Source organism: Neolamprologus brichardi, chromosome 13 (assembly GCF_056152115.1).
Source record: "Neolamprologus brichardi isolate AB-2024 chromosome 13, ASM5615211v1, whole genome shotgun sequence".
In the NCBI taxonomy this organism is placed as follows: Eukaryota; Metazoa; Chordata; class Actinopteri; order Cichliformes; family Cichlidae; genus Neolamprologus; species Neolamprologus brichardi.
The window spans coordinates 22,407,353-22,551,531 of record NC_142116.1 but is presented as its reverse complement, the minus strand read 5'-3'; the positions used below and the strand labels follow the sequence as shown (position 1 = coordinate 22,551,531).

Here is a 144,179-nt window from a genome sequence, read left to right as displayed (position 1 = left end):
TTTTTACGCATACAACAGCTTCACTTATGCTGTACTGTCGCTCAATACTCTCACTGTCCTATATACCAAACCAGTGATGCATGCAGCATGCATATTGTAAAAACAATTAAGTATGTGCACTGTAAGATGTGCAGGATGTAGTTCTTCATCATGAATGAGGCCAGCTGGCGGTGACATCAGCCAGATGTGAGAGGACACAGAGGAAGAAGCAAAGGATGATCTTCTAGTTATATCTTATAACACCCGCAGCTCCAGTGGGAGTCTGGTGTAAACAGCCCAGCCACCCATGGCCCAGACTGATGAAAGGGTCCTTCTGAGAAGGATTACTACTCCCCCCTCCTTCCTTCAGTGCACCCTCCTCAAACCCTTCTATGTATACATTTATGACCACAGCAAAAGTATACAGAGCTTTCCACTCTCCAGTGGATGCTGGAAAATGGACTTTAAAGGGGGTGGGGAGGGGGCGGTTGGCAAGTGTAATCATTAGGGTCATGCTTGAAATGCCTTTGGAGAGTGAGCAGAGTGCTCACACTTTTTAACCCTGACCCACCACCCGGTTAACCCCCATTCCTCCCCTTCTTTCCAAACATACGCACCAAGTCGCTGCCTCGGTGATTAATGTTGCATGAAATGGCATCACAGGCCTTGTCCATCCCAGAGATCTTCACTGATGTTAGCAGTAAGTGGATGGAGACGGTGCAACGAAAAGCTACCAGTGTGTAGCAATTTGGGGAATACCCATTACTGGCCGAGGGGCGAGCTCAGATTTTTAGCTTTGTGAAAATGATCGGAAATGGTGGGAAACTATTTTAAGTGATGTTAGTGCTCCGCTTTCAAATGTGTGTGAACATGTTTGTGGGTCTGTTGTTGTCAGTAGTGCAGAAATAAACACTATATAAGTCTAAAGATCTGGCTCAGGGTAATTGTGTGCTTCAGCAGGGTCCTGGAGAGGCAACGTGAGAACACTTCTTCAGCCATGAAATTTTCAGTTTCATGGCTGAAAAATATTAAAATATTTTACATATTGTGATGTGAGGTTATAGGTCAAATTAATAGGTTCAATCCTGCTAATTAATCATTCGCATAACTTAAAACGTCATCTCCTGTCATTTTCTGTTCATTGATGAACTTTGACCCTTGGTTCCCTCTCGCCCCTCTCCTCGCAGGGGCTGCTCCGAGCTCTACCGCATACCTATGGTGGAGTACAAAGTGGACAGCGAGGGTACACCGTGCGAGTACAAGACGCCCTTCAGGAGAAATACCACCTGGCATCGGGTGCCCACGGCTGCCGGAGCGCTATCCCGAGGCTCGCCCACTCAGGGCCCCGACCGCTTGCAGTGTCAGCAGATCCTTCAGCAGCACCAAGCAGCTATCCCGCGAAGCACCTCCTTTGACAGGAAGTTGCCAGATGGTTCCAGGTGCTCACTTTTCTCCACTTCAGCTTTCTTCAGTTGTTTGCCTATGCCCAATTTGGCACTTGTTAAGGGTTGAAAGCAACGCTTGAATACGGGCGATCGAATAACTGTACGGTAGAGAGGCTGCATTACAAAAGCACAATGACAGAATACACTGTTCACTGCTTAATATTGAGTCACATACAAATAAAGGAGCTTAAATGTTATCCACGCTGAAAGAAAATAGCTTCTCCACTCGGTGGTGAATGTGGTTATCCACTGATGGCTGTATCATATATTTCATGTGTAAGCATTGCACACATGTCATCAAGTAAAAAATGTGGGCACAGTGGTGCAAAAAGGCAAAGGAAAAAAAACATTAACTAAACAAATTAAGAAAAGAAATGATCCTGTGAGACATTTTTTAATTTGTTTTTTTTGACACACAAACTTTCTGCTCAAGGTTTTTCAGAAACGGAGGCTCGTCATCAAACACGACAGTGTAAAGACGGCGTCCTTTCAGATGAAATCTTTGAACTCTCAGCCTTTCTTATTTAGAAAAGAGCTGCAGTTACACTTTGAGGAGCTGTTATTGTGCTCGGTTATTTGCATACATATAAATGGCGCATTTTAGTTAAATGAATTCACGGCTCCGCTTTCATCTCCCTTTGGATGATAAGGCTGCGCTCAGACTTTGTTCCCGTCCTCGGCTCTGTCTCTTTTGGACATCTCCATTGAGCCATGTAAAGCAGTGATTTGTTCACTCTAATGAAACCCCTACAGTCACGATAACCTTTCCAGTGTGTCACACCGACTCCCCGCCACCCACCCGCCCGTCCAGTATAGCCTGTTTTGACTATACTGGGATAATGGCCGCCATTCTCTGCCTCGAGTCCCAAGCAGTCGGAGCTCTCCGTTCTCACTCCCCTCCTCCTTTCTCTCACTCTCCAACTCCCCCACTCCCTCCCTTTTCCTGCACCCTGCTGAGGAGGAGGTGATGGGGACACTGACACAGCTCCGCTCATCTCATCCAATTACTGCAGAAACAAAGAGAGTGCTCTTCCCTAGACCGCGATATGAAGCGCCCCAGAGGGAGTGGGAGTAGAGAAGGAGGAGGGGAAGGGAGGAAGACGAGACTGTGTCATAAAGTCGCAGGATCTGTAGGAATAAATCAGCATGAGTTAGCCGGACATTTGTTTGTGCTGCTCAACTAATTTTATTTTTATTAAAAGCACCTTTTTTAAAAATCCACACACTCTGATTGAGGTCTAAACAAAAACCGAACCACTAACCTTCCCGTTAAATTTAAATGAACAAAAATGGAGCCCGACAGGTGGTCTCACTAAATTACTCATCTCACGAGGCTTTGAGGGGGCATGGACCCATTTGTCTCGCAAGGCCGCGCGAGAATCTTTATAGCTCAGATAAAGCGCCATTTCATCCACACGCATAGCTGGATTTAGACTTGCAACCATAAAATATGACGACTGCTTCATAGCCAAATGAGACCAACCCTCTGATCTCTCTCCCCTCAAAACTTTTTTTCCCTTAACATGAGGAGAAGAAAAAAAAGGAGAACGAAAAGCAGCCGCTTCTGTCTCAAATTAAAGTGCCTGGACTTGGCTGGACACTTGACTAACACAGCCGGAGAGAAAACATAGCGATCTGGCCAGAGTGTTTGATGATGTGTGGCACAACTGAGATACTGACAGTTTATTTCCCTGTGGAGGGGGAAAAAAGGGAAACCGAATGAGGAAGCAGAAAGTGTTGATGTTTAAATTGTGTCGCCTTGTGAATGTTTATACTTGCATTTTTGAATCCGAGCTCTACTGGATCATTTTCAGTCGCTTATCTGCAAATTTCCAATCTTTGAATGCCTGCTCCAGGTGACAGTCTCTCTTGGCTTTGCATTTAATAAAGATTTAGTCATTTCAGACCTGGTTCCAAACTAATGTATAAGGACGAAAGAAGCAGATATAAGGAGTATAGGATATCTGACAAGACTTGGCTTACGCTTTAATGTGAAAGCCATACTGCCTGTGTTATTGCAGTCTTATTTCCGTCCGCTCATCTTACCTCATTTGGCGTGCTGGTTAAAGGGAAGGCAGCAGACATAAGTCACATACAGTGTGTATTTTTCACTCCATCGTCCACAAGTTTTTCCTGGCTAGACGAAAGCAAGCAAAGCATCTTATCTCAAGGTATTAGCTCAGAGGCTGTGATGGTCAAACTGGGTGAAAGGGCTAAACTTTACTAATAAGCTAAGCATGAGGAATGGCACAGAGAATCACCATCTGGATTGCTGAATGAGGTTAATGCCATAACTAACCTCTTTCTCTGCCTTTGAAAATGAGACACCTTTGCCTCTTCTAACATTTTCTCACATTGACTTTTCTTTTTTTTTTTTTTTTGAAAGCCTTTAATGATGCCCTTAAGATTCACAGTCCTTCCAAATTGAAGTCACCTGGTCGGCTTCCAAATGATTTGATGATGATCATTTAACAATCATTTGATAATACCCTCCTTTATTTATGTCCCTATACATTGTGGACTTTTTATTTTTATTGTTTTAAAGTGCAATTTTAGGATATTATCCGCACTTTATAAATAAATAAGCTGTTGGTATTAGTCAGAACAACAACTGTATATATATTAATGGCTATCTGTAATCATTTTTAACCACTTCTGTCTGTTGTCCCTCTTTTTTCTGCAGAATTGTTCAGGATATGGAGAATCCCCAGGTCACCTCATGTAACAAGGGAGACCAGCACTACCGCAGTTCCCCCAGCAACCAGTCGTCCTCCAGTGATCCAGGGCCCTGTGGCAGCAGCACATGGTCCCAGCAGCCTGGATATGATGGGTACAGGACCACAGCAGTGTGAATTTTTTTTTAGTTTTTTGGAAATAACCTTTAAGTAGTCCCTCCAGGATTATGCGGTTTTACAGTAATGAATGCAGCTCCAATCAGTCCCAGCACTATTTCTGAGAACTTGCAATTTTGCAAAATGATAGCAATTTTTCCACATGAAATGACCAAATCATCAGTGCACTTTTGGCCAGTCGTCATGCTTTTTTTCTTCTTCTTCTAGGAAGTAATCTAACAAAACAATAAAATTACGCCTGTCATGGTCTAATACCACATCCAGAGCATAATAGAGAGAAGATGGAAGATGAGTTTTATTTAACATGCATTATTATAGTTTCCGTGAAGTCATCTCAAAGCTTTACTTTCAAGATGTCTTTCAAAGACGAACAGAAAAGCTACCTCGAATGTAAATGGGCACTTTTTAATTTGAAGCATGCGGTTAAAGGCTGTTGAAAATCCCACCTAAGTGAAGTGTTTTTCTTACTTTGGGCACGTACTTCTCATGCTATTCAGTAAATTAAAGAATAGGTGGCACTTAAATGTAATTGGAAATCATTTTTAAGGAAACTGACTGATGTGGCGATCTAACAAACTATGACAGAATTTTGCAGAACGATTTAATTTAAAAAAGGGTTTAATAAACAATCAAAAGAGAGAAATTGAGAGTCAGAGTATTTGGCTTTGTATCATCTGTCAACTTAATTATTGCTCTTATTATATGTTCTTTTCAACATGTTGCTCTTTATCATTTCGTCAATTATATAACGATGTCGCGGAGCAGCCCAGACTGTGGACTGCGCAGGCGTAACATCTGTCAGGCTGATTCTTGTACATGAGCAGAATCCATGAGAGACCGACGTCTGTCTGTAAGTGGTTACAGACCATGACAAGAGGCTTAGCTCCCCACTGCTGCCTTTTCTGTCAAAGGCCTCAGATCTGCATTGAACACCCGAGGACCACCGCGCCCTGTCAGAGCTGCCCCGATGCAGAACGGCAGACATGTCGACTGATCTGCCGGGCTTTGTCGGAGATCAGGAGACAATGAGGCCTCTGTTCATCTGCTGTAAACTTTATTAGCTCTAAAAGGTTTAACTAAGACGCGCATTGGAAAAAAATTGCTGCTCTTACCCTTTTGTCAAGAGGTAAAAAGCACCCGGCAAGCTGAGTCCAATGAAAAAAGGTCTTTTGTCAGCGTTGTCTGGCAGCTTCTTTATTCTATTATGAGCTCAAGTGTTTTGACCTTAAATGATGTTGAGCTAATTGCTGTACATCTGTGGTGAATCTATTGAAGCCTTTCTCTTAATTGAATAGAGAGCACACTCTATAGAAAAACGAATTTATGGCCCATTTTCCCCCTCCTGCCCTCTTTTTCTCCTTTTTCTTTTTTTTCTCCCCCCATCAGGTGTCCCTCCCCTATCCTGCATGAGCTGGTAGGGGACATCCAGGGAGGGGATGGAGAGATCCACAGAGAGCCCACCCTGGAGAGGACTAGGTCTGCAGGTTAGTCTGAAGTAGTCATTGTTAACATGCATGTCTGTATAGCAAGAGCTTAACACTCCTGAAACCAAAGCAAATCTCACAAACTGTTGTCCACATATCTTGCTGCCATCTTTTACATACAGTCTGTGAATCATACCATCTGCTTCTATAGTAACAGTAACTTCTGGCTCCACAGAGGCCAAATGGCACATCCCCTCCACCAAGATCCTGAACCCTCTGAAGCAAAGAGAAGGAGGAAAGGACTCGCCCAACAAGCTGTCCAGGGTAAATGTCTGATCCACTTTCACTTTATTGAAGCCGACCAGGTGACTTTAATAACGTTTGGAAGTCTATTTGCGACTTTTGGGAAGGTCTTCGTATTTGAAAACTTGGTCTGATTCGGCCTTGAAGTGTGCTGTGCTGGCATTACAGAGTCTGTGTCAGACCTGCTATATCCCCCAACTGTTTCAGGCTGAGCTCAGATTGCCCTTGTTTATGGGCTTTGCAATCAGTTCAATTGGGGCATTCAGTCAGATGTTCATGTTGTCCCCTCTAGACGCTCTTTGCAGTTATCGCTTTCCCTTCATCAGCATGCTAACGGAAATCTCATCTCATCACTGTTTCAGGTTCTTTCACGCGTTTCTAGGACACTTTTTCCTTGAAGGTTGAATATATTAAGTGTTTTAGCCCCTCGTTTCTCCTTTCTCTATATTCTCCCCACTCCCTCTGATTTATGGTTATTTTGCCCAGCACTGCCTTCCTTTTTTCTTTCTCCTCAGATGCTGGAGGCTGGCTAATGCACCTAAACAACATGTTTTGGTGTTTTCCACCACTGTTGGAAGTGGATAAAAAATTAAACCATTTTCTTGGCACTGTACATCTCTAATGTACTGAGCCTGCTTTTTCAACTTTTTTTTTTATGCTGTGACTAAAACCGCATCAATAATTTAGCAGTAAATCATAGTAAAGATGACATCGCAGAACAAACCTTTGTAATTCATGGCTTAAGTTCTAAAATAAGGCGTAGCTGTTGATCCCCATGATTTGAAACTGATGATGCACATTGGAATAAGTTGGTGTGACCTTAAATGTATTTGAGCTTGAGGGATTCCTCAAATAAGCATCACAATTTCAGAGTTTGCATGCAAAGTATGTGACATTCAGCATAGTCTGTTTTTATTCCTGCCTACATATTACTGTCAACTACTTGACAGTGTAATGGGCCTCAAGAAAACAAGCTGTTGCCTCAGTCAGGGACACATGACCGTGTGAGGAAGCCTGATGGGTAAACCCCCTCCTTGCCTGGTACGGCAAGAATGTTAAAGCATCCGTAAGAATTATTTGCAGCTGCTGTTTGACCTCGTTTGATTTACTGTGTTTCTTTCTCCTTCACCCCTCTCGCTCTCTCCCTCTCTCTCTCTGTGCCAGGCGGGTGATAAAAACTCAAGCCACTCAAGTAGCAACACTCTTTCAAGCAACGCCTCCAGCAACAGTGACGATAAGCACTTTGGCTCTGGAGACCTGATGGACCCCGAGATGCTCGGCCTCACGTACATCAAAGGCGCATCCACTGACAGCGGCATAGACACGAATCCCTGCGTGGCCCCCGGGGCCCGAGTGTTGCTGCAGGGAAGAGTCGGGGAGCAGGGACACCCGTGGGTGTCGGAGCACCACGAGGATGGGGCGTCGGAAGAGGATCATGGGAAAATGTACCTACCGCAGGGCTATGCTTCTGCCATTTTGTCTAGCCATGTGACAGAGGGCAGTATCGGGGACCTGAGCGAGATCTCATCCCATTCCAGGTACAGCATTTTTGTCCTCGTTTGTACAAAACAATTGACTTTGGCTGAGTATGTGACAAATTAAAGGATAACTTTAAATGGAAATTGTTGTTGAGTATGCAGCGCTGAACCTTGCCTTAACTGCTATTAGATCTCAAACAAATTTAACATTTAAGTGAGATTTTTGGATGCTTGTCTTAAAATGTGCTTTCTAAATCCATCATGAAAAACACAGAGCGTCTCAAAGACTTCAAGGATTCATGCTCCGCAGTGCTGAAGTTGTTCTGCAGCATGAACACCTTCCTAGGAGGCTTTAACGCTTTCCCCCATAAAGACGACATTTGATGACCTTTTCACACCGCCGTGTATACCAATAAAGATGTGGTTTTATGACCATTAGAGTAGTTTCTGGGTTTTCCCAATAGTAGCTACATAAGCAGAGACTACCCTCAGTAACTCCTGATGCAAACAGTCATTTTGTTCTATAAGCAGGCCTGAAATATGACCTAAAACCTCTCAGTCCAGAAGCTCCTAGTAGGCTTTCAAGGGGTAAAAAGTTTACAGTCAATTACAGCACTCTGTTTTTCTTTGCTGTGGTCAAATAGTTTTTCCTGGTGTGGCTCAATTCCATCTTTTGGGGTCATTGATTTGCCTCCTGTGAACTTTCAAACACCCCCTTTTTTTTAAATGGCTCTCGGCAAAATTCACTATATTCCACCACGTAGATGTTTTCAGGCCCACTATCTGTTGAACACATGCAGAGACAAACACGTGCACAAAAGGAAGGTTTCTGGCTGTTAACTGACCTTTTCACCCAGCCGTGCCCCCTCTCTGCTGACATACAGTCTGGATCATCCAGTTGTGCTGAAAGCTCCTGGTCAGTGTTGCTGTCAGGCCGAGGCAACATCAGGAGGCTCATCACACTATCCTTTAAGTCCTCCTTACTTCACCTGGGACCATCTGGGAAAGAGAAATGGTGTCACTGAAGGTCGGCCCTGAAGCCACTCAGTCTGTCTGTATGAAGCAGCACGGGTGACCATTTGTTGATGTCATATAGGATTATGGTCCCCCAGTCTGTTGAGATCATTGACCTGTTTGGGGGGTATAAAGAAGTAACCGTGCCAGGATATCACTTAGAAATGAGAAAAGAGCCCATGCCATCACCTTGACTGCTCTGATGCTTCCCACCTTTTATGTAATGGTCTTTGACACCCGAGTGTCATCTGAGCAAACAGTGAAGCAGCAGGAGCACGTTTGCAAGGTGTGGCACAGATGGGCATGAATATGGAAACACAGTGTGTTGTGCCTCCAGCCAAAGCCAGCTCTCATGTCTTTAGGGTGTTTTAGAAGAATGTTTGAGTAGCAAAACCCTAACATCTTTTATGGACCTAAATCTGAGATCCATCTCTGCAGCTAATAGATGAATCCTAATTAGGCAAAAACAAAAAAAACAGACACACACACAAACTATCCACTTTCATATTAATTATGGAAATAATGAAGGGCGCTGTAGCAGATGTGAGACTGTGTATGGAGAGGGGGAGTGCTTAAATGTGAAAGGCCAATGGAAGATAAAGGAGCAAAGAAAGCAAAGCAAGGCAGCGTTCATTACCTGATGCATGGCTCATTTTCACATCACTGCAGAGTGTGACATCGCCATCCTTTATCATCTTGCATATTATTTGGATAGAGGCGAAGCATTTACACATTTGAGGAATCGCAGAAAGTAAAGTGATATAAGAACACCATTCAGTCGAGATGAATGCTGTACAGCTGTGTGTATTTGACCCTTTGATCATAACTTCAAGGGTCACCTTCCCCAGTTAACAAAAATAATAGTATTTTCCTCGTGGCATGCAGTTATTTTATTTTGTGTTTTGCTCGTAAGCCTGTAAATCAGCCTAAGGCACAGCATTGTAAATAAGCAGAAAAATGCCTCCATGTGATTAGAGTGCACTGACCCCTTAATGTGTTTTGTCAGTTGATATTTGACTAAATACTGAAAGGACAAAGTTCAGGGGGAATATTCACATGACAAACTGCAACCGAATTCTCTTCCAGTGTAGGTTGAAGGGCGGTTTGATGTTTTTAGATTAAAGGGGGACTTATTGCTCTCATGAGCTGCTCCATATTTTTTAGAAAACTACGCAAGTAGCTTTGCGTGATTCATATGATTCAAAATATTTATAATCAGTACTTATCTTATATCGGGCCTTAGTGCCTTTTAAATTGATCCTCTGTCTGAGCTGTTTGAACTCCTCCCTCTGTAAAAGCCAGCTTTCTTCCTTTCTTTGTTGCCCCACAGAAACAGACAGTTTGAGCCTACATGTGTTCACCCTTGTAACAGGATACAAATGACAGAGAATAAGGAAAAGCGTAGCGACCCCGGCAGCATGGAGACCATTCGTAAACCATTTTCCGTTTAAAGAAGTCATCCTAATAGGTCGTTTCTTTACGTCTGACATGTTGCTAGCACCATTTCTATTGCTAATGCTTGTTTATGTTTTTGTTATGATTTTGCCTTTTTTTGTTTCTCTGTTTTTAAATTCATTCATTTTGTGGTCACTTTTGAGTTATGTTATGCCTTTTTTTTTTTTGTTTTCTGTTTCTTTTTTTCCTTTCTGCTGTTTGATCAGTGGCTCACACCACTCTGGCAGTCCCCTGGCCCGTGGTGCCAGATACTGTATGTCTGCTGACTCCTCCAAGGTGTACACCATCCCCCAGACCAACAGCTCAGGGCCAGAGCTGTTACAGGGGTCCGGGCTTGGGTCCGGCTCAGAGGCTTGTGGACAGGCACGCACACAGTCCAGTTGCAAATTCACAGTGGGCGGGAAGGCGACTGATGATGATGATGATGATGATGATGATGCCGCCCACAGCACTGAGGAACCTCCCAACATTTCAGAGTGTGGGTGAGTGTATGTGAGAGTGAAAGCAAGAAGAGCATGTGTGAGAACATCAGCAAATGTGCAAAAAAACTACAAAAACAAAGAGAGGTTTCAGCTCACGTGCTTCACAGCGATTTTATCACTAGCTAGTAGGGACATTTAAATAAAACACCCTTTAATCGCGCTCTTGTCAGCACATTTTTCTCTGTCCTACTGCTGCATCTCCACCTCAAACCCAACCCCGCGATCAGCCTACACAGAGTGGCCTTGATTGAAGCAGACAGCCACAAAATAAATAAGCTCAGTGAAGCTGCGGACATAATACACTTGGCACATGTCACTTACGGTTATTGATCGCTCCCGTGAAGCCGCGTCCCTGTGGATCGCCAGGCTCGACCATCTCTGCTGGGAGCCAAGCATCAAGACACACACAGGAACACGCACGCTGTCGCACATGTAGTCTGAGGACCCCCCTCTGCAGAATAGCCTGTATCGCACAGAAAGAGGAATGTATGCAATCCTCAGTCTGTATGAGCAGTGATGACTGACTGTATCTGTCGGGTGATTAAATGGTTTTGCTGTAGAGAACAGAGAGCCATTGATGGTGAGAGTTAAACAGCTTTTACGGTGTGAGTGTAGCTGTGTGTGTGTCTGTCTGTGTGCACTGATTTGGAGGATGTTTGCGAGCGGGGCGTGTTTTGGAAGAGAGAGTGTGAGATTTTGCCCTGGAAGGAGCCCCGTGCTCCAGCTCCCAAGTAATTTCATTTAGGCTGTGAAATTTGCTACTTACGGTTGTGTGATTGATCGCATGCACTGAAGTCATCTTCTGCCGACTTATGAAAAAGCTCCGTAATTCAGTTACCCACCCCATTGTTTGTTTATATATTCCTACCGTTTTATTTCATCTTACATAACAGCGCCTCGTGATAAATGGCCTAATATTACTCACAGATATTGTCCTAACATAATGAAGTTTCTCTTTCCCCCAATTCTAAAAAGTTTTCTCATTTGTTCTAACGCTGTGTGTAAGGCTGGATGTGTAACAGTGCTTCTAACCGTGGGCTCTTTCTTTCTTGCTTCTGCTTCTTGTTTCAGAGGAGCGGAAAGCTTGTTAACCTTCCTTCTCACAATGCTGTCTGAGCGTTCAAGGTACACAGTTAAGAGTGAACCCTGTGGTCCTGATCTGACACCGCCTGCTTACCCCGCACACTGCCCCGCCCTCTTTGTACCCCCACTCCTCTGGTGTCAAGTGCTGGTTCTGCCTTGTGGACCATGCTCAAAGTGGACAGCAACCAGCTGTGCATGAGTGACTGTGACATTTCCACTACAGATTCATACTGCTGTGTACTGTCCATCTAATATCTTCTCAGTCTCTCTGCTTAAATCTTTATTAGAAGTTTAATTTTAATAACCACAACCAAAGCTATCATCATAATTGCTTCCCTTTGGCTATGTTTCGTCTGGGACAGTGTATTCCCAGCTTTATACATGCATATTATAGCTATGACTCCACCTCACATTATCTGAAGGGCAATAGAAACACTTTTCTATCTGCGATTAAACTATGAACTGTGTGAACCATTTCTGCTACATTTTAGCTCGGCGTATTAGCCAGCTAACTTATGAGCGTGGAGAAATATTTGAGTCAGTCTAGATACTGGAAGGCATGGTGGTGTGGCGGTTAGCAGCGTCACCTCACATCAAGAATGAGGCCCTGCGTTCAAATCCAGAGCAAACTCTTAAATAGCTGTAGGTGTAAAAATTGTCATTCTCTCTCTGTTAGCAGAGCGACAGACTAGCGCCCTGCCCAGGTTGTGTACCCTGTGTACCCCATGACAACCTCACATTGGCATGACAGACAATGAATTGAATGGTTGGATGGCTGGATACATTATTATGTTTTTCTCCACTGTTAGAGTCTTTAGCCCAAAAGAAAAAAAAACAAAAAAGCGTGTGCACCACTGCATCGATGGCTTGTCCATGATAGGAGAAACGAAGGCATCACAATATTAAGCAACAAACAACTATCAACACTTATACTTCCTTCTCTTTTGGATCTCTCTGCTGTTTCTAACTGGACTAAGTCTAAAATAATTTTATCATCTTTTTCACAAGCTCTCAGACTTTGTATTAAAAACAGGTGGATGAAAACGTACCTTCTTTCTTTTTCACTGCCCCTTGAGAAGTTAATTATACACTGTAGGCATTTAACAGATGCCAGTGCACAGCAGAGTAATATTTAACTCCAAAGATGAGGGCTTTAATGTTGTTCCAGTTTTCTCATAATTATGGCTCAATTACTTTGGCGCAAATGGACAGGTCAAGGTAGAGTGGGAAAACAGAGGACTTTTTGCTGCAGTTTTTGGCATCAAACAACGAGTGTACAAAATTCAGTTAACTGCACTTATTATTCTGCCAAACAGAATAGAGCAAACACAGTACATATATTTAGGAACTGTTCTCCGTGTTGCCAAAAGCTTAATACGGTGCAGCTCTCAGCAACAGTGTCTGGAGGTAGCCGTCATAACTAGGCTGTCCCATCGTCTAACCATCTAGCGAAGCTCCCTGCGGCCACCTAACAGCCTGCCAACAGCACTCAGTGTGTCAAGCTCAGGCTGCTCACTTAAAGCAGAGGTCTCACAGCCACATGACTTCACCAGCCTGGTCGGGCACATCTTCCGTGCCCTGTAACCTCCCTCGTAATCTCTCCACACCCTCAGAACCATTTAAATGTTCCCAGACAAAACCCTGCCGACAACCACACTGCTAACAAAACATGTCACCTCTTGTGGGTCCTTCTCCAGCCCTGTCTAACAGCTCTCATGTCTCCCTCTGTTGTTGTTGTTGTGAACACTCCTTTAGTTGGTGCTTTCCACTTGTTTCTGGAAGTCATTTCTGTCCCAAACCCTTGTTTTCCCTTCTACCTCTCACAGCACTTGGCTGGATTTTATTTGCAGCCTGTGTAATCATGGTTTTGGCACAGTGATGTGGAACAGGGTAAGATTTGGAAATAAGTTCCCTCCCTTGGTCCTTTTCCATCCCCGTTATCCTGAATTCACCTGACTAGCATGGAGCAGGGAAGCGCCTGATGTTGGCATGATAAGACGGATCCTTGTCCCTGTTCTCTAAGTAGCTGGAATTACCTCTGAACCCAAGCTGTGATGGCTCCAAGGCTGCCCCCCTTGGGATGTATTTTGTGTGACCCTAGTGATGAGCCATGCTCTTCTTTGCCCTCTGTGTCATCTACAGGCAGTTGTACGCACAAGAGGCCGCATGCCGGCTCCAGGCCACTGAGCGGGATGGAAAATCTCTGCAGAGACTCTCGAAAGAGGAATACGTTAAAATGATACTGCCCGACAGCCCACCAGGAGAAGACAGGAGTCGCAAGGTGAGGGCATTAATGAAACCCTAACCTCTAATTTATCATTATTATGATGTTCTGTGTAATATGCAAATAAATGTCACTTCACAACTCTGTTATTATACTGACACGATGTTTCTACAAAAACCTCAGAAGACTTCCTCTTTTTGAATAAATCCAGCGCAGAACCAGACTGGAAAATCTCTTGCTGGGAATCCAGTGAAAGCAGGACAAACATATGCTGGCACTGCTGATAGGATTCCTCCCTCTCTCTCTCTCTCTGGACACAGGACCCTTTCAGTCACCACTGACTGGTACAGTGTTTGGTTAATTTAATTTCTAACAAGAGGCTGAGTTTACTCAGTCGGGATGTCATGGATTAAAGGCAGGAAGTTCCAGAGAGCACATCGATGTTTGATGTTTCTGGGTCCTGCAGTCTCTATTAATTGCATCTCGAGTTCCCTGCACCATCCCCCCCATCCATTATCTACCAGGAAGGGACTCTGGAGATGTACAAATGGGTTATTTTTGGATGCTGCTCAATTCTAATACAAATGCACTTCAGTTCCCTGGAGAAGACGGGCATGTCCTCTGGCACAGACAGGCCTCGTCCCTAACACGAAGCAGCAGTCCTCTGATTTGTTTGTCTTGCCTCCAACCATCGAGCTTATGGTTTACAAAATCTGGCGCTTGCAAGACAACTAGGCAGCGTCAGCACCTGTCTCAAATGAAAGCATGCGTGTTGAGCTTGTTTGGATACACATAATATTGATGTAATTTTGCTTCCCACGAATAAAGAAAGTAGCCAGTACAAAGGTGCACTGATTGTCAGATTCACCAAGCAACAGGACCTCTGTTGTCACGCTCTCCTGTCAGATTCGGTGTGATAATGTAAGAGTAACAATCTGGGAGGGCACCGGGCCAGGCACTCCAAAGCATATACACATATGTTCCCAATAAACACATACTGTTCTTTTCTGGGAGCAGCTTCACTGCATGTTTTCAGTCATCAGCTGGCACATAAAGACATCAAATCACAGTAATTATATGATGCTGGAAACACGGTTGGTTTATTTCTAATTCTTATATAAAACAGTCTGACCTGATGATTTGCCAGTTAATGAAACAGATTCTATAGTAAAGGTTAACGCATGTGTCATTTCCGGTACTCGCCCGTGGCCTTTCTTTGTGTGGCTGAGCAGGTGCAGACAGATTTTCCTTGCCAGCCACAGTGTCCGCTGGGACGACCTTCCTTGGACAGGCAGACCATTGTGTGGCTGACGTAAAGGAAAGGCCGTTCACAGCTTATTTGCCCACAGTGTTCCTCTTTTGAACCTCCTGTGGGAAAGAAAGAAAAACGATTTGAAAAGGTGGTTGTCCAACACATCCTCCCGAGTGGCACGTCATTGGGTCTTTGTTTGGTGCGGGCAGTGAAGGGAAAAAAATGTCGGGAAAATCAGGAATATCTAGGTGGATGTGCCACTGCTGCTTTGACTGATAAGAGTGTTGCTGCTCTACAAAAGAATTCAAAGCCCGTACAGCCCCAAAGCAGGCTGAGACTGTTGCCAGCTGAGGTGGATTTAGGCATACTATAATAGTCAATAATCTTGCAGGTTTTATTAGTACAGTATTTTCTCCAAATGTGCACAGCAGGTACAGTTAACCAGTGCCAGGATGTGTTCAGAGAGCTTGTTTTGATGTTCTAAATAGATGTCTTTATAAAGAAAAACATTAAGCCCAATTGGAATTGCTTTCATTTGCCGTGACTCCATTTATGGGTGCTCTAAATCTGCACTCTTATGCTTTATATAGGATCAGCAAATCCTGTTTTAAAGTTGTTTTGATGAGCGAGAGCCTCGGGAGTTTAATCTTGTAAAGTTGGGCGGGAAAACTTGCAATAAGAGACAACCTTGTCAAGCTAAAGCCTCTGAGGTGGTCTTTGGAGGCAGTAGATGTGCGTTGCTTTGAATTCCTGTATATATTTCTCACTTTAAAGACAGACAAGATGTTTGTTAAATTCTCACCGTGGGATTTGTCTTTGAAATGGAGATGGCTGGGTGTTGGCTTTGCGGGTTTGCTAGTCTAGTGTAGGTTACAGCTGGGAAGCAGGGTAAGACGTTTACCCATCTGGCCAAATGCTCCGCATATCATTTGTGGCTACTTTTGATGTCACTGCTGCTGCATTTATGTTAGCTAAACAGCAACATAACGGATGGGATCTGGCTTTGTGGTTTTCTGGGTTTAAAGAGGAGATGCTCTGTCAAAACTGTGGCCAGCTGTAACACAGTGGTGTCTTTGCAGTGATATCCCATGTAATTCTCTCTTCAAAAGACATCCCCTCAGGGTGATGCTACTTTTCAAGCCCTAACAGCTTTTATAATTGTTTATTCTGACCTCATGCTCTCTTTGATCACAGCATGCATCATTCTGATTTAGCCACTGCTTGTCTCTGCTATATGAGCTCTCTAATTGCACTATTATACCAAAATACTGGAAGGCAGGCAAACTTCAGATGTGCAAACGAACACAAGGCAGAATATTGTTTTATACTTGCTTTTTTGTTTAAGTTAAATTACCTACAATTATCCTTGTAACTGTCCAGATGTCAGTCTCACACATGTATGCAACACTGTGGTTAGTTTACCCAGTTGTCTGTATCCTCCTCACCATCTTAAAGACTTCTCGACTGCCTCCTCATATTTTTTTCCTTTCCGTCTCGCTTTTTGAAACCTGCACTCTGCTTTAGCATTAAACTCAGCGACTACTTGTTGCCACAGTACAGTGGCTTCTGTCACCACCTCCTCCAGCCCTGTTATTCCCCGTCTTCCAGACGCTTTCCAGCTGTGCTCAATCCAACTGCATTTTTCTGAACGCATAGACTGTAAATGATTCCTGCCACCTCTCCCCCGGATGTTCTCCGTTTAGCCCACCCAGTTGCCCAATCATGTATGCCTCCTGTGCCGAGGAAAGGCAGAGCATGGGGAATGTGCATCTAGGATTGTTTTCTTTGTTATGAGTAATGGTTGACAAATTGTTCTGATCTTCTCAGGTATCAGCAGTGGACAGCTTGTCCCCCAGACGCTCGCTGTACCGAACGCTGTCCGATGAGAGCGTGTCCAGTAACCGGAAAGGCTCGTCGTACGCCAGCTCGCACAGCTCCATGCTGGACCAAGCCATGCCTAACGACATCCTATTCAGCACCACCCCACCTTACCACAGCACGCTGCCGCCTCGCATGATCCACAACCAGGGCGCGTCCAACCTGCGGAGTAAGTACAGGCAACGAAACGCTCGACAGGCCGGCTCGGTGAAAAAACACACAAACAGAAGACAGGAAGGCTAATACACACTTTTCTCAATGACGCTGCTGGATTATCAATCCTCTTCTCTGGCACCGGATAAGAGCCAGGATATCGAGACTCGTTCAAAGAGCCACTTGAGTCCTTGCTGATATCATAAGCACAACTGGTACACACTCCAGCAGCACTCCTCAATATAGCTATCTAATTGGAAATGGGTGAGGCTGCTCGCTACTTGCAAGGGACCTGCCGCTCCGTCTGCATTAAGCAGACACCTGTCACTGCTGGCTAATATTCCCTGCTCCACTGTCTCCCAGCATCCACTGAATATGTATTAGCGATGAGAGGTGTGATGTGTCCTGCCTGCTGCTTTAGGATCTCTGACATGAACATGCCTATTTTTCCATGAGGAATGTCACAATGTCTGTCATACATAATGTTTCATTCACTCATCAGTCCCTGCCAGCCACCCCTCTCTGTCCCTCCTGTCTCATTTTCGTACCATCCCTTTCCCATCTCCCGCTGCTGTCCTTAGATAGAAAATGGCTTTTGGAAAGATGGTTTTTTTTTTTTCTCTTCGGCCTCTTCTGCCTGTCAGTCTGATGGATTCCTGATTGTTTTGAAGGGTAGTTGAGAGCACAGGCTCTCCCTTTCCCGTACTGAAGCAGCCCCAATTTGGTAAACAGTGAATTACTCAAGCTCCAAGACGCTGGGTAAATTGAAAGGAGAGTGTCAGCGTCACCTCAAGCTCTCTGTGTCTCTTCTCTGCTTCTCCACTCATGCTTTTCTAAATACCTCTCTGCAGAGTGGGAGCTTGTTTATTGCATTCTCTGTCTTTCAGGGCTGAGAGGGGGGGAGGGCAGGAGGGACAGAGGGGAGGGAAAGGAGTTATTGATTGAAACATGAAGACATTCACTTAGACAAGTCGTTTATCGCCCCTCAGACAGCGACTCGCGAGTGCCACACAGAGAAGGTGGTTTTAATGTGACTCTTGCCTATCATGCTGTTACACAAATCCAGAACTTGGCTTTTCAAAAGGTTCCCAACCTGCTGGAGGATTTCGCCAGATGAGCGAATATAGATTAGGCGTTTGGCAGGAGTTAGGCTAGACAAAAGCCATCCCGCTTCAAATTGTCTCTCTGGCTTCCCCCCCTCACGCCCCCCTCCCCATTCCTTTCCCCTAACCCCTTTTGTCTGATGCAAACTGATGGGTGACTCAACGATTAGCCCTAAACTCAGGCCAGGCCTAGACACTGATCGGCGTGCCTGCCTGTCTCTGCAGATGAGTTTTGGTTCTCTGACGGCTCCTTGGCGGACAGGTCCAAGTTCAGCGACCCGGGCCTCATGCCCCTCCCTGACACTGCCTCTGGGCTGGACTGGTCTCACCTGGTTGATGCAGCACGAGCCTTCGAAGGTAACCAGCCTGGATGAAGCTGCTGGCACCTTGTGTAATCCACTTCTACTCCCCACCCCCTCCTCCTGGCTGCTTAGCGTGTGTGACTGTGTGTTTTGTAATCTGCAAGTGCCCGCTTGCTTGAATGTGCAGATTTGTGTGAGCTATGTGTTTTCTTCTAGTTGCTCCTAAGTGCTTCCGGAGGTTACTTTTGGGAATCCTCCTGCTTTTTGCACCTCTACCCCGGGCCCCTTTGCAATTTCCTATTAAGAACAAAGCCATCATTTCTCAGCACTGACATGGAGCTAATCTTCCCACCATAAGGCCAGCCAGTCATCATTCGGGTTTTCAGAGTGTTGCTGCTTTTCTGTTATGGTTAAGGTTTCGTTTGTTAAGTTTGGGATCATTTATGCTCCCCTCTTGACCACCAGGTCCGAATGTGATCTTCTGAAAGAAACAGACTTTTCCATTTCGGGGGGTTTGTTGGTATTCAGCTCTGGGACAAGAGATTTAGATATGAAGCTTTCATGTAGACTTATAGGTTGCCTTCCTGTCAAAAACTTAAAGCTGATTATTTCCCCCCCCCCCCCTCAATCGTACATTTAAACCACTCATTTGCATCATAATCTCTTTTCTAATTTAAATGCCTTTTTTGGACCAGTCTCATGCCGGTGTATTTCCCATTTATCACAGACCTGCGCACATGCCATGAGTATTTTTTTTTTTTTTTTTTTTTTTTCCACTTTGACCCTGGACCAGTGAGCAGGCAACATAGCATGTAATCATTTGTTTGTCATAATTAATGAAGTCTTTTGTGGAGATTCTCCTTTGATGCATTTCTTGCCGCACGGCCCGCAGTCTTGTCATTTAACGAGAGACGAATCAGTTGAGTTGATGCAGAGTCTGAGTGGCAGCGGCAAGGCAGTTGTCACGGCAGCCGAGCTGGCCCAGAAAAAAACGCTGTGTAAACTAGGTGCCTTGTTGCCGAGCAGAAAGTGGCTCGGGGCTGCCATTGTGTCATGTATGTTTAACCAGCTTTGTTTAGAGCCAGTGGGGAAAGAGGCTGGCTTAGATGTAAAGCATTCACGGCATTCATAACCCTTAGTCATGTGGATCCTGAGAGACGGCTCATTTTTATGATGCAAAAAGACAGTTTGGATTGGCTTGCACTATATAAAAAAACAAACAAACTGAAAAAACAAAAACTACTGTGCTCTCTTTGACTTTTGCAAGAAGCAGCAGATGGAAGTGAAAATAGGCTTCTTTTTTTTTTTTTGGAGATTTGAACAACAAAGCATGTTGGTGCAGTCGCTGAATGCTCTCGCATGCATTGTGCATTCGCATAGATTCTCTTCTCTGTAATCTGTCTTTCTGTCCAGTAAGTATGAACCCCGGGTCACACAAAAACGGCAAGCTGCTTTTCTGCACTTGTCTCCGCTTTTCCTAGAAGTCTTTAATCTTTCTGATGCAGCCATCGAATATGAAGGAAGATGTTCATTCATATGCAAATGAAGACTTGCTCTCCCGTCCCCGACTCATCTGAAAAACCAACTTCGGGCTCGGCCAGCTTTTGTCTTCGAGTGGATTAGCTTTCATTTGGGGCTAAATTAATGGAAGGGTTTCCTTAATCTTTTTCTATGAATATGCAGAACACCCCCCCCCTCCCCTCCCCCCCCATCTTTAGCCTCAGATAAGGGCTTGAGAAAGACAGGTTTCTAAAGAAACAAGCATTAGGCCTTAAAACTGAGCAGCCCCTAAGGGTAACATGCCAAGTTTGGGTTTTCCATGGAGCTTTGACAAAGCTTAAGGGCCTGATATGGTAAAACAAGCATGACTGGTGTCTTACAGCTCCCTGGGATCCAGCCCATTATGAGCCAAACAGCTGTCAGAGGAAACTTGGAGGGGTGAGGGCACTGGAGCAACGCCCCAGGGACTGACTTTATCTGTAGTAGTCTCGAAATGCTCTGTTTACTACCTTGTTCCCTGCTGTCCGGTTATAGATCTCTCAGCAAGGCAGGACTGCTTTTGCAAGTGCACTAAACCAGAGCCATCCATTCATACAAGCCATGAATGAATCGTCCCAGGAATGCCTGTGCGAGTGTGTTTATCTGTTCTGTTTTAGTTTAACAGATTTCCTGTTTTTGATGTCAAAGGCAGATTATGACCCATTACTTCACCTGTTCTTTTCCCAGACCAGCGCGTGGCGTCCTTCTGCACCATGACTGACATGCAGCGGGTCGAGGCTCTGCAGATCTCGAGAGAGCTGACCAGACGGGTGGTGGAGGCGGAAGGAGCGGCGCTGGGAGCAGAGTAAGCTTCACTGACACACACACAAGAACTAAGTGAATATTGACTGTTAGCTAAACTGTCATTGTTTCATTTTGTGTAAATAAATGACTCTTGGCACTGTCCTCTTCTGTGTTACCCCGCAAACAGCTCCCCCTCCACACTCACTGGCAAAGTCAACCAGTTAGAGGTGATCCTGAGGCAGCTGCAGCACGACCTCAGAAAGGTGAGTCCGCGTCATCCTTTTGTCGATTATGTTTTTGTCACCTTGGTGCGCTCCTTTCGCACATTAGCAAACGACGCATGTCGGTGTCCCACAGCTCAGATGAACAGACACTGAGTAATGCGTGCCCCGAGGTCTGTGTAATACAAACTCATCCACTTAATTCAATATCCCGCTTCCTTTTCTTATTGTGTCCCAGCCCAACGTTTCCCCACCTACACTAATGTGCTTAAAATGGAGAGAGGAAATGCGCTTTTATCAGAACAGAGGAAGGGCTGCTTTGCCATGTTAATGCCTCCCATTTACACCACGCTGACGAAAGACGGATGTTCTTGTAATAGCGGGGCTTTTATCAGCCTCTTTTGTATCCATTTATTTTTTGCCTCATGTGTTTCGCGTTGATTGCGTGTGTTCACGTGTGTTCACGTGTGTGTGTGTGTGTGTGTGCCCTGTTTTCAGGAGAAAGAGGATAAGGCGATGCTACAGGAAGAGGTGCAGCACCTGAGACAGGACAACATGCGACTGCAGGAGGAGAGCCAGACCGCAGCGGCGCAGCTCAGGAAGTTCACAGAATGGTTTTTTCACACCATCGACAAGAAACCCTAAGACACAGAGAGCGAGAGAGGGAGAGAGAAAGCATGATGGCCTTTATTCCTCACGGGCACCCACTCTACTCCTACTTAAGACTCCCAGAGGATCCACAGGCAAACAAACTATAAAACAAACCATTACCAGCCCCCAAGAGTAATCAAGACGCTTTCAAACAACCCCATGTTTAGGAGACTATTGTGCAGTCCTGGGTGAGAAACCTGAAACCCCGATCTGGACTTTTACTTTTGGGATCGTCCTCTGTCTGAAGCGCAGGGTCGTGTCTGATTTAACTGGTGAACGAGGCTCTTGGGGAAACACCACCCCCACCTCCATCTCCAGCACTAAAGAGGAATCAAGAAAGACGACCCAGGGCCCCGCCTGTCCACGGGATCTTCTTACAGTAGAGGAATGTAAAGCTCATTTACTGTAGTGAACATATAATCTACCTACCTACGTATGTCGCATCGGTCTACTGTACTGTATACTCAGCCGTACTGTATCATACTGCACACACTGTCACACAGCTGTTTCTGTGCCGGCCGTCACGGACACAGGAAAGTATAGAGGGGCGAGGCGAGAGGGAGGAGGGGAGGAATGTACTGGACATAATGAAGTGGTACTTACTGTCCGCTTGCACCAAGAGGAATCCACATGTGGCGCTCTTGAAACATACAGCGGGGAGGGGGGGGAAATGAATGTAGCTCAACTGAGATCTTTCTTTTTTCTTTCTTCTCCTGCTTTCTGGTTTCCAAAGTCGCAAAAGTTTTGAGGTTTGCTGTTTTTCCAGACTTTTTGTTTCTTTGTTTTTGTTTTGTTTCTGATGAATTCCACATTTTCCTTTCCTCTGTGTTGTAATGTAGGGTCACATGGCAGTAATTTTGATGTTTTAAAGGTGCTTTTCCCTACGCACATTTGTCACTAGTTTCCCTTCACTGTCACAATGTCCTAGCAATAACAAAGTGGTAGTTACAAAACTGTGTTTTGTTTTTTTTATTTAAATTTTTCATTTTTTAAAAGAAGTTACCACAAGCGTAAAGAGTTCCTGTCGAGTCGCAGTTGTATTTGACGTGTATTTATGAAACAAGGAAGAGACTGTGCCTAAAACTCTTGGTTGTCGGTGGATTGTTTCCCTTTGCTTTTAGTCCTTTTTGTAAACACACGCCTTGTCTGTGGCTCACTGATAGAAAAAAAAAATGTGTGTGTGTGTCAGAGAGAGAGAGTTTGTGTGAGTGTGAGTGTGTGTGTAGTTTATCACAGGAAAATGTGTTCTTATGCAGTGGTTTCTAGAGCATTAGAGCAAGCGCCAGTGAACCACACTTACAATGCCAAATGTGTTTATTTTCTGTACATACCTGCCACAGAAGTGTCTTGTATTTAACACTATTATTTAAGCTTATTTAACCTAAAGTTGTTTATTTTATTAAGGGTATTTGTTTTGTTTTGTTTTTTGTTTTTTGTTTTTCTCCACTAAGGAGAGATGAAGCTCTGTGTATGTTGTAAAGTGTGTAGCTTGCCGGGGCAAAAAAAAAAGAAAAACAACAACAAAACTATATATTTAAATATATAAATGATGATTTTGGAGATTCCAACATTTGGATGCTGCTAGATTAACAGTTTGCTGGTTTGTATGCTTTTAAAAACTGTCTCTCTCCATGAACTGTCTCATCCCTGGTGAGACATTGGGCGCTTTTTTTGTTTGTTTTTTTTTTTAAATAAATGTAGTTGTAAAAATAAGTCTTTTGTGCTTCGTCAGTATTTCTTCTCCCAGCCTCGGTACCAAAACAGCGATTTGAGTTTTTTCAGTCTGGTTCACTGCTACTGCTGTTTGAAGTCTGTTTCAAAGAAATGGTTTCAGGAAATAAGAGAAACTTATTCAGCCTCTTGCCAGGGGTTAGATGAGAAGATGCATGCCACCTATTTACAGTCAAAGAAAGTTTTCACACGACTCTCCACAGTCCTGTGAAAAGCTAAACACACTGCATGACTCAGTAGTTTGCTGCTAAAGGTGCTTCTACACCAACGTAAAGTGCTCATTCTGTATGCTTGTCTGTATGACTGATGGAAGTTGCTTCAGTTCACTGAGGTTTACAGGCAGTCATGTATGCACAGCTCTCTTAAAGTCCCACCACAGCATTTCAGTCAGGCTCTGTTTGGACGTGCAACACCTTGATCTTTTTCTTTTTGTTTAGCCACTCTCATGAACCTTTAGTGGTGTGCTTGGGATCATTGTGTAGAATAATTTTGTATACAGAGGAGTTTGTGGTCGACTCAATGATTGTAATGTGCATCAGTCCTGTAGCTGCAAAGTGAGTCCAAATCATCATCTTTCTACCACCATGCTTGACAGTTCCTATGAGGTGTTTTTACTGATTTGCTGCGTTTGGTTTTTCCCAAACTTGGTGCTGTGCCGACATCTCTAGTTTGGTCTCGTCTGTCCAAAGGTCATTTTTCCAGAAAGCTTGTAACTTATTCAGATGCACTTTTGCAAACCTAAACTGTGTTGTCACGTCCTTTTTAGTTAGGAGACGCTTTCTTTTGGAAAAACCTTGTTCAGTCATTTAAAAAGAAAAAAAAAAAAAAAATGTCATGAACTTTAAGATTTAACATGCTAACTGAGGCCTGTAGCGTCTGAGATGTAGCTCTTGGGTTTTTAGTTTCTTTGAGCATAGCATGGTCCTTGGGATGAATTTGACTCCCAGACTGTCATAGTGTTAACACACGCTTAGTATAGTATTAAATTATGTACAAAGCTCTCTATGTGGATCCATGTTCAGATCATGAAAATCATTATTTACTTGTGTGCTGCATGTAAGTAATAATGATTGTGTTGCATCACCTTTTTCAGCAACACTAAGTAAGAGTTTAGGAACTGAAGAGACACATTTTGTATGTTGTAAAGTAAAATGTTTCTGTATTTCTTGCTTGGAAAAAGGGGTTCAGCAGCTGGATCATGTTTTGTATTTGTATTGTTCTTTACAACAGATCCAACTGTGAAATATTCCTGATTCAGTGCACAAAATTCTACTTAACAATTGGGTCTCTCTCTTTTTGCGAAGATCATGGCCATTCACTATTGGCTATTGTGCTCGGTGTCAGAAATTCTCAGGTTTCTCTTAATCGTTTCATGTTATCATTTCTTGTAGATGATGAAATTCTGTGATTACTATTATTATTATTTATCTATAAGCATACATATTTATGTTAAGAACATTTATTCTCAGATTGTTTAGATGTTTCCCATGCACTGATGAACCCCACAAGTAACTTGCATAATTTAACCAGTTGCTTAAAAAACGACAACAACAACGATTTTAAAAAGTGCAGCTAAATCCTTTTGTGTAGATGAGTCACTATGTTAAATCCAGTTTACCCATTGTAGCAGCTTGTGTGCTTTGTATCTTAATTCTCTCTTAATTCACTTGCTTGAGAGAACACATTTAATATAACGACTGATCATTACTGATTTTTGTAATTTGGCATTGTTGACCAAAAGGGGGGAAAGAGAGAGATTACAGTCACTTCTGTTTCCCCCTTACTTGATTCTTTTCTAAATGGCTGAAAGAAATTGGATAAAGTGTTTATAGCTGACGCACAAATAAGTCGGACCGTTTTCGGGGGTTTGGAGTGAGTCTGCCTCTGTGTGTGAGAGCCATCTTCATCCCTGCAGTAGCTGTTCTTCAGCAGTCGTCGTGCAGCTGCTGCAAAGGGATTAGAACAAATTACCTCCTGAATATTAGTTCATAACTGTGCCATTACCCATTCATAAGCTCTAGTTGGGTTGGGTTTTTATTTATGTTTATGTTTGTTTGTTGCACACAAATGCTCGTCGCTGAGAGACAAGAATCCGGCACCTGCACGGGGACCTAAAGAGGCAACCTAGAGGTCACCAGTGGCTACGATAACTTGTGTTTATTTTAGCTTCTTTTTCCTTTCTAGCTGCACATCCTAACATAGCCTTGCTTTGGGATACTCTTGTTTTAAAGACTGTTTAAAATAATTAAGCATTTAATATCAAACTTTTATTTGATCTATGATGACATCAGAGTGGCCACATAGTCCTCTGGATTAAAATGAAGGTATTTAAGGTAGGTATTTATTTTTTAAACCTGTTGCCATGGTGAATCATGGTATCAGGCCCCCATTGATGATGGCTTTCTTTCTCTACTCATGCACACGCTTAACTCAAGGTGAGTGTATTCAGCAGCTGATTGGACGAACTCCAATCGCCCTTTTAGGAACAGGAAACTGTTCAGATCTTTGAGTTAATCAACTCCGTTTATATTTTAAGTTCATCTTGGTGAACCGGATTCCTGAAGTAGGGGCCCTGGTCCAGCTATTTCAAAATACTTTTATTAAAAATAATAAATTTAAAAAGAAGCTCCCAGTTTTAACATTCGACCTGTTGTGTTTGTGCAATTTTCAATAAAAAAAAGAGACAGTATTTAGAGATTGGATCTGTAAATCACTGCGTTCTGTTTCTGTTTATAGTGGTATCAGGGACCCTTAGTCCTAAAACTAAAAAATGTGGGTTCCTTTAGACAACATAAAGGGGTATCTGAGTATGACCTTACACTCTTTATATAATTACATCATGTATTCTTACAGGGTCATCTCAATATTTAACTGAAAAGCATTTGTTAGAGCCAGAATAACAAGGAACAAAAGTCCTAAGAGTCACAGATATTTTTAACTGAAGTTCTTAAAATTTGTCATAATGATTAAAACATTTAAACTAACAGACCCTAGATTAGAAAAAATCTTTTGTGCACCTAGTGGGAAGAGGCTACTGCATGTAGACTCAGTCACAAAAACCTGTTCTCCAGGTTTGAACAAGAGACAAAGAGCTAATTTGTTGCGGTACGTTCGTTAAGCTCCTGCAAGCTAAAAAACCCAAGGATGACAACCTTTACTATGAGACTTTTTCATGCTCTATTTTGTAAACAGCAGGTGCGCTAAGACTCTCCAATGGAAACATGAAACCATAATGTGTTTGTGACTTGATTCCCAGTGAGTTGGTGTGCTTTAAATAAATGGCAGATGTTGCTTTCACTGCAGGGACGCTGAAAGACTCGCTGAATAATTAATCATAAGCCTTTTTGGGTGCTGAGCAAAAAAAACCAAAAAAACAATTAAATTTGTTTGCGACTTCCTGCATAAACCTCCAGCCCAGCTGCTGGAGTGTGGCCCAATACATCATGTCCTCCAGGGGATTGGGGGGTATGCTGCCACACTGAATTGTGGGTAGAGTTGTCCTGGCCAGATTTTTGGCTGGATACATTTTTTTCTCCTCTCTAACTGCATTTACCTGTGAGGAAACTGGAGCTAGTTGTTGTTGGTGTGTTTGAAGTTTGTGTCTCAGGTTACAAAGCAATAAAAAGTGTTTAAAAAGGCAAGCCATGTAAGTCTGAAGGCTTTATGAATGAACCCGGAGCTTAGATTACAACACACTCTATTGTGACTCTGTCTGACCTCTCCCCTCCGTTGGGCCACGCCACACCAGAGATACCCTAATGGTCATATGGGCGTGTTTTGGGCAAGCTCCGGGTTTGGCCGGGATCAGCATGCAGCGAGATGAGGTAGTTAATCTACACGTGCACGCGCAATGCCAGGACAGCAGATGGGAGCTCACACTGGCACAAAGCTAAAGTGTTGCCCATTTCAGATGGAGGAGGAGTCCGGGGCTTTTTGTGGACTTTGACCAACAACTAAGGAGAGGTGCCAAATGACTTTGGCGTCGAGCGATGTTGGTGGACAGAGGCCGGATCGGCAGCAGAGTGAAAACAAGCTGTAGCAATCCATGCGCAGGACTAGTCCTGTGATGCAGTGACATGTTGGAATTTCATTAGCCTTGAAAAATATGCTGACAAGCAGTCATGCAAACCACATTGATTTCTCAAAATGTGACTGTGTCAGCAGTTAAAGGAAGAAATGCTGGCGTTCCTCTGCCATTCAGCAGCGGCGGTCATGCGCTACACAGTTTCGCTGCTCATCACACATAATAACATGTGACTGGGACACAGTTGTCCTGCTTCCACATTCCCACAGCAGATGCTCCCTTGCCGTGAGTGCCACCCTGGTGGTGATCATGTTACTCAGAATAAGGTTCAGTATGCCCAGAGCACAGCTGGCAGAGCGCAGGGAGCGAGGGGGGGAGTGGGGCTTTATCGACCGCGAGCGTAGGTCAGTGTGGAGTAACTGCCTGCAGAATATCAAATATCAGCTTTAGCTATCAGCTTCTTTAAGAAAACATTGATTGGATTTTATGTTTCTGGTGGATTTATGTTCTTTTTTTTAAAATCTCCTCCAGCATTGTGTGGAATAGTTCAGAAATATCACAATTCCTCTTGCTGCATTATTCATAATGTTTGTGTAATTCTCGGCTCAACATTTTAAAGCCATTTTTTCCCCAATTATAACCACAAGTTTTGTACACAGTATCGACCACCACTCGGGTCTGAAGAGCTGCGGATGGTGAAAGAGAGGGGGAAAACTGACAAAGGTTCGCCGTTGGTCTCGCCAAACAGTTACCAAATCTCACTTGTGTTGTGTGCCTGCGAGGCGTAACAACAGGATTAGCTCTCTCTCACCTGGACTGCTTATCTGTGAAGCTCATCTCTCCTCCATGGGCGCTTTGAAATTCCCTCTCACTCACCGGGGAGCTGCATCTCACACAACACAAAAGAAAGGAGAAGTGAGGGGAGTAAAAAGGAAAGCTCCTCCAAACCAGCGGGCAGTCATCTTCCTCTCCCCCCAGTCTGCCTCCCCCAGGTCCACATGGGGCCTCACTATCTGTCAGTCAAGTCAAAGGTGACCACCCTCTTAGCTGAACCTAGTGAAGGGGAACATCTTAGAAGCTTCTCATCTGCCCGTTTGCCTGCTATAGGAATGAGAAAGGATAAATAGAAGTCAGAGAAAATCTACAAAAGGTCAATTCTGTTAGAATAGCTTGAAATCTTGGATGACACAGACGGGGGAGCGGCACAACCTGAGCAAACCTCTCGTGCTTGAATGTGCAAAAATAAAAAAGGAAAGGGCCTTGCCTTGTGTTCGCTGCATGTGCTGTTTCACTGCCAAATTAGATAAAGAGACAGGAGCAAACAGATAAGGCAGCGCTCCTAAATTATCTTCATTTGTCCTTGTCCGCTGTCCTCTTCAGTCTTGAAGCAACAGTGAGCTCTGCTATCGATTCTCAATCGGCTGCTTCAATCGCAAACAGCCCCCGACTGTGAGCAGGTATTGAAGGCGTGGGGTAGGTTGGTGAGCGGCCGGGAGAAGTTCAGGACCAGATCTCTAGGCTGACTTTTTTCCTTTAAAACAAAAAAAAAATTTAGATATTGATCATGCAAAGTTGCATTAGTGCACCTGGGCCTGTGCGGCCGAGTTAGAAGGATTGTTATAAAGGGTCATGGGAATATTGATGTCTGGAGGGTGAATGGTAGGTGTTAAGAGTGGGGGCGTATAGCGCTGAATAACAAACAACCCCCACTGACCCATCATCGGCAGTAAAAGCTTAACTGGAGAAGCAATCGATCCTCGGTGTGAAAGGAGGAGATGCGGACACGGTGAAGGTCAAACACAAAATGTATTTCAGCTTTTCCTCATCGGCGCGGTGAGTTCAGGAGAGAGTGATGCCAGAGTGCATTTTGGCACGGTCTCATCACTCTGTAAAATAAAGTGCACGCTGGGTGCATGTGCGGCTAATTAGGGCAGACCTGTCATTATCTGCATGCATGTGGCTGTTGAGAGCCTCTTTCAGTTAACAAACATTCATAGTTTGAAGTCATTTGTTTTTGACTTTAAATAAGCTGCAGATCCTTTGATCTTGATGGTCGTGGAATGGGATTTCCAGCCTGTTGATTGGGACCTGGGGCTTAACAATCCAAGGAGAATCCAAGTGTCCTCAAGGTGCTCCCGAGCAGCTTCTGATACGTTACAAGTCCTGCTGGGGGAGGCTTCTCTTGTTGAGGTGTGCTTTTGTGCACACATTTTTTTTTCTACCTTACCTCCATGTGAACTTGCTTAATAACCACATCTATAGTTTGGATTCTGTAAAGAAAGTAATGCGGTAGCAAGTGGAATATTCCAATTTTCTAATATGCGCTAAACACTAGTTTTGCAGATATTTTGTCATGTCAGGGTGAAACAGTAACAACACAGGATGAACAGACACTGCCATCCATAAAGCCAGGCTCCCAGACCTCTGCTCTCACAACTTCATTACATAAAAAGTTCTTGGATTATTATTTATACCAACCTTCTCATCTTATGTCTTATTTTAATTTCCTCTGACATTCTCACAGTAAAGCTGATCAGGGATTACTCTCCTGCTTCAAATGCCAGATGGTGACATTTATGCATCTTTATTGAGCTTGTCAACAAATGCAATAGATGCTCATCTGCTAAGCTAAAATATAAAACTGGAGGATTTCTGATTTGTAATTTTAATTAGTCTGCCTAATAGCAGGACTTTATGTTCACCAGGAGCGATGAAGCAAACACCGAATATTGGTCTTTTCCTGAATAGTTCATTAACCGGTTCAATAAGTACAAATTAATGTTCCTCTTCCTCTCTCGGTGACAGCTCAGTTTGTGATGCGGGTACAAAGCTCCACTATCAGACTCCTTTGTAATGAGGGATCAGCTTGACTTGGATTACTCAGCTGAATTTTCTATTAATAAAGCACGCAGTCTTAGACTTATCCTTTAGGTGTCTAATCAAAACATTTTAAAGTACAAACTTATGTTACACGAGCCTGTTCTGCTGTTGAGCAGCTCCTCATCCATCCTTTAAAACTACCAAACAGTAGAGGTGTTGCGCAGACTTTATAAAGTAAAATTATGAATTAAAGATTGAGATGTGACGTCACTTATTTAACATCAAGCCACTAATTTGAACAACAAGACAACTTGTGCAAAGTATTCTCCACCTTAACACACACGTCTGTCAATAGGATATTAAGCCCGCCCTCAGACGGGTCATTATTTTGTATTGATTGCTTTTTCAGTCAATTATATGCAACATGAAGAAGAAAAAAAAAAGCTTGAATGCATTTGCATAACAAAGCAATCTCAAGATGAATGACCTTTAATCTCCGGTAAACAAACTCGCACCGCTCCCAATTCTCAAAAGTGCTGTTGTCTGTTATTTATTTACTTACTCACAACATATTTGTCTTTGTTCCCCTGCGCCATATAACACCTGACAAGTGCTCATCATACTGCCGCTGTAATTTATGCGTGTAATAACAAAAGTGCAAAGCTCTGGTGATCTATACGTCAAAGACGAGCCAGTCAGCTTTCAGCCTGTCGGGTCCCTGAGGTCCGACACATCCTCGCTTCTCTCTCAGTTATTTAGTTGTACAATAAATACATTTAACACCCACCTATATTCAGTTTCTCTGTCTTGGACTGTTTCCATAAATACGGATTATGCTGACTTATACAATGTGAATGTTGTGTAGATTTATGCTAGTACAGTTATGATTTCCATACAGTGTTTCAAGGTGTGTTTTTATTTAACTTGAACCACTATCAAGCTGACATTTCTGCTTTTAGATAAAGTGCGTTGATGTCTTTAAGATGGGTTGTTGTGTAACTTCCAGGTATCCGTGCTTCTCAGTGGACCTGGAGCATAATCGTGTCCATTAGGAAACGTTAGCATGTTAGCAAACTGAATAAGATTGTAATCAGAATACACATGAGATTAATATCAGCATGTTTACATCCAGCATGGAAGTGTGAGCATCCTGACATGACCTCCTACCTCCTGGCTCTGCACTACCAAAGTCCACTTTTAACATTGTAATCTACCCAGTGTTGGGGAGTAACGGAATACATACACCTTACGTATTTAAAATACAAAATATGAGTAACTGTATTCCATTACAGTTACCGTTTAAAAAGGTAGTATTTAGAATACAGTTACTTTGTTGAAATAAATGGATTACACAGCGGTACTTCCCTGTTTCATATTGTCGCGGGTCAGGACTGTTTGGGTTTTGTTTGACAGCTACGTTCTGTTGTTCCAGGTGGCAGGGTTACGGTTGCCATGGTTACAGGGTGACGCTCTCTCGCTCTGCGTGTTTCCTGGGTGAGAGAGGCCTTTTTGTTGTTGTTGTGCTAAGCTAATAGGCAGAATGCTACCGGTTATAGCTCTAAAGAATGTAGCATCATAGGCAGCGTAGTCCGTGCTGCAGGGAGAATGGACTGCCATACACGTTATGTGTCTGTGAGCGAGGGAGGGAGAAAAAGGAAAAGTACGAGCTGTCATCGAGCAAAAACGGGAGCTGGAAGCATGTAAATATAATAATAACCACTGTAGCCAAGAAGAGTGCCTGACAAGCCCAGTTGTAAGTAAGCTATTAAGACTCGACTGTACACCGTGTTCGTGTTTTCCTCCAAAAACAACAAGTTCTGTTGGAGCAGCCTTTGAACGCCTCTCTCTGTGTCTGGCTAACAAAGTTGACCCAGACAACAAAGTAAAGCTAGTTTTTGGCTACAGCCCAACACGAACCCGACATATTAGCCAGAGGTCCCTTTACTACGGTTCGGAGCCGCGGACCTTCAGTAACAGTAATAAATCACAGCAATAGTACATTCATGTAGTTGTAAACAGCATGATAATATATTAAGTAATCCAAAGTATTCAGAATACGTTACTCTCATTGAGTAACGTAACGGAATATGTTACAGAATACATTTTGGGGCATGTATTCTGTAATGGAATACATTTTAAAAGTAACCTTCCCAACACTGAATCTACCTCAATGTACATCTCTTCATATCTTATCAGGAAACAACAAAACAGATGGAATAAACTGATAACTTGGCTGTTTTGGATACAATCAAAGTAAATATGGTAATTTAAAGGTGTAATGTCAAGGTAAAAAGAGAAACCAAGCACGCCACTAAAATGACCAGATGTCAACCAAAATCCACCGGATACTTCTTCACATATTCAAAAGACCTCAGTAATGTTTTCAGTGACTTCACCAGAGGCCAAGATTTGGACGCACTCAAGTCAGTGATACGTCCAACAAGTCAGCTAAAAGCATTCTAAGTGAGCTATTCCTGAAGGAAGTAGGCCACACGATTTTATGACGAAATGTTTGCTCCAGCTCAGAAACAGACACAAGCCTAAACAACCTGCAACGTGTACAAGCTTTGCCCCAAGGTCTTTGGCTTGCTTTGCAACAGTATCTGGGTCCTGTTCTGTAGAAGGTATGTGGAGTGTAAAAGAGCAGGATTCTGATGACTCAGCTGGTTCAGGATCAGCATTTCTCAGCATGTAAGTATCGTCTTCACCACTACAGCAAACCGACTGGTATATTTCCTTGTTCAAGAATTGCTAAATCGACACCCTATGGAAAGGTGGCATACCCGAGCACACCTGGTGAACACATATGGTTGCATGACCCAGAGGAGACAGCGGGGAGACATTTCAGCAAATCTAATTTTGGACTGCGAGAGTCTGGAGCTGGTAGAGGTCACTTAAAGAGTTGGGGGAGTTTTTCTGCAGAGGCTATGCTGCAACTGACAGAAGAGACCCATCCAGAATAACACAGAATACTAAGAGAATGCCTCAAGGTGACTGTGGATTAAGAGGGCGGATTTGTGGGTAGCAGCTTCTGGGCCAGAAGCCTGAGTCTTAACTGCAGCTGGTTTGACTGGTATGATGTTAAAAAGACACGATGACCCCAGGACACATCGCTGATGGTCTGACCCAGCTTAAAATCAGGGGTTCTTTGACTACATTAGCATAAACAGCACAATTGTATCTAACTGTATCTAAATATAGCACATGTTATCAAGACAAAGCAAAAAAAAAAAGACTGAAAAATCCCTGATAATCAGCTGAATTGGCTGGTAGCAACTCTGCTAGTCCTTTTTTCCCACTAGGTACAGAAACAAAATCACAAAACCTGAGCCTTTGAAGTTTACTGGCTGTTAGTCAAACCTTTTATACAAAGATTTGAAGCAGGGAGCCTTTTCAGATGATGCAAGGATCAGAGAAGAATGGGACTGAGAGGAGTTGGGATGGAGACACAGGTTTTTTTGTTCCTCTTTTTTCCCCTCTAATTCTCAGCTTATAAAAAAAGGTACAAATCTGCCTCCCTTCCACTTCTCTGCAAAAAGGTACCTCGCCATAGAAATCTGCACCAGAATATTGGGCACTCTCAAATGGAGTTGGTTTTTTTTTTTCTTTTATCACCTGCTTTTCTCCAGCTCGTGGTTACTGTAATTGTGCCCTTTCTCATGCAGTCTCTAATCATCAGCCGCTATCTGTACACAGTGTTGGGAAGGTTATTTTTAAAATGTATTCCATTACAGATTACAGAATACATGCCCCAAAATGTATTCTGTAACGTATTCCGTTACGTTACTCAATGAGAGTAACGTATTCTGAATACTTTGGATTACTTAATATATCATGCTGTTTACAACTACATGAATGTACTATTGCTGTGATTTATTACTGTTACTGAAGGTCCGCGGCTCTTAACCATAGTAAAGGGACCTCTGGCTAATACGTCAGGTTCGTGTCGGGCTCGTAGCCGAAAACTAGCTTTAGTTTGTTGTCTGGGTCACTTTGCTAGCGAGAGACAGAGAGAGGCGTTGAAAGGCTGCTCCAACGGAACTTATTGTTTTTGGAGGAAAACACGCACACGGTGTACAGTCGAGTCTTAATAGCTTACTTACAACTGGGCTCGTCAGGCACTCTTCTTGGCTGCAGTGGTTATTATTATATTTACATGCTTCCAGCTCCTGTTTTTGCTCGATGACAGCTCGTACTTTTCCTTTTTCTCCCTCCCTCGCTCACAGACACATAACGTGTATGGCAGTCCATTCTCCCTGCAGCACGGACTACACTGCCTATGATGCTACATTCTTTAGAGGTATACCGGTAGCATTCTGCCTATTAGCTTAGCACAACAACAACAGGCGCTCTCTCACCCAGGAAACACGCAGAGAGACAGCGTCACCCTGTAACCAAGGCAACCGTAACGCTGCCGCCTAGAACAACAGAACGTAGCTGTCAAACAAAACCCAAACAGGCCAATATGAAACAGGGAAGTACCGCCGTGTAATCCATTTATTTCAACAAAGTAACTGTATTCTAAATACCACCTTTTTAAACGGTAACTGTAACGGAATACAGTTACTCATATTTTGTATTTTAAATACGTAACGGCGGTACATGTATTCCGTTACTCCCCAACACTGTCTGTACACCATGTGACAATGCAAATAGGCAGCGGTAGAAGAGAGAGAATGACATTAAGTGCAAGCGCAGTGCCGTGTGGCAGCTTGTGTGTCTGCCAGCAGCTGGAAGAACTCAAACAACAGCAACATCTGCAAGGAGCGAGGTCGGGTTTCTATCGCACCACCCACAATGCAGAGTTTAGTTACCGAGGGTAAGGCCTGATACATGGCAGGCCAGTGTGGCAAGAAGCCAAAATTATATTATTAGTACTATTAAAGTTCACTGGGACCCTGATGCCTTAACTGTGGATTGCTGGTTATATGTAAGTTGTGTTTTTTTATTTTTTATTTTATTTTATTTTTGAATTTGGATATTTTTGGGGAACTTTTGCTGAATGTGAAGTGATTCACTTGGGCTGACAGCCAGAAATGTGTGAATTACTCATCATGTCATCAGCAATCTACCAATCAGTATTCTCTGTAAATACAGGCAGTGAATAAGCAGCCCAAACATGAATCTCATGGGTCCTTTCAATTTGGTTTTACCCCCTTTAGGGAACAGATGAAAAAAATCCCTCCTGCTGTAGTGACCGACTCTGTGATTTGCTTCATTTTTATGCCAGCTTCTCTCAGCAAAGGTGGATCTGGTTAGGATTCAGCTTCCAGGAACATTCTGTCACCACAATTTATTCCCACGTTTTTGTAAACATTTTCCCATCGGGGGCATTGCTGTAGGCAGTCATGCTTTCCGTGTTCACTTGTTGAATCGGGGAAAACAACTTTAAAGGGCCAGGATATGTTGTATCTTATTTCACCTTCTTCTGCAGCTGAAATCAGAGGATCCTGTTCTTTCTCTTAATCTTCGGGGGCACGCCGTTGTTCATAATAGTCGTGTTCATTGCTTTGCATTTCCACGCAAGCTTTCAGAGAACTGATGTGAGGAAAATAGTTCCACATGTGAGAGCTTTAACCTCAACAGACTCAGAATCTCATGCTACAACAATTCCCGTGTGTTTGCAGTTAAAACCGTGACTCACTGCTGAAAATCGGAACTGTGCTTCATCAGACTGCTTCTGCTTATGCTGTTGGTTGTGCTGTCCCTTGTTATTGCTGTTTCAAAACACACACACACACACATGCATTTTCTGATGAATAAATCACAGTTACTGAAACCAGTCACTGAAAAGCCTCTGGTTTCCCTTGCTTGCAGCAAACATTTCCGTCTTCCTCAGTGCATCACAGTAAGTAGAGCTTTGTGTTGCTGAACGGTGGCACAGTGGTTACTAGCGTTGCCTCACAACAAAAAGGTCCAGGGTTTGAGTTCACCTGCTGCCTGGGGCGTTTGCGAGTTTGCGTGTTCTTCCTGTGTTTGGAGTTAGGTTAACTTTTGAGTCTAAACTGGCCATAGGTGTGAATGTGAAATGTTGTTTATGTCAAACCTGCTGTATTTGTTGCTTTGCGCGGTTACAGTGATGTCATCACATAGCTGCATCCATTTGTACTCGCAAAGGCCAAATGTGCAAGGTTGCAAAAATTGAGATGTGCAGGAAAAGACACCAAAGCACTGCTTGCACCAGTTGATCTCATGCTGCTACCTACAATTCCCTAACTCCTGTATTTTGCACAAGTAACCTTATATCAAAGTGTATGTGCAGCATATACTGCTCGGTTGTAACTCATATTGTTCTGGGGCAGCCGGATCTCTTAATGCACATTTGTGGAGTTAAGAGGTCTTTCCACAATTAAAGTCATTATAACTATTACAGCTATAACAATTTGCTAGTTTTTTTTTTAATTTCCCATGTGCCCCAACTGGTTCCCAGTCCCTCTGCTGTGCCACCACATTAAAAAGAAATCCTGGAAGTGCCCCTGCAACATATAGCAATGAACAACAATGTTGTTAATGTTGGTCTGTAGCTTTCTGTTTTGTAGATTTGAATATTAGCTACTGTATATTGAAATATAACTGATCGGGTGCGTATGCTGAAGTTGTAGTCTGTAGTAGATGCATTAAATTGTAATTTCTCCTCCCTCTTTGCATATAAAGACTTAAACACATATAGTGCTAAATTTAGCACCTACATTCCCTGTTATGTGATGTGCAGAAAGCACAAAATGGAAAGCGACGTGTCCTCCCATCACACTTCACTCTAGTAACACTTTGCTTGCCAGACGCTCTGGCACTCTGAGGAATGGGAAGAATTATATAGGGATAAAGCCAGACTTTAAGTCTGGCTGTTGACGGGAACAAACATCCGCCCTGCTCCTCCTACGCTTCACACCAAACACACAACACACAAGAACTAATGAACCACCATCTGGCGCTACAGCAGACCTGGGTGCCTGCCCTGCACGGGCATCTCACAAAAACAAGTTCTCGAGCAGCTTCCCCACTAAACTACTATTCTAAACAGCAACGTGGCTCTGGCTTTAAATGCTGGCACCGTGTACAGGTTAAAAAAGATAAATTCAATATTGTCAAAATTTAAGATGCGACATTAAGATATCTGAATGGGAACCGAAAACGTTCCGAGTTGTTTTGGTTGCTGGAAAAGTGTTTCCAATCAAGAGCTCGCGTTTGTCCATGTGTCAGCAGTGTGTTAACACATTTATGGCGCTGCTAAATAATCATTTATTCCATTCGGTTGTGTAACAGAAGGGCAGGTAATGGTAATGCGTGCTTGTGCTGCAATAAAAGAGCTGAAATAAATTTCTCTGCATGCATAAAGGCAAAGTGATGAGGGATCACGATACGGGCAGCTGAAAGTTTGCACATACAATAGGTCTAATTCAGTGCACAAAGACGGCACATTGTGTAGAGGAGATGTGAGCGATAGCAGAAATGAATAGCAATTGAAAGGTGTGAATGGCATCTCTCATTAAAAGCAAACACACAGAGAGCCAAATAATCTTCTGATCCTGACTATTCATGCTTGTTTTAGTTGGACCTTCACACTGCTTCCATGTGAGAGAGAGCTGTCAGCTGCAGAAATACTGTGGGAGGCTTTTTTCTCCTGCGTTTTTTTGTTGTAATATCAGAAGGGAAAGGGGCTCTTTTTGTCTACCTACCCTTCTGCCAGGGTGCAAACGAACTCGCTCCTCCACTGTGAGGTTTGTTGTCGCCCTCCAGGCTGAACCAGTGCTGGGTTTCCATGGTGACGGAGGCGTGAAATGTGCCCAGCAGCCAGGCTGTACAGTATGAGTGGCCATTCTGTCTCGTTCCTTTGTCTTCTGTCCGTTCGGGGAGGCACGTCTGGCTAGCAGCACCATACAAATCAATACAGCCTGGCACACATAACACACACACATGCATACTGTACATAGACAGGCTGCACATACTGAAAATTCCTAAAGCTGCAGCAAAGGCTCCAAAGCTCCTCGGGCCTTTTTGAGTTTTCCCAAAGTGGAGCTAGGAAAGGAAAGGTGAAGGGTCATCAGCAACAAAGACTTTAATGCATTCAGAATTCAGCAGACAAATCCCACAAATTTTAGACATCTCTCTACGGTTTACTGCTATCTGTCTATCTGTGGCACATAGAATAAAAAGCTGTCAAAGCATGTGCACAGCACCGACAAACAGGAGTGCCTTTGTGTTGACTTTGTGTTGCCTGGGTGTGTGACTGTTTTGCTTTTCAAACCACCAGCTCAGCAGTGACTCTAATGAACTGCTTATTGTCTTTGTGTAAGAGCCTGCTGCTGATTAAATGTGGTCACGGTTACATGAGTTGTCTTGACTTCTTGGTCTTTGCCAGCTGCTTTTCACTGAGTCGGAGCTCTTCCACGCAGCCCTATTAGCAAATTCTTCTGTGGGCTTAATGTCACTTCTGAGCAGTGGGTGTAGACATGATTGCTCATATCTGGGCACTTCTCCAAATACTTCAGTTAAATATTACTGTGTAAGCTATACAGCTTTGTATAATCCTGATTTAATTTTGGTTGGCTGATTAACATTAGGCTATATCTTGCTATCCTTTTGCTAGAGGTTTCTCATGGGAGCTTTGGTACATTTTAACCATGGTGAAGGTAAGAGAATTAGCCTTCATTACAGTGTAACTGATCTGATTTCAAGTGGGAAACGCTCTCTCGCTCTCTCAGCTCAGACCTCTAACATCAAGGCAGAAGGGGGGGGGGGGGGGGGGGGGGGGGTTGTCTATTATCAGTGCATTGCTTTGTTGTGCTTGTCACTAGAGTTTACTAAGATGAAATAAATTTAATAAATTGATTTACAGGCAAATTTAAAGTCTTCTTGGAAGAAATAACTTTTTCTTCCTCTTCTTCTTTGAATGCTCTCCATAGGGGATCATCTGCCCCCCTCTCATCCCATCCTTATCATTCTCCTCTGCATGTCCTCCCTCACTGAATTGATCTCCACTGATCAGTGATCTCCACCTCAGTGGAGATCAATTCAGAGTATTTCCAATAATCCTCCTCTTCACATGTCCAGACCATCTCAGCCTCGCCTCTTTAACTTTCTCTCCAAATCGCAAATTTCTTCGATTCTTGTATCATCTTGTGAACCTTCCCCTTAACTCTTGCTGCTATCCTTCTATCACAAATCACCCCTGACACTCATCTCCACCCTGCCTGCACTCTCTTCTTCGTGTCTCAGATGATTAACCCAAGGTATTTAAACTCCATCATCCACCATCAGTTCATCTACTCATTGCATCTTCACTTATGCCTCTCTTATTCACTCTTGCTCCTGCTAACTTCTGCTGGAGACTCTTTTCTCCAGTGCATACCTCCACCTCTCTAGGCTCTAACTCACTATGTCATCTTTGAACATCATAGGCCACCTCCTTCGGACATCCTCCATGTTTCATCAACACTCTCAAATATGGCTCACCGGACACCGGAGTATATTCTCGAGCATCTCACACTTCTGATAATCAGTTGTCTGCTTGACGTTTATTCAGCTGTGTGAAAACTTTAACTTTAATCTCAGCCAAACCGATTTACTCAGGAACAAATAAAACACTGAAAAAAGCCAAACAATAACATTTTTAAGTTATTTAAGTGACTTATATATCATGTTTAACCTGAGTAGTGAAAGATGCCGGTGGGTTTGAAAACGATTTGACGGGAGTCCGGGGTTCTCACGGCTCTAGTGAGCATTGCCCCCGGCTAGCTATCGAGCTAGTGGGTAACAGACGTCTCCGAAAACATCGGAGCGCTTTTGAAAATATGTGGTGTCTTGATAAACTGAGCAGATATTTGAGGTTTGAAAATATGTTAAAATATGTTTATTTTGTGACCCAGAAAGAATAATAAGAGTAATATTAAAACTAAGTAGATGCCGCCATTGTTGGAAACTGAGCTGGGCCGTGCTATGAATTCTGGGACAGAGCTACTTCTTCTTCTTCGGGGTTTAACGGCAGCTGGCATCCTTGTACATGCAGTGCTGCCATCTTCTGTTTCAGTCCGTTATTACACTCTTAAATCCTACAACTTATTCCTGCGTCTTTTTGGGATCTTACAAAGCTTCAAACGACGCATCGACTATTAAATTAGTAGTCGACAATTTTGATAGTCGACGTAATCGTGACTAGTCGACGAATCGTGGCAGCCCTACTCTCAAAGCAAACATTGCATCTGTAGTGCTCTCTCTTGGCATGAAATCATACTGATACCTTTTATTCTGGCTTAAAGGTATTTTCCATAACTTTATGGTATGGGTGATCAGAATTACCTTAATTCTTAGTAGCACAGATTCAGTAAGCTGCTGGAAATATTCCTGGTCACTACAGATTTTTCTTCTTTAGCCAAGACATGAATCTCCCGTTCCACCACTGGTGACGGTGGAGATGATCATTGTCATGCTCAAGATATGAGCCCGTGAGATGATTTGAGCTTTGTGCCTTGTTGCAATCTCCTGCTGGAAGCAGCAATAAGAAGATGAGTACACTGTGGTCATGAAGAGAAGTCACAAGAAAACAGTTCAGAGATGCTCTTCTTCATACCTTGGTTTTGACTAGTTAGTGGTTATTTGAGTAGCTGATATCTTCCAATCGTCTTGAAGCAGTCTGACCAGTCTCCTCTGACCTCTGGCATCAGCAAGAAAATATTACCCAGAGAACTGCTGCTCACTGGATGTTTTGTCTTTTTCAGGTTATTCTCAAGAAGAGACTGAAGTAGATAAGCAGTTTCTGAAATACTCACTCCAACCTCAACCTCCAACCTTCATTTGGGTACCAAATAAAAGCACCAACTCCTCAAACACAGTTGAAAGGGCCAGATATGCCATCTAGCAAACAGGTAGTAGGCTTTCTCTAATATTACTCAAAGCAGCCATTCCCTTAATATTACAAATTGTTAACTCCTAACAAAATCCACTCCCTTTACAGCTGAAGAAATGAAATATAAGCTGAAAGTTTTTTTTGTACCGCGCTGTAAGCATGTTAATTTCTGCTGTAACGATGGGCATTTAACTTCAAAGTCTTGGGGGCTGACTCGCGTTTGCAGCCAGCCTCAAGTGACCTTTTTAGTAACTGTAGTTTTTGGCACTTCCTGTTGTCAGTCCCAGAGGCTACCGCTTGGTATACCCATGAAGTCAAGAGAATTGCAGTAATCTTCTCATGTAACACTTTTCACACTCATGTCTTTAGAGACGCGATTTGACTTAATCGTGTACTTAAACTGATATAATGAGGTTAAAAATAGCAGGCAAGAAGCCAGAGAAAGAGTCCACCCACCCCTGTGCTGAATTATTGAGTCTGCACCACCAGCCCAACTGTATGAGGCTGGCAGAAAGACCATAACTCATGAAGACAGTTGGAAAGAGCAGTCGGATGTTCTGCAGTGTCATGTTGTGATCAGGCATCACAGGCACTTCTCCTCTACAGGCAAAACCCACAAAAAGCCCGAGAGAGAGATGGCAGAGCAGAGAAGGGGTGGGTGAGCAGACATTCAAGGGCAGCAGATAGAAGCAAGCATTCATGCTCTGAGCCAGTTTAGAGTTTTAGGAGGATGACTTTGCTGTGTCTCTCTCCTTCTCACTGTTTCTTTCTCTTTGTCGTCCTCTCCTGACTCCTCAATGTGCCCGAGGCAAAGCAGAAAATCAGCTGATGTCTGCACAAACACAATGACCCCGGGCTTTGTGTGTTCTCGAACGAGCAAAGAAAGACAAAACAGCAAGGAAAGAATAATGGAGAGAGGGAGAACAGGGCGATTTGTTTGGAGAGTTGTAAAAAGCACTCGAGGTAGCATGCTCTGTCTTTGATGGTACATTCCTAGATGGATGGCATTTTTCCAGGGGTCCTCTGAGTGCTTATCATCAAAATGCATCCATGCCAGCATGTTTTTCCATACATCGAAGGTCAGAAATCCCCACATGGCTGAGGACTCAGAATCTTATAAGTTTAAACCCCAATTGTTTTTCTTTTTTGCAAACTTTCATTCTTCTGTTGTTTGTTGTTTTGTCCGCTGCAAAGTCACAAATGGCAGCCGGGGCCCACAGGTATGATGCACTCACCTTTATGTCACTTCCTATTTAGGTCAGGAAGGTCCCGACTTATCAGCACAACAGGTCACTAAACACGAACAAATGGATGTCTCCTGAATCATGTAGCTGTGTGGAGGTGAATAAACATCTGTCTGCTGGCAATTGCAACTTCTTTTATTTATTTATTAATGTTTTCAAAATTATCTTGATGCAGTTAATTTAGATTTGTCAATTTCATTTCATTATTTAATTTGAATTTTCATTAATTGGAGATTTAAAAGAGGCACTTAATACAAGGCTGCAACAACACTTATAGCATATGGCACATAACAGCTGTGTGGAGCTGTTTACATCTGTCTTTTTGCCCAGGTGTGACATCTGTTTCAGAGCTGAAGGCTGCAGGACATTTCATCGGTGCATGAGAGTTATAAACTGTTATCACCCTGTTTGTGTGCCCCTGTGTGTCTCTGTGTGTGTGTGCACGTTTCTGACATTGCTTTTCCCCAGATTCGGCAGATTCTTCACTGTTGGCGTGCCATTGCGTTTTCGGGGCACCGACACTGAAATGCACATTTAGCTCTAAGGCTTGTTTTTGAATGGTCAGTGGGTCAGCGGTTACATAACGGGCTCGGGGCTAATGTGTGTTTTTTAGCACCATGTAATCTTGTGATTCCTTGTCAGATTTGATCTCAGCCATTGGACTTGCTCACTTCACGGAGCTCGAGCAAGACAGCCTGCCACTGTGTTGACAAGAAAAAGTGTTAAAAGTAGAACAGCAGTGGAAAACAGTTAGCTGTATTTGCCTGATTTATTTTATGGCACACTAGCATAGCTCTGCTGACTTTGCTCCAAACTAACTGTATTCAGACTTTCATAGAAGGAATCCTGCTAGCTTTTCTGATAACCTGATCTTTTGTCTAAGTTCACTATGATGTATAAAATCATTCATAAATTAACCAATGAAATGATTTTCACCCCTTTCACCACCATTGTATTACCATCATTAAGTCATTATAAGTAAGGTGAAAGTAGTGTCATCCAAAAGAGGCCTGATATTCTCTGATTAAAGCTAAATGCTAAAACACACACCAAAAAACCCCCAGATCTGACCAATTAGATTGAGCATTTGGCCGTGTAGCTCTGGTACCGAATATTCCAGTAGTAAACTAATACTATTTTACCTCTGACACACATTTAGACTTTGCTCTCTGTGAAATAATTACTCTGCCTCCTCAGATTTGGTCTCAACTCTACCAACAAGAGTTCAAACTGCCCCACTGACATACTGAAATGTGTATGAAAGCAGACGTGATACAGCTGCAGCTCCTGGATCAAACCATGAAATGTTATCTGCTTGCTTGTAGGAATTGGAACCAGAATCTTAGTTTCATCATCATCGCTTGATTCGGACAGTGCGTTTATTGAGGACACGTCGCGTATATTTATATTATAAGACAAGTTTGGATGTGAAGAGTTTGGAACTTCATGTTGTGTTTTCACAGCGTGTTCAGTGTGTAAAGGCCTTCAGACGCTGACCCTGAAAAATGTTATAGATCAGCAAGTTATCTGCAAGTCCTCGCTGTGAGCATCTGCAGCACTGATGCAGTTAAATTAAAATGGTAAAATTTATTACAAGTGTTATGGAGCACTGTGTGCCTAACCCCTTTTTTGCAGCAAATTACAAGCTCAAATGCTTGTAATTTGAGCTTGTAACTTTTTAGGACTTGCCACTTTTCTTCCTATTACCTCCAGTCGGTTGTTTTGCACAGGTATGATTGGCTGTATATGTTTCTCTGGTTTGGCTTTTTTAGGGAGCTTTAAATTTAAATTTAGAATAAATTAAGTGCTGCTATTGTTTGCTTACAGGAAACATTCCCTTTCAGAAGTTAATCTCAGTGTATGGTATGATAATTATAAGAAGGTTGGGTCTGTGACTCAGCATTTTAGTATCTAGTGTTATTATTAGTATGTCTTAGTTGGGTTTTGTTTAGTTAAAGTTTCATCCATGTTCCCTTGTGTCTTTTTCTGTTTCCTGTGTAAGTCTCTTATCCTCTATGTATGATTTTTAGTTACGTCTGTGCTTCGTTCCCCTTATCTGTTTCCTTGTTCCTCTCCCTGTGTGTCTCCCCAGTCTGTTATGTGTTTCATGTCTGCATTTTTCATGTCATATTGTCAAATTTGTGTTGTCACAGTCTTTATCTCTTTAACCTATTTTATTTTGACAATCTTATGTTTCCATGTTCAGTCTGTTTAGTTTTGGTGTTCATTCATGTCAGCTGTGTTTCCCATGTGTTTCCACTTTCCTCACCCTTCTGTGTATTGACATCCTCTGTCTTCCTTTGCTCAGTGTCAGGTTGTCTGTTGAGTTCTCATCATGTGTCCATGCCTCCATGTTTCTCGGTTTTTCCATGTTCAGGTTGTAATCATGTTCAAGGTTTTGTTCTTTGTCTATTGTATTTAGCATTTAGTTCTCCCAGTTTAGTTCTAGTTAGTTTTGCCTCAGTGTGCATCTGCCTTTTGTTTTGTACCTTTTCCCCAGCCACAAATAAATAGCTCACCTTTTGTTAAATGATAGTTTCATTCCAAGTGTCTGCATTTGTGTCCTCTTCCTCCCTTCACACAGTCTGCTTCAGCCAGACTGTGACATATATTGTCCAGTGATCTTACAATCTAATTTGTAGAGCAATAACTGAAACATCTGAGAAACATACCGTTTTTATTCTGAAAGAAAAAGTTATTTATCTGTCAGGTGTTACTAATAAGTAGGCTAAGCAATTCATCATCACCAGGGTCTGATTACATATTGGGGACAAAAGCTTGCATATTACCTCTCGGACTGGATGAAGACTGGATGAACATTTTGGAATTTGGTTGGTTAAAAAAAAAATCCAACACAATGGGCAGCACATTGAACACATTTTATAAGTGGTCAAAAACTTTAAATAACTTATGAAAGAATAAAGTTACGTTGAAACCAAGCACACCATTGTTTTTCTTGTGACATTACCAATAAGTTTGATGTGTCACATGGCCCTCTTCCTATTGAAAAAGCAAAAGTTGTATCCAAGATGGCCGACTTCTAAATGGCCAACATGGTCACCACCCATCTTGAGGAGTTTGCCCCCTCACATATACTAATGTGCCACAAACAGGACTTTAATATCACCAACCATTCCCATTTTATTACGGTGTATCCATATAAATGGCCCACCCTGTAGTTTTACATGCTATTGAACTCCCCAAGAGACTCTAGTTGCTCAAGACCAGAACATTTAAGCATCTGCCATTTATGTAATGAGTCAGCTGCTGCATTTCAACAAAGCTGCATTTTTTTAGTACGACTCTTGGACCCTTTTAAAGAGTGGAATGAACATTTTATATTTTTTAAATAGCTAAGGACCGATATTGTTGAACTCAGCCCTTCATTGTCATAAGCAATAATAGTAAGTCTTTCAGTGGACCAGGAACAGCCTGCAGTTTTGAAAGGTTTATTGTGCAGAAGCTCGAGTTAATGGAGAGGTATCTGCAGCAGGGGGAATCACAGGTGATTATCAGTTCACTGAGTGGGAATGGTCTTCTGCCAGAGAGGAAAAGTAGATTAGTTTTTGTTGCCGGAGTTGCACTGAAGGAATATGTGTTACGAGTTTGATTTTGATTCTGACTTTTTCCAGAGAAGGCGCCGGAGGCGCCGTGGAAGTGGTGGAAGGTGGAAGGTGGACTGGGAGATGAGTCTCAGGTAATTGAGAACACAACTCCACTTTCCGCAGGAGCAGACCAGGTGAGAATCACAGGCGAGTTCTTCAGAGAAAGAGCATTTCAGCCAACTTCAGCCGCCAACTGCTAAGAAGCAGAGAGAAACCACATTAGCACAGAGATTTCACTGATACTGCCACAAATATAACACACATATCAAAGTCCAGTCCACCCACTTAGGTAAGTGTCATAATAAACAGGAATGACTCAAAAGCAGGACTCGGAAGGTAGCAGCTGTTAAAAAAGATCTTTTTGGGAAAAATAAAGAGAGGACATACAAAGGAATGAATTAAAGGCAGGAATAACTGATTCAGGTAAGCGTTGCTCAGCTGGAATAGGTTAGTGTTTTTCTGTTGGAGAGGAGGCCAGGAGTTAATAGAGGTTCAGGTGAGTGTTTATTTTAGTGGGCAAGCAAGTGAGCAAAACAGCAGAACTCGACTGGTCTGAGTTATGTCAGTCAGGTGAGCGTGGCAGAGAGATACTTGAAATCTTCCGGGTTGGGAGAAACAGGGGAATCTGTCTTCAGCCGTCATTCTCCAGACATGTTTACGGGAAACAGACAAGAGAACAAGATTACAGACTGAATGCACACAAGGAAAACTGGTTCTACAGCAGAGGGCCTGATTACCACCGTAGGCAACAACGATCTGACGAGGAATCTTGGCACCAGTCAGTTCTTAACTACTGCAGAGAAGAGAAAAAAGGGAACAACCTCCAGGCCAAGGGGAACCCTGAAAGGCAGCTGGTTCAGGGTCCAGTGAAAGTACATGCAGATGTTAAAAAGTAAAGTTCAAAGGTATACTTACATATATGCATTATGGTCCTGATCTCTTTGTGATACAACAGGGCCATAATAAACATAATGTTGTATTGAAGAAAATCTGAAAATACACTAATTACACAACAGTTAAATTACACAAATTCTTACACATTACATCTAGATGAGCTGCTCAGCCATGGAAACCCATGCCACTGAAGCTCCTGGATCACAACTTATGTGCTGATGTCAATAACTGACCCATTTTTTTTAACGAATGTTTGTAAAGGCACACTGTTCTGTCTTGCATGCCTGTGGCAATGGGACTGAAAACACCTACAGTGAAAGATTGAAAGGTGTGGTCCTATACTTGTAAATATGTAAATATTAATACCAGAAACTCATCAGCATACTATCACCAAAATCTCATTCTGTATTTCCTGTTTTTCTATCCTATATGTTGAACTATATTTGCCTATTTTATTTGACAAAAAGAAAAAAACTAACACAAAAAACAATGTTGGTCAACACATACACCTCCACCACTTTCTGCTGACAATTCCAAAATGTAATACACAATTTATAGACAGAAGAAAAACATAGTAACATATTTTCAAGCACAAAGCCACAAAAGGATAATCACATGATCTACCTTGAAATATCTCTGGAAATGCACTTTTCCTAAACCCATTTTTTGAGAAGGCCACTTATTTCACATGCGCTCACATCAAAGTGCCTGCTGTCCACCCACGCAAAGATGGCAGATATAATCAGACTGTCAATCAGGCTGCGGGTGCAAGGGCACAAACATTACAAAGTCAAGGTAAACTGAATGCAGGTCACAGACTTACGCACGCATGTTGGTGGTGGTGGTGGGGGGGCATCAGCACCAGCATACCACTGGATTATGCACACAGACACCTCCACGTGCATCCATCTCCGTGTTGATGCTGAGACGGTGTAACTGAGTCCTCCTGTCAAAAGACTAATCCCTCACAAGGACAGATTTAGCTGCCGAGCCTCATCAGGCTTTCATCTGAGTCCAAAGCTGATGTCATCAAGCAAGCTGCCCTCACTAACTGAGTTATGTTAAGAGCAAACAGCTTTACACCTGCTCTGCATCAGCACTGAACTGGTGCTGCTGCTGTTACGGAAGATTGACGACGGTTAGATAAATGAGTTGAGATCCCACTGGAGGCTTCTTCCTAACCACGAACGAAAGAGCTTCAGAAAGATTTGGGGCAGGTCAACATCCTAACTCTCTGACTGTTAAATGCCTGTGGGGTGTGCTGGTGATGAAGAGGAGCTCAGATGCGGTCTCAAAGCGCTGATCAGTCATCCCCTTCCCAAACCCCTTAAACCCCTTCTGGTGCCTGTGGGGCTGTCTGCGAACACCCTGCACACCACGCACAATTACCCTTTGAGCTGTTCCCAGGCACAATTACCCTCACTCCTTAACAGAGCAACACATGGTATTTCAATAATGTAAGGAATGGTCACTGATGACTTTGTGTGGGTATGTACACATACCCACACATGTACACATACCCACACAAATCAAGGGGAGGGGTGTTGGGTTAGTAACAGTACCCTTATCCTGTCTTGTGGTTGAAAAGGCCACACTGAGATCAACGTGTCTTTGAAGCTGTGATGGAGGTAAAACAGCAACACCACTGTGATGATTTGATGTGTATTCCTCTTATTGACAAAATGTCAGAAACAAAACCAACCATGCTAACACGCAACAATTTCAAGAAGAACCATAGCGATTCATAGTCCCCAGTGGATAAATACATTAAACACTTCTCTTCTCTTAAGCCACAGTTAGGCTGTTTAGTAGAGAAATGTCTTGACGATGTTGTATTAACTTCATTGATTCATATACTTTTCATCTAACTGTGGCAGCCGTGTTTAGTATTAGCGATGCTAGCATGCTAACATAATAAAATGCTATGTATTACAGGTTTTTTCCACATTCCCATTACTTGCATGTTATGATCTGCTGCACTTAGATGTAAAGATAATTGCACCTCCTGTGAAGCCCTGCTAACTGTGTCTTTAACACTTTGCATAACCTATAACGTAGGGTGACCATATTTTGATTTCCAAAAAAAGGACACTTGCCCCAGTCACGAAGAACTTTAATAATACTGTTTGCTTCAAGAAAATATTTAACATACTCAAACGATGCCTTCTCTGTGCAGTTAGTGAATGGTTAAATTAAAAATGTCATATAGGCTAGATAAGTTAACAAGTGCAAAAAAAATAACTCTGGAATTAAACAATGGTACAGAAATAAGGCCCTATCTGTATAAGAAAAATTACCAGTACCGGGAAGGTACGAGGGAAATTTGTCATGATCCTGGGCCGTGTTGGCCCAGCATTATTAGTTTTCATGTATTCTTGTATTTTGTTCTTCATTTAGGCCATGGTACCTGGGTTGCTCTGTTAAGTTGTTCCTTATTTGATTTCCCCTTGTGACTTTTACCCCCTGTGTGCCCCTCTGTGTATCTGTGAGCCCTCATCCCCCCTCCTTGTGTTTCATTCAATGTTTTCCCCAGCCCGTTATGTCTGTGCTCTCTCCTCCTGTCTGAACCTCTGTGTACTTCCTGTTTTATTTTGACAGTCTCTCGTCAGTATGTGTCATGTTGTGCTCACTCCTGCCCTGTCTCGTTACGATTATCTGTGTCAGCTGTGTTCCCCGTGTGCTCCCACTTCCCTCGTTAAACCTCTGTGTATTTATGTACACGTCTCTCTCTGTTCGATGTCGCATTCTCCCTCATTCATGGCCGTGTGTTTCTCTGTGTGCTAGTGTATTTGTTCCCAGTGTAGTTTCTTATCAGTTTGTTTTGCCGTTTCCCTCCAGCAATAAAAGCTGTGTTTTGAGTTCATTCCTGCCTCTGTGAGCTTGCGTTTGGGTCCACCTCAGCTTGCGTTTGGGTCCACTTCCTGCCTGCCACACAGCCGAATCATGACAAATTTCTTTTGCAGGTCATCTGAAAAGCTGCACTTGCGCTTTGGCATCTTTTAAACATCATCAGCCGCGCTGCTGCACGCTCTGTCCCGTCTGTGAGCGCAGAACAACCAGAACAAAGCAGCACCTCGGGGATGACATCACACATATGGCCAATAGTATTGTAGGCCCATAGAAAAACCCAGACATTTTCATCAATCTCGAAAATCCCCCCAGACGCCCCGGACAGAACGTGAAAAGTGGACATATCTGGGGAAAAGAGGACGGTTGGTCACCCTATATAACATCTTTGGAATAACCCCCACCCCCCCGAGAATATACAGTGTAAAGCTTGAAGCATTCTGCAACGACACATCAAATGTTCCAGATTGCTTAGAAGCTACAGGATGCTCAAACTTATCCAAACATGGATTTTTAACAAGTATAAAGCACAGCTAAGCATTTATGACAAGGGAGGAAGCCATCACCGGCCCCCTAACCGTGCAGTGGCCTTTGATGCTACAGTGGAAACAAGCCTCGCAGAACTGCTGGCATGGTTGTTGGAAACTGCTTTTCCAATCTGAGCATGAACTAGAGATTCCCTTAATTTGAACCCTGTGAGAACTTGTAGAGTAAATGTGGTCAACTGCTTGCTGTTCGCTCAATAAGCCTGCTGATCTTTAATAACATGTTATTAAACTTGTGTTTTTTCTCCGGTGGACTCTGCAGCGATGTTGCCGTCATCCCAAACCTACTTTGCTGACCACAGTTTTATCAAGACTGACAGAAAACCAGACCGGAGACGCAGAAAATAGGACTGCATTGTGATGAATGGGATTTTTATATCCACAGTGGTGGAGATGTTGTGATGTTGTGTGTAAAGTGAGGAAGTGTGTGGGGTTGAGAGTGAGGGATGAAGAGGACTTTTGCGCCTGTGTGTGCCTCTCCACATGTCTTTCCTTTGAAGCTTCCGTACACGGCTTGGTACCTTCAATTGTTGGAGATGGTGAAGTGATTAATTCCTGTGTCAAGTCTTGGGCTGATTGGACAAGCCTTTGGGGAGACTTGGATTGATTGGATGGTTCCTGTTTCTGTATAGCTCCAGTGGTTGCGATGGTAAAAGTGGGGAGGGGGGGTTGGGGATTGAGGAGGCACACATTTGCTCTCCTTCTCTCTTTTTTTTTCTCTCTTCTGCTCTTGGTCTGTCCCCAGAGATCGGCCTCAAATTAATACAAATCAGAGCCCTCCTCTCTGCCCGAGCTTCACCACTCACCTTCCCCCCAGGTAGGGAAAAAAGGAGAGAGGACGCTGGAGCAGGTGCAGCCAAGTGCAGAGCAATCGGAAGAGAAATGATTGGAATATCAGTGAGCGAGGGCTTTTGTGCTGGAGAGACAATGTGTGTGTGTGTGTGTGTAAGAGAGAGAGAGAGAGAGAGAGAGAGAGAGAGAGGCATGGCAAGAAGACATGGAAGAAACCCTTATCATAAAGTTTTGGAAAAACATAGCGTTCCAGTTTTGCTGCTGACACCCGTGTTAATATAGAACGACAGCGCGCAACACATGGACAGATGTTTGAATTTTTTTCATCTCCAGCTGTCATTTTAATAAAAACTCCTTTTCTATCTGTCAACAGATTGAAACGCTTGCTAAGGAGAGCACAACCACAAAAAATGTATACCGAGCCCAGCTCTACTGAATCGTATAAATAAGTTCAAGCTTACTCACTGTACGAATAGAGGTCAGAACAAACAGTAAGAGTACAGTGATGGTGGCAGAGTGACCCCTTCTGGTCTGATGCCCAGCACAGTCTGCTCTACTCTGCACCCAAAGCTTGCAGTGAGTGGGTTGCCGTGCGGTGATAATACTCCCTTCCTCTGTCCTCAGAGCTCACAGGATCAGTGCTATTTGTGTTACTGCTACATCACCATCATTAGAAAGCTCACAGCCCTGTCATTGTACCATATCTATTTTAGGTGTTAATTATTATATGGAAACTGTTAGTGGTGAGAAACTGACAGCTCACAGCATGTCTCAAGGGGAATAATACTGCAAAGTATTTTGGCTATCACTTATGTCTACCTTTAACAGTGCTACCTGCTATCTTTTGTCTTTCTTGTTTCTCGAATCCACAGGGAAAATCTATTGTTAGTGGGTAGACCTGCGGGTATTGATCTCTCCATTACATTATAGCGTTTATATTCATCCTTTTATCAACCTCATTTCATTAAGAAGGATTAAGCTGTTTTGCTGTTGACCATCAAAAATCTCTTTGTGCCGTGCGTCTGCGGTGAACATGATGTATAATATGTTTTGTTAACTGTGTGACGTTGATCCTCGGGGGACAAAAGTGACACTTAAGATTGACAAATCCCTTTCATCTCGCTTTCCGAACACAGCGTGCCGCCGTGGAGAGCACTTCAGATAAGCCGCATAGCCTTTAGCCCATGTCAAGCACAGCTCTGTGAGAATAACCTTGGACGCTCTCCTTTGATGCTGCCGACACATGGAGATTAGCAGCCTGGTGTCAGTTTGTCAAAACTGATCCAAGTCCAGCAGTGTTCTTTCTGATGATGCCTACTGTCGATGGTGGCACAGCACATGAGGTGGAATTACCAATAGACGTATGAGCAGAGAGATCAAATGGGGTTCTAGCAGTAATCACAGCACTGTGTTGTGCACGCTTTTTTCAGCTAATAAGTCTACAGGTGCCCCACAGGTAAATGAGGGACTGGCACTCGGCAACCACAACCCCCTGTCATTTTGGCAGCCCAGATGTCGGCTTAATTTGCTGTCCAAATGTCATGAGGTGGGGTTTAGGGGGAAAATGACACACCAGGCTGTGGCAATTCGTGTCCAGGCTGCATGTAACCAACAAATAACCCTCTTAGGGGCCATATTTGTCCAAAAAGCTCAGTCTGCATGCACCCTTGTGGCTCAATTATATGCCCACATAGCTAGTAAAGTATAGGAGCCATTTGTTTATTGTTATAATAACAAGTGATTGTTACATGAAGATTTACACAGCACTACATTTAATGGGTTGCACCACACAGAGCGTTTACGCCCTTGACTGAAGAATACTAAAATTATGTGTAAAAGTCCTGGATTGAAAACCTCACAATGTAAAGTGCCTTGAGGCGACTGTTGTTTTGAATTGTCACTTCTAAATTAAATTTAAATGTGGTTTAACAAGCTGTTGAATTAGGTTCATTTTGTTTTTCACAAGACTACATAGAGTCCTGGGAAAAGTCGTTTTTTACATGGCTGCATATGATACAATTTCATTATTTTTTCACATGTATAAATGTAAAAGCTGTGTTAGAGTTCACGTGGAATCATTTTGTATCAGACTACAATTTTATTTTGAAATTGAATCGTGTATCAATATGCAGTTTTGCTTTATAGTTTGAGAAAACTCTAAAAATGGTGACAGCTGCTATCAAACGTGCGCTAATGGATTATTCAAAGTGTTGCCAATTTCCATAAACTGACTCAATAATTAGTCAAGTCACTGATTCAGTTGTTTTTGTATGAATTTCAGAAATATCACATTCATGTTTAAAAGTTTTGTGTGAAATCTTTGTAAAGTGTTACTAAAGCTGTCAAGTACAGAGGAAAGAACATTTCAAGAAGTGCTACTACATTTATTGGTAACACTTTATAATGCAGCCTATGATGGGTGTAATTCCTCTGTAATTACATGGAATATATACATCTCTTATTTGAAATTACGATGTAATTATATTTACTTACAACTACTTAAAGGTGGGTACACTAAGATAAGGAGGTAAGAAATTAGGACGCAAAGAAATCAGTAGGCTATAATAACATTTAGGCAGCATTGAAGTTATTTTAAGTATTGTACAATTCAGGTAGTTGACAGAATTATTTTGAGCAGACATGCAAATGACATCTAAATTGTGTTTCCCGAGTCGTTAATTTGCTTAAATATGAGCCGCACCAGTGATAAGTAAAAGCGCTAATTAGAGAAAAAGATTAACACAGCTGACCCAAAACCTAATGAAATGTCGTTTAATGCAGTTTGAACAGAAATAGTACAACATACACCAATAACACAACATGTGAATAACGTTACCCTGATTTCCAAAATAGTACCAGTAGGTCACCGTAACTGGTGTTTCCAATTTATTCTAAACTGCATGAATACTGCTAACCTACATATGCATGGATACATCTCCTTGTTTGCATATATTACATCAGATATGACCATATCTACATTTACAAACGGCTAACACGTCATTTGAATACATTTTATATGAATAGCTACAATATGTACTTAATATAAACTTGGGAATTGCATATAGTCTATATCCTTCTCAAATGGGTCTAAAAAGAACTTAGAAAGGACTTCTCACACAAACTTGAAATGGATTTACGAATAAATGGTGACCCACTTGTCTTGTAGCCCACGTTGTCCCCATTAGTGTTCCTCTGTATGAAGCTGATGGACAAATTGTTTTGAGCCCCTGGGCTTCGAATGAGCCCATCAGTATCGCACGCGGCTCTCACATAGCCACTTTATTCATAGGTTCTTCCAATGGGCATTCACTTCTGTCATTCATAGCACTTAAATGTAATCAGTGTACCAGGGACCAGATCTCATTAGCATTGGAAGACTTGATTAAAATCCATCCTTGTGGAGAATAATAGTGTTTACTTGGTTGGTAACGGTTCTTGTATGTAGGTCAGTCTGTGTCTAGCTGTTTCTATACAGTTTTGTCAAAGTGCTGTCTCACTGGAAAACGCTGCAGCAGGAGGAGTCCAGGACTGCAAGTGGGTCGCAGAGGGATGCTTTCAGCTCTCTTACTCCTCCTCTTCCCTCCTTGTCTGTCGTCATACACACCCGAGTGCTTCTTTATGGTTTGGCCTTTAGTGAAATGGTCCATTGTGCATCAGTCTATGAGATCACAAGCCCCCTGTGCCCACCGGGAAATCTCCTGTCCACTCTGAAGCAATAGTACAGTGATCAGCAGCTTTTTAATTCAGTACAATAAATCTTTTAAAACCATCTTTGTGTTTAGATTTTGTTACTCGTGATGCTTTGGGGCCCACACAATTGGTCTGTCATGCCTGGCTGCAGTGGCCTTTATCTAAAACTGTACAAAAAGTGGCTCCAAATCCTCCCTCGAGGCTATTTTCCCCATGAAACCTTTATGTCCACAGGGGAAACACCATGCAAACCCCCTTTCCCTCCCAGAACCACTAATCACCTCTAAATCAGGCGCCTTCAGCGATTCCACACGACAATAACGGTGCCATTTTTAAACCCCGAGGCAGATCACCATACGGGAACAAGAGCAGGAGGTATCTGTAGCAAAATTGGAACACCATATGTTTCTCAAAGGGTTTTTTGATCATAGTGTTAACTTACATGAGCGCACACAAGCACAAACAGAGAAAGGGTGGGAAAACCAGGAGAGCGCTCAGGCAGGAGGGAAGCCTGAGATTTGCTCACCAGACAGGCTGGTTAAAGCTCAGTGCTGTGGGCTTTACCTTCCAGTAAACCAGTGTAGGAGCCCCCCTCTCCACTGCCCCTAACTGTAATGCTAAACTACCTAACTCCCTCCCAGATTTAGCTCCATACCTAACACAATGAAATTAAAAAAGTGGTATGATAATTCTCATTTATTTGTCAGACAGAAAACAGTTCTAAACCGTACAAGGCATGTGACTTGAGCCGAGATGATAAACTGTACAGTTTAAGCAAACATGAGCTAATATGATGATGTGGTGTGACAGTTATAGCAAAGCTGTGGTGATGTTGGTCTGAATGTCTGCAAGTCAGCTTTTCAGGAAGCCAGTGAACATAAGAACATACTGGAAAATGCAAAATTCTACAAATAATCTTTTAATAACACGTTTTACTGGGCTACAGCAAAAGTAATGTAACAAAAATATATCTTGTTATGCTGCATGAGCGAGCATAGGATTTGTACTGAATTGCTCTTGTGCTCATGATATCGCAACAAATGACTCTGCCTCTCTGAGAAAGTCTGCGGTTTGGAAACAGCAAACAGGGACTGGATCTGGAAGAGGAAAAAGGTCAGCGGTGGGCACATCAGTCATATCCAGACAATGGCAGCGCTGGAGAGCACTGGCTTTCGCTGAGGAGGACTAAGCCTCAAGGATCCCCTTTCAGCAGATGGGGCGTGTGTGAGGAGGGCAGAGGCAATTAGGCCAGCTTTAATCCTCCATCTGCTTTTTCTCCATCACCATCCCATTAGCCACAAGCAAGACTGTCCCCAAAACCTTAAAATCAGACGGGTACCTACTGCAGTAAGAAAAGCCCTGACAGAGCACAAAGAGACTAAATAAACTCTGTCAGCCATTTTTTTCCCCCTTTAAACTGCTTTCAACCACCTTGTGCTGTGACCCCCCCCCTCCCCCCCTCTCCAGCTTCCTTTCAGGTCCTCTCCCTTTATGCTTTCCTTGTATATTTCTACTGTTTCCCTTGCTTTCTAGTGGAGCGGAGCCATGGTCATCTTGTAGCTTATTCACACTTGTAAGCACATACTGCAGATGCTAAATTATGTAGGCACACTTCTAGTGTAAACACAGCGTCACAAGATCTCTAGCTTATTTCTCTAGTGGTCTTAATGTTGTTTACTTTAGTGATATCCACAGTAGGAAGATATAGACTTAAATGACTGAACCAGCTGTGATCTGTTGTCTCTTGGCTGACAGAGCTGAAACACACAGATGGGTTTAAGCAGAAAATGCAAGCCTATTCTGCAATGATGCTCCAAAGCCCACAATATACCTGCTCTTCCTGCCGACAGTCCTAAGCTATCAGGGTGCTACAGATGAAGTGCTTGTCAGGTTGTCAAACAGTGTTTACTTCGCCAGCACCAATTGTGATGCTGCAAAACTGACAGCTATGTGTAAGGGAGAAAATGTGTAGGAGGTTTGGCCCTTACACTTTGGCTTGAGGTCATATGTTTTACATGTGCATACCACCTAGTAAATTAGTTAAAAAGACATGGATTGGAGCATTTGTTCCTCTAAAACCTGTATATACCTTTTAGGATGGATATTGCCTTTCCTGATGTGCAAACTGCCAACATCATAGGCCAAGGATGTCAAACATAGGGGGCCTTATGTTTGACATCCCTGGCCTATGAAGAGTGAAGAGTTTGAAGTGAAATAAAGGGCTTCAAGTTATGTTTAATGAAGCTCTCTAAAGGAATACAGAACTGCAAAAAGACAAAGAAGAGCATAAAGCTAAATAAAAAGACCAGCAGTGCAAGCTTCAGGAAAAGACCAAGAAATTCAGTGTAAGCTTCTGCACATCCATAAGAAAAACAAAGGGCTTCAAGTGATATTTGTTTTGCTTAAATTTCTCGTTTGCTTATTTATCTTTGCACCCCCAACAAATTGCATGCCATTGCATTGCCTTTTTACAGCAACCGTACGTCAGTGAGCAACCCCAGCAGGCCCTCATATTGTGGGAAGAACTAGCGGCCCACCTGGGGAAAGGTACTATACAGGAGGTTGATGCTTGGGACCGCCGAGCTGGGTTCTTCTCTCGCTATTTTTTGGTTCCCAAGTGGGACGGGGGCCTCCATCCGATTTTGGACCTCATGGGCCCCAGCTGCTGTCTTTGGCCCCTGAGATGCAAAATTTTAACGGTTAAGGCAAGCCATCAATGTAGGGAATTAGTTTGCCACTATCGATATGAAGGACACATACTTTCAGATCCCTATCTGGCAGCAGGACTGTTGGTTTCTGAGATTTGGGTTCGAGGGGAAGGTCTTCAAGTTTCGAGTCCTACCCTTTGGCATCTCTCTCGCTCCCCAGACGTTAGGCATACATGGCCAATCAGGAGAATAGAGGATAGCTTGTTGCCTTCCACCCTGGGATCCTGGAAAACCCCTGTCCAAGTCCCGGTTGTTCAGCTGGGCTGTAGAGGCTTATGCATCTGCAGGGGTTCCCTTCTTCCCCTCCCAGAGTATCCTTTAACACTGGTATCTGTATCTTAGGTGATGGATGTGTGTAATTCTGCCACCCCATTTCTAAAAATACTTGTCACGATTTGAGGGGGCAGATTGTGTGGAGCAGAGGGTGAGTACCCAAATGCAGACAACACAGGTAATAAAATGAACTTAATGAAAGGCGAGCCATTTATTCACCCAGCGTTGTGCAAAATCAATATTTTTGCATAAAAAACAAACAGAACTGTAAAGAATGGATGTTCTATACTAAGTTGGCCTTGTCTTCTCTTCCTGGGTGATGCAATCGAGACCTTTGAATTTTAATCCAAGGAAACTATTGGAAAAGTATTATATTAGAATAAAAATAAGGACTTAGTGATAAAGAACATTTTAAAAGATGATGTGCATAATTGATAAGAAAACTCTTGGGCTCCTTGCCCTTTGCTTTGTGGCAGCAGCACTGCATCCTGCGTGGGCGTCTGTGGTCAAGGGCTTCTTCCAAAGTGAGGTACCGCAGGATCTTCTCACAGAGAAACTGGGCTCCACTGAGCTCTTCATCACTCTCCTTCTTCTGGGCCTTAGGCTTACACAGCCCCCTGAGATTCCTCAGTTTCTGACCGTTTCCACATTGCCAAGTTTAGACCCTTTCAGGGGTGTTCAAGCACCCCTGAAAGTAAAATTGTCTTCGAATGTTATTGTTAATGTTGCTAAAAATACACAGAATTGTGTTCTGATAATGCAAGGTTGTTGCTGTGGCACAAAGTCGTTAGTTATTTGTTCTCTAAATAGCATTAAAAATGTCAGCTAATGTAGATTAGATTTTTAGATCTTATTCACTAATTTTAGCTTTCTAAGCTTTAAGTATGCTTGTATATCACCAGCTGTCAGCCAAGAAGCTGATTTACTTTATTAGTTTTCCTATTGTGGTTGAACTGGGATTCAATGTTCTGTTGCTGTGTGCACAGCACAGCTCCAGAGAGCTCCAGTGTGATTTTTGCTTTAAATTGCTTTAAGTAAAAAGGACTGCCTTTGTGTGGCTAAGAGACCGAAACAATGTTGTGCATGTTTCTCTGGGTATCTACTTTGCTGGATATATTTCTTTAACTTACTATAGAAAATTCTGGTCAACGTGACTGAGCCTTTCCCTCAGTGATAACTAAAGTGTCCACTCTAAAATGTATTATATTAAAATTTTAATATATTGTATTATATTGAAATTTGATTCACAAATATCAACATATCAACAATTTAAAAATGGTTTTATTTGTATAAATATACAATATACAATTTACTTTTTACTTATCATCCCAACTTTATTTGCAATTAGGATTATTTCCCCATGAAGAGTAGAAGTGATGCAAAATATTACCAAACATATCAACAGTATACTAATTCTAATCAGCCCCCGAGGCTATCATCCCGTGGTGTTATAAGATTAAAATTACTTGTAAATTCATGTGTTAGTGGCATTTTACTGTTGTAGTTCTGACTTGGCGTCATAATTATTTGTTCATTTATATAGAGCTGCAACTAATGGACTAATTTTCTAATTATTTTCTCAATTAACTGATAAATTGTTTAGTTTATAAAGAGAAATGTCCATCACAATTACCCAGAGCCCAAAGCGACACCTTCACACTGCTTGTTTCATAATTTACTGGGATACTAAGATACTGGGATTAATTAACATTTACAATTACAAGGAAGCAGCAAATCCTGAAATCTGGAGGGGAAAAAACCTCCCATTGTTTATACATAGTTGACAGTCTAACAAAACATATTTTCACATATGTGAACTCAAAATGTAATTAAAGTATATGAAATAAAGTAACACAAACGTGAGTGCTGTGCAGAATGTGAGTAAATGTACTAAGTTACATTTATCCAGTGGCGTTTACACGTGGTTGTTGATTTATTTCAAGCGTAGCCCGACCTTTTCTTCCTGTCACGTTTGGCCGCTTGATCACTTGTTTATATGTTTGAGGGTACGCTGATGTGTCGGTGTCAGTGTGTACTGGGTGTTCAAGGAAAGTCTCTAACTTGTAAATAACAGGTTTGCAGTAATATGGTACGTGATCTTTCGCATCATTGCATGCGTTTGAGTGCCATTTGATCAATTATCACTAGATCTATCACACACATACCCGCCCTCTCACATCATCATTCCAGACACTCTAAACCCAGGCACAATGTACACTTCAAATTCCTTTAATTTTAAATATGTTTATATTGTCTATTCTGTAAAATAGTCAGATGTCTATTCTTATTAATGTACAGAATTCACCTGCTTGCTGCTACTACTGCACATTCACCCAATGTATATACTATATATATATAATGGTCTTCCTTTACACCCCCCCCCCCCCCCCCCCCACACACACACACACACACATTTTTGCACATGTCGAGGAGTGTGTCAGGTTACATTTCACTGTGTGTTATACTTGTATAACTATGCATGTGACAAATAAAGAACCTTGAACCTTGAACCTGATCTTCAAACTGGGCTTTTGCAAAGTGAATTTAAACTGTAGCAAAAATAAAGACAAAAAAGAATAAGTTGTCTTTTTTATGGCAAAAAGCTTCCAGTTGGTGAACTGAAAAAGAAAATCAACTTCTTGACTGGAAAAAAATTGGCACCCAACTGACTTTGCCTCCAGACTTTTCTCGTCACTGATGAATGTGAATGAAGCACATTTACTTCCTGATGCTTGAATCAGGCTAACTTTGGTCTGGATGGATACCACTAGGCAGAAAAGAAGTCATGGAGAGCATGAACATAAAGAGACCATCTGCTGACATGTTCTGCCTGTCTGAAAAAGACACGGGATTTGCTGGATCATTTAGTCTGTCACTCATTTAAAAAATGTAACATGAAAAATGTCTGTTAGTCCCTGTTATGAGCATGAATCTCATGGCTTATAATGTACTTCAGCATTTAAAACTAAGGGTATGAGCACTCATATTATTTTGACTTAGGGGGCTTGACATTTTTTTTGTATGTGGAACTTTCAAATCCCCACAGTATAGCTCACTATTATAAAAAAAAAATTACTACCTCACCCAAAGGATATAGATACACAATATACTGTATCATGGGAGAAATATACAAAGTTGTCAGCAGATATAGGATAACCTATATATCATACAGCCTGCTTTCTTCATGCCTACCTACCCTAGGGAGGGTGCAACAACAACAACTCATAAGCTTTGCTGTTGGTAGCAGTGGTATTGACCTTCTGCAGTGCTAACAGGTCAGAGGGAGTACAGCTCCTGCCTCAGGACTAATGCATCTGAGCAGAACAGCCTGAGATGAGGTGGAAAGAACACACCAAGCATTCATGTCAATCAAATGAACTGCCTACTCACATTTTTCTTTTATCAGATCGTTGCACCATGTGTTGTGTAATCTCACTTTCTAAGTTAAAGCTAATTTTATTTTTTTAAACAGTGAAATTTAGGCTGCACGCTGACCAGGATGACCAACTCCCGAAGGAGAATTTAATAAATGATTCACTCGGCTAGAGAAAAGTAAGCCCTCTCATGTGTAGTCATGTCCCTCCACTGAATGAATAAGCTTCTTTTTGTTCAGGGCCGTGTGGAGGTTTGTTCTGTCCGGGGGCATCAGAATTTCTCTCTCTCTCAATAGTCTGCAGGAACACAGGTTAAAGGGTCAGTGCATTAGCTGCTTTACTCTGAGCGTGAAACACAGAAGCAGCGTGAGGCTGAATGCAGAACTGGTCCTGTTAGAGGCACCTTTTGATTACAGTTTGTGTCACTGCAATTAATTTCAATACGCTTAACAATACACAGCACATAATTTTGACTGAATTGCTTAAGGAACATATCAGGAAGTATCTAATGGTCAACAAATCTGAAAAGAATTTGAATTAAGCGCTATGTATTGAAATAAAAATCTTTAGGAAAAGGGTAGTTGCTGGGCAACACAATTAACTACTCGTTAGACTAATTTCAATTCAGTTTTAAAGAATTGTCACGGTCCTGCGTCGGTGACCCAGTGCTTTGTGTTTTTTATTGATCTTTGATTTTGTCATAATTTGTTATTACTAGTCTCTTCTGTTTCTATACTTCTAGCTCCCTAAGTTCTTTGGTATCTCCTGATTTCTAGTCTTTAGGTTTTGTTAATGTGCCTCCCCTTTGTTGCGTGTTATGTCCACTCTGTGCCTTTCCCATGTCCCGTGTGTCATGTCTCACTGTCAAGTCCGCATCTTTGCATATATCTCTTGTGTTTCCTGTTTTACTTTGATAGTCCTTATCCTATGTCAGTGTATTCTACTTTGCTTCCTTTGTCTCGTTATGTCAGATTAGCCCCAGCTGTGCTTCCTTCCTGTTTTCCATTCCCTCATTACTCCCTGGTGTATTTAAGCCCTGTGTTTCCCTGGACAGAACACAAACTGTAGGGGAGAAATGCTCAGTGCATCATGGGAAGTCCTCAGCATCCTGGCCTGAAAGTGTCTGAATTTTGCAGCAGCTTGTCTTTGGTCATTCAAGTTGAAAATCCACTCCACTGTCCACTGATGTGATGTCTCACAGTACAATCTAGGTCAGCCACAACAGCATATTTCAAACGTTGTTTTCCTGACCACTTAAAGTAGATTCATAAGTAAAACCTTCTGTGTACTGGAACACAGGATGTTGTTTTTAGTTTTAAAAACATCACTGTTTAATACACCTCTCAAATGTGGAGCTTAATTTGAGTCTGTCCAGAAACAGAACTCTGTGCATCCCTTTTTGGCATACAAAGAAAATCATAATGTAATAAATATCATGCTTACAGATACCTGGATTGATTACTGGCAGAGCCATTTGGCCTCCAGATAGGAAAAAATTCCATTTGGCATGCACTAGCAGCCTGACCCATAAACATACCCATGGCCGCACTTGATGAAATTCACTGCGAAAAGGCCACCTCTTCACATTTGTAAAAGTCACCTTCCATTATCTTCCAACTGTGGCAGTTGGGTGTTCTTGGACCTCTGTAATATTATCTTTTACAAGTGTGACAGGACCAGCATGACATTTGTAAACTGTCACTTGTTTCCTTTTTCCTCAAATCAGTGTCTTTATGGCCAATCAGATAATGTTTCTCCTGATGACTGGGGTGGCAGCCAGCAAGACTCACCGTAAGACGCCTTCCAGAGCTGTGCTCATCTTTCTGGCTAAATGCCACAGTGTCATCACTCTGGTATTTCAGAGAACAGGTGCTCCACTTCATCTTAGCCATGCTGCTCTGTCAATGTGACTGAATAAAATACACTGGAGTAATAGTTACGGGGTGGTGTGACCAGGTTGCATTTCTGATAAACTGTGTGCGTGAAATAAAATGTTACTTGACAGGGAGGAGAGAAATATGTGAACTGGAACTGAGAAAAACAAGTAGCACCCTGCTGAGAAGATTTTGGTGTCGGTGTTTAGCTTCTTCAGCTTTTTTCGGCTGCTCCCTTTAGGGGTCACCACTGCATAATAATAATCTGCCTCCAAATCACCCTATCCCCAGTGTTGTCTTTTGCCACACCAGCCCTCTGCATGTCTTTCTTCACTACCAGCATTAATCTTCTGTGTAATCATCCTCTTTTTCATCCATCCTCCACATCCTTTGTCTAATATATCCACTCGCCCTCCTCTGCACATGTCCAAACCATTACAGCCTTTCCTCTCCACAGTGCTCGACCTTAGCTGTCCCTCTGATACACACATTTATAATCCTGTCCGTTATAATCACTCCCAGAAAACTCTTAGCATCGTTAGCTTAGCCTCCTATCTTTTTGTGAGGGCCCGTCTCCAATCCATACATCATAGCTGGTTCACCACCATATTGTAAACCTTGCTGCTATCGTCTGTCATTCTGACATTTGTCTTCACCCATATTCACCATGCCAGCACTGTCCATTGTCCACTCCTCTCTAGGCTCTCTTCTACCCACCCCCTACTCTCACTACAGATCCAAGGGTCATCGGCAGCCATGTGACATAAACATCAATCAGCGACATTAAAATCTGTCCAAAACTGCTCTTAGTGCTTAGGGTGTAGACATGGGACCTCAGGCGGTGTCCTCTGATATCCAAGACAATTATAATAGTTTATTTGAGTCCTGGCGGTTAAAAAGCGGGGATGCTGGATTGGATCTAGTGAGTTTTGGATGTTGAGTCATTGCATTGGGTTCTTTTTTGCATTTCTCAAGATATTTGTGAGCACTTTTTGGGGTGTAGTCAGGTGCATTTTCATGATGCGTGAGTTTGTGAATGACTCAAGAATGAGGCAACATGTGATTTTAAAATTCATCCCATGGGTGCAGCTGCTAAAAAGTTTAAAATCTGATGATCTTGACATAAAGTCAGAGGTTAAGTTCTGAAAATCACCTAGGATTTTCACATTTATAATAGATGCATTTCCTGTACTAGTAGGCTGAGGGGTCGGACTGGGAGCCACCAGAGAGGTTTATCAATCAAAACAACTGGGATACTGTTTTAAATGACAGAGTATTAATTCACTTGATTTTTTTTTCAGCATTCAGTATACTGTGTATGTTATTGTATCAGATCACCTTACAGTCCCACATTTCAACAATAAAATCCCATGAAATAAGAAAGAAAAAAGAAAGAAAGAAAAGCATTGTTTGAACCACAGCTGGCAGACAGTTTGGACCCCAGCTGGCAGATTCGTGGCAACAACCCCCACAAAATGCTTACACTAAAATACGAGTGCCAGTGTCACTTGATTTTAGTGGTCATGTCAAGTGTGGTCATGTTAAAGGTAGTGGAGCTGCCAAACTGTATCCAATGGGACATGTACATGGAAAGAAAGCAGAGTTTTGCTTCTGGCAAAAACTCTGCCGGTCGTACTTAATGTAGCATGGAGAGAGTCTGCGAGACGCTCTGCACCTTGCCGTCATTCATTTTCATTATCCCTGAGTGGGAGTGCCAATGGAGATATCAATCAGTGTGTGGATAGTCATGCTGAAGCTGTCATGTGCAACCATGCTGGACAAAGATGGATGGCACCAACACTGAGCATATCCTTAACAGGAGAATTATTAGCCGACTGCAGCTAAACTCAAAGGCGGTGAATTTAGAGTATGGCTTACAATGAGCCGTGGGTAAACCGCTCTCTCACCTTCCCGAGCTGTTTCGGTCAGAATGATGGTGCAGATAAAAATGATGACGGTGTTTTCATGCTTCTTTGTTTTGTTTTTTTTAAATGTCCAGGCTAAACTAGCTACAGAAATAGGTCACGGTGTGAGAAACAGTGGAGCAAATCACTGACTCCCAAAACAGGCTTATGGTACTCAATCTGGAGCTCTACAGCTCTGATTGAGCAGCTTCAGGTGCCTGTTCAAAAGATTTATAAATAGCACATAGCTGCTCCCCAAGCTGCAGATCCGCCTCCCTCTCAGTGTCATTAAGTCCAATTGGAGCGGTAATTGCTTATAGCGAGGCAGTCAACCACAGCACTGATGGATGGAAGGAGACGTAAGACTATTTTTGGCAGATGCGGTGGCAGTAACGGGACACCTTTCAGGAGCAAGCCATTTTCTCATCAGAAACGTGCCTTACAGGTGCTGCCAAAATCCTAAATGTAATGATCTCTTTTCAGTCTTTTTATGCATTTATGTACCAACAGAGACAGAGAAAAATCAAGCCCTGAAAGACGTATTGTCAGTATTATTTCCTCACTAAGCACAACATCCATATCAGACATCAAATAGTCTTATTGTTGACCTAACCATGGAGCCTGCACACAATGGGTTATTATAGTTCCCCTGATTGTTTTGTCACAAACACTACACCCAGACAGCCGCTGAAATGAGAGCACCCATCAAAAAGAAGAAGAATGATGCGCCTCTCTTTTCCAATTCATTTTCTTTGCTCGTGGGGGGTGGGGTGGTCTCTTCCTGGCTCTGCAGTGCAACTGGGCAGAAGGTTATTTTTCACCTCACCACCTCACCTGTCCTGCAGCACGCGCCGTGACAGATAGACCCATAGGGTTTGCTCTGAGGCTTAAACCTGCAGATGGCACCGTGGTGCTGATGGGGCACTTTGGTGAGTTGGAAGCAGCACGGAGACGTACAGAGGGGGGCTCTTCCAGAGTAATAGTAGCAGTATCCAGACTGTGAAATGCCAGGGAGAAATGAGGGGAATGGATGAACCAGTGCCATGGCAACAAAAACAAAGAGGAAGCAGTATGGCTAAGACTCCCAGGGCGACTGTTCCTGCTCTTTTCCTGGATTTCCCTTATCACCAATAGCAAGATGTTCAACAGAGCTGACAGCTTGTTAATGCTGATGGGTTCGCATGATTTCTATGCAATATTTGCACATTTGCCACGAGAACAAATGGGAAAAACAAAGCAGAAGTTGCAGTTTGACCATGTTTCTCATTCCAGATAATTCCTGAATCAGATACAACCTCTATTGGAAGCAAAATTAATTAGATACTGCTGGAATAATGAACTGCGTGTGTCAGTGCTCCCTTGAAATAGTTTTTTTTAATACTTTTTCTATTAATAAGCTTTTCCTTCTCTCACTTTGTAATAAATGGAGCCCAGTGGAAGACAGACAAACAGAAGATTTTCTGAAAATATAACTGCGAGATTAGAAATGGGGAATAAATGAGATGCCTGTGTTGCAGACAGAGTTGAAGCCGCCTCCACCATAACCGTGACCTCAGGGTTAGACGGAGACAGAGGCCCCAGGGTGCTTCCAAAGGGCTCCTCAAGTTCATTTTCTACACTGCGGGAGGAATGCCTGCCTTTGGAGAACTCCCGGGAGGGGGGCACAAAGTGACCTCGTGGCTCTGCAATAGAGCTGCTGCAGAACGGAACACGGCCACTCCCTCCACCATCTCTCTGCTAGCTGAATGTTATTAATCTGACATATAGCTGTATATTAATAAACCTCAGAGGCTCCAAGTGCTCCTACGTGTTTGCACGTTTTCTCCTTTTGCACTTGAAACTGCTGAGGCCTTAATTCCTAATATTATATAATATGTTTCAGACGAGGACAAGGTCAGCTAAAATATGAGGACAAAATGCAGGTTTTTGTTTTTTATGCTGCTGCAAATATTCGGTCAAACTGAGGCCACTACATTAGTTTTCCACCACAGTGAGTTGCTTAAATCCGTATTTTGTACAATCGGTGAACTACTGCTAAAATGAGAAATGGTTTTTCTATTGTGGGGTTTTAAAAGGACAAAGAAAAACTAATTACCTCCATCCAACCTTTCGGTATCTAGCTGCTACTGTTTATTAAGTCCAGGTACAAATACAGAGAAGTAAAAAAATACTATCTTGCTTACTCATGTTGTTGTTGTTTTTTAAATAGTTCACTTACAGATGGTCACCCAACCTTGAACACTGCTGAAAGACAGATTAAATAAAGTATATTGTTAGTATCATAAAGCAACATAATTTGATTCTATATATATAAAAAAAGATTATGTTTTTATGAACACTAAAACATGAATTAGCAAGAGACAGATGGGTTGGAAAGGCAGATACAGCAAGCACATATGGGTTCATATAAAGGCGAGATATGCAACCAGCTTATGATATAGCCCGCTTTATGGCAGGTTAAATTGGGGTTAGTTCAGATTAAGATGATTTAGGATATGCATTATGGTATTTGACATAGCTTTTCATGTTGGTGCTAATCTACATTGTTGAGGTCCATTTTAATCTGATATCTCTGCTTTCTCAGTTTACTGAAAAGGCAGCACGTGTCATAAATTCAATAGATGATGTTTGCAGGCAGTGTTTTTTGTATTTGGGTGCCCTGCAGGTATTATCCTGTGAAAGTCATATGAAAATCTGTAAAAGGACCACTGTAAGACAAAAGAAAAATCAAATTAAACTCAGTTGAGTTGAAAGAATCATTTAAGATGTATTTTTCAGGCTTGTAGCTGTTTAAAAAAAAATATGTTAGGACTGTAGAGAGAAGACAGGAAAGCTGGACAGAGACAACACGTGCAGTAAACAGCCTCAGGGTGGAATTAAACCCAGGCTGCTACAAAAGCCTCACTCCATATGACCACCTGTTAAACAGGTACCTGTTTCCATTGCATTGAACTGCATGAAGCCTTTTATTTATTATGTGATGCATATAAATTCAAATTCGAGGTTGTTTTTGCAAAAAAAAAAGAACGCTGCTCTGGAAGATCTCAACAATCCTTGAGTATTCACGTTTACTTGCACGTGCTTTTCTCGCTGTTGTGCCACAATACACCAGCTTAACGCACTCCCGAGCTCTCTGATAAATAATGATTTTTCTATTTAAGTTTATCTTTTTCTCCTGTAGCTGTGAGGCTGCTTATCTGCCACTTCCATTTCGTTTAGATAATTCACGGCCGGCTGATCGTCATGCAGATGCAGGTAGCTGTAATTCCAAACATTTAATGGAACAATGTGATTAACAGCAAATCAAAGTGCAGGAATTTCTGTGAAACAGAAAAACATTTCGGAAATGCTTTGAGCTGCTGTTGAAGAAAGCTGCTGCATATTCTAGCAGACATCTATTCCCAGATGGGTGTTACAGCCAGCATCCTTTATAGATATACATCCTTTACCCTACAGGAACACTCTCAGTCAGCGCTATCTGCTTTTTTTTCCCTCTGTCATTTTCTATTTCTTCTTCTCTTTTTCATCCTGCTTCCATTTTCAATTCCAAATGGCACCAATGTCCTTGGGCTGCTCTTCATCGGCTGTTTGTTGTGTTAGCGTGGTAGCACTGTAATAGATGAGGAAATTTAAGGGGACCTATATAGCGCTTGACACATTTACTAAAACGTTTCACATCTTAAGGCAAAATTGCTATAAATAGTGTGTTAGGCTCTTGTCAAATACATTGCACCCGTGCGCACTCGTGTGTGTGTGTGTATGCGTGCGTCTGCACATGTGTGGCGTGAATGGGGCACAGAGTGGCCGTATTGTAATGGATATCCACGATCCTGTGTGATGTGTTTATCAGGCAAACTGGAAACACAAATGCGGTACTAACAGATTTATAACATACATTTATCCAGCTTATTTATTCTGTCTGTAGTGTTTATATCGAGACATTTAATACTACAGCGTCAGATCAGTGACACAGTGACCTCTTTCATGTGGAATCCAAACGCTGGAAAAATAAACCGAGTTAGAAGTCAAACCAGTGCCAGTGTGGTAATCTGTTTATATAGAAACATCATAATTCCCCAGTTGTGATGTATAGTCCAGCGTTGGTCTTTAAAATATCGGTCCAACTGTCCCATCTATGGTTTGATGTTATTCAGTTTGGGGTCTTAGTGAATACACTTGAGTCCCGGTTCATCTTGGATGCTCATATTTGTTCCAGAAGTGGTGATTTCTTTGTGTTTGATCTTTAGATTTCTTTATTCTGGGATAATACGAGTCTTTGTTATGGTTTTATTGATTCTTTGGTGTCTGTGTTTACTTTGTTCATTCGAGTGATGGGTTTTAGTTTTGTTATCTTGTGTTCTGGCTCAGCTCTGTTATCAGTAGTTTTAGCAGTAGTCTCCTTGTGCCTTCTTTTCTCTTGTTTCCATGTTCGTACCTTATCTGAGCACCTTGGTCCCTCCGTGTTCCCTTGTTTAATGTCAGTTTTGTGTGTGTTAGTCTCTATTGGTTTCTTTTTGTTTTACTTTGAATGTTAGAGGAGGTTCCACCTGTTGTTAATGACTTTAAACATTCCTGTGTCCTTTTCCCTTCATGTTCTGCTATCCTGTTTGTGGTCCTGTGGTCCTCCCTGTGGATCTTTGTGCTTTCTGGATAGCCTTTTTAAGCTTTGCTTTTCTGTTCATGTACAGTTTTTGTTATTTCTGTCTGCCTGTGTCCACTCTATGCCATACATAACGATGGAGTTAAATGTTTGATTACAAAGTGAAAAATGGCACTTTATTTTCTAAAATAAGCAAAAATGTTATTTTTACAGTTAGAGTGCATAATATTTTCCACAGATCTCCACAGAGCAGTGAGCGCCCAATACTGAAGAAGCGAACTATACTGCAGAGTGAGAAATTGTCCACCCTGAAAATGTGTCCCTGCCAGAGTCTGCAACCTGGGTCACTTAATTATTATAGGCATACAGATGCTTAATATCAGGGTTATTTATACATAAAGAGCATTAGCATTCATTTTGAATCCTCTTTGTATCCATCAGACTAATGTAAATCCAATGTTTGCTCAGATTCCAGCTCTGCTTGGGCATCCACTAGCTTCTGCAAAATATCTTGCTATTTAGCTGCTAAATATTCAACCACTCTATTTTGAGTTTAAGGCAAGGGATCTTTTTGTCAGTGAAAATGAAAATAGTTGGCAGTAGTGCTGATTAGAGAACTGAGAGTGAATGAAAACCAGCCAAAGCAAATTTAGTTGAAGTTCAGAAAAAAAAAGTGCAAAATCTTTCAGAATCATTCAAACATAAAAAATGCATCTAACCTAAAGAAATAATCACATTTATGTCTGCGCATAAGAAACAACTCAGCAGAGAATCAATTTTAAATTGTACCTTTGCTACCAGCCTGCCATACAACCCATAATCTATTCAGATTTATTTAGTTGAATCTACAGAAACTATCACAAATAACAGTTTGGCAGGCTTAAAATAGAATTTTTGCAACACCAAGTTGATTCCTGAAGAGCTATTTGCCAAAAACCAGGCATGTCTCAACATGGTGTGCAGTGTTTCCTTAAACAAGTGAGGAAACTGGGCAGGCAGGTGGAGAACAAAAGAAGACATCTAAGGCCTAAAATGCTATTTACAGCAGATGAACATTCTCTGAAAGTCGTGTCCTTAACAGGGAAAATAATCCAGCAGTGACACAAAAGATGCATTTTGCCCTTTGACCTACTGCTCCCTGAAGCCTCCTCAGAAATATTCTCAGTGGAAGTGTGGCTGACGAGATGCTACGCAATACTATCTGGAAAGCATCGGATTGGCAACAGTTTCATCTTTCAGCATGAAAATGATCTCAAACACACTACCAATGCAGTAAGAGCATACCTGGATTGAAAAACACACAGTGGAACACTATCAGTCATGGAACGGCCTCCCCGGAGTCCAGACCTCAACATTATTGAAGCACTGTGGGATCATCCTGACACAGAACAGAACAAAAGGCAGCCAACATCCAAAGAAGAGCTTTTAATGTCCTCCAACAAGCCTGGAGAAGTATTCCTATATATTAATTAAAGAAATTACATTAAAGAGAGTTCAGGCTATGTTAAAGAATAAAGCTGGTCATACCAAACATTGGCTTTCAAGCTCATTAGAATTGCAATAACTCAGTTTGTTTGCAGATGTTTCAATACCTATTTCCAAAATACCAGCATAATACAAAAATGAGGAGTGGCTGGAGACCTTTGCACAGTTTTGTGAGCCCGGGATTCAGAACAATACTAAAGTAGTAAACTTCAAACACTAAACTATATCGTATGCTCATCATTCTCTGTGGGTGTGGGTTTGTCTAGACAGACAGACAGGCAGCTGCTGAGAACCAGCATCTGACCTCCTCAGCTCCCTCCCCAGGACACGAGTCCCTCTAAGTCTCATTAGGCCGAACTGGCAGCTCAAGCAAAAGGAAAGAGGGCCACCTACCCCGCCTCACACGGCAAACCCCCACCCCACCCCATCACTCACAGGAGCTCTCATTACTTCTCTCCCCTCCCGTCGGTCCTCCAGCCCCTCCTATAGGCAGTCAGTTCCATCCATCACATCTATCGATCCTGTCTCCCCTTGGTGTGGTACCTGCCTGTTTTTGAGACTAAGTGGGAAGGATGGCAGAGCTAGCGTGATATTTCAGCCAGTGGCAGTGCTGTCCCCTTGGGATGTTCAAGGTGAGCTGGAGGTTGGGTTTCATAGAGGAAGTGTTTCTTCATAGATCTAAATGAAGGAGCTCTCCCAAGAGGAATGAACAAAAAATATGTTTTTCCTCTGCAGAAATCAAAGTAATAATCAGTCTGCTGCTGCTTCTCCTATTCACGGTGTTTCCTAAAAATGGCTCTGCAGCCCCTCATGATGCCACACATCATAGCACAATATATGTTTAGCAGCACAAACATATCTTTGTTCAAATCAAAGCAAAGTATTGTTTTGGATTCAACGGTGATGTTCCACAGCAGCATGTGGATGCGGTAAATCTTCTGAAAGAGATCCAATATAGTCAGAGTCGGTTCTGACTTTGATCTTATTACCTTGATGGTTTTTGGGCAGAGAAGCAAGCTTAAGCTTTTAAAGCGATTGCCTGAGAGAAAACCATTTTAGAGCAGTCTGACTAGAGCATGCTATACTTCAATCTGGGATTAGATATGTGACATCATTCTGTTCACCAAAATCCATCTGAAAATATTTTTACACGTTGCTTCGAGGTACATTGTGATAAATTTAAAAGAAGGGAGCGTGTTTCGTTTATATAGCATAAAGAATGTTACATAGTTGAGGGAATCTGGCGGCCTAATGGTGCATTCAGCACCAAATCTTCACTCTGATTTTTGGCTCTGAGACCTTTATTGCTTTTCACGCCACTCTCTCCCTCGCTCTCACTCTCCTCCTGCCAGTGTGGTTTCACTAATTATATGCTGAGCTCCAGCATGAATTTTACATATATTGAGGTCACGAGTTCAAGTCCCCCACAACACACACTCTACTCTTCCTGTGGGCTGCTTCAGCACGCTTATTTTAAAACCTCTTCTCACGGTTTTGATCAAAACCCATAGGCTGCACTGGTAATTTTTTTTAACATGCAGGTTACTCCAAAAGATTTCGGTAGCAGTCCTTTAAAATGTGAACCAGATGCTATGATACCACGTGTAACTGCTATAGCCAAGGATGTGTCCAAGAAGCTTGTTGCAGAAGGGAGTTTGCTTTTTAACATGCGTTTAATCGTGCGATGGAAAAATATTCACCAAAAGTAACCTTTAAAAAGTCAGTGGTAGCATTTTTTGAGACAGTCCACAACTAAGGATGTAATTCCCCGAGAATTAAATGGAATTTTAATGGTATTTTATATGAAATTGTAGTGTAATTATATTTACCTACAAATCCTTACTGGTAGATGCACTAGAATGAAGGAGTAATGTTTCAAATTTTAATTTAATGTTGTAAGCACTGCTGCCTTAACCTTGTCTTGTTATACATTTATTATGTATTATGTGTGTGTGTCGTGGGTGCTACACTAGTCAATAGTCCTCTTTCATTGCATATAAAGACTGGTCTCGCTTTCCTACAAGAATATTGAAATCATTATAGTCTGTGAAGGTTCTCAGTCATCCAGGTCATCGTAGTCTAAGGAGCTGGAAAGAAAAGCGTCTGGCCTTCTTTAACCTGCTTGAAGACGTTTCACCTGTTATCCGAGAAGCTTCTTCAGTTCTGTCAAAAGTCTTCAAGGTGTAAATTGTTGGTGCATTATAGATGATTTTTTTCCTTTCACAAACACTGTTCAATCATCAGCGAACACTTCTGAAGTGACCGTGAGAAAACCACCAAAAATAACACGAATGAAGAAACACAGATAGAATAATTGTTTTTTTTATTTATATAAAAGCCCAAAACTGAACACAAAAAAGGTGTGAAAACGGGTGTAGGTCACAATCAGCCAGGGTTTCGGGTGAGCTCATTGTGAAACCTAGCCCCACCCTATCATTTCCTGAGGTCAAATGGCCCAGGATGTGAGAGGGCGTTAAGGCGTCTGGGAAGGGATTTTAAAACTGGATTATAGATGGCAGACAGTTAGTGTCATAAGCCACCGCCTCTGTTCAAAGATGGTCGCTCACAGTGGACGTAAATGGCTTCTTTCACTCCTCTTTCAAACCATCTGTCCCCTCTGTCCAAAATGTGAACATTGGCATTGGCGTCCTAGTGACCTTTGTCCTTTAGATGCAGATGAACAGCCAAGTCTTGTGGCTCTTCTACGTTGTGCCATGTGTATGTGACCCATTTGACTCTAGAACTGAAGAAGCTTATGGGATGAAAGGCGAAATGGCTTCAAGCAACTTAAAGAAGTCCAGACGCTTTTCTTTCCAAGCTTCTTAAACTACGATGACCTGGATGACTGAGAACCTTCACAGACATTTGTAGGTAAATTTAATTACAAATAAAATAGAGTGAAATTCCATTTAACTCTAGGATAATTAAACACTTTTTTATATGCTGTATTATAAAGTGCTACCAATGAAAATAAATTGAAATAGGGCTCTCTGACTAAGAGGTTGAAGGTTATGCCGTCCATCTCCCAACATGGACATTTTGATCTTCTTCACAGTGAAATTTGACACTACTGGAGCATCACTGTGAGGTCAAATTACTCCAAGGGATACCACTTGCATGACTGGGAGCTGACTGATAAGCGTCAGTTGTTCTGTTTCACGGTTCAGATATTTGAACACTGGATGACCTTCATCCATTGTCATTCAGTGCTCTCATCTGTGTTCCAGGTAAAAACATGTATGTTTGCACTCTCACTGTAAAGTTGCTCAAATTGGGATTTAGGTTAAAGCTCTGCTGTGCAGAAACATAAAGTAAATCTTTACAGCTGCGAGTGGGTGTCTGAATCCTTAAATTATGAGTCTAAAAATACGCAAATCTTCCCGTAATATAACACTCCCCATATGTATGCTTTTAGGACACAACATGCAGTTTCCTCAGGTTGTTAAACCACCCTCAAAAATGTGGTCATGACCTCAATTTCTTTCCTGTAATTAGAGTTTTGTTTTTTTAATCCGTTGCTATCATTTTTTATGCTACCTGTGTGTTACTGCTTATTGAAAACAGCTTAGACTGTTTGGTTTTCACTGGAAATTAAGTTAGCTGGAATGGGGTCTGCCGAAGCTGATTGTTGTCACAGCTGTGCAATAAACTCTTCATTGGATTCTTGTCGCCATAATAATATCATCATGCAACATTCACCAGTCCCATAGGTCAAACTCACATGTGTATTAAGGATATCAATTATACCACGCTTGGATCACTGAAGATTGTCTTTTCATACAAGATGTTGCATTTGGTGCCTTTCTCTTGTTTATATGAGTGCAGTTTTATTGCGTTCTGCACTTGTTGGACACCCACTCATGTTCTCCCGGACTTCTGTGCCCCTTCATATGAATGTATATGTGATACATCAAAATGCAGAAGAAACTATGTGTGTCTCTGGGTATATTTTGTCCAGTACTGTAAGTGATGGGAAACAGTCTGTTTCTGTGGCGATTGCAGCTCCCTGTGGGAAAGTGTTTATAATTAAGTGTGATTTTCTACATCCACATCAGACCACAGGAAAAAGAATAAGGCAGGCTATTTCCTGTAGTTGCTGCTCAGCTTTTCATTTGTTCCCATCTTTTTTCACTGGTTTAAGAGAGAAATATGCAGATTTTGAGTTGGGAGGACTTGCAATTAACTGATTTAAAATGCTTATTAATTCCACAGGAAATTTTCTTCATGTTAAATTGCTCATTTGAATTTATTCAACAGTTGAGTAAAGTGCAGGGTGAATTCGAATGAGCTCCTCAAACGACTGGAAAGACTGAAATAAAGGGCCATTTGCAGACAGTGCTGAGTTCTGGGTCCATGTCCGCGCGGCCTCTCGGTAGAGCTACATTCACTGGCTCAGTGACCAGAACTGACACGCAGTCGCTCACACAGAACACCGGTGTCAGTTTCAGAGGAGGATGCCGAGGTAGGATATGAAAGACGCGAACACACCGAAAACCTCGGTTTGAATTCATTAGTGGTGTCTGTGACGCCAACTGAAGCGGCGCGAGAGAGGAAAGAAAAATCAGCACGATCTCTGATTCTCCCATGGTTCAGAGAGTTTGTACCTGTACCTGTCAGACAACTTATCAATTCAGCAGGGAATCTAGTAAACAAATCCAGAACCCAGAACCCAAATCCCCTGATACAAACACATTCCTAAAATCATTCATTCATTTATTTTTGGGCATGGAATATTCTTCATAAAATCAGTGAAATATTCAAACAAGGGATGGAATATCAGCTGCATTTGCATGTCATTTTCACATGCTAATGAATTTTTTGGTGGCAGTACATGGAAATAATATTAAAAGAGTGTGGTAAGAGTTTGATATTAGAAAGGTAATATATAAAATATTATGTACTTACTAAAATAATAAGCTTGGGAATATCAAAGTAGATAGCTGGTAATATTAAACTTAGATTTATGTTGTGAAATTCACTCCAATAGCACCAAATTTTTATATCTTTATTATCCATCAATTTATGCATCCATCTTCTGTCAATTTAGAATAACGAATTAACCTAAGCCAGAGTATCTGGAGACACGGTATGGCTCAGCCAAAGGCTGGATTCAAACCTAGGACCTTCTTCCTGTGAGGCAAAGGTGATCACTATAGTGCTGCTCCAGTACTTTAGTAATTTCCTGGTATTACTCTGTTATTAACTCATTCTCATGGCTTATTTAGCCCCATTATTCCCATCTTATTACCACGATGTAATCTTAATTGCCACCCATTTGTCTTCTTGTCACACTGCAGTTATGCAGACTTCTCCATGCATGACTAAACTCGCGAAAGAAACTATAAAGCTTGAGAAGGAATGAAACTAAGAGGGATGGATCTGACTGGACTGTGCAGGAAAAAGGTGGAACGATTTTAATATTATATTATAATAACGAGGTATGGTACAATATCCTAGCAACCGAACTGTAAGAAATGGATCCAGCGCTGCGTGATGCTTCATTTTACATTGAGAAAAATCTCACCCTGCCTGCTGCAAACCATCTGGGTTTTTCTCTGTGACCATTTTATGAGCAGAGCTGCCACGTGGGGCACAGTATGATGCAAGCATAGATTCAATTATGAGGTTGGGGTGTTTGGCAGGAAGGTGTGCGTGTGTGTGTGTGTGTGTGTGTGTGTGTGTGTGTGTGTGTGTACTGGGCTCTGTCTGAAGCTGATAGATGTGGAGATTTCTAGCTTGGCAAGTGGTTTGGCAAACTGGCAGTAATGTGAGAACGGCCCATTGTGCTTCTGCAGAAAAACCCCTGAACGCTCAGCTGTGTTTACAGCCCAGAGCGTGGCACGGCAGAATCCCCCAACAGCCCCCGCTCCAAAAAACACAGAATCAGAAAAAAAAGTGCCGTTCCCATCCCATTTTTCCTCCAACATGCCCTCCGTGAGGCTGCCTACCAATTAGCCACCGCTGCTGCTGAGGTGAGATAACAACAGAAACCCATGTATCCCCCAAAGACCTCACTAGGACCTTTATTACCGTATTGATATCTTCTGCCTGTCACCGCTGCCCTCACTTGCCTGGCAGCGTGCCAGCAAATTTTCTATGAGCGGGGGAAAAAAACAATCCATAAAGAGGCTGTAACTCAATGCAAGTAGAAAACAGCAGGAGGCAACATCAGACTGAACGGTACATGCTGTAATTAGTGAGAAACTGGAAGGAATAAATATAAAATAAGGTACAGCTGCTTAGTAAATTAAAAAAAATTAAAAAAACAGAACTCAATAATAGGTGAAAGCACAAATATGAATAAAAAAACACAACCAGTGGCAAACAGAGGGGAAAAAACAACAAAAACAGCAGTTTCTAATCCTTTTATGTGCCCACCGATGTTTTATCTCTCAATAATTCCTACATAGACGTAATTTGTCCTTTATGTCACAAAAATGTTAAAAACCTAAAGTACACAATGTCGTTTGAGAACAACGGAAAAATCTAAATATTGCATTTTCCACCCACAGATAATAAAGTGTTCAAGTTAGCTCACATTTTTGTAGCACCACAAATGAGTTACTTCATGGACGCAGTTACAAGAAAGTCCAGTCGTTCAGAACACACACAAAAGTGGCTGGCAGACCAAAATAATAATAACAATAACAATAATAATAACAATTAATAGGCATACATTTTATGTTATTTTATGTGCAAAACTGTTAGCAGTGAAAACAAATTGTACGTTTTCCGATTGTCCGCTTGGTGTCTGGTCAAAACTCAAACCAAACCTTCATTTGCAGCCATGGGTTACACAGACTTTAAATCTTGCTTATAAAATGGGACTGTAACAAAAGTGGTGACATTTAAATGCTTAAAAAGTGAAAAATAAATTTGACCTTCTTAAAAAACTGTATCTGAAAACGGTTAAAAAGAAACATCTCAATGTGAACTAGTCGTCAAAGGCACTCTTTTTAAGGGAGAAAGTGTCTCATGTGTTGTATTTATATCACGTTTCTTTATTTTGAAGCAGGTGAAACGTTACACAGACCTGATCTGATGGAAACTTTCAGCAGTACCACGGCGGCTGCTTGTCGAGTGTTTCGAGTGAGGCTTTACAGTAAATGGATATGGGGTCACTTCTACTGCAAAAGCCGAGGTCAACCTATCAGGTAGCCATTCTGTGTGTAAGTGCTCATAAAACACTGCAAACATCTATTTCAAATGTCCCAGCTGTCACTGAAGTACTGGTCCTCTTCCTCCTCCTCCTCTTCTTCTTCCTCAATCCCATTTGTCATGAGGTCATCCAACTCATTCACTTCCTCCTCGTCCTCGTCTTCCACCTTGAGCTGTGCGAGCATGGTTTGTAAAGTGGATTTTACTTCCTGAACCTCCTTCTCTAAAGACTGTGCAAAGGGAGTTAAGGAAGAATGCTGCTGCAGACACACACACATTAACATGTAAATAAAACGTATGCCAACAGACAAATATGTCACATGTGCCCTGATGTGTGCCCCCTGACGGTTAATGGCGATAGCAGCGAGCAGCCATAACGTGATGAAGTCATCAATCTCCGATTTTGGCCCACGAGCGGATTATCGGGACAGATCATCGAGTCATACTCAATTTAACCCCATCCAATTATTCGCTATTCATGAGCTCGTCTCAACCGTGAGGCTGGGTGGCAATGTGGGGACCCAAGCAAACAGACTGCCCAGCTAAATTATTCATAAACCATCAATGAAACGGGATAGAGGCTGTCAACAGGAGGGGGATTGTTTAACCTGCTTAGAAACTCAAATTAATCGTGTGAGTGTCCAGCTTAAGTGGCAAATCAAAGGGATGGCTTTGATGGCAGATGGGGCCTGATGGCTCGTTTTGCTGTCTGAATGGACACAGATTGTCCTCATTCATAATTAAACAGCTATTAAAGAGCTTTTCATGAATACTGCAGAGGGTTCGACAAGACTTTTAGGGCGGCCTAGTCCAAATGGGAAGAAACTGCTCAGAATGATCTTAAAACCCCTTAAAACTAACCACAAACACCGACAGGATTTTGCCCACCCTCGTCTTCATTTTCTTCAATCCCAGTCTCCGCGGTTGTCCATACACCCCCTGTTATTGAGAGCAGGGACTCAATTAAGACCCTTAGACACTGCCGGTTTGATCGTACTGTCACTATGGCAACAGTCCCAGCCTCGCTAGTTCAGTTTCTGTTCAATTTTCCTTGCAAACCGACAATACTGTCCTCAAGTGTCCACTGCACTTCTGCACGAGTGCAGTGACTTCAAATATCAGAAATAAGTGACACATAAGGACATGAGAGCAGAGAGGTGGAAAGAGGTGCGCTGGTTTCTGTCTATCTCCGACTGCCAGGCTGCATTGAAATCATGCAAACGGGGTCTGTGCTGGCCCCTGACAGTACAGTGGGGGACGCTCTAAAAAGATATAAAAGCAGACTAACCACAGATCAACAAAAAGAGCCGGGGAGGGGGGCACTGCAGAACACACTGATTCTAGAGATCGCCAAATTAAATACACCTGCAGCCCGTGTCCAGCACAGAAAAATTGGACGTGACAGAAACTAAGCAACAGCAGGTAAAGGTGGCAAATTTTCACCACGCCAATGTTGAAATATTACCTTTTGATTCTGTCTTAATACGCCCACCATGCAGAGGGGAGAAGTGGAGCGAGAAAAACACACTAATCTATTTCCAATCAGCCTTCTAATTAGCGCAGAAAATGATGTATTGTGACCTGTAATCAGCTTCAACAGTTTGATTTGAGTCATTATCATGGATATTGTAATTTCCTGCAAACCACATCCAGCAAGTGGAAGTGGGCAAATGGAGAAAGGGAGGGGCGGTGAGGACGGGTGGAGAGAGGGAGGGTCAGCTTGGAGAATAGACGTTAAGATATGACGGGGAGTCATTACAGTGACATTCTTCTATCTGCTGCGGCACTGCCCCCGTCGACCGGCTTTAATCTCAGCCCGTGGTGACTGGCAGCCCGCATCAGCGGCCCTCTAATAACCTCACGTGGATATTTACCGTTTCATTTTCGGGCTGGCACTTCCAACCTGTCAAGAAAAATCCTTTGCACCCAGCTTACATTTGAAGCTGAATGGACAAATAATGTCAGATTAGACAGGCTGATTTTTTCTTCCTTTTCCCCCCTGTTTCGTTGAATGGTAACGTCACAAAACGCAAACATCAGTCTGTCAGCAGTTAAGCAAGGTAGTTTGAAGGTGTACTTTGGAGAGTTGGAAGGTCTTCAGGAAAACTAGGTGTTTCAGATAAATGGACAGACACACATAACTGACCCCAAGGTGTGAATTATCGGGTCAGTCATGCAAGAGTAATATAGGACAGCAAAGTCATTGCAACTAGGAAAACTTGGTGGTTCAAATCAGGCTGACTGCAATCACTCTCAGACTGATTGGTAAAGGTTTACAAATAATGCCAATCTAACAGAGGAACTTAGTCAGCATGTCACAATCAATCTGAGCCACTCTAAACTAGCGGTCCCCAACCTTTTTTGCGTTGGTTTATGTCTGACAATATTTTCACGGACCGGCCTTTAAGGTGTCGCGGGTAAATACAACAAAATAAAACCAGTACCGGTACCAAAAAAAGAAGATTTATTTATAACACACCGGAAAAGACCCAGGGAAACAGAGTTAACGATAAAAACAATTTAAAAAAAATAACGCTGAAAACCGATAAAAACCTCGAAAACCACAAATTTCACACCTGAGCCTCAACTTTTGCAGCCCGGTACCAAACGAGTCACGGATCGGTACCGGTCCGTTCCCGGGGGTTGGGGACCGCTGCTCTAAATCAATGAGTGAAATTACTTTACAATACCGGACTCAACTCAAATATTCTTATATAAAAGCAGGGCTAGCCAGCACCCATGTAATTTGCAATTATATTGCTGTCCTGGAGCAACTATGTCACTATTTGTGCAGCAATTTTCTGTTTCATATCTGTGAGACTCTGGCTGGACTCTAAATGTAAGTAATTAATGTTGGCAACAGATTTGTGAATTGCACTGATTTTTCACAATGAATTGCCCTATTATCAGAAACAGATTGTAAGTGCCAACTTGACCCCAATCAGTTGCAAACTAATAGCACACTGACTCTGTCTTATTGCCATTTTATCCACAACATAAAATGGTGCGCTGTCTACAGAGCACCAAGGTTGCTCTGTAGACAGCAACTGACTATAAGTAAGAGACCTGGACTTTTTCCAAACAACCATTTCAAAGGCACTGGAAGTTCAACACCCACAACACCAATGATTATGTTTGTGCCACAGGCTCCAGCCACTGTTTTCCCCACTGTGACTGTAGCATGATGTATATTTACAGTTAATTTAAAGGATATGGGTGAGGGCCTGATCCCGATTCAGTATGGCCATCTGCAGTTCATCTTCCAAGGACAGCAGCCTGTTGCTGATCTGCTCACAGCGCTCCGTCAGTTCGGTAGCCCCAGTGTCGCTGCACCCATCCTGGGTAAGAGAAGACAGGAAGGGTCAACAAGGGAAGTTGTTCAAATATAAGCATCTGATACTGACAATGATCAAAACACAAGTTTAACTAAAAGTAAATGACCGCTTGTGCTAATCTGATGTAATTCAACCAAAGAAAAGCAAAGAGTTCGGAAACTCTTTGCAGATTTCTGTCTCCTAGAAGGTAACATGCACCAAGCTACAAGAACATTGCCTACAGCTCCCATAATGCAACTGGGCAGTTATTTTATTAGCCCCTCCTTGCCTGATAAAAATGACAAACCGTGTTTGCATGTGGATACTGCAACAAACAATAAACCTCAAAGTTATCATCGTGCTTCATGTTGCCCTGGGTTAGATGAACTGTTTGCAGGCTCACACACTGACATGTTTAAAGCAGCTAACGTTTTTTTGCCATTTTAACCACTTGCAAGTCTCAGTTAATGTGCAACAAAAAGCATTTATTCGCAAACACACACCTAGGGGGGCAGTGTTTACAACATTAAGAGATATCTGTGTATCACACCAGAAGATGCTACAAGGCCGGGTGCATTTTGAAGAATGTCAGGGATGTCAGGTTGGTGGAAGTTCAGAGTGCAGTAGGGCAGAGCATTCGGGGAGCAAAGCTGGCCATAATTAGAACAGCCCCCTTTGCAGACATTGTGTCCTAGTTTCTTCTCTCTTATCAAGCATAGAGAACACAAACGCACACCCAAGAGTACACGCACACTCACTTCAAGCAAACAGACACACACACACACGCACACAGACTCAGTGTTCTCCTTAAACAACACAAAGAGTCTAATCTGACTCATAGCTGCAGGTTAAAAGAAAAAGAAAAAAAATCAACTCCCTGCAGCTCAGAGGTGTCAGAACAATCACTGAAAAGTCGCGTCTCTGGTCTCTGCCCTGGAATAGCTCTCCCACTCTGGATGATGTAACACCAGAAAAGAAATGTACCACAACAGCAAGTGTTGGGGGCGGCAATATGTGCAAGACATCCTGACACAATTATGGAATTAAGCGAGATTTTTTAAATGCGGAGAGGCCCACAGGAAACAGCATTCAGAGAAAAGATATTTTAGCGCTTGAGGAACTTTGAATGAACAAACGATCACTGTCACAAGTCTCTCCTCTGGCTTCACTTCACCTCGTCCTGGATCTTTTCCCCTCAACAGATTCAGTGAGCTGTTTGTTTATCCAGGTTAGGGGCTTCTCCAGCAGATAAGGGCCCTGGGTTTGTGTAGCTAATTGATTCTTTACTTTCCAGCCTTTAGTCAGCTTTTGTAAAGTCAATACAACCACAGGACAGAAAACAAAAGCTCCCCGTGCAGAATGACACTCTTTAAAACATACGCCTGACAGGTTGTTTAAAAACCCTTAAAACAAAAACAAAATCTTTAAAAAAAACCCAAAAACAATCACAAATTGTAATGTTGCTCCAGGTGGTGATCAAAACAGCTTTCTTCGCTATCTCTGCCTTTGACAAAGAAGGCGACAGATTTCACCGACATGTCAATTTGCATAATAGAATCGCAGGCTTGCGTGTATTGGCGTGTTGATTTCTGTTGTACATTAGCGCTAATGTTATTAAACCAAAGTAAACAAAGCACACTGGGGGAGCGTGGTGTTGAGGAAATTATTTAGGAATTCAATATTCAAACTCATGTATGCAGTGGTATGATTATTTAAGCAATAATGAGTGAGAGGCAGCAGGTAATTGTGCATGCTCCCATGGGTGCTGTTCTACCCACTTTGCACCAGGCGGACAATACAAAGCAATATTATTGCACTGGCATAGCACTCGAGGCAGTATTTGCTTAAAAAAAATACAATGGCTAATTTATTTTAAATAAGAAACTTGGAGTGCCTGACTTTTTCATAAAAAAATAAAAATAAAAACTAAATGAATATAAATGAAAGGCCAGTAATACGGAGGTTCATGCCAAACAAGTTCAGCAGGAGGTAAAAGTCTGTATTTTGCAGCATATTGTAAACAGCAGATCAAACGTAAATCAAGATTTTAGCCTCGTTAATGCGTTAAGTACTTTTTTATGTACAGGAAAACACATCAAAAATATATCAAACAAATTTCGTATGAGAACTTTTAGTGTGTTGTCTTGTCTTTTGGTCCCTGCATTCACACGGGTTCTATTTCTCTCCTACCTCTTGGCAGCCAGCTGTCTGCAGTGGAAGTTACAGAAATCTTATTTCAAATTTTGAGGTGAAACGTTCAAGGACATCATCACAGTAAAATGCTAAAAAAAAAAATAGGTGTCTCTCAGTGAACAGCAGCCTGCAAGTTAAGCACATCCACGACACCGCTGCTGAAGGAAAGCTATTAGCTCATACTTGAAGTACTTTCTAAGTTAATTTTCTTAACAATGATCAGTTTCAGGTATATTCAAGTTGCAACTACCTTGTAATGTAAAAGGTTGCTTTTTAGGTTTCAACACTAATCCTTACCAACAAATACGTCTGCAAAGGAACATTTTATACAAATATGTGCAGTAATAAGAGAATTCAGTACTGCAGTTATTTTATTACATATTCAAGGCAGTATGTAGTAGAGATGGACCGATCCGATATTACGTATCGGTATCGGTCCGATACTGACCTAAATTACTGGATCGGATATCGGAGAGAAATAAAAAATGTAATCCGATCCATTAAATATCAAAAAAGCACCTCAAAAAACTTGCGACACGGCGTAACTCGGCTCATAACCGTAGCACGTCAGAGCAGTGTGGTCACGTGATAGAGTGGCTGTGTGTATTTGTAGCCTGCTAGCAAACATTTTATCTCCGAGGAAGCTATCTCAGATAGAAGTAAAGCAAGTGTGTAAGTTCATCTCTGAATGTTTGTAAAGCATTCCCGCGTTAAGCTTAACAACCGATATATAGAGCAACTGCCTCTTCTCTCTTCCTCCCTCTGCTACTTCAATCGTGAAACTGATCAATGATCAGCTGATCGGCTTTTCTGTCGCGAGTCCGTCTCTCTTCTTTGTTTTTGGCCCACTTTGCACCAGAAAGAGGAAACCAGCGGCTGAACAACAGCAGCACTATTAAGCTTGATAAGCTGTTGTTAGAATTTATTTAATATTACTTTCTACACCAGGATCGTTTTCTACGTAGCTGACGGCTGGTAACTGTGCAGGGGCGGATCTAGCAAAGTTTAGCCAGGGGGGCCGATAGGGCATTAACAGGGAAAAGGGGGCACAAAGACATACTTTTCTTTCTTATTCTCATTTAAAATATCTAGCTTTTAATTATTTAATAATTATCTCAATCTTACACCCAAAGTTTTAATCTGATGTAAAATGTATAGAAGTCCATTACTGTATATAGTAACTGTTAAGTCTAATATACCCTAGTAAGCTGTAGTACTTTTTCCTTTGGGAAAGTACCATCTGTGAATTCTGCAATTCTGTTGAAGAAAGATGTTGAATCTATTTAATTATTCTTGAAAAATAATTTATTTCTGTGAATTTTTTTCACCCTGCATCAAATTAAAGTTGATTACATTGATTAAGCATCATGAGGAAGAGGGTGGTTCCCTATTTCTTTTGCTGGGAGTTTGCAACCCTATTAGTTAGGTTGCTTAATATTTCTGCTAAGTACTCTTTAAAATACCAGAATAGGAAGGATGGTGCAGGTTTAACTTTATTAGATTGATCTGTGTTGCTGATCTATGAAATATTTTGGGTGCAGTGTGTTTTTTTTACATACAGGTATAACAGAATAGGTTTAGTGTTGTTGTTGTTTTTTAACTTGAGTATGAACTTATACAAAAAGCAGCAAGATATTAAAAAAACATTTTTGTTGATTAAAAAACACACTATATCGGATTCATATCGGTATTGGCAGATATCCAAATTTATGATATCGGTATCGGTATCGGACACAAAAAAGTGGTATCGTGCCATCTCTAGTATGTAGGTTGAGCCCCAAAAAGTCGGCATGCATCATATGTCCAAATGCTTCCCAGACGTGCCATAAATGCACACAGCTGTCCCAAAATCCAAACCATAAAGAAATTAGACAAAGCTGCAAATGTTTAGCTTTGTCCCATTTCCTTATTTTGCAGTTTACGTTGAAGTTCAAATCGAGGATCAGAATGGGGTAGCGAGGTGATACAAGTGACTTTGAATGTGGCAGTAGAAACTTGGACTCTATTTTACTTTTTCCCAGTGTTGGGAAGGTTACTTTTAAAATGTATTCCATTACAGAATACAGAATACATGCCCCAAAATGTATTCTGTAACGTATTCCGTTAAGTTACTCAATGACAGTAACGTATTCTGAATACTTTGGATTACTTAATATATTATCATGCTGTTTACAACTACGTGAATGTACTATTGCTGTGATTTATTACTGTTACTGAAGGTCCGCGGCTCCGAACCGTAGTAAAGGGACCTCTGGCTAATACGGTGGGTTCTGTGTCGGGCTTGTAGCCGAAAACTAGCTTTACTTTGTTGTCTGGGTCAACTTTGCTTGCGAGAGACAGAGAGAGGCGTTGAAAGGCTGCTCCAACGGAACTTACTGTTTCGGAGGAAAACACGAACACAGCATACAGTCCAGTCTTAATAGCTTACTTACAGCTGGGCTCTTCTGGCACTCTTCTTGGCTGCAGTGGTTATTATTATATTCACATGCTTCCAGCTCCCATTTTTGCTCGATGACAGCTCATACTTTTCCTTTTTCTCCCTCCCTCGCTCACAGACACATAACGTGTATGGCAGTCCATTCTCCCTGCAGCACGGACTACACTGCCTATGATGCTACATTCTTTTGGGCTATACCGGTAGCATTCTGTCTATTAGCTTAGCACAACAACAACAAAAAGGCCTCTCTCACCCAGGAAACACGCAGAGAGAGAGAGAGAGCGTCACCCTGTAACCATGGTAACCGTAACCCTGCCACCTGGAACAACAGAACGTAGCTGTCAAACAAAACCCAAACAGGCCTGACCCGCCACAATATGAAACAGGGAAGTACCGCCGTGTAATCCATTTATTTCAACAAAGTAACTGTATTCTAAATACCACCTTTTTAAACGGTAACTGTAACAGAATACAGTTACTCATATTTTGTATTTTAAATACGTAACGGCGGTATATGTATTCCGTTACTCCCCAACACTGATTTTTCCTAAAAGCAAAGTTTACAATATGTGTAAAGTTTAACACCAAGCTGACGGTAACTTTGGGGATGTCACTCAAATAAGCTTTGCCAAAACAAAAAAAGATATTTTCTTTCCTTTTCCCCCTCATCTTTCTAGAGATGTCACTGTCATTTCTACCTGACCTTAATGATTTTGCTTTTCATTGTGGGACAATAGCTGCCATCAACAAAGAACTACAAAAATCAGCCCTTTTATAGTGCGCAGGATTGAGTATACTTAATTTTGTCGCTATTCAAATGTGAAGTGGAATTTGAATACAGCTTCAGTTTTTGAGCACTTCTGTCCTACACTGCAGGATTCTCCACAATTGTTCAGTTTGGGGGAAAAAAACCCATCAAGCTTTTTCTTTGTGATGTTTGTTTGGCAATGATCTAAACCTGTAGTTTGACTGACATCCAACAGTACGTGTGCTTCTTCATTTGTGCCTACAAAGTGATACATTTCATTTCAGAGGTGGAAAAGCAATGCAGTGTTAAACATTATAAAACAACCATTAGTATACAGTAGCTCCTGTAATACGAGGTATGATGTAGGAACCTGTTGCAAAGCAGTCAAACAAATCTCAACAGAAACCATTCAACATTCCAGTTTAATCATGTCTCTACTGTTGTTCAGAACTATGGGTGAGTGTAACGAGAGATATGCAAGGACCTTGAAAGGATAAAAGAACAATTAGTAGAGGTTAGAAGAAAACAGTAGCAACACACATGACCACACAAACTCACACACACCAATCAATCTCCATTGTGGCAGCAGGGCAGCAGCTAAGTGGAAATCATTTACTTAAAGTCATTATGGAAAGGAGAAAGAGGTCAGACGCTCTGCGCGAGGCAGAGAATCGAGCTCCTCCCGATGCTATCACAACACCATCACTGGAAAGATGCCATTAAACAGCTATCACATCATCTGACTCAGTGATGTATCACTGTAATGTCCCTGTACTTTATTGTAATTACCTATTTTAGGGTATCTGGCTTTTTAATAACTACATGTAATGTCATACAAAGTTAGAAAAGGGGAAGGCTTCTCACTTCTACAGCGCCATAGTTAAAATTTCATGTAAATTGATGCTGTCTCTTAAAATAGATTTTAGAAGGTAACTGAGCCAATGTTTGATAGAAGCTTTGAGTGAAATGTTATCACTGGTACTGCAGGTTGTAGCATTGAGAACCTGTTAAACATGACATGCGCCATTTACTGGTTTGAATTCCTGCGAATGCCACTGTTTAATGAGTGTATTTGTACTGTGTGGCTGTGTGACCTAGTGTAAATTCAAACATAAAGTTACAGAGTGTAAAATCTCACCACTAGATGTCACTAAGATGCAGATTCCAATTAAGTTAATTCTGTTTTCTTATCGTTCCCAATTAAAGCACGTAATCCTAACTATGGTGGCCACTGTAGGACAAACATGTTTTATTCAGCCCAGAGATTAACCTTAAATCTAGACTGTTTTGTACACACTATTGTAAAATATTTAAATAATATCAACATTTGCCAGCAAATCGGGAAATAAAAAATGTTTTAAAAAAAAGATATTTTTCAATTTAATACTTTCCTAAATTTTATGTTTTTACCAAAAGTCACCTGAAAATCTATGGACACTGTTGATCTCACAGCAAAATAACTCCAAACCACAGTTTATGCTCAGTAGGCTTTCTGCCTACTGTTTACCTCAGCTGCCAGTGCCGGATGAGAAACGTCCACATCTACTTAAGGAGGCTGTAAAGCTTTGTGAAAAGGAATCGATGAGTCAGCAAAGCTCACTTCTGTCCAACAACAGCAACAATGAGGTGGGTTTTTGAGGACATGATGTACTTTTGTGTCAGCAAGCGCTGTTGTTTTTGCTGCTGTTAGCCTCTGTTAGCTGCTGTTAGCCTCTGTTAGCTGCTGTTAGCCTCTGTTAGCCAAGGTTAGTCATATTTTTTTTAAGTGGATCTAACATTCCTGGACTTGGAATGGCTAATAACCTGTTATACAATGTGACAATGTAACCAAACTGTTTACCAAAAGAGTGCAATTTCAACCCTAACATTAGCTGGCTGACAATAAGGATGATCCTTTATATCTGGAGTTTGAAGGCTAGGACGCAATTTAAAATCTGCCTCCACTGCACACAAATGCCAGTCTGTGGCCACATGAATAAATTGTATTCAAGATAGCAGGACAACATGGTAGATACCACAAAACCTGCCCTTCTGCATTTTTAACAGATTAATTCAATGTTCATGAGGATGCATTAGTTTGCCAGCAGCAATATTAAGCGATGTGTACATATGAATAAAATATCCCTTTTTTTCTATTAAATAAACTCAAAATTGATGTTGCAAACAAGACATGGTGCCTCTCACGTAGATGGTGAAACAGGTGACAGGGGTCATGTTGTTGATAATGTTAGCATTGTACTGATAACATTGAACCACACAGTGATAGTGTTAACATCACGCACCTCTGGGTGACTATCCTCCATGCAGAACAAAAACTCCTCCAGCTTCTGCAACAAAAAGGGGAACATTTGTTGAGGCCACACAGTCGTAAGCCTGCTCATGAATTATTAAAACTACAATTATGTCGGCTGTGTACTGTATGTGTGCAGCATCATCATAATGCAAGGAGGCTGTAATTACTCATCAGCAAAACTGACAACAAGAAAATAGATTAACAGACTCGTTTGTATTGCAGGGGTTTTTTTTGTTAGCATTCAAAGTATGTAATTGTACATTCTTCACTAAGGAAAAAGTAATTACTCTACCTACTGGAGGCTAACATATTGTTTGTGGTTTTAAAAAGCAGAGTGAAAACAAATAATCAGCAAAGTTTTAATTATTATTCTAAATTCAAAAGAGCCTTTTTACTTTACTCTGAGGCAAACACAACTGACCCATCCATAACTCTTCACACAGTATCTGATTGGTTTCAAATGCTGCAGTTTTAAACAACTCATATAAACTGGATTGCCACTGCTATCTCTAATCACATCTCACAGCAGCGTACAATCTGCCTCACACAGTTTTCGAGGTGCAGATTGTAAAGATTAACCAGCATCAAGCTCCTCTTTTATTGTTTGTTGCTTTGAGATGAAAACACTCATATCTACCAAGCTAAAATAATGTTTGCTGCCGAACGAAAACCCTACCCACTGAATGTGCCTCTTCTATTTCTATAAGCGACAACAGGAAGGTTATTCTTAAAAGTCTTCATATAAATATTAAACATTTTTACATGCCAAAAAGCTTTTTATCATAATTGTTGCAAAGAAATTCAAAGATAAAGTCATACCCAACAAATATTACAGGGTGTATTTTGCTACACTGGGTTTCAGGCGGGGGGATTACACAGAAAACACAGCTCACAGGAAGAGGACAAAAGAGAGAAATGGCTGGCTGTCTCACCTTTTAGTTCTTGGTAAAATGTTAGGAGGTTCCAGGCTTTAGGAGGAGAAAGAAAAGCAAAGAAAGACAAAAGGGGGAGCGGAAAATAGATTCATGCAGTTTATCATATGCAGTCAAGGAAAGGCAGGAAAGAAGAAGACATTAATGAAAACTGTGTGTTTATGCATGCTAAGGACAGGTCTGTGAGAGAAGCTGAACAGGTTGCAACAGCGGCAGAATTAAACATGGCAATGAAACCCTACAGCTTCCTGTATATTAGATCCAAAAAGAACAAACGTTTGTGCTTGGAACCACAATCCAGTAAATCCATACTAATGGGGAAAATGTAGAGCAAACATTATGATAAACAACAATCTGTGAGCCAAAGTAGGAAAGTATAATGAAACATATCTGGAAAATGTTCTGTGTTTTTAATATATATATATATATATATATATATATATATATATATATATATATATATATATATATATATACATACACATATATATATACATACACATATATATATACACACATGTACACACACAGTGCTGGATCTGTTGGCTTTGTTCCTATCTCACACTAGTCAGACTCCGTGGGTGGAGGAAAGTGTGAGAAGAGGAGAGAATGAGTCGGACTCGGCCCTGAGGCAGTGGACCTCAGCTCACTGTGGGATAGACCGCCACAGAGAATTCACACTCACACATGTGCACACGCACATACATACACATGCAAGCCCACTAACGCATTTAATCAGGAAGTCTAAGTATTTCCAAACGGTTGCCCCCCTCACGCCCACATTTTCCTCGTTTAGAAATACCTTCGAGCAAACACGCTAACTGACTGCTGCTCATCTCACTGCAGTCGGCAGAATCTCAGACTCTCACAATGGCTCCATGCACAAACTGAAGCTGTCCTCTCCAGCCAAGCGCTAAGGCTGACAGAGCAGGAAGATTTTTTTTTTGAGGTTACATTTCACAGCACAGTAAAGAAAAGCAAGTATTTCTGAAAGTAAGTGTTCTCATTTGACCTTTCAGTTGCAAACATGGGTTATGTGCAGAAAATATGTAAGACCTCAGCGCTTGAAAGTGTCACTTGGGAAGCCTTCATATTCAAGACACTAAATCCCAGCCTTTGTCAAGCATTCCAGCATTTATACAGAGGTGTTTAGATGAATTATACATAGTGTGCTCTTCACAAGACAATTTACTGTTACCTTAGTGAACTCTGAGTTCTGTAAGTTGGCCTCAGGACACCATCGCCCTCCTAAAGCAGTCAGCATGGCACAGTCCTCTTCCTCTTTGGTGCCTGGCTGGGATGGAGGATAAACTGTTGCAGTGGGGAGGTCTTCAATGTCTGCTCCACTGCAGCTAGGAGTCCGCAACTGGAGACCTCGCAGGAAAAGGTGACACGCTTCCAGGTCGGCTTCCCAGATTCGCTCCAAGTTGGGAGACCCATAACTAGCAAGGGAAGGAGACAAGTATGTTATGCATTCTGATAGAGAACTTGATGTTTGCTCTCAGTGCAAGTTTGAGATCAGTATTTAAATCATAAAAGTCCAAGTGGTCAGAACAGGCTTTAGCAGCAGAGCTATCTGGAGCTGTCTGCATGCTGAAGGAAAACTAACATCAGGTATGTTCTTTTATGTTATTCAGTGATGTGAAATTTTAAAAATGTACTACAACATATAGCAAATAGTTGAACTGTAGCATGTAGTCACATACATAAATACAATATTATATGTTAAGCTATTAAATAAAATGTAGTGTGCTGTAAAAGAATGTCAAAATAACACTAAAAACTGAAAATACATTGATGCACATCACTCGCGTCACCGCAGAGGCATGTGTCAAACATAAGGACCAGGGGCTAAAACCCGCCCTGCAAACACTCATAAATTTTGGACTTGTCCCTTTAACTTTTTTAAAGGTTTTATGGCTTTTTCTACTGATAAGGACCTTTTTTTCAGCACTACAGAAACTTCTTGTTTTTACAATTTTACACATTTATTTCTTACAATTTATGCCCCAAAAACTAAAACAAAAAACAGATTTCTTTCATTTAAAAGAGCAGCATCTCTTTGTTATGCAGCAATACTGATATTTACCTTTGAAATTGCACTGCTTTTTTCTAATACTAACATACTCAGGGATTAAGTGTGCAGTTAAACTTCTTTACACTGATAGAAAGGGGGCATGTCACTGGTCTGGCGCACTTAAGGTCATACTGGGCTGTATTTGGCCCACATTGTCCATTAACTTTGACATTCCTATTATACAGGTACAGCAGCATCTCTTCAAATAAAGCACATAAACCTCTGAGTGACAGATGAGGAGTGAATCATTCAAAGAATAAAATTCCATTCACAAAATGTAACAAGAGCGATATTCCTCCTGAAAGGATGCCCTTTACTCAAAAGAGGGTGTGGATGCGTTCGTTTCTACTGGGGTCACTGAGTACGAGTTCACTGGGAGGGCAAGGAGATTGTTTTATCTACCTATTGAGTTATGATCAGTCAGCCTTCTTCACTCCTTTTTCCCCGACCTTTGCAGGATCTCAGATCCCAGCAGAGACGAATTAAAGCAGGTAAAATGGATCGTATATACTTAAAAATGAGTTACACCGTTACTGACTTTTATCTCATTGTTTCATTATTTAGGTTAAACTGATCACACAAAACAAGCAAAGGTAAATGTCACAATAAGCAGAGGTTTCTATATATATAAACTTGGGGAAAATGCCCAAAGTGACACCACACTTCATCCAGATTACCTCATCAATACAATCAAAACAATCAAATACACTTTTTATCAAGAAAACCAGACACACATACAGAGATTCCTTGATTGAGAGGCGCTGCCTCTGTGAGGATTGAAGCATTGATCTTTTTATTTTCAGAAACCATTTTCCATTTCCTTTAAATAAAATGCTCCTTCGCTGAGTCACATTTGAGGCCTCCTGACCTTTAAAATCTTCTTGTTTATTGACCTTCTCCTTTCAGCAACCTTTAGATAACTAAACATTCACAAATGACCGTGATCTCCGAGCTTGTCAGACACGCAGCCTTTAATAGATTTTAGGGCTTTTAGACCAAACACAAAAGGCAACAGTTTCCACACTAACTAACACCAACTTTGTTTTTGTGAATCCATGTCATGTAGAAAAATCAAACTAAAGCTGACAGGATGCAGGGAAGACGATGGTGGCTTTATAGGAGACTTATCAGATCTCTTAAAGGAAGAAATGTCCTCTGTCTGTCTTCACATGCCAAATTCCGACCTAGGAGGAAATACTCTGTCACAGACATAAACTCAAAATGATTGACTCACAATGGTAGAAAATACAGCGATATCATTTGCTGAACTCACATGCAAACCCTTATAAAATAGTATTTTCACCTGAAAAGTGCACAGTGGCTCATTCTCCATGATATACAGTGGGGCAAAAAAGTATTTAGTCAGCCACCGATTGTGCAAGTTCCCCCACTTAAAATGATGACAGAGGTCAGTAATTTGCACCAGAGGTACACTTCAACTGTGAGAGACAGAATGTGAAAAAAAAATCCATGAATTCACATGGTAGGATTTGTAAAGAATTTATTCGTAAATCAGGGTGGAAAATAAGTATTTGGTCAATAACAAAAATACAACTCAATACTTTGTAACATAACCTTTGTTGGCAATAACAGAGGTCAAACGTTTACTATAGGTCTTTACCAGGTTTGCACACACAGTAGCTGGTATTTTGGCCCATGCCTCCATGCAGATCTTCTCAAGAGCAGTGATGTTTTGGGGCTTTCGCCGAGCAACATGGACTTTCAACTCCCGCCACAGATTTTCTATGGGGTTGAGGTCTGGAGACTGGCTAGGCCACTCCAGGACTTTCAAATGCTTCTTACGGAGCCACTCCTTTGTTGCCCGGGCGGTGTGTTTTGGATCATTGTCATGTTGGAAGACCCAGCCTCGTTTCATCTTCAAAGTTCTCACTGATGGAAGGAGGTTTTGGCTCAAAATCTCACGATACTTGGCCCCATTCATTCTGTCCTTAACACGGATCAGTCGTCCTGTCCCCTTGGCAGAAAAACAGCCCCATAGCATGATGTTTCCACCCCCATGCTTCACAGTAGGTATGGTGTTCTTGGGATGCAACTCAGTATTCTTCTTCCTCCAAACACGACGAGTTGAGTTTATACCAAAAAGTTCTACTTTGGTTTCATCTGACCACATGACATTCTCCCAATCCTCTGCTGTATCATCCATGTGCTCTCTGGCAAACTTCAGACGGGCCTGGACATGCACTGGCTTCAGCAGCGGAACACGTCTGGCACTGCGGGATTTGATTCCCTGCCGTTGTAGTGTGTTACTGATGGTGACCTTTGTTACTTTGGTCCCAGCTCTCTGCAGGTCATTCACCAGGTCCCCCCGTGTGGTTCTGGGATCTTTGCTCACCGTTCTCATGATCATTTTGACCCCACGGGATGAGATCTTGCGTGGAGCCCCAGATCGAGGGAGATTATCAGTGGTCTTGTATGTCTTCCATTTTCTGATGATTGCTCCCACAGTTGATTTTTTCACACCAAGCTGCTTGCCTATTGTAAGCAGCTTCACTCTTCCCAGTCTGGTGCAGGTCTACAATTCTTTTCCTGGTGTCCTTCGAAAGCTCTTTGGTCTTGGCCATGGCGGAGTTTGGAGTCTGACTGGTTGAGGCTGTGGACAGGTGTCTTTTATACAGATGATGAGGTCAAACAGGTGCCATTCATACAGGTAACGAGTGGGGGACAGAAAAGCTTCTTACAGAAGACGTTACAGGTCTGTGAGAGCCAGGGATTTTCCTTGTTTGAGGTGACCAAATACTTATTTTCCACCCTGATTTACGAATAAATTCTTTACAAATCCTACCATGTGAATTCATGGATTTTTTTTTCACATTCTGTCTCTCACAGTTGAAGTGTACCTCTGGTGCAAATTACTGACCTCTGTCATCATTTTAAGTGGGGGAACTTGCACAATCGGTGGCTGACTAAATACTTTTTTGCCCCACTGTATAAACAAACTCAAAGGCAAAATGCACCCAGATGACATTGTTTAATCTCTCCCTCTGTTCATTCTTCTCTCTCTCAGGGTTGAATCACCTCCCCAAAAAAAAATCCCCAAAATTGAATGCCACTTGTTTTCCAGCCCATCTCCTGCCTGAAAGGGCTGCCAACCTCTGTACCCTGCCAACGCACGCCTCTCAGTCGTTCTCTAACCTTCATTTGGCAGACAGACAATAGAAAAATTGCTCAGCCCAGTCCCCCACCTCCACCCCCACCCCGCCATCACCAATTCGCTGCCTCTGAATTCTGCTACGGTGGGGATGCACCCAATGAGCCGTGCCGTTGTTATTTGTCTCTTCCGAAGTGGAGAGGAACACATGCAACACACAGATATGGGTGAGCACACATGTGTTAACTTACATGCCCATAAATCACTCTCTGTGGGGATAAAAATCATAAATTCTTCTAAAAATATCAAAGCTGGCCTCATCGATCAAAGCGGCTTCTCTGCAGTGTCAACCACAATTCATTACAAACAACTGGCGCTGGCATTAGGGCTCTGTCTGCTGAAAATTCAGACAACATGTTAGCGCCTAAGCATCCCTGTGATGGTGGCGTCCTGGTGCCCGCTGGTATGAACTCGTCGCCCACGGGGTTAATTGGTGGCAGCCGCTCCGACTGCCATCTGACAGTGGCAGGGTGTGGGCGTGCTGTGCTGCTGATGGCCCAGTAATAAGGAGGAGAAACAGACAGGCACACTCTTTCTATAGTATCTTCGCTTCCCTGTGGGACTACTGACTCACAGGACTCCTCTTTCCCCTCAAGGCATTCAATCCAGACTGCTGCTGAGGAAGGGTTATAAATCTGCTGGAACTTTTAAACGACGGGGCAGTGACCGGGTCCTGCAGGTACCAGCGGGTTCAGTTAGACGTCTCAAGAGAGAAGAGGCACATTATGGGTTCACATCCAGTCTGACCATCATTCAAAAACTTCCCAGGGCTGAAAAGTGAAGCCAACAACCAAGTGCCAAAAGCTGCATTTCCTGAAATGGCCACTCGATGCTGGCTCCAAAAGCAAGTCAATCCCCTTGACTCCCGTGTTAAAATGTCCAACTTCATAGCAGAAATAACCTCATTTACAGCCAGGAAAAAAAAAACAAGTTTTATTTTGTTTTGTCCCTATAGTTTTGTGAATTTAACTCAACGTTAAATAATATTAAAACTTAATGTTATGAATTATATTACATGCTTTGACTACCAAAGCAGTGAGCTGTAACTGGTAGCTGTCTACTAGGTGCTACCTCAGCCAATGCAAGTCACTAAACTGGACCTTTTGACCATTTTTTTAAATCCTTTTTTTGTTTTGTTTTTTATTTATCTTTTATTTAACCAGTAAAGTTGGACTTTAAGAGATTTAAAATCTCTTTTGCAAAAGTGTCCTGGCTAACAAAGCCAACAGTTAGCATACAAACCGGAAAAGCATAAACAGACCTGAAGAAAATAAAGAATTAAGTACAGAAACATAACATAAAAAACAACACCTCCTTCACCATATTCTTTATGAGTGTTGTTTGAGGAGTAGGTCATTTTTAGTGCACTGCTAACTGACATTAGTAATTGGCCAGTCTATCAGTATCAGCAAATTTATAATGGACGGTAAATGAAAATTTAACAAGTAAAGAAGAGACCGGAGGAACGCATTTGAATCATGTTATGAGTGTTGACATTACATAGTTTGTCCACCAGAGGGCGTTGTATGATTCACCCAACACAAATGTTTGGAACGGCACAAACACACGAGCCAGCTAATCAGAGCAGAGTCCAGTGTACGCTACACAACCTGCTGTGACAATAAAACAGGATTATTTTTAAACTGCAGTGTCATATAATCTTAGTAAGAAATCATAAATGACTACATATAACAACTAACAAATGTTGAAGAAATCTATTTATCTGTCAAGTGTTTGAAGGATATATAAGCCAGTATACTATACAGCAGGGCTCTAGAGTGCGACCAATTTGGTCCCAAATGCGACCAAATTTCTCCATGGTGCGACTAATAAAAAATATTTAAGTATTTTCTCGAAAAAAAAAAGTTTCAGCAACCCTGAAAGTCTCCGTGTGTTCAACAACAGACACACATTATGCCCATGTCGTGTTCTAAACCAATCTGAGATACTCAGAGGCGGGAACCTCTGTGATTGGCCGTGGTCCAGATATTCCTGCAGGCCTACTTATGTTTACGTTTGAAAGTGCGGGCAGATAGAGAAGCCCAGGTCAGAAGTGTATGAAGTTGGTATTGAGAAAATATGAAAAGAACAATTGATAACTTTTTCGTTAAGTTAAGGCCTGATCAGTCCAAAATTCTGAGCCAGCACTCTGACACGGAGCCATCAACCTCTCTGTTTTTGTCAAACACTGGTCCGGAGACGGCATCAGAAAATGAGCCACATACGATCGACTCCCAGCCGGAGTCCACTGAAAGGAAAAGTGAGAGAATGTATAAATTTCGAATCGAGTGGCTTGACCAGTTTCCCTGGCTAAGATACAGCCAAGCTGACAATATGATGCACTGCATTTATTGCCGCAAGTGTGGAAAGACCATGGCCGGCAACACTGCATTTGTCACTGGTGCTAATACGTTTCGACTTGAAACGCTAAAAAAGCATACAGTATCGAGAAGACACATTATATGCCGCGATAAATGCACTGCCAAAATGTCCCCGTTCACCACTGCCTTTCAGCGGCAGGCAGCAGTAAACAGGTCATCGGAGGAAGCCGAGATGATCATTAAGTTTAACATCGCCTACAATATTGCAAAAGAAGAAGTTCCGTTTACTAAGTTCAAGTCAGAAATAACTCTTCACAAGAAAAATGGCTTGGACATAAACCCCACATACAGCAATGGTGTTGCGTGCGCCCAGTTTATAGGCGTAATCGCTGACACACTGAAAAAAAAGACGTCAGTGGAAATTGCGAACAGTACATACATGGCGTTCCTGATCGATGGAGACACAGACATCGCCACAAAACAATGTTTCATTGTGTACGCTTGTATCTTGCAAAAAGGAAGACCAGCAAATATACTGATTGGACACATTGAGGTCGAGCATGCCCATGCCCAAGGTAAGCCATGTCATGTCACGTAGCCTATGTATATGATTAATAATATTACGTCGAGTTACTGCATTAACCATATCTAGCATATTCTTATCATTGAAAATTAAACATAGCAATAATACATGAATATAGAAACTCAAACTGAAAAAGACTGCATTGTAAATGCTTGATCTGATAAGTAAATGGTATTTTTTTTTTTTTTTTTTGTTTGTTTTTTTGTTTAGGAGTTTATATTGCCTCAAGGAAAGCATTCGCTGCTCTTGGGGACCAGTGCAGTAACTGGTTGGAGAAAATCATTGCTATGGGGGCTGATGGAGCTGCTGTTAATTTGGGCAGCAAAGGGGGTGTCATAGCCCTTCTGCAGCAGGAGGCAGGTGACCACATTGTGCCCTTCCACTGTATGCCTCACAGGTAAGACTAGAAGACAAGAAATGACTGACACTCTAAAGTCACTGTGTGGGTTAATTTCTTTTATAGAGCAGATATATCTACATTTAAAAGTTTACTATCTTTTCAGATTGGAATTGGCAATGTTGTCAGTTCAGAGGGACATTCCAATGATCAGGCAGTTGTATGACCATCTCCATTTAATTTGGAAGACTTATCATTTCAGCCCAAAATCAATGAGAGACCTCAGGGTCATTGGGGCTGACTTGGGAGTAAATGTGCTGGTGCCCAGTGGGGTGAAGGGAACAAGGTGGCTCCCACATGTTTCAAGGGCCCTGGAGACCTTTCTGAAACCAGGGCAGTTCACTACTGTGTACCACCACATGGACTACTATTATTTCCTACTTCAAAGGAATGATGTCATTCTACCACAGGTAAGTGAGATAAAGTGGGATGTGTAAATATGAATTGTGTTTGTGGTCATCTTCGACTTTTTAAAAAAATACAGCACTGTTATACCCAAACAGGTCCTTTGCAGCCTGGAACAACTGCTGGTGACCACAGAGATAATGGTTGCAAGACCCAAGCCTCATGGAAGACTTAGAGTTCCTGACTGATATGAGGCTGCAGAGGAGGCAGCAGGATAAAGAGGGGGAAATGGCAGTTTACAAATTCCAGGTAGGCCTACATATAGCTGTGTCTCATATTTAAACAGAGAACACTATTTATTATTTTATTATTATTTTTTATTTATATTTGCACAAATATTTCTAATATCAATATCACAATCTCTATTTATTGTTTATGCAATACACAGACAATAACACTCAAAGGAGATGCATCAACTCTGGCTGAAGATGGTGTTGCTGCAACTAAACTTAAAAACGTAATGGATGCAACAATCAAATCCACTGTGAAAAATCTGAAAGCAAGATTCAGCAGTCTCCTAGGCAACTGTATTAAATACATGTAGATAAGAAATATTTTTATTATTGTTAACAGCATTGTTATATTTTTATTTTCATTTATTAAAATGTATTTGTTCTTACAACAGAGGATAGTGCTTCTGAGTCAGCCACAACCAAAGCTGTCAAATGCTTCAACATTTTCAATCATGATAGCTGGCCAGAGAACAAAGAGGATTTATTGGACCATGGTGCTGATGACCTTGCTTTTCTCTTGGATCACTTCTCCACAGTCCTGAGAAGGTAGCTGGTGGATTGCTACGATATCATGTGTGCTGGTCGTAGATATGTTGTTTATGTGAACACTGATTAGCTGTGTAAACCACATCATTTTCAGAAATGGTGTAAACGCAGAGCTTGCAAAAGAAGAGTTTGTAAGTTTGAAGCTGTTAATTGCCAGGATGTTCAAAGACAAGACCTACCTCAGCCTTTGGGAGCTCATGTTGACCAGAGAGCTGTACTGCTCAGAGTACAAGGTCAGTTTTGGTTGATGTTCTTTCCTAAGATTGTGTGAGTTTTGCTATCTAACACAAATTGGTTCAACAAATCTCTTGAATGTATTTTTCTCTCAGAACATCCTGCATCTTGTACACATTATGCTGGTCCTACCTGTCTCAACTGCGGTATGTGAAAGAGGGTTCTCTTCACAGAAGAGAATTAAATCAGACACAAGAGCATCCCTTCATTCAGAGACAGCGGATGACCTGATAAGAATCAGTGTGGAGGGGCCAAGTCTGGAAGATTTTGATGCTAGAGAGAGTGCGACAAGCTGGTTCACCCAAGGCGAAAGATCAAGAAGGCCAAATTACAGGAGCTGGCCATCTGAGGGGCATGTGAATGCAATGGAGGACAATCCATAAGATGTCAAGTTGTTCGGATATTGAAATGTTCAGTGTGAAGCCTTTGACACTTTGAGGAACTTTTTAATTTAGATTTCTTTTTAAATTTAATATATCTTGAGATGTTTTAAATTTGTTTAATGTTGAAATTTCAGCTCAGTGAAGCACTTTAAGCACAAGCATTTTTAAGTAATCTTTCTTGTAGAACTTTGCTACAAATAAAGAGGTTTGTGTTGAAAGGTTGTTAGTTAATCATTTACAAATCAATATTTACAAATCCAAAAAACGTGAACATGTAAAACTGCGGTGTTAATCAATGCAGTTAAAAAATTTGGGTACACCTAAATTTTGTGCTGGTGCGCCTAAATTTTATTTTTAGGTGCACCAGTGCAACCATGGCAAAAAGTTAGTCTAGAGCCCTGCTATACAGTATATTTTTAAATTGCCAAATATCCTCATCCGACTTAAAAATCGAATATTGACAATTAACACGGTTTGTTGTGCTTTATTAACTGTAAAGATGTCACCAGAACTGACATTTACAATACCTTTAATACCAAGAGGACTTGTTTTATTTTTTTTTAGTACTGTTGGTACCATAGGCAGTGTATGTACTGCAAATCTTCCATAAATGGGCTACAACCCTTTGCAGTGTCTGGGCGATGCACCCATATGGTCTATGAATTCAGCACGCTAACTAAGTAAGGTGCTTTAGCTGGTAAGTTATAACTTCACCCTCTTGTAAAAATACAGTCACTTCTGCCTCCAAAAATATTAACATGACTTAAGTCAAAATGATCAATTTGACTTTTAAAAAAGGGAGTCCAAAACACGTGAGTCGGAGTGGCGGAGACCATCTTTTATATACAGTCTATGGTTTTTGGGTTCAGAGCATGAAATATTGCTCAGATTTTGAGTCATAGTTCATTGTTACATAAAAATCATATTCTGGGTAAAATTAACACCTTTTTTGGTTGTTTTAGAAAAGTGAGAGAAAGGAAATATAATCATTGATGCATTTTTGTTTTTTGAGGAAACATAAAAGCTATGAAATAAGACTTCACACAATAGAAAGGAAAGGAGATGTGATAATGTTTCACCTTAACATTAGCCTCACAAATAACACCAGCTGTGGAGAGGTGTTAATAATATAGTGATAGAGGTGTGATAGATGGAGGACTGGGAGGAGTTTGTATGGTGTATGACTAGAGGAGGTTTTTACAGGAGCCATGTGGGCAAATAAGTTAAGTGTTCCAAACACTTTTTTAAAAAAATGTAGATTCAAGAATTTGTATATTAAAAGTAAGAGAGGAGCACATTTTATCCCATTTTTTTCTCATTTAGATTTTCATAGAGCATCTTCAATTTAACTATACATCTCAGCATTTAATGGCTTCTGTGCCAGTATCCGTCGCGTATGATATATGCCGCTCAAATCTCTACAGGAGAATGAATATATAAATGAGGGACAAAAACGAGAAGCATTTCCTAATGAAACATCTGCATAATGTATTAAACAACTGTGTGGTGCTGCTAATCTGAATAAAATGTTTTTTATTCTGATGACACACTTACAGCATCTGCGCTGTTCTAACATCCTGTTCTAGTCTTTAGCAAGGAAAAGATAATTGGTTTTTTCAACACCATCCGTCTCCACGGAGACCAGACATCTCAGCACACTAATCTGCCTCTCTCCACCCTCCTCCCCACCAACCTCTCCTCACTTCTCATCACCACGGTACTCTATCAATGGTAATGTACATTAGAGCTGACTGATAACATTTACAGTGGATGATGAGTGTATGTGTGCATCTCTGTGTGTGTGTGTGTGTGTGTGTGTGTGTGTGTGTGTTAGTGGTGTATGCACATGTGGGGAAAACTGCGCATTCAATCAAGGCAAATATGTGTCACTGTGCCAAGCGGGAGCTGGTGGAAGGGACTGGTGTACGCCATAAATCAGAGCTATATTTGTGAATTTATCTAGACCGCCTCTGGTCATGGAGGCCGATCTAAGGCTGAAGAGCCAATCATTTAATATAGAATGTGATGGCCGAGAAAATTAGTTTACAGTCACCCAAGAAGGTGTCCTTGAATGGAAATTCTCTTTTTTCATTGTGATGTGACTATATCATTGACCCGGCTCTGAAAATTGAAGCCAGTGTGGAAGTCATGGAGTTAAATAAGTAGTTAGGAAGACGGATGTAAGGATGCATGCACAAGTGTCTCAGATCTGCACTCTTTCTAATGGCAGGAAGGGGGTGACTCTTCAATAGTAAAGAAGTCTTTGGGGGAAAAGTCCAAGTAGGGCAACTTGTACTTCTTGTGATGTACAATTCACTTTCATACAACCGAGCAGCATCCTCTGTGTCTCAGTCGGATTCACCCCTCGCTTATGAAAAATAACACCAAACATGAGGCTTCGAAGCAATTCACTAATCAGTGTGTGAGGTCATAGTGTCTACATCCTCCCTTTGCAGAGTCTGTGGGTGAAATACTTATGATTTACAGTATGTAATCATCTGCCCTCGTAGCAAAGTATCTCAAACAGGAACACAGTATATAGCAGCTCCACTGCAAACCAGTTTTACTGGTAATAGTATTTAATGATGGTTTCCTCGGGGAGCAGTACTAAGCTTTCAGGATTTGTAATCTCAGATGGTTTGCGTAAAAGAAAATTAAAAGGAGATTTTAGACTTAAACATTTTATAGATGTTTTTATAGCTGTTTAATGGGGCACACGTGTGAAGAATCATTTAGTTGTTGTGAGGAGCAGCGCTCAGCCTGTGGAAAAGGTTTTATATTGTTATAACATTTTCTGTAGCCCACTGGAGAACTTTAATATATAACCTTGTCAGTTTCATCAGGGTTATCTCAGGTTAAGCTCGGAGACTTTCCTAACAGAAGGCCTGTCGGTGACAGACAGAGAAGGTCTCCACTGGTGATACCACTGAGATGTTGTATTGTAACATCCGGCATTTTTATGCTTAGTCTTAAATTTTGTTCTTGTTTTTAGATGATATTTCTAATGTGTCACACTTTCATTGTACAGCTTCTGTGTTTGATAGTATCCTACGTAGGCTGCTTGTCATCTATTGTGTGCGTGTGTGTCTATCTATCTATGCGCCTAGCCCTCAACAAACATTTTGCCTTCTTTTGCCCTTTATATTTAGGCAGCGATTCATCCCATTCTCTAAAATACTCTGACAAATGCCTCTGCTAGAAACTCAGAAGTGTTGCCATCATACAAACAAAACACAAAGCAGCCATCTGCCCTATTGACAGCGATGGTCCTGAGGCGCGATTCCCTGCTGGGCGCTGAGATCGCAACCATGTTGCTCCTTGACCATGCAGACCCCCAGTCTGTGCATCCTTCAACAAGCAAGAGCCCTGCAGTATGTCACTGAGTCCTGGCTCTCATCCAAAGAGGTGACCCTGCCTCTCCAAGGATGCAACACACAAAGCTGTGCCCCCCCTACACACACCACAAACAGAGACAAAGGTCAAGTAGACAAACAGGGTCTGTGATAATAAAGGCTTTTGCAAGCTCAAAGTAAACCCATACCACCTAACCTTTCTCTTCTGAACACAACTAGAATAGACTGAGTGGAAAGAACAGCTCATATGTGGTGCACAAAATCATTACCGGCTATATTTATCCATCTGTAAAACAAAAATTGCTCCAACAACCTGTAGAATAAGAGCCAGTCGCTGTTTGTCTGCCAAAGAGTCTATCCATCTGGTGATTGAACTATAAAAGAAGCACAAGCAGCTGTATGGACTCAAATGCTCACCAGGATCCACACTCTCACCGCCTCAGCTCACTCCTTAAGTCAGGTAAGATAGGTGGAAACCCTTAACACGACTTGTCCTTTGCGATTTAGAACCTCTGACTTCGCAGACAGAAACAATGAACCAGTCAGAAGAAAGATATTGTTTTGTCTAAAATGGTTTACACACAAGAAGAGCAGAAAGGTGGGAGATGAGCTGATGTCGAAGCCTAAAAAAAGGTACAAAAGGTATGTGAGAAGGTGGGAAGAGGAAGACAAATTGTGTAGGTGAGAGACAGACTGCAATGTGAGAAGGGGCTCTAGGAGACAACGGCGTATGAAAAAAGGTGTGAGAGCATGATGTGGTAGGTGATGTGATGCACTGAGGAGACGTTGCCCTGGTTAGGGGACGGCAGGAGTGAGAGAAAATTCCTTGGAGGCTGCTGCTTTATATAAGTCTCTTTGTTTATTAGTCTGAGGAACACCGAGTCTTCGCGTCTGTATTAAAAAGAAGCAGAGAGCACAGACAAGCCTTACCTGTGCAATCGGTCCTCCAGTAGTTCAATATACTTGCTGGTGTTCTCTTTCAGGCGGCTTTCTGAGTGAGAAAAAAAGAACAAAGAGAACAACAGCACGTTACCTCTAATACTGTTAACACTGACGCATCAATAGCTATGATATACGTGTTAGAAAAGTTAGTTGTCATCACTTGGTGACGGCATTGTGCAGAAAAACTGCAACAGTACACTTCACTTTAGAGGAGCAGCTGGCTTTCTCTTAACACAAACACACAAATGAGGAGAGATCACTGCCTCTACTCTCAGAGGGGATAAAACTGTAGATGGCCCAAGGATAAAAGGGGATTTTATCATGGCATAGTTCTTTATATCTTGCCAGATTTTCTGTGGGGCATGAAGTTGGATGGATTGCTTATGTTGCTTCCTGTGCCCTTCTGCCAGCAGTGAGTTGTGCCTGAGGAGGCTGGTTGAGCAGTAGTCAGGATGGAGAGGAGGACTGAGCTGCGTTAATGAGCTCATGTATGAAACATGAGAATATGCCCTGCCCATAGGAGCTTCCAATCCTTGAGCACAATAGGAATAGGAAACATAGATGCTATCTATATATATCTATAGACAGATAGACCCGAGTTATAACATACAATCCAAACCTTCCTACTCTTCCTCAGTAAAACATAGCTATTCCTATACATTTATACATTCTCAACAATCCATTGGAACCAGTGAGCACTGGTTCCCACCTTGGAGTCAAAGGATCACAGACACTGCAAGACAATAATAATGAGGCTACTCTAAGTGGAAGCTATTGTCTAGAAAAATAGTAAAATACTGAATACAGAAGAGATGGTGTAAAATTTTCATCTAACATTTGGTAAAAAAACCCCAATTTTTTTAAAGTGAGTACGATTATATTTTACGTGAGTGCATACTCCTACTTAAAGACAAACTTTAATGAAGAACTAGGAAAGCCAAAAACAGTTGGGAAACTGTTATGTTATATGATGCCGCTTAGGCTGCTCACACAGAGACAAAGTCTGGGGATTGAAATATAATTTGCATCATTGTCTTTGATGGTGGTTAATAGACAGCATCAGCTTGGGGGTGACATATTCTTGGGGCCAGGCACAGCAGGAAGAAAAGGAAAATGTCAGCGACAGTAGCGTGACAAACACTTTCCACACTCTTGCACACACACTCTTGCACACACACACACACACACACACACTCCTGTCTGTACTTGAAGGAAGAGCTGAGATGGAGCTAGTTGGGTTATTTATGGGGGCTTGAATGTGGGAGTCACAGGAAGGGATGTTACTCGTTTCAGTCAAAGTGGCCAAATCTGTGCAATCAGAGGCCACTGGAGAAGCTATCACATATCTGCTGTATGTGGACCAGACAGCTCACTTACCAACCCTCTAATTGCCACGTGAGATCTTATCCTACCTGATAGAGCTTCCCCTGTCAACTTCCATTCACGCTGGCTCTGTTAAGCAGCTTGCAAGCAGATAGCCACTGAATAATACATGGAGGGCATTAAGCCTGACTTTAGCTGGCAGAGAGCGAGTTGCCAAACTGAGCTACAGCTTGAACAACAGCAAGACGGATAGAAACAGATGAAGGTGGGAGATTGACACACAAGTGCATTAACTGTTTACTTAATATTTCTTGCCATGCTATACACAGAGGAGAGTGTGCCGTCCTGTCGCCATGCCAACCAGTGGTAAAACTACGGCGGTTTTTCAGGCGTGACAGATGAAAATAATCTTTTCTTTATAGAATGGGACAAGAAATCAAGCGGCAGAGCCTCCTCCTGCGCTGAGTGGAACCAGAGCACTGGGTGATATTACCACTTCCTGTAAGACTGCGGGAGGCTGCTGTCATGGGCAGGCAATGCGAATAAAATCGGCACTAAAAAGCCCATAAAGAAGACAGTCGCTCTGTTACTCCCTGATGCGTGCCGTGGCATATTTGGTGTTGAAGGAACTTCACAAAGGCGTTCACAGAGCCCACATCGGAAATTCATGAGCTCAGACTCCCTTCACACTAGTGATCTCAGCAGGCATTAAACATCACTGATTGCTGTCAAGGACCCCGGCCAAAATCGAAAAGGCCATTCATTCATAACACAAGCAGAACTGAGACACCATTGAAGGATGTGGAGAATGGGTTACTGGGTGCTGCGACAATGTCATTTGCTTTATATATGAATCAGAATTTGTTAGACTAATCTAAGCTAAATTGCTTCAGCTAAATAGCTCTAACACTCTAAGACAGAAAAAGACAAGTCTGATGGTTACAATCTCTGATGTGACAGACAAACCTATGAAGCAGGATGTCACAACTGTAACAGAGTTTACAAAGACAAAGTTTCTGTCAGTGTGTCCTGATAAGGGACCCAAAGAGTAGAATGAGCTCAGGAAACACAAAAAAAGACTTTTTATTTAGGTGGAGAACATAATCCAAGACAGCAGCAGAGAAAATGGCCCGGTAAAACACAAGAGGAAGTCCGCATGGGATGATCTGATATCCTCATGTCGGTGTTGTTCCTACATCATCATAATAAATGTTGTTCCAGGTTCAACATTGCAAGTGGCCAATCACATTGTTGTGACATTCCGCTTTTGTGCCTTTGAAAAATACCGCCTTAAAAAACTACTTCACTTGCGAGAAGAGAAACTGCTTCTGTCCGCCGATCCAGGAACTTGAATTCTTTGCATTTCAGCATACTTTGATTTAATAAACGGTAAGCATTATGCATATTGTCCTTACAGAGGCGGTTTCTCTTCTCGCGAAGTAGATTTTTTGAAGGCATTTGTTTTTTTCGAGGTCGCGGATGACGTCAGGAGAAGGTGATTGGTCACTTGCAATGTTGAACCTGGAACAACATTATTTATGCTGACGAGGGAACAACACCAACACGAGGATATCAGATCGTCCAACAGCATGACACAACAAAGAACTAAAACAAACTGAGGCTTTAAATAGACACACGGAAATCAGGAAGGTCAGAAACACCAGGGTGACAAGACACAGCTGAAACTAGTCAGAGACTAATGGAACAGGATAAAACTAAATACCATGCACACAAATAAGAGATGAACAAAGTAAAACAGGACATCACCAAACAGAGATGGAGACTTATCCAGAGAGGAAAAAGAATAAACTGAAACTCCAGGAGTCACCTATAAACCATGTCCATAAATATTAACAATAACTAGGCTACAAAATATGATGAAAATAAAACTAAGAAAAGCTAAGAATAGAAACATGGTGAAACCAAAAGTCAAGCAGAGAATATTCAATAATAGACAGAACTTAAAAAGTTAATATAGGCAAGGTGTTGTCAGTGTCTCCTGCATCACGAGCATTGAAAGAGCTCTCCAACTCTAAGTGAATAATGCGGTCATTTCTTCAGCGCCTTAACAAGAAAAACGTCTGTGAGGCCTTCTTGTTGTCAAACAAATTAGAGGCGGCTCTGCGCTAACAGAGCACCGGTGACATGCTTGTTATAAAAGCCTGTGCAATAATAAGGCAGAAGACAAAACTGTGTGTCTGTAATTGAGCTGAAGGCACTGACTGTGATGAATGTGTTTAAGCTTGGCTAGGTCTGTCTGAGTGTGACAGCGCTGCAGGTAAAACACAAACACGCAGTGGGCATATGGAGCCACTCCCACCATATATACCTGAACCTAACAGCAGCAGAGCTGACAGAGGGACAGCCTGATATAGGACAGACGCTCAATCACCCATGACGCTCTAGCTGTAGCATGCACAGATTGCAGCTGGCATAGCGGAGCATATTGTTGGGTTGCGCTTGAATGCACAACAAAAAGAATCACTTGACAAGTAATTGGCTGTGTGCAAAACTGTAGTTGGGTTGTGTTTTGGTTTTTTATAAGTGATGGGTGCTAAACTGCTCAGCTGAAATCTTAAGAAATGCTCACTGTCATTGTATGTCAGTAAACAGAAACTGTTTAGAAGAGGCTCTAAACTATATTTCTACTGAAGCAAGCTGCAAATATATTTTTTGTTTTTGACAACTGAATCTAAGAAGCAACATTCCTCAGCAATGAGGAAGTCACCCAAAAAAGTGCAGAGCACTCTCGACGCTTCACCAGCTCAACAATCCCGCCTCATTAAACATGCATCCTATTATTCCCCGGCTTTCCTCTTGGAACTCCGGGTTAGTACATTTTCACTAAAATGCATCTTCCCCCCCATCATCTCCCACTTGTATACGCGAGCAATATATCATCTTACTCTGGTGTTTTCGTTTAGCTGCAAATTTGTGGCTCATGAGATAAATATACTTAGAAACTCCAGTCGTTTTAGGGGAAATTAAAAATACAATATTACAGAAATACCAAGTAATTCCACAAGATGGAAAGTCGGCTGCTTTCAGCGTGAGCCAGTGTGGTGGACTGACAACCTGGCATTACATCCCAAACCAAACAGCTGCAAACATTTTTTGAGCTTTACCGTGTTTGCAGTGCACGTAGAAGAGAAGGAACGCACAGTAGGGATATAAACCATTTGTTTCAGCGGTATGTAATTGAAGAAAAGACCTGATTGATTGATTGACGGAGCCTTATTGGAGTGGTACCTCAGTCAATTGTGTTTTTGCAGTAATTCTTTCAGTGATAAATTCATAATGGAATGACAGGAAAAAAAAAATACTCAATATTGCTGAAACTTCAGAGACAAAGACCAGAAAACATCCTTCCCCCCCAGGTCCACTTAACCACCGTGCCGCTCTCAATCACTCAGATGCTCTTCAGAGAAGAGCTGTCACACATTCCATCATGTTCTCAACAGAAGCACCCTAAAAGAGCCAGAGCTATGAATAAATCATATGTGTCCTCGCCTTTACTGTAAGAGAAAATTGCATTTGTCTAATAACACAGAGTGACTTGTATTGATGTGCACTTAAATCCGACTAGCACCGCACAGTTGGGTTCGAACTGACTGGCTTTAAACTACGGCACGAGCAACAGGAGCTGTATGGAGAAACAATAGCTGGTACAGTAATTAAATGGGTTCCAGTTGAGCCACGTGAAGCAGAAAACAAGAGAACTGCTGGCATTGTAACAATGGCAGTGAACAGGCATTACCACACTACTTGGCTAAATGAAGAGGAGCACAGTCTGATGCAGCTTTCCCCATATGAAAGTCCTCACTACTGGGGGTCATTTACGCATCTTATTCAGCTCTTCAATTATTTATTTGTAAATTTAGCGTCGCTCGAGATCTCTCTTGGGGACAAAATTATACTCTCAGCGGGGAATCAAACCTCTGGCCATAATGGCTGTGGTATTCATCAGCAAACGTGCCAACGGCAATTAGGGACATAATGGCTCCCAGGCCGAAAAGCCCCCACACCGCAAGCACTCAACAAGCTGAAGCTGTGTGGCTTCAGCTTGTTGATGAATTTCTATCTTTACATGACATCAGCAGGACTATTCATTGCCTCGGAGCTCACGCGATGACAATGGGCATGCTGTTTTCTTTGTACGGGATGACACTAATACCACAAGCGCGCGTGCTAGAAATGCCTCGGAAACCTAAAAGGATGGCCATCTTGGCTTTGACTTAGACAGTAATTTCTAATCCCCTCCAGCTAAAGAAATGGTAATGTGCTGTTGGTGGGCTATCAGTTTCCAGCAAGTGTGTGCCAGCCCCTTATTACCAAATAGGATGACAGTTTAATGAGCCCCTTGCTTGGTGTCAGCAACACATTTTGAAATTGCGCCTGCTGCCATATTGTGTGCGCCCACTTGAGCGTTTGAGCACGCCGCGCAACCAATCATTAACTTGCCGTCTTCTCTGTGACGTGTTACCACCTGACTCCAAATCCTTTGTTTAGCCGCCGCAGTTTCGTACCACTGGTTTCCCAGCCTGCAGAGCTACATTATTCAAGATGAGGCACACACGCACGCTGCGTTTAGGCTGCTGAGGCGAACGTGGTGATGCTTGTCGTGGAAGAGATCAGTGTTATCCCTGGCTGTCAAGCAGACCGAGGTGTTCTTGGGTGTGCTTCCACAACAAAAATCCAGTGGAGGTCGATGAAACATAATCACTTTGAAAGGAAAAGAGCTGCTTTCTCCTATAATGATATACAATTATAGACTGGATGTACTAAAATAGCAAGTCTATGCATTACTATACAACCCCCTAAAAACTTCATGCAACTGAGCCTGAACAATGGAGTACAAAAATAAAAGGGTGCCCCCTAGTGACAGGAAAGGGTGCATTCAGGACAGGACAATGGCATTAAATGTGAAGCTCCAGCCACAAATCTTTATGATCTGGGTAACAGCATATGGTAGATGGGAGGTTGTAGCATTAGCTTCAGTCTGATGCCGCTTCACTTCCTGCTCTAGCCCCATCACTTCACCACCCCTCCCGCCCTCCCCTCATCCTCCCGTCTGCGTGTCTCAGTAAGGGAAGTGACCTTTTTTAGAAATCTCCCTGTGACTGATGGACTAGAGAGAGTGCTACTGCAGGTGGTGCCGTCAAAATCCATTTAGATCTCTACCAAATGCCGGCACGCCAAATCAATCTAAAGACTGAACCCTAAAAAAAAAGAATAAACATTTTTTAAAAAGACAAGCCCCTAATCCTTAAGATCTTAATCCAGTTGGAGAGCGTGTGAACGCTGATGCATCATGTCTGCGCACACTGGCTCGAAGGCAACCGGCTAACTTTACACAATTAAAGCTCAATTCCCTCGCACCACCCTCGCCACCTCGCCTCTTCGCGACTGCCAATCCTTGCTGGTAGCTCGTTTGAAGCCGATTCCCCCGCTGACAGCAGATCACTTTTGCTTCATTTGGGAGAAAAAGTCATTGTTCATTGATGTCCTCTCACAGTGTGGAGCAACATCAAGAGGCGACTCGTCTTTCAAAGAGCTCTCATGATTCACATTTTGAACTGATATTTAAAAAGTGTATTCAAAGAAAAAGAGAGGCGCCTTTCAAGTACACAACAAACGCTTTCACGCCTCAGTGGGCAGGGGAAAAAAAGAACAGCGCTTTTTCAGGTAATGCTGCACTCATTCATATTCATGCTTTAAAATGTTTATTCTAAGCTACTATAATAACTGTTTGTATGTTAACAATGGAGCAAATGTGTACATATAATGTCCCAAAGAGAATTATTACACAAACATCTCTTAAGCTTACTTTTTGTTTCTTGAGCTTTTTCACAGTTTTTCAGATTTTTGTCTTATTGTACAGGTTTCGTTCACTCTTGCTGCTCGAATCAGGCTTGTTTCCAGATGCAGCAGACAGCTGTTCTCAGCAAAAAAAACCCAAAAATCATAGAAGGCAAAGTGTACACAACCTGCCGAGCACCGAAGGGCAGGCAGCTGTGCTAGCTGAAGGCCAGAAACACAATCTGAATGAATGACAATATGATGTCAACTTGAAAAGTAATATGTTAGTTAGTTTTGTGTATTTAGCTTAATAATTATAATACAAACATATCAATATGTTCCTTCGACCAGTTTTATTCATTTTTGTTTCTAATAGAGGGCTGGAGGAAAGGATTCATTTAAGCAAGCAGTGCTCTTAGTTTTATTAACACCGATGGTTTTTCCTCTTAAGAAGCATGAAAGTGACTCCTGAGCTCACTGACTGGATGTTTTGTGGTTAATCACGCCTCGGGAATTCTAAAACTAAAATTGCGATATAGATTTTATGGTCATAAGTGTGTACTCTGGAGCTTTTCTCCAAAAACCTGTTGCTTATTTAGCACAGTTCATACTCTTTTGTGCTAACGATTTAACCAGGACACTTTTTGTTGTAAAAGCTGCAACTATGAGCCACAGAATCCTGCATATGCAAATAAAATTAACTGGAATTTTATGTGTGGAACCAAAGTGGTTTCTATTTAGCCCCTACTTCAGATTTAATCCCCCATTAAACCGAATGGTAATTTTTTACATTTCAGTTACAAAATAAACAAGAAGCTATGCTTCATGTAGAGCCTTACTGGAGCTAGTAGGAACATTTTATTAATCTAACAGTATGCTAATATTCACCTGTGTGAGATTTATCTTCTCAACAAATTATATAAATTCATATATCTACATAGATTTTTAAGTAATACCATAATGGGCAAAAAATGCAGCAGTTTATTGAAATCTACACATGGAAATACAGAATATAAGCCCAAAACAGACTCTGTACAGTTCTAACAAGCCTGAAAGTCAATGTTTGGCTGGACTGTTTGCCTCCTCTTGACAGCCACCCTTTCACGGAGACCATTTTTGATGAGGCTTCAGCAGCTGGATAAATTGAAGGGCCAGATGTTTCTCACAGGTCCTGTGTCAGGTCTTTTTCTAAGGACATAACGTGTTTAGATCCTGTTCATCTACTGTACACAGTTTTTAGGCCAAATGTTTTCTTTTATCCAGCGGCATACTGAAATATGCTAAGATTCCAGCTAACGGCTTCTTGGGAATCACCTTGTTAGTGCAGAAATACTATTTTATGCCCTTCAAACTGTGTTCTCATGCTAAGTTGTTTGTAGGCACAACACTGGTTCATCCTTTGCACCGTTAGGCACAGTTTTTATGCTTCAGTGATTTGTAGTTCAGTGTTAAGTGATCAGGTACTGGACTGAAAATGAATGAAAAAGCAACGCCCAAAGAAAAACCTGCAGAACTATTGCTCGAGACCACTTTTTAAAAATTGCGATAAAGTCTTGCTCCTTGTAAAAAACAAACAAAAATTAATAAAGTAACAGTGTTGTATATTTATATATTAATTAAACAATAGTAAAGACAAGGGTTTGATGTTGTTAGTCATACTGGGTAGCCTCTGTGACTCACCATGTTGGGCCTCCCTCTGCTCCAGCTCCTGTCTGAGTTGCTGCCGCTGCTCCTTCATCCTGGCGAGCTCCTGGCTGCTCCCTGAGCTGAGGCTGTGCAGCCTCTTGGCCAGAGCCTCGAGCCGGTCCCGCTCCAGGTACACCGCCTTCATCTCTGCTTTCAGTTCCTTAGCACTGCTGAAGTCATTACCTGCACCGGTGCACCACGGGAACACATTATGCTTACAACGTCCATTAACGAGCTTCTTGATCATTAATAGCGTAATTAAGTGAGGCTAATGGTGGGTGAGCCAAGTAAATGGGGTAAATTAAAAAAAAGGGTAATGCAGCAGGGATGTAGTGGGGTGTGGTTGAGTGGAAAGTTACCTGAGATGGCTGCCAGTTTGGCTTCATGTAGTGCCAAAAGCTGTGTTTCAGTCTCACTGACTTTCCTCCTTAGGCTGCTGCCCAGTCTCTGACTCATGACCACCTGAGGAAAAGAAAGAGAAGAACATGCAGAGGAGAGAGCAGGGGGGGAGGGCGGTAACTAACAAAACCTTCGCAGACACATGGATCCCACAGGAGGCAAAGCTCATTTCCAATTCCACTTTCATTTTCTTTTTGACACTCATTCTTACAAGACCTTACAAATTCATTTCCGTCCTTCTGTGTTCGCTCTGCTTTGAATACACAGCAGAGCATCAACGCCGATGTGTTACCTCTGTCTATAACCTTTAGAAAGAAAGAGAGTGCTTCTCCTTTCACATGGACAGACTGGAAAATGTGAAATCCTCATAAAAGATATCATTAGAAAGTCAGAGAGGAAAAGGCCCCTGAATGTCACAGCCTGATGGGGATGCGGCACCTCAGCCCTGAGTATTCACAAAGGAGCTGATGGTCTCCATCAGCCCGTCTGGCCCTCATCTGCCCTCACCCTGTCCTTTAAACCTCTGTTATTTCCATTGTATACACTTTGAACCACAGCTACAATCCCCACGATCCGCTTCCTTCTTTTTAGGAACTGTTTTTCTTTTTTTTTTTCACTGCTCAAAGAGATTTGATCCAGATTTTCTGACGCATGTTTTCCTTAAATCTGACACAGTTATGTGCAACACTTTGAAAAGGCAGTCAAATAGACTGTTATTTCCGAGGCAGAACATCCCCGGAGAGTTTTCTCCGCACAGAAGTGTAGAAAGCGGATTTTTTTTTTCTCCAAACGGGCTTGTATAATTTTATTTCATGCATTACATGAAGTGAAAATATTTTTTGAGTGCTTTTTCAAACTGTAGAAATTCTGACTTCGCTGATTTAATTTCAAAACATCAGGCTATTTGTCAATTTCAAAAAAGTCACTTTCATGTCAGCAATCATTTTGTTACAGCAGGTGAGCAATTTTCTACTTGGTGAATATATCATCTAGGAACCAAACTTCTCATTTTAGCTTAACAATGGGTACTTTGTGATGATGGTAAATGTATATCTGGGTAGAAACCCACGACATTTCTTTCAGGTGCAGCGGCAACATCAATCAGTCATTTGATGATGGCTTTCAAGACTCAGTGACAGTAGCTTTACAGAGCTAACTCTGTAAGCTAACTTCTCTCTCCTTATTCTATGCATCTAGTTTCTGGATAAAAATATCTGAAAAAAAGAAAATAACTAGTAAGTATGTCTGAATGAATATGCCAGAGTACAGAGGATGACAACAATAGCTTAGATAACCACTCGTCACAAAGAAAGGTATACAGAAGAGCCTCTCTGAACACAACACATTCACCTTGAAGCATATGGGCAAAAACAGCAGAAGACCACACTGGGTGAACGAAATGGTCAGCTAAGAACAGGAAAGCGATGCTGTGAAGTGTAATAATATGGAGGATATTTTCTTAGCACAGTTTGGTCCCCTTGTTACCAACTGAGCATGTACTGTTGCTGACTACGCTCACCTTTTTATAACCAGTGTGTCCATCTTCTAATGGTTGCTTCCAGCAGAATAACATATGTGACAAAGATCACATCATCTTAAACTGGTTTCGTGGACATGGCAGTGAGTTCTCTGTACTCAATGCCCTCCACAGTCCCCAGAGCTCAATCCAGTAGGGCACTTCTGGGTTGTGGAGGAACATGAGAATCATATCGTGGATGTGCAGCCGACAAATCTGCAGCAACTGTGTGATGCCGTCATGTCAATATGGACCAAAATCTCAGAGAAATGTTTCCAGCAGCTTGTTGAATCTGTGCTACAAAGAATAAAGGCTAATGGATGTCCAACATCATCCAGTACTAGCAAGGTATAGATGAGCTCATGGTTTGGACCTCACCCTAAAAGTGTCAATCTGACAACACGCACTGCACAGCAACCCCAAATGATGAATTGCTTTTTGGGGAAGAGGAGAGATGTTACAGGTAAACAGATGTGGGGATTAGAGTATTTAGAACCCACAGTGCGGTACACTGAAACACACTAAAGCTGACGTTGTTTACTCTACATGTACTCTTGCAGATGCCTCAGGATGTTACAGTTGAACCACATGAACTCCGTGTTAAAAGTCATACCCGAGGCTATTTGACTCAGTTCTCATCACCAGTGATCATCTTTGACATGAAAATTCAGGTCAGTTTGAGACAGACACTGACCGCTCTCACGGCACATTTAGCATCTGTACTGATGCATATGTGCAAGAGAGATCTAAATGCAGTAGCAGCACAGAAGTGGTGCAAAATCTCAACATTAACAGGAACCGCTGCTACATCCAAATCAAGTTTTTGCTTCTTATGGTCTTCTGATTACACCGTGTGCAGCTTTGTGCTTCCTTTGTGCAGGAAGCACAAAGGAAAAGCAAACCCTTGATAAGCATGAGTGAATTCTAGGTACACAGCAGCACGCAAACCCAGGTATACACACAAACAACGGACACGGGCTTCAAATCACTACGATAGCCATGTTTTACTCATTTAGTTGATTTTAAAAGTGTGCATTTAAGCAAATCGGACAGCTTTTTCATCATCAGGTGTTGTAATAATTTTACAGATGATTTAGAATTTAGGGAGGATTTATTCAAAATGACAACTCCTGTGACTCTCGCAAAAAAACTGGAGAGTTTACTGCCTTGTCAAAGAGAAACAAGCTCATGAATACAGATACTGACATTTAGTACATATATTGAAAACACCAAAGCTCGCACAAGACACATAATGTGTATTTTGACTTACTGCTTATTAGATATTCACACACATTCAGTCATCATCGACATGCTGAGAAGAGAATGAGATGTTATAGAATAAATCAAGTCAGCGGAACAGTGGCTTACCTTAGCAGTGGCTTCCTTAATGGACAGATTTAATGCCTGCTCCTGCTCCTGGAGTCTGCAAAATAAAAACATAAATGTCACAGTGCAGGACTAAAGGTAATTTTTTTCCATTTTGGGGATGAAATCAGGAGTTATCTCCTGTTCCAATCTAGATTTTTGTATTTTTTTTTTTTTTTTAGCTTCTACTCATCGGGCAGCTAATCGCTTAACGGTTCGCAAACTAACAACTATCACACTGAACCTTGGATAACTTTTTAAAGGAAAGTCTTGAGAGTGTTTGTCCAGTGGATGGGAGCAAATATTCAACGACCAGTTCAGCCCTGCACAAAAGTGAGACATTTCGTTATATTTTGCAGCTAATTATCTAGATTGCAATCTTTTAAAGTGCTCTTGAGGAATCGTTCTCCTGGCTTTCTAAAGGTCTTTCGAGGTCTTTCTTTAGACATTGGCCATATTTTTATCATTTCTAGTCCAGTCCTTTTACCTGACCACTCTCAGAGGAACAGCTTTTTATTTGTTAAGCCACTTAAAACTGACTTATGAATCATTCACGGACAAAAAAAGAAATCTAATTTAAGGTCTGAACCAGTGTTGTACTCTACACATATGATAACATAGCAGCCTGTCATAAAAACGCATCATGTGTTCACATTTGTTTAGTTGAATAGTTGCACCAACAAGGTGACTTACAAAAACTTTTAGCCAAAAACTTAGTGTGCAGACATAGTGTGCAGTGTCCTTAAAAACCTTGACAAGTTGAGGAGAAAGCAAGATGTGGCAAACATATAACTGTCTATCTAGATAGTTAAAGAAGAAAGTTTCATTGGCAAAAGGTCTTCATCAGCATATACGAAGGCGAGAAGTACAACAGTGAGTGTCTAAAGCCAGCTGTAAAACACAGTGGAGGCTCCGTCATGGTGTGTGGCCACATTTCAGCCAGTGGTGATGGGGATGGAATTATAAACGCAGGAAAGTACCATCAGATTTTGATTGGCCATGTAATCTGGAAAGCGTCTGATTGGCAACAGCTTCATTTTTCAGCATGACAATCATCCCAAACACTAGATAGAGAAACACACAGTGAAACACTATCAGTCATGGATTGGCCTCCCTGTAGCCCAGACCTCAACATTAATGAAGAGTTGTGGGATCATCTTTACAAAAAACAAAACAAAAAGGCAGCCAACATCCAAAGTAGTCCTTAAAGAAGCTTGGAGAACTATATTGAAGACTACTTAAAGAAATTACAAGAACGTCTTCCTAAGAGCTCAGGCTGTGTTGAAGAATAAAGGTGGCCATACCATCACCACCAAATTTCAAGTTCATGTGGGTTAGCTCAAGACTTTCTTACTTCTCTTAGCTTCTTAAACATCTTGGCATACAGAAGATAAAAGACTTGCGGGTATCTCCATACAGAGTAAGTTCTTTGCACGCTGTTGATCTTAGGTTGTAAAAAAATACATATAAGCTGATACTGTGTGCAAACACGAGCATAAGAGACCTGCATTGTGAGGACACGAGCTTTAAATTTTGCATTTGAAATCAAATGCTGTAACCAGTGAAGCTTGAGCCTGCATCTGGGTGGCTTACTTTAGCGTAAGAAAGAGAAACGCTGTGAGCGAGTGTGCCCCTTTTTGGAATACTGACCTGAAATAAACTACATCAAAATAAAGAGAAGACTGAACCTGAAAAACACCTTCCATTATAAAATATGGCTCAATATTTGTGTTTTCTTTAACTGGCCTGTTGGATTCAACTCTAGCCCAATATTTCAGACAATAAGGGAAAACAGGACAACCCATTAAGGTCACACCACTTGGTGACTGATCTAAATCAATTACAAGATGGAGAAAAATGAGCATAAAATCCATTATGCACAGTACAGTCACCTTGAGACAGTCCCAATTGTCTCACAAAAATCATTATGTCCACTCCATGTTATTCAAGCTGATGCTCAGAGTGAGTCAGAGTTAAATGTTGTCTCTGAACATCAGTCTTATAGCGCCGAGTGGATTTCTTTCATTCAGTATTCGTGTGGAAAAAAACCTGATACGAGACAGAAATATCCTGTGTTGTTTGGAAAAGGGGCGACTGCAACACAATCACGGTGACCCGTGGCAAGCCACCCACAGATGTGCAGCTGAATATCCAATCTGAGGTCACAATTTCAATCAGCAACGAGAATAAATGCGTTTCAGCTGGGGTGAGAATAAGCCAGATATCAAATTATGCCAGTGGTGGTGGGTCACACCGCCAAGAAGGCGATAAGTACAATTTACATGTCTTTCTAACGAGTGGCAAGACGGAGAGGCTTTCCACAGTGCTCCCTTGCAAGCTATTAACTTCAGAGGATATGATGCAAAGTAATCATTAGCATCTAAGAAAAAAACCATTAAAATTCAAAGCAGGTTCAAGCAGGTGTGAGAGAAGAAGACTGAAGGCAAGTGGGATAAGAGGGGGGGAAAGTAGCTGTCCTCTCTGAATCTAAGAAACAAGTTACTCCTAAAGGGCTGCAAACTGCTTTACATTACATCCATTTGTCAGTGGCTTTTGTTTCTAAAGACCTGAAATACATGAGCTGAACCTCTCCAGGAACAATAGGCATCCAGTGCTGCATGGGCAGACCTGTCGATCACCGAACAAAGTGAGCAATTTTGCCTGTAAGCTGATAAAAAGGGTAATGATTCATGTAAATGCAAGGCTAGGTGTCTTCTGTGCTGTTACTGGAGGTGTTGATTTGATTGAAACGTGATGGTGTGATTTTGACAATTCTGCTGAAAGATTTATTCAAAGTGTCGCTTTCTCTGTGGATGGATGAAGCTGGGAGGCAATGACTTAGAAACAGCAGATCGCCACTGACACATCAACTTCAAAATGGGCTAATTAAATGTATGTAACATGATGAAAGAGAAAAAAACCTATGGACAGACTGTTGCATGGTTACCAGCATTTGCAGCTCTATAGCAGCCCCACCTGGCCATTCCAGGAATTGCACAAATACAAATACTGACCACTGCATAAGAAGTGAGCACATCTGACAGACTTGTACTAAACAAATGCTTTATGCATAGTAACCACACCAAGATATTGCATGAGGTTAAATTATCATTACTGTGGCTAATTTTGCCCAAATTAATTGATATTTTCATATTTTTATCAAAGTAATATTAAATACAAATCTGGCTTTTATTGTACAGTTTGAGTAAGATTAAATAAGGAGATGCATCTCCTGGAGTTTTGATGAAAAATGAAAGAGTACAAAACCTTTTGACTGCACTGGATAAACGTTACCTGTCTATTAAGCTGGCGTCAGGTAACAAAAATACTTCTTCTACATTTACAGTAAAGAATTATGTTTAAAACTCCAGTCCTCCTGCTGTCAGAGGAGGAAACCATCATAAAGTGGATAAACAAATGGCTGTCATGGAGGATGCTGTGATGTTTGGCAATTTGTCAGCTTCAGGGCTTGTTTTCCTCATTCCTGACATACGCTGTGCCGATTCCTCTATTGCATATAAATATGTAAGTAGAAATACATCAAATTGACACAACAACACAAATTATGTTACCTTCAAACTAGTTCTGAGTAAAGGTTATGCATGTAAAGGCCCAATCAGCGGACACTTTTCACAGTTCAGGTGTTAGATCCGGCTCGACCAATCAAACTGAGAGTCCAACGACCGACAGGAGAAACTGTAATACCGACGTGCAAAATTCAAAAGGTGTGAAAATGTTTTCTCAGTGCTCAAGACCTCAATTTCCATTTTTCACATACATTTGCACATTTTCTTAACTATTCTGCTTGCTAGCAGAAGCAGATCCTGGAGAGCAAAACGCCTTTAATACATCCAAAGATCTGCAGTGAAGGCTTTGATTCCCTCGTTTGAAGTTTTTCCCTAAATACAGATGAGGACAGAATTACTAGTGATGAAGTGTTTTTGAGGAGATTACCAGTTCCAGAAACGTTGAATCATCCCCACATCATAACACTCCCACCACTGTGTTTCACTGTGGGGACGGTGCTGTTTTGGGCCTCTCCCTTCTCTCTGTGACCAAAGAGCTCTAATTTCATCTCATCTCACCAAAGGATGCACTTCCAGTATAAACAATCTTTCTCCAGGTTGTTCTTAGCACATTTCAGCGTGGCAGTTGATCTGGGCTCTTTAGACTCATCTCTGACTAGTTCTCGTTCCGGTCTTTCTCAGTGCTTTTTTAGAGGCAGAGAAGATTTATATACTGTGTGTAAATTGGAGGATAACTCTCATTTTTAACTTGTTTTTTGTAAGCTTTGAGGAATACAGAGTTAAAGCATGTCATTGTGCATGACGGGATTGGGTTGAAAAGGCAAATAATTTTATCCTCATTTGTAAATTTCTGTTCCTGGGAACATCATGTTTCAGTCATTCATTACCTGCAGCTTTGTAAAGGAGGCTAAAGGAGGCTCTAAATTTGAAATTCTTTCATGCAACCACTCAGATAAAATGAAAGCATTATTATTAAATATGCTCAAAAAGACACAACTTTTTAGTTCTCTATTTTTCCACTTGCACTTTTTCCACTTCCTTTTTTTCCGGCTCATGCAAACACAGCCTTTCATGTCACAAATGTGACATTTAAGCAAGCAAATCATCACATATATGGCGCTGACCTGAGCATGGAGGGAGGACGAGAGACTGAGATTTGTGTGCGATTTTCAGAAGCGACGAGGTCCTGGAGGGTTCGGCTCATGTCGCGAAGCTGAGCCGTGCTGCAGCTCCTCAGCACGGAGGCCTCCAGCTCCTCAGCCTCCACCTGTTGCTCTTCCTGCTGGATCTGCTGCTCCAGACACCGGCTACGGTCCTTCAGCTCCACCAGTCTCTGCTGCAGCTCTGCGATCTCCTCCTGCAGGGGTGGAGCAATGTTCATTTCATTCATTTTACATGTATGTTAGAAATAACATCGTTTCTATGAAGGTAATCAGTAACAGTGAAGTAGTACTTCAGTTTTTTAAGCCAGCAGATTGAATGAAACATTCAAATACCTAATCTGAAACTGAAGGAAACTTGACTGGTGAGTTATTAGCTTTTTTCAGAATCGTTAATCAATAGTTTGTTTGATATTAAAGTAGCAGTGAGATTAGTTAATCTTGTTCACACTCATTCACTGTCAGTGTAAATACTGCTGACAGCTATGCATATTTTACAAATTTCATTCACTTTTGTAAGCAAGGAAAGAAGCTGTTTTATTAAATTCTCAGAGGAGCAGTAACTCAGACCAGCCTGACGTACAAAGTGGAACGACGTGAGCCGAATTTACCTCGACAAGCCGTCTCTCTCGTATCAGACGTTCTCTTCGTTGCAGTGGACCCTGTGATGAGTCGGATTGCTCCCCTGCAACAGGCTCTGCACACTCCCTGCCACAAAATGACACCATTTTTAACAGCTTTGATTAACATTTTCAGGAGGTTTAATGTTGCTTTTAATCTCTGTAAGTCAAAGCTAAAGAGAGTTGCAGATGAGTAATATACAGTATGGTTGTGTGTAATCACTTTTTCCCACAGATTCTCATCAAATAACTCTGTGACAGTGGAAAATCTGCTGTTTATCAGAGGTGACCTAAAATCCTTTTGCTTATATTTGTTCGGGATACTCTCTGAAGAGGCCCCACCTGATTTCCTTCCTGTGGCAAGAGCTATTTTGGAGAGCTCCCCCTCTTTGATCTGTGCTACAATATTGCAACAAAAGAGAGAGAATGAGCTTATGAACTCAAATAAACCCCATTATGTCCTGAACAAAGGGAGTTTATTGCAATAAAAGTAGATCAGTTTTTTGTTTAAGTGACACACAATATAAAACGAGGTCCTAAACAAAACAGGAAAAGTAATTTTCAGTGTAACGACATTTCATATTATTTTCCACTTATATATTGTATGCAGTTAACGTTTTAAATATAGTGTTTCAGTTTACATGATCAAACCAGCACCGACCTGTGCTGACTGCAGTCTGCCCTCTGGAGGGCGCTGTCCACCGCCTGTCTGAGCCTCTCCAGGAGCAACGCCACGCTGGGCTGTTGGGAGGGTAAACCCAGCTCCAGAGTGCTTCGTTCTTTAGACAGCTCCTCTAACTTTTTCCCAAAGCGCTCAGCTGTGAACACACATACACACATGCTGAATAACATGCAGAAAACATCAGCTAGAGGAGTCCAGTTATCAGCAAGTGGTGTTGTGTTCTAGCCCTTTACTAGAAGTCATTTAAAGGGAGCACATTTCTGACCTTGCTGTATTTATGAATCCTGAATAAAAATCTGCATTTCTTGGCTCTGTAAACACATATGACCCTAAAACTAGAATTATCCCAGTCTGGCGGGTTCATAGCTAAAATAGAAGATGGCAAGCACAACATACATAGACAGAATTTACAGAACCAATCTCATCAGCTATTTAATCCAACACTGTGCAAGTGGAAAAACAGAAAACTAAACGTATAAGTCAGAGAATGAATAGACGAGGAGAACACCAGCCAAGGCATACAACACTGACCCAAATAATAAGCACGTTCGAACAGATCTACAGGAAAGAGAAACATGTGTATTTAAACCTGTTTTTAAGCTGCTCCCTTATTCACAGGGGTCACCACATGCAGATAGACACACATGGTTTTAATATGGTGGGTTTTTAGGCTGGATGCCTTTCCTGACAAAACCCTCCCAGTGATTTCTGCCTCCTGATATCAAACCAGGGATCTTCTGTGTGTAATGCAAATGTGTTAACCACAGAAGCAGATTTATCTTATGTATTTGTTCTATCACAAAATTAAAAAAATGGGTTAAAATGCAGTTTTTGGTTTGATTGTTTATATTTTTTTTTACAATATCTAGGTCAGGTACAAGTACAAATGATATTTGTTAGGTTTGAGGCTTTGTTGTTTCGTTGCAATAATCACGTGGAACCCCTTCCTGTAAACTTTTCTGTAAAACCTTCCCTTATTTCTCTGTAAATACCCTTTATTTTGATTTGAGTCGACATAATAACTGTGCTACTTTCTGTTTTAAGCCACATAAATTGAAGATTTTCTAGTTTTACCATTATAGGATAGTTAAAAAAAATAAAAATAAAGGTAAGTCAACCATGGAAAGAGCTTACTGAGGTATGTATGAAACAGTCAGCACTAAAAAGCTCTGTGCCTCATCTCTCACATGTTCTTTCACACAGGTCATCTCAGTATGGTGAGCAGCAAATTAGCAAGAAATTTAATAAAGAAGCTGACATCAAAGTGATAAATGATCCAAACATGTGAGTGAAAGCTCACTCATGAGTTAGAAGGACAGCACATGTTAAGCTCCTGTGGCTTTCTGGTCACCGAGTCAGAATATTTTCACTTTGAACTGTGCTCTTTTCTCTAACTTTAAGTTATTGTGTTTAGTGATATTAAACTTTAACTTCTTAAAAACAAATAGTAAAAAGATAAATAGAATCTTATCAAATCATTCATAAAGTCGTTATTTTGTAACCTTAACCGAAATGGCTAAACTGGTTTACCTGCGTCATAATCGTCGTCCAGAATTGCTTTCTGCTGGAGCCTCTGCAGCTTCAACATCATGGATTCAATCTGAGAGACAGCAAGAAGACAGAACAGGTTACACAACAGTAACTCCAGAGTTCATCGCCTTTTAAACAGTCAATACATGCAGAAAAAAGGTGGGTGCAATGACTGTCAGGTCAAAGTGATACTGGGTCAGCAAGCTGAGGAAAGGGAGTTAACAATAACTTGACCACAGTACTTCAACGTTTTACTTTTTTTGAGGAGGACCTGAAAGATTCTATCAGATGTAACAAATACTGAAAAATGTTTCAAATCTGTTTTTATCAGATGAAATATGGGGTCATTTTTATCACTTTCAAGCATAGAATGTAAGATAGGAAAATATTGTTTGCTTTTCTCTAAAATACTCAGAATGCAATTATTTCTAATTTCTTGCAAAATGCATGAATTATACACTAATTAAAAGTACTTAGGTAGTACTTAATATTAATTACAGAATAATTTGTCTTCTTTTCTATAAAATACCTGCAGTTATTCCCTTTTACTCCCTTATTCTAGTGTACCTATCTTTAAGTATTTCTTTGTAAATTTAATTACTTTGTATTTTCAAATAAACTATATTTAAATTTCATTTAATTTCAGTTGAATTATGTCCTTACTCATGTGCAGTATCACAAAGTGTTAACCAAAAGTTTGGTTAAGTAGGTGAGTTGAATACTTAGTTTTCTCTTTCAGAAAAATCTAAACCTGCTTGCTTTTGTCTTTCTTAATAAAACAAGAAAGCATCAATATAGCATCACTCTGAGGAGTCTGTAAGTACAATGTTCTGCTATTAGAAAAAGCTAGCTGGTTAGCTTGAACGTCTAAAACAAGTGTAAACAAACAAACACGATACATGACCAGGTCTTAAATTGCAACTTGGTTCTGATACTTAGTATAGGATAAACAGATGATTAGTGAGTTTCAGAGTTACTCAACTCCTGGGTGAATTTTGTTAACAAAACAAGGCTAACTCGTTCCCTTTTCAACATGAAGCTACAGCTGCTGGCTGTAGCTTCATATCTACCAACAAGGTATGAGCTGGAACCAGTAAGGAAAGCAAATACGGGTTTCCTGATTTAATATAGTATTCATCTCTCTGTAGTTTAGTCTCATCTTGACTGTAGACCAAGGTGTCAAACCTAAGGCCCGGAAAAAACTCCAATCTGGCCCACTGGAAGAATTTGGAAAATATGAAGGAGTGAATAGATTTTGTGCTTTTAATTGTATTTTCCTAAGATATACAGCTTTTTCCATTGACGAACACCACCCCCATTGCAATCTATATTACACCAAATAGTCAAAAATAACAGAAAAACAATTCAATGACAGAGAAGTTCCTGTATTTCCTGTATCCACTATGTCCATCATAGAAATTTCTACTATAGAAATAAAAGAACATTATTGTAAATATAGGAAAGTGAGGGGTGCCAGAACTTTTTCTGTTATTTTACATATTTATCATATAGAACAGACATACTGTTGAAATTCCTTCTTATATTAAGGTGTTGCTGGGAAAATTGTTTAGTTAAACTTTAAACAGAAAGTGGAGTTTCACTAGTTCGCCACACTTAAAATCAGTGTTAGATGAGTTTGACGTCGCTGCTCTAGACCTTGTTGGGAGATTAATTTGAATGACTGATATGTGGATTTCATGAGTCTGTCTTGCCCACCTTGGTGTGAGTGCGGTTGTTTTGGAGGCAGTCTTGCAGCACGCCCTCGTACTTCTTCAGCAGGTTGTCCCAGCCTTGCTCCAAGGCAGGTGTAGCGCTCTCGTAGCCTGAGGTGACAGAGGAGGCAGAGGTACTGTCCGAGTCCAGGGAGAGTGAGGAGGTGGCCTCTATATCAATAGACTGGGCCTCACAGTCGGGCACGTGGGATCTTTCTACGTGGGTGGCAAACAGGCATTCTCGCCAGAACTTTCCTCCAGGTAGTGTTTGAGCGGGAGACGACTGCTTAGAGAAATTGTGCTCGACAGGTAAGGTTTCGGGTTTTGTTTGAGGCAGGTCAGATGCTTTTGTTAATGAACTGAGTTCTTGTTCTCGTGTGGGTGTGGCGGTTGTTTTCTGGCTGGAGGTAAGTGACTGTTGGATGAAACTGAAGCTGGAGTTAAAAGAGTCCTCTGGCTCTGAATGAGTGTCCAGGCTCGAACTTAACCTGAGTTCATTGTGGGGCAGTGAGGACTGGCCCAGATGGCTGGATGTACTCTTAGAATTGCAGTCCACAGGGGAAGGAGGGTGGGTAACAGAACAGACAAAGCTCTGAGTCTTCCAGGAGCTACACGTGTGTTTATCAGGCTGTTGATGATTTATTAAAGACACACTGTCTGCAGGAGCTGGACTTGGCCTTTGAGCATTAGTTGCATCAGCTATGTCAGCGTCACGTCCTGATTTTCCATTGGTAATAAAAGTGGTTGTCCCAACATCCTCCTCCTCTTCCTGAGTGGCGCTCTGCAGTCTGCACTGCTCTCCCCTCATGTACCCTGGTCTTCGGTGGAGCCTCTTACGGCTGGAGCTGCCAGCTGTCCCTGATGCTCTGCCACCTGTCGATGCAGAGATTAACCATTAAGCTTGACAACATGGCCATGAGGAAGATAACGCATGACCTCATAGAACTGGTAGGATTAACCATGGGCTACAGCAGGAAGATGTAATGCTACGTGTACTAATTACACAAGTACCCGAAGCAGCCGTGATCCAGCAAAATGACCTTGTTTTTAAAGATAGTGCCTAATGGACTGAATTTTTTTTTTAAAAAAAACATTGGGTAGATGTGTGACATTTCCCAGGGTTCTGCTCCAGCTGTTGGGAAATACCAAAGCTGCACAGTCATTTATAAGTTAAGACATGCCTCTCTGTGGGATACCAGATGCATGAACAATATATTCTGAGGTTAGATTTGCAATTGTTTATTTTTGCAAATAGCAAAATTCTTCAGAGGAAAGGTTCTCAAAACATAGCAGGGGGTTCACGCCTGGATCTGGAGCCTTAAATCGGTCTATTTCACTGAAATATAGGGCAAAGGGCACACAGGCAAGGTCTGATTCCTGTTGGTCCACTAACAAACCGGCACTGATGATGCTATTGTTTTTATAACCATTCAGCTTCTCTCTTTTTCTTAAAGCAGTAAGGCTGATAAAGTTTAACTGAGATCTGTTTCTGAGGGGGTGTTAAAACCTGTGAGTCTTCCAGCCAAAGCAATAAACTGAAGGATTGTTTAAAACAATACTGATTACCCTCGCTTTATCAAACCCACTTGCACTGCACTCATAGGAGAGGAGGCTTGTCTCAAAGCTTTTCAGTTATTACGAAATGCATGTTTTTTGTAAAGGGGGCATAACCGAAATAGCTTGTGAAGCACAGACACTGCCAATCTTAGTAACAAGAAGTGATACAAACATGCATGCAAACAGCGTTTGGTCTGAAAGTGGAGCGTAATGATAAAGGCCAGATTGTGGCGGGAGTTAGACACCTGCTGCAGGGCCACGTGATTAATACATATCATGTTTAGGATTCAGACGAGGAGGCGCGCTCAAATGCTGGGGATCAACAGCCCCTTTGTGTACAGCTGCGCTGCTCCTTCTTTCACTTCTGGCTCTCGCTTTCTCCTCCCACTCACGAACACTGAAGACACACAGAGGCACACTGACAGTGCTGAAAACACTGGGATCAGTTGTACTATTGTCAGTGTAAAAGCCTGTTAAACGCTTTAACTACGATAAAAACAAATCCAAAAGTAGAAAACGCAAACAAACACATAAAAACAACATCTTACGCAACTGTAAACCTCTACAAATAATGTGTTTATTGCAGTGGGAGCACAATTATCAAGACAGGAATGCATGGCATTGAACAAAGCATGACCGATGAGCAAACCACAGCCCACTTCCCAACACCCAGTAACCTCCTACGATGCCACTCCTAAACTATCCCATGAGACTCAAATAGACACCAGTGAGAGCAGTATTTCAAGTGAAAGTAACACACGGGTGCTGCCATTGTAGCCACAGTGTTTTTGTGTGTGTGCAGTGTCACTTAGAGCTCGGGTTACACACAGGTCCATTAGAGGGTCCTTGCAGACGTGGCTACTGGTCCATAACTGATGTAAGAAACCCAACACCATCTGTAGGTTACAGCTACAACCGCACACTGTCTACCATCTGGTGTGGCTAGATGTGATACTAACCCCTTTACAACAACTAAGAGTCGAAAGAAGAGGGACATGATGGTGTTACTGTATCCTCGCCATACTTCGATTACACAAAGAGAGCTCTTCCCGGTTTAAGGGGAAGGAAATGCCTCAGGGCCCATTGTTTTGTGTCTGCTGGCTTGTGTGTATGTCAGAAGGGCATCTATTTTTTGGCTGAAGCCCCTCAGAGGTATTTTCTACTTCCTGTCAGGCTTTGGGCTAAAATAGTTCACCGGGAATTCAGGCAGAATATACAAACAAGCAAGCAGTGACGTTGAGTGGTTCAACACCAAAGATAAAACAGTCCCTCTGCAACAGCATTCTCACTGTAGCATGTTATCAGTGCTGAAGAAACTGTACAGAGAGCCTGAGAAAAAGAAGCATGTCAGCCAGAAGAGGCGAGATTATTTACCTTTGGAGATTAAAGAGGCCCTCCTCAGCACCCTTAGGTTAAACACTGCATCCAATTGGGCACTGAAAATGCTTGAGCCAAAGACAGAGAGGAATGCAGGGGCTCTCATAAAAACACAAACATTTGAGGAACAAGCTCAGCACCCTCTGACACACACACACAGACACACAACACACACAAGCGGATCTGCATGTCAGCAACCTCCTGAGAAGCAGCACTGCTCGGCAGATGTGCGAAACCTCGCCACTTGTGACCAAACAGAGCGTCACAAACAAGGGAAGTGAAAGTTAGCAGTGATATCTATTCATCTTACTAAAGAAATGACTACATAAGTGGATGAAAACCCAACAATACAGTATGCTCCAATGCCAGTTCCTATCTTTGGTCCTAAATGTTGGTCCTTATCGCTCCATTTTGCACGGTAGGTTGAAGGGTGGGGATATTCCAAGGATTGCATCTCTGCTATGCTCTTGTCAGACTGTAATCACATGAGGATCAGTTGAGTCTGTGTTATAGAGATTCATTTATACACTGCACATACTCTTTAATAAGCATTTTGATATTTCTGGTAGATTAGATTCATTCAAAAATGTCACACAACAGAAACCAGGGAAAATCTACTCACAGCAGAAGCTGTTTCGGAAGCACTTTGGGAAATAGATTTTTATCTAAGGTTTACCACATCTAGCAGCCTTTTAACTGCAGTAGTTACCCTGTTGCATGTGGCGAGATCATAACAGTCTGATAAATGGGTCTAATGGAGGTCTGATTACCGGCATCCTGCGTGAACAGACTTGGATCACATTTCTATTTATTAGTCAAGCCCATTTTATTTGTATAAAACATGTTAAAAGACCCAAATAGAGACAATACACAGGAAAATGCTTCTCTACTTTGTCTAAAGAGGTGGGGGACATATTATTTAAGTAATCATTTCCAACTCATCATCACTCCTCCAAGAATGGCTGGTAGGGAGACTTTAAACTTTTATGATCCAAGGAACTGTGAACTTTCATACACATTCCAGGCAATGCATTATTAAACAGGCTATGAGTCTTCACTGCGGCTGTTCTGCTTTTGTTTAATCATCTGATGATTATCCCTCCCTAAAAACTGCCGGCTTAGTACATCCTAATACCACTATTTTATCCAATTTCGGTCTATTAAAGTTGTATGGAGTTCCTGGGGGTGTATACATATCCTGTAAAAGACCAGTGTTGGTGTGAGAACATCAGCGGATAGTTAAAAATCTTGTGTTTTACCTTGAATGGTTTCGCGGCGGTGAAGCAGAGAGTTGCCGTGGCATTCCAGTCCCATCAGTCCAGCGAACATTTTTCCATTAAAAAAGGCTGTTTGTGTTGAAAAGTCAAAGAAAGTCAGACCCCGGTGGCACAAGCCTGCATAGAGTTACATCGACCATGTTTTAGAAGAAGTGAAGCCAGGCAAAGCGACTGGTCTCATTTCCGTTATGGAAAAGTGAACCCGGGCTGCTATATTTTCCCTGCACACAGTGAGTGACGGGTGAAAACTGCTTCCCAGCGCGCTGTTTTGTCCCTGATGAAAATTTCTTGACACAAACATTTATGGTACATCAGATTCTTACATTTCTCCCCCTGTTGGAAACAAGTGGGTCCCGCTGCGCCTGAACTGACGGTCTGGAGAAAGACTTCACGTCGTGCTGTTCCTTGTAGGGAAAGTATGGAAAACACATCCAGCGGTGGTGTGCAGTGGCAGAAGTACATAGCCCAGGAAAATCTGTCTGTTAGTCGACACATCGATCAGTTGATCAGTAATCCGTTAGTCGCTGCGCCCTTGCGTCATGCGTCGCGTTGGAGCTCCTACGTGTTCAGGAATTTGACTCCAGACTCCTTCAGACCGCCTCATATCCACAGCGGGCACACTGTGGAAGTAGCAGCGGACACGGAACCGGATTAAACAACGCAGTTGTTTATGTTTATATGTGCTGTATTTTAGTGTCACTGAAGCTTGTGGAGGAAATTTATGGAGAAAAATACAATCTCTCTACTATTAAGTCACAAATACCATGAAGTTCAAATGTATACACACAGGATGCGTGTGATTCAGTCATTTAAATCACAGTGTAGCAGGTCTGTACTCCCTTACACATCTTAATGTGTCTCTTTCTTTCGGCACTCAGGGAATCAGCGAGTAGCACCAAAGCCTAGACCTCACATGGCGCAGGCTTTTCAATCCACCCCTTCACACACCACTCATCCCAGTGCTCCTTTCATTCAGCTCGCCTGGCTCGTGAACAATACTCAGAGACAAAAAGCTCTGTTCAACAGACAGAATGCAGGACGTACTTACACATAGCTAGGGTAAGAGCAGGGATGAAACACGTTGCCTGGCATGCAGAGTGCCATCACCTGCTCTTTGTTAAAGATTAGAGGCGCATTAGGTTTGCATGAGGTGCATTTTTGACATCAGCGCACTGCCCCATAGGCTGGCTAGTTTCCAGGAGAAGCCCTTTGACTAACCTCTCAAGTTTTAGCTTAGTTGTCAAGTTTTAGTTTTTGGCTTACCTCTGTGCCATAAGTTTTAAGACATAAGAAACACGATATTGTGCGAAAAACCCAGAAAGAAGATGCTAAAATTACACGCGGTGTCTATAAGGGAGCAGATGAAATGTATAAGAATGATGTAATCACATCTGTCTTATGTATTGATGTATGAGGGCTTTTATGAAACAATTAAGCAATCAGGAAAAGAGTGACTGCAAGGATAAAAGATGAATTAATCAAAGGATAAACACGTAGCTGTTGACTAATAACACATTAGCTCCTGCTCTGTTAGGTTTAGCTCGTTCTTTCCCTTCATCAGCTATGCATTCAATGCATCCATCGCATGCATTTTTCACAGTGCTGTAGCTGTGTTGCTGACTTTGACCAGCAGATGTCAGACTTCACACAGATATATTAGTTTATCCGCTATATAAAGTTAAGAAATAACTTTTTTCCTTACATTTCCCAAAAGTATGTGTACACGTTTTCACTTTTACATCAAACCTTGAGAAATACACGTTTTCATCCAACTTTGATTTCATACATAACCACAACCATAGGCTGACTACGTGTTTCCTGATTTAGTTGTATTCACAAAATATTCATTTGATCCATCATATTTATGTCACTGTATACACAAATATATAATATCACATTTAAATAGTCTGAATGTGGATTTAATAGCATTCTTTTCTCCTAATAAAAAAAGTCCATGCCAGTTTTTTGACTTTCTCCTGTGTATGGAACCACGAAGGTTTTAAGCATGGCCACGAGAGTAGTCATTTCCAAGCCAAAGGTCTAAATCATTGTAAGTTTTATAGCTCTCACTGACAAAGATGTTAAGAGTGGTTTTGGTCTGCCATATTCCAGACAGTAGACTTACAGCAAATCTCTGGATTAGGGTTGTTCCAGGATTTATTTATTCATTTATATAAATGGGGCGCTAAAGTAAATTAAAAAGTAAAAAGTAAAGTGCGTTACACTTTTAATTCAGTGTAACGCACTGAATTAAAAAAATCAGTGCGTTACACTGATTATAATGTGCACAGGCCTCCTGTGTAATAACTACACAGGAGATAACTACGTCTCCTGTTGCACAAATTAGGAGATGTAGTTACCCAGTAATAATATAATGGCTGCACTTAAGCACAAGATTTAATGGTTTGGTAATGGAACCACTGTGATATGGTATAGTTATAGTTTTACAAAGTAAAGCAGTTAGGAATAGTAAGTAGAGGACTGAGGTTCATGCAATATACCCATGCAGTCAAACAGTCACTGCATGTAGTATTATTTAGATTTAGATTTGTATATTCACAGTGAAGCAGAGGAGGACGTTTATTTGTACAGGAAAATGGGGAGTTAGACCCCCTTATCATCTCCTGCTATAATTTCCAGTGCCACCCATAACCCCCTCTTTAACCACTGGTGGCTGATCATCTCCTTCGTAAACAAATTGCTTTTCTTTGGAGTGTAAAAGGAGGCCAAAACTTTATTTTCCCCATACATGTTTGTATACACCGTTCTGAAATTGCCCAGCAGATGGCAGACCTAAATTATTTGGACTCTCTTACAGAGTCATAAAAAGGGACAAACTCATACAATATCAAAATGATCTAGTTCATATCAATACAAAACAATTACTTAATTACAAATAGCCTACGTTTTTGTACTAAATAAAATTTGTCATAGTCTTGTTTTTTCTAATGTATGTGTGATCAAAATGCGATATGTATACAGACCTAAAGGTGACTAATGTGAATCATAAAATAACATTTTCTCTGAGGTGAAATCTGGCAATAAAATTGTTTTGGCCCTATCGTGAATAAAAGCATCTATTTTCAACAACAGACTATGCTATCATTATTTTCTTAGCATGGTGGCTCATTTGTCACCGTACAATAACAAACACCATGAGGTGAAGCATGATATCAGTTCTCTACCAGGAATATTCCTCCTCTCATTCCAAATCTCACTTTAAGTGTACGTCACTGCACTGGGACGGAGTGTTTGAAGAGGGTAGAAGAAGGAGACAAGGGGTTGTTTGTGAGTATGTGTGTGTGTGTCTGCTGGAGAATAGGGGTGTGCAATGTGCAAAGGTCACATGTTCCTCCTCCACACTGAATGAAGAGTGCAGACAGCCAGTGGGTCTACCTTAGATTATCTGTGTGTGATAGAGAGAGGGAAGGGCAGCGAGAGAGAGAGAAAATAAAATGAACACATATTTTCAAAGACGCTTAAAGTCTCAGGGAGTATGGCATATTTGGCACAGAACCTTTATTCATGCAAAACAACTGAAGCCATCAGATCTTTATCGAACAAAAGAGAATCCATTGTCTATTGTAACACTGTTGTTATTGTAATAATAAAAAATGAACAAGCATGTCACAAAAAACTAGAAACATCAGTGAAATCCCATTAAAACTGCACACAAACATCAAATGGAGCTAAACTAAACCAGACAATGAGACCACAGAGAAGAGCGTCATTGAAGCAGTGCGGGATTAAACCACTCCTTCCTCGGGGTCGATGAGTGTGGTCCGACTGGAGAACACGTCTGCCAGCATGTGTTTGGGGATCTCTGAGCCACGGACGCGTAGGGTGTAGCACGCGTCTTCTACTTTGCCCAGGCTCTGCCGCAGCGTGTGCAGCTTCTTGGACACCTCGTACGGGCCCGTGTTCCCAATGTAGGAGAAACCATCGTGGATCTGCCGCAGGAACTGGCTTAGCTGGAAGGGTGTGTCAATGTCGCCATTGCCGACGCTGCTGATGCACATCCGCATCAGCTCCCCTGTTAGGTCGGCCACGCCCAGCAGGTAGTCGGACGACGTCACCTGAAAGGTCAAGACCTGAGCGTTCACCGGCATCGCTTCAGCTGAGCCCTGAATTGGAAAACAGGACAGGAAAGAATACATTCTAAAAAGCTGGGCCTTTATATAAAATGTCAACAAAAACAGAATGCAATGACCTGCAAATCTCTTAACCCCATATGCCATTCATAGTAGAAGACAGAAAACTAAATGTTTAATCTGGGAAGCTCATTTTGAATTAGATGGCAGCAAAAATTTCAAAAAGTTGAGACAAGGAGGGAAAAAAGGATGAAAAAGTGTACTAAAAAGAAACATCTGGAGGAACACTATTATTTGAAATTCTTTTGGGAAATCAGAGCAGAGAGAAACTTTTCAGCTTGTTATCAATGCTCAGTTTAAAAACCTGCATCTGTGAGGGTACAGGGATGCATTGGGCACCCATCAATGTCATTTTCAGAGAAGGCCGTGCATATTCCAGCAATACAATTACAGTTGTATTACAAGTACAACAGTGTGGCTTCAATAGACTGTTAGAAGAGCCTTGCTCCTGCAGTGATCTTCCTGAAGTTGGAATCTTTCACCAGCTGAAAACATCTGGAACATCATAAAATGAAAAATAACAGAGAAAAGACCCAGGACTATCGAGCAGATAGAACCTATATCAGACAAGAATGGGACACCATTCCTCTGCCAAAGGTTCAGCTGATCCCCTCAGGTCCCAGATGTTTATAAGCAGCTGTTAAAAGAAACAGGGATGCTACACACTGGTAATTGTGACACTGAGATGTGCTGCTGGCACCAATTTCAAAATTATCTTATTTATTTAGAACTGTGCATTTTCTGAATTTAAACATTTTATATGCAATGCCTTTAATGCAAATGAATGAGATTTAAGTCATATTGTGTGGATCAACAGACACCAAACAACTGAAAAAAATAAACAGTCACATCTTGCTTTAGAAAAGAAAAAACAATCCAAAAATAAAACCATTAAAATATTAATGGTGAAGTTTCCATATTTGGAGTCTCAAATCTAACGGTGACGTTACAGTGGCTACATCTAAGTTTTATTTTTATATACACTCTCTAAGCCAAACAGTTTGATACCAAGAAAGCGACAAAATATATTTTCCAGAACGTCACATAGTTCTTTTAAGGACTTTTTGGGGCTTAAAAAATACTTCATAAATTGTTAATGTTCAGTCAGTCCTCTGTGATTTTACCTTAGGATCTGCCTTCTCTGTGTTCATGAACACCAGCCTGGCGTTGATCTCTTCCAAGCTGATGAGGCAGCGATGGCGGATGTAGTGCAGGAAAGAGACGGCTTCCACATATTCCTGAATCCCTGATGAATTAAAGTACATTAAAATGGATCAGAGTAAAACAACGGCATATTCACTTGATCATTTCACTGTGCTGCTAAAACTGAATGTGGCAGTGGCTGGGGCATTTGTTTGCAATTCACTAAAATGACCATGTATCAAATGAGCGTAGCAAGCAGAGCGTGCAGCATCAACATGAAATCTGCACAGTACAGATCACAGATGGAGATAATGATTCAAATAAAACCTGTTTCCTGTCTCTATCTTTTGATAGCACAACAGTGGCTGTTTTTTTTGGTGGGCTAAGATGACCCCTCATTTGTTTTCTGCCCCTGGGTAAACAACAATCCAATAATCACAGGACGGAAGACTTTGTGTCTGAAGTTTACTTTTGGAGCGGCAGTTGAACTTCAAAGAGCCTGCTATCTCTCCACACTGACCGCAATGCGCTGCACGGAGCCAGCAAGAATACTTTATCTTGACTGTACTCTGAATAGCTTTCACCACTCTGATTATGATTTCAGTCCAGTCACACCAGCGTGTACAGGCAGTGGGCCGAACGACTACACAACACTAATGTGCACGGAAAATATGAAAACTGTCAATCGCAGCTACTTCGTTATTTGATTTTGTAAAATAAATACATCAAATATATCGATGATCATCTATATTATGTCTTAATGACTTCATTTAACATTTTGTTTATTATGAATAATTATAGAAAAATCATGGATTTTTTTTCTATTAGTTTCTTAGTACACACACACTACTACTACTACCTGGCACACAATGCACCCGACCCCTATGGCGCCTCCTGCGGGTGGTGGGCCTGCGGGAGGATGGGCCCATGTCTCCTCTTCGGGCTGTGCCCGGCCGGGCCCCATGGACTAAGGCCCGGCCACCAGACGCTCGCCCTCGGGCACCCTCCCCGGGCCTGGCTCCAGGGCGGGGCCCCGGTAACCCTATCCCGGGCAGGGTAAACTGTTCCCTCGGTGTTTTTTTCATAAGGGTCTTTTGAATCGCTCTTTGTCTGGTCCCTCACCCAGGACCAATTTGCCATGGGAGACCCTACCAGGGGGCAAAAGCCCCCAGACAACATAGCCCCTGGGATCCCTGGGACACACAAACCCCTCCACCACGATAAGGTTGCGATTCACGGAGGGGTGTGTGTGTGCGTACTCTTTGCTTAGGCTGCTGCCCCCGCGACCCGGCCCCGGATAAAGCGGATGAAGATGGATGGATGGATAGTTTCTTAGTAGCTGACAAATTTCACCTGCTGAGACAACAGCCAAATCTGATACTCAGAACTTCAATTTGATAATTACCTAATAACTCTACTTACCAACATAGTTAAACATTTGTGTCTTTAAACAAAAGACGTGTCAGAACCATATCGCAGCATCAATTCTCAAAGTTGTATGGGTTACATGGAAACATTGTGTCAACAATTTGCATTTGATTAACTGGACTGACCTGAACAAGCTGGAACAGAAAAGTTAAAAGTTAACCAAGTATTGCAAAAGCAACATAAAATAGCATCTTAAGGAAAAAGAGAAATAATTGGAAATAATTAAATGACATAAATTACCAATTTATTATCAAAAGAAATTTGAAAAAGAAAAAGAAATTCTTATCTAATCATAATAAACTGTTAACAGTTACAAAGTATCCAGTGGTAAAAAACAAAACAAAATATTTTTATTCTTTGGCTCTTAACCCGGAGCGAGAGCTTGGGTATTTAGGCCGTTATATTATTGCTTGTATTTTTTGTAATTCCTTGAATGCGCTTTTGTGTGTGTGTGCGCGTGCGTGTGTATTAGTGTTAATTCTTTAACCCTTTGTTTCATGTACAACATGTTGGTCATCTTTGTTGTTTTTATGAATAAATTTGGATTGAAAACATTTTTTCTTTAACAGCATAGTTAGCATTGAAACATTGTTACTTAAAATTGTGGATTAACAATTTAAGTGAAACTGAGTGGTTTGTAAGTGTAGTCACAACTTTAAGTGGAGGATTAACTATTAATAGTTACAAACAAAAACTATTGAAACTGAAACTTGTTTACTTGGAGTACATAATTTTATAGTACTGTGAAAGAGTCTTTAGCCACTTTTCATTTCTTTAAATTGTTTTTCTCCAGGCTTCCAAATGTCTTTAAAACCTTAAAAGACCTTTTGAAGCCTGGAGTAGCCATTGGCTACTTTTTCACTTATATACATAACATAATTTCCTTAGGGATTAATAAAGTATTCTGATTTTCAGTCCAGTGCTTTGACCTGATCATTTTCAGAGGAATGTTTTTTGATTGTTAAACCACTTAATGCTGACATATGAATTAGAGCTGGGCGATATATCGAGTTTTTAAAAAATATCGATATATTTTTATACGAGATATAAGATGTGACAATATTCTTTATATCGATATAGTCTATGTTACGTTATAACTATACTTGTGGAGCCGCAAGTTTGCCTCTCTTTCATTCACTTTTGTCTTTACGCAACGTTACTCGGCCTCGCCCCTCCTTCACTGAACACAACTCCCCCTCCTCCCCCATCGCTTCACCTGCAGGAAGCGACAAGATGGACACGGCAAATCTCCGTTAACGAGTTACTGCGCATCGCCCCGTGCGTGGGGCTGGACGCCGTCAACGTGTTAGCTAGCTAACCACGCTAACGAGCTAACCACGCTGACGAGCTAACCACGCTAACGCCATGCAGCCCAGAGGGGCTGCACAGCCTAAAATCCTTTCATTTTCTCAAAAGTTGACAGCGCGCCTTATGTATGAATTCTGGTTGTGCTTGATGGCCGCGAACCGATTTTATGTGGTACACGGCGCTCAGCAATCTGTCAAAAAATGTTTTAGTACGACTTTGGTAAGCTACGGTGCGATATTTATGGAGCATTATTATTTAATAAATGCTCATAATTTATTTTTGAGTAAATTTTATGTACATCTATGCTCTATGTTAATAAAAGTGCCTGTGTGACATCTGGGACACAGCTTTGACTAAGAACTCTCTTTTTGTTCTTACTTTATGGCTTTAAAAAAAATATTGAGATATATATCTTATATCGCCGTCCAGGTAAAAAATATCGAGATATGAATTTTGGGTCATATCGCCCAGCCCTAATATGAATCATTCGTAAATAAAAAAAAGCACCTAACTCAATTTTTCCAAGCAAAGTATAAAGAAATGAGGAGCGGCTAAAGGCTTTTGAAAAATACTGTATTTTAGGCTTCGGTCCACCCAGTGTTTTTTTGGCAACTGTTTTCGACTCTTTTTTTAAAAAAAAAACAAAAAACTGCTTACCAGCTAAACACTGGCAGTGGATCCACGTTCACAGAGGGAACACCACAGTCCAAGGCAGTTTAAATAAGGCTTTGAGGCAGGCAGGCAGAGCCCAGTTCCTGCATTTACTGTCAGGAGTTGTTTATGTCTTTACTGAAGCAGAAGTTACCTTTGGTCAACGAGGCTCGCAGAAACCCTACAGAACATCGTGTCTAAACAGTGACTAAGAGCAAAAAAAGTGGAAATTTGAGAGATTTTACTGGCATGGTGGTAGGAAAAGTTGAGAGGCGAGGGTGCGAATATAGCTTGGCGCAAACAGTACCGTTGCGGTTTGGCGCACATTCATGTACTGAGAATACTGAGGATTTTTGGCCTGAGCTAATGTTTGACCACAGAGCGGTTCACTGCATTGCAGGTGAGCCACGTGAAAAGTTCCACATGTTAATGTGTGTTTGCACTGACTCATAGCAGCTAGCAGGGTAAAAAAAAATAACAACAACAAAAAAAAGCATACCCAAATGCCACGCTGCTCTGTTATCAGTGGCAATTATGGTCAGATTTAGCCCACAATATCTTTGATGGTCATTATATAAAAAAACAGACCCATTACACATGCCTGGAGACTTCTCCTCCAGCCAAGATTATCTGGAGGGCCCGTGCATCGAGCCCAGCCTCAATCTAATAAAGACGATGAAAATGGGGAAAAAAATAAAAGGGCTAATTGGTGGGAACTGCCATTGGTCACGTCGCGAAGGATGCAGCAGTGATTCCTGTGTGACCGCAATCTAAAAATGACTTCCCCAGCTGCTAGATAACAGCTCCCACTCGCTGCCAGTCATGTTTTTCTCCTTCGCTGCAGACATTATGGCTACAGTAACAAAAAGTGGTGCTTATGCTAGTTTGAAAACAACTTTATCAGAAGGCGTGACCATCACATCCAGGCCTGCATCAAGGTCATGCTTTAACACTATCACTGACTTTACAATACGTCTATTGAAGATAAAAGAAAATAATTTAAGTATAAATCATAAAAAAGAAATTATTAATTACATCAACGGATAAAGAAAAAAAATGTAGTTTCATATCTCACCTTAACTCTAGATTTCGACATTTCTTTGTCTACTTCTTATTTTGGGTGAGTGACACTATCGTCACTCTAAGGCAGCTGAGTGAACCAATCAGAAGTAAAGACTTTCTATCAGAGCTGCATTATACAATGCAAGCTAGTTGTGCTAACTTTCCATTGACTGTACTCAATGGCTTTGAATGACCTTTTAGGGCCTTCCACACTATTATTATATTAAAAGTATATTTATTAGGACCCTTAATGTACTTCATAAAGTTTAAAACGGCAAAATACTTACTGCTTAATAATAAGAAGGAGATTCAACAAATGTGAGCTATCATTTTTGCAAACACCTCTAGTGGAATCTACATCAGATATGATCTAACTGAGTCACACACAAAGGGCCACGTGCCTTGTATCCCATGGGACCGTAATCTAATAAATCCACTTGGGTGTGGCAGGAGAATTTAAACAGCCGATTAACCATTTTAGAGTGAAAAAACACCACTTTCAAAGAATTCAGTTTCTTTCAGAATAAATATGTGCTTTATATATAAACGAAAAGAGGTAAATGACCACTCACCTGGTGTGAAGGCTCTGTGAAACTGATAAATATCCTCTCCTTTCAACTCCTCAGCAATCTGCCCAATCTTCTGCCTGACTCCATCCAGCTTTATGTCTGCTTCGTTCAGGACATCCTCTGCATCTGGTACACTTTACACACAGAAAAAAATGTTAAAAGGTACAAAAAACATATAAATATTTATTTTTGTTTTAGACTTACTTTGTTGCATGCCCACTACAACTAATGCCAATGTATTTATTGTTTTTACTTATCACTTTTAAAGATCATTTAAGCTGATTTTCCCCCTGTGAGGCTCATTAAAATCCTATTACATTTTTAGCTGACGCTGTTCTGAGATCTTGATTGACATTGAATTATATGTTTTGTGAAGATATTTCCATATTATTCCAAAGCATATATTCACACATTACATCCCTCTCAAAACTATATCTGTACTGAATAGAGACAATGTAAGTGATAGGTAGGTTATTTTCAAAGCTGCTGTTTACATCAATGATATTAAAAAGACACTCTGTAGTGTCTAGGCAGCAACTACAATCAGAAGCAGGCACCAGTGAAAAAACTGATATACAGTTATGTCTAAAGGGTTTAGAACAATGATACATTTTTTGTAATTTTGCCTCTGTATACTAACACAGAAGACTAAACAAAACAATCAATATGTGATTGAAGACTTTCAGGGTTAATTCAAGGGGTTTTGCAGAAAATGTGAGTAACTACAGATACTTCTGTCCTGAGTCACCCCTCATTTCTTCATATTTTGCTTCAAACGAGCCACACTTGTCATTTTTTAAACTGGTCTTGAGCAATGGTTTTCCAGGCTACTGAATGTTTCTCATCAGAAATGGCCACGGCAGAAGGGTGACTGTCGATAATCATCCACTTTAGTTGTCTTTTGTGGGCTACTTAGTATGTTTTGTCTTTAATAATGTATCAGATTGTTTATCTGGCTTTATCTTTGACAGGTTTATTTTGTTTTCTTTTTTAGCCTAATGATGCCTAATAATCTCTTTTTGCTTTGGTTTTTAAAATTAAAGTGGAAAACTATAAAATCCTAATTTCAACATGGTGAATGAACTTCAGATGTCATGTCTGCTGTGTTTATCATGAAATAACCTAGGAAGAGGCCTCAACTGAAACTGCCTCAGTCAGTACAATTACTGGGCCTTTTGAGAATGGGAAACTGTGTATAAAAGTGGCTATAATTCCTACACAATTAATGCAATATTTTTGTTAAACCCCTTGAATTAAAGCTGAAAGTCTGACCTTTAATCACATCATGATCGTTGTTTTAAAAATCCACTGTGCTGGTGCACAGAGGCAAAAGTAGTTATCCCAAAAACTTATAGACCTAACTGTACTAATCTATACGGTGCATATTATTGTTAAGAACACCTACGTGGTCACTCTGTGCAGAAGAAATATGGTTCTCTTGCTTTCAATTGTGACGTCGCGACTAATCTTAACAAGACGCTCATATTTGTCGTGTTTGGTGTCGAGCTCCTGTTGGAAAACTTGAAATACACAGAGAAATGTTTCAGTGCAGGCAATACAACATTAAAACCATTTGGGTGCAAAGTGCAGTGAGAACACTGAGGATGCTGTTACCTTTGAAGGCAGCCATGACAGACGAGGAGGGGTTGGCACTCATTTCGTGCTCCTGCGCTGCATCTGCATTTCTCCGTGAACACCCCTCACCTGACAGTAGAGGTGATGTCATAGTCTTTAAATAATAACTGCCTCTATCTGCCTCTCAGTCACACGAATAAAATACACTCAAAAAAATGAAACTGGGTGGTTGTTACATGTACAAGATTCAAACTTGTGATTGGAACTAAATTATTTCATGTTTCTATGGGGAACGTAATTAAATCATGTAGCATCTGCATGAAATTCAACAACTTAATTTGTTCTTGTTGAGATGACATGATACAATCTAGTAAGAGTGGTTAGTTGCCTGGACTCACAAAATTCACAAGATCACATTAGATGCCAAACTGCAGGAAAATCGTTGGAGTTTTAAGAGGCAGACAACTGCACCCACACCACGTGTATGCTATCGCTATTTATTGTGGTTTAACCTGTCAAGGACAAAAACGTACAGAAAAGTCTGCATCAAACCTTGTAATCATAGGTTTTGTTAAGCCTGGATTGACAGCTTGATGGTGTGATGTTAGTGCTGTTGTCTCACAGTAAGAAGGGCCTGGGTTCAAATCCATAATCTGGCTGGTTTGCAGTACGTAATTAGAGTTAGGTTAATTGGCTATTCTAAATTACCCATGAATGTAAGTGCAAATGGTTGTTTCTCTGTGAAATCATCAACCCCCATATTGGTTCATTAAGCAAGACTAGCAGTAATTGATCTGATTAACAAAGTAGTTGTTCAAACAACAAGATTTCATTGTGTTTTCCTGAAGTTTTAACTTGTGTAGAATGAATTAAAACAAATTTCACTTTACATACTTCAATATGTAAAGTGACATAAGTCAGTGTAAGTATACTACGTTGATCCAACGTAATCTGATTACATTAAACCACCAAATGCCAAATGTGTTGGTTTGACATGGTCAAAAATGGGTTATTGTACTTGGTTAAATCACGTGGAAAAAGGTGCCATGATTAAATTGTGTTCATCCAACAACAGATTTTTTGGAGTGTAGGACAGAAAATTTCTTGTATGTACAAACAAATGACAACGACAGTGGCTGCATGGTGAGATTTTTCCCATTCAGCAGCCAATGGCAACTTGTAGTGACCAAATGGCTGCTAAGAGTTTGAATGCGTGGGTGTACAGATTGTGTGTAATTGCCAACCTGACCCCATTCAATCGGAGACTGATAGAAACATTTATTGCAGGTTTTAGTGACAGTGTTGGCACGCATTAGAATCTCATTTTTTGCAGCAGAAAAATATTGAAAGTGAGATAACTTTATTTAAAATTGTGCATACTTTGCAGTTGAAAAAAGACAAATGCGATACTTAGCTTAATGCAAAAGGTTTAAAAAAAGATAATAATATTGTATCGTCAATGAAGTATGGTGATAAAATCCTATCGTAGGGTGACTCGTGATTCGCACTAGTATGTGCTTTAGGCATTTTAATGGCACAGGATTAGCACTGTTTTACGTCTGTTACGACTGAAATGATTTCGTTAACCTGACTTAGGCAGAGTAGGTTAAAACGTTATCATGTATTAGTCCGACTGTTATTTTAGGCTCGCTGGGTAATTACAAAACTCATAAAACTAAACTTGTTATTTTGAAATGATGGACTTACCTTCTCGTTTATTCATAGCTTCGGTGTTGTAGCGCACAATTTTAAGGGGTGTATTTCGAGAGTTTTAGCCTCTAACTAACGCCAGTACCAGTCAAACGTAAAGGCTGAGTATTATTACGATCAAAAAACAAAATAGTTCCGCTTTACTCCGAAAAAATGATGTTCTCTGAGCGATGGAAAACAAAATTAGTAGAGCCTACAAATATTTTAACGCGAATAAAACGGTGTTTTCTTGGTTTTAATAACAGGCGTTGGTGCGGACCTCAGTCCATCGCGGGGCTTTTGCGCTGTTTACACGCGTAGCAGGAAATTCAAAGAGATGCATCACGGGATACGTAGTTAAATGTCAGCATCAGGAGTTAGTTTTATTACAATGTTTTCCTTATTACTAATTTTTAAATAATTAGAATCTGATTTTAGAAATTTGGCGTAAATATATAACAATTGCATTTATAATAATAACACAATTTCAATAACAACAATACAAACATATAACAGCTAT

The 144,179-nt window shown here is 41.5% G+C and overlaps 3 protein-coding genes across 8 annotated transcripts in view; 1 reads left to right on the top strand and 2 right to left on the bottom strand.

Annotated features, from left to right (window-relative positions):
* The window catches only part of sipa1l2a (signal-induced proliferation-associated 1like 2, genome duplicate a), an 80,104-nt gene extending 57,007 nt beyond the window's left edge, over positions 1-23,097 (top strand). For 2 of the 5 annotated variants that reach the window (XM_006807668.3, XM_035915261.2), the window contains exons 10-22: positions 1,167-1,418; positions 4,108-4,254; positions 5,663-5,760; positions 5,936-6,024; positions 7,168-7,541; positions 10,157-10,432; positions 11,504-11,557; positions 13,658-13,796; positions 16,819-17,038; positions 18,351-18,482; positions 20,654-20,771; positions 20,898-20,973; positions 21,430-23,097. In XM_006807668.3, coding sequence (XP_006807731.2) covers positions 1,167-1,418; positions 4,108-4,254; positions 5,663-5,760; positions 5,936-6,024; positions 7,168-7,541; positions 10,157-10,432; positions 11,504-11,557; positions 13,658-13,796; positions 16,819-17,038; positions 18,351-18,482; positions 20,654-20,771; positions 20,898-20,973; positions 21,430-21,576 — 2,122 coding nt within the window. In that variant the 3' untranslated portion in view covers positions 21,577-23,097. The remainder of the gene's footprint in view (positions 1-1,166; positions 1,419-4,107; positions 4,255-5,662; positions 5,761-5,935; positions 6,025-7,167; positions 7,542-10,156; positions 10,433-11,503; positions 11,558-13,657; positions 13,797-16,818; positions 17,039-18,350; positions 18,483-20,653; positions 20,772-20,897; positions 20,974-21,429) is intronic. The other 3 variants (XM_006807670.3, XM_006807669.3, XM_006807671.3) reach the window with 3 other exon arrangements.
* A 53,628-nt stretch (positions 23,098-76,725) lies between these two features.
* On the bottom strand, positions 76,726-130,640 carry disc1 (DISC1 scaffold protein). Its single transcript, XM_087850315.1, has 15 exons — positions 130,407-130,640; positions 130,066-130,200; positions 125,877-126,745; positions 124,161-124,230; positions 122,610-122,766; positions 121,940-122,036; positions 121,293-121,525; positions 116,645-116,699; positions 113,721-113,823; positions 113,356-113,544; positions 104,542-104,602; positions 91,109-91,352; positions 88,968-89,012; positions 81,209-81,331; positions 76,726-78,226 (listed from the first exon to the last, which is right to left on the bottom strand). Exons 1-15 carry the CDS (start codon positions 130,576-130,578, stop codon positions 78,038-78,040), a joined length of 2,742 nt encoding a protein of 913 aa, XP_087706441.1. The 5' UTR covers positions 130,579-130,640; the 3' UTR covers positions 76,726-78,037.
* A 2,938-nt stretch (positions 130,641-133,578) lies between these two features.
* tsnax (translin-associated factor X) lies at positions 133,579-143,968 on the bottom strand. Of its 2 annotated transcripts, XM_006807667.2 has the most exons (6): positions 143,678-143,968; positions 142,010-142,099; positions 141,801-141,915; positions 140,399-140,529; positions 135,359-135,480; positions 133,579-134,207 (listed from the first exon to the last, which is right to left on the bottom strand). In XM_006807667.2, the coding sequence occupies exons 1-6, from the start codon at positions 143,691-143,693 to the stop codon at positions 133,830-133,832; spliced, it is 852 nt and encodes a 283-aa protein (XP_006807730.1). In that variant the 5' UTR covers positions 143,694-143,968; the 3' UTR covers positions 133,579-133,829. The 2 variants fall into 2 exon arrangements, with proteins under 2 accessions (XP_006807730.1, XP_035771140.2); XM_035915247.2 differs by lacking the exon at positions 143,678-143,968 and having other exon boundaries at positions 142,010-142,121.
* Between the last annotated feature and the right edge of the window lie 211 nt (positions 143,969-144,179).

Bases quoted from the DNA above. Each gene is read 5' to 3' on its own strand.
- disc1 (XM_087850315.1), bottom strand. From the start codon at position 130,578: ATGTGTCGACTAACAGACAGATTTTCCTGGGCTATGTACTTCTGCCAC. The intron at 122,037-122,609 runs GTCGGTGCTGGT...ATTTTGTGGCAG, and splicing joins GCAGACTGCAGTCAGCACAG to GGAGTGTGCAGAGCCTGTTG. The intron at 78,227-81,208 runs CATATCCTTTAA...ACTCCCTTTGCA, and splicing joins ATCGGGATCAGGCCCTCACC to CAGTCTTTAGAGAAGGAGGT.
- tsnax (XM_035915247.2), bottom strand. From the start codon at position 142,121: ATGACATCACCTCTACTGTCAGGTGAGGGGTGTTCACGGAGAAATGCA. The intron at 135,481-140,398 runs GTGAGTGGTCAT...TTAATTCATCAG, and splicing joins TCACAGAGCCTTCACACCAG to GGATTCAGGAATATGTGGAA. The intron at 134,208-135,358 runs GTAAAATCACAG...TTTCCAATTCAG, and splicing joins CAGAGAAGGCAGATCCTAAG to GGCTCAGCTGAAGCGATGCC.